The following is a 144,179-nucleotide window of genomic DNA, read 5'->3' on the forward strand; positions in this document are numbered from 1 at the left end:
CTGATCCTCTTATTACCCTATTGCATCTTATTACAGTAACCCGGCTCCTGATCCTCTTATTACCCTATTACATTTTATTACAGTAACCCGGCTCCTGATCCTCTTATTACCCTATTAAATCTTATTACAGTAACACGGCTCCTGATCCTCTTAATACTCTAAATAGGTTGTCCATTAAAAATATCTTATCCCCTGCTGAGATGCCCAAGTGCTGTATTCTGGTATCTCTGCTGTGGGCAGAACATGCTCCATTCATTAGAGATCACAGCGGTGGGACCCACTGCAAACAAATACTTAGGGGATAAGATATTTTTCACTGGACAACCCCTTTAATAATTCTGTGGGATGGTTGGGTAGATAGATAGATAGATAGATAGATAAGATAGATAGATACATAGATAGATAGATAGATTCATAGATAGATAGATAGAAGATAGATAGCTTGGAGATTGATAGCTAGGAGATAGATAGATAGATAGATGCAGCAGTACAAAAATAGTCGCAGCACTCCAAAGTACTGTATAGAAAAAATAAAAGGTGGCTTTATTCCATTTCACAAATACGGGTGCAACGTGCTTGAAAAAGGCTGCATGGGCAGCTGAAACGTTGCACCCGTATTTGTGAAATGGAATAAAGCCACCTTTTATTTTTTCTATACAGTACTTTGGAGTGCTGCGACTATTTTTGTACTGCTGTATCTGGATTGGGGTCTTAACCGGGCTCAACTAGTTGCTTGCACCCTCTTATTTTTTGTTATTTTTTGCCCCCTGGGTAGTGCTGCTTTCCCAGTATTTTTTTTTAGATTGATAGATAGATAGCAAAAAAGAATCTCACCGCAGCACACATGGTTTAAAAGTGAAAAAAAGTCTTGTGTTTATTCCATAACAAAAAAAAGTGTTTCCATAGCAAGCGACGTTTCGACTAGGCTCCCCTAGTCTTTATCAAGCAGTGCCTTAGATAGATAGATAGATATGAGATAGATAGATGAGATAGATATGAGATATATAGATATGATATAGATAGATAGATATGAGATAGATAGATATGAGTTGGATAGATATGAGATAGATGTGAGATAGATAAATACCGTATTTATCGGCGTATAACACGCACTTTTTAGGCTAAAATATTTAGCCTAAAGTCTATGTGCGTGTTATACGCCGATAAGCCGCTGCAGTTCAATGATTTAAAGCGGGCGCTTTAAATCAATGAACTGCAGCGGCTTTGCAGGTGCAGAGACAGCCAGCGCTGCCGGCTTCTCTGCCCCTGCCTGGCCTGGGGTCTAGAGCCCTGCTGCCGGCCCTTCTCTCCTCCTGGCTATCGGTGCCGCTGCCCGTTCTCTCCCCCTGACTATCGGTGGCGGCGTCCCATTGCCGGCGCCGATAGCCAGGGGGAGAGAAGCGGCGCCGACAATGGGGCAGCGGCGCCGACAGCCAGGGGGAGAGAAGGGGCAGCGGCACCCATTGCCGGCGCCACTGCCCCGTTGCCTCCCCCCATCCCCGTTTGCATAATTACCTGTTGCCGGGGTCGGGTCCACGCTGCTTCAGGCCTCCAGTGTGCGTCCCCTGCGTCGTTGCTATGCGCTGCACGGCGCGGCGCATGACGTCAGTGTGCACCGATAGTCAGGGGGAGAGAACGGGCAGTGGCGCCGATAGCCAGGGGGAGAGAAGCGGCGGAAGCAGGGCACTAGACCCCAGGAAAGGCAGGGGGAGTGAAGCAGGCAGCTACGGCCTCTCTCCCGCTGCCTTTCCTGGGGGTGTATCGGGGTATACACGCACACACACGCACCCTCATTTTACCATGGATATTTGGGTAAAAAACTTTTTTTACCCAAATATCCTTGGTAAAATGAGGGTGCGTGTTATAGGCCGGTGCGTGGTATACCCCGATAAATACGGTAAATATATATGAGATAGATAGATAGACGTGAGATAGATAAATAGATATGAGATTGATAGATATGAGATAGATAGAAAGAAGAGTGGAGCAGCACAACCACACAATGAAGATACACGGGTGCCAGCAGTAAAACGTCCCGGGTCAGGGGTCCCATAGACATCCACACCAAAAAGAGAAGAACCGCAGCACTCCAATAAAGTGACGTGAAAGGTTTATTGACCTGACATCAAAAAGCGACATTTCAGCTGCCCGCTTGCAGCCTTTCTCAAGCTCAGCAACCAGTGATACTGACAAAGTATTTATACAGGAAGTGTACAACAATTCAATTAATTAACAAGATGTGCACAAATACAATAAAATAATATTTTACATTCAGTGATACATATATAGGTCATAAAATATATCAAAAAGTGAAAAGTGCATATTAAAATGCTTCACACGGAGAATCAGTGATCGACATGTGATACGGTAAGGTACATGTAATATGATGTGCAATGATGTATGTAAAGGAAGAGGGGCGGAACATACAGACAGTAAAAATGTATTAATTACCGGTCAGAGATGTCTGTACCATGGCTGTTACAATGGTGTAGAACGCCTCCTGGGCTTCCGGCGCATCGCGCCGTTCGGTGGATCAATGTGCATGTGCAAGAATGAGTCACCAGCTACACAGGAAATTACTGGCAAGCGTCGCCGCAGCCATGGAAACCAGTCTGCACAGAGAATTGGTGAGTCCTATTGTACCATAGGAGAGCCTGGCAACTCTACAAATGATGGTAATGTAATTTATGTAGTTGGATGTATGCGGGCAAGCGCCATGGGTTCTCACCCTATGTATTGCACAGGGGAAGAGAAGTCCGAGGCTCATGTGAACTCAGGTTAACAGGCAACCACTATGAGCTTGAAGGCGCATACCCACTTACTTGACCCAACCCAACGTAATGATATACAGGCAATAGGATAAGTAAATGCATACAGTGGAGATGTATGTATGTATGTACATCTGTCGCAGCTTATTCTGTTTTCAGTATGTTGCCTCCTCTTGATTGTGATCTAAAAATTAAAAACATTAGCTTGAGTTACACAATGTTATGGTAAAAGTATAGAAATAAATACATAATAGAAAAATGGCACAATTTACATGAGTCACTATTGGTTGCTAACGGTAATGTACAATATAATAGCCCATTCTTTTAGGATACATTTAAAATTCCTGGAGTAACCACAAATTCTACATTGAGACCGTGAGGTCGCAGGGAATTGAGTGTGTGGATCCACCGCAATTCCTGCTTCTTTAAAAGACTAGTACGGTCTCCACCAAATTTCAAAAGGTAGATAGGTAGATAGATATGAGATAGATAGATAGATATGAGAGATAGATAGATATGAGATAGATAAATAGATAGATATGAGATAGATAGATAGATATGAGATAGATAGATAGATAGATAGATAGATAGATATGAGATGGATAGATACGAGATAGATAGATATGAGATAGATACAGTGGGGATCAAAATTTGGGCACCCCAGGTAAAAATTTGTATTAATGTGCATAAAGAAGCCAAGGAAAGATGGAAAAATCTCCAAAAGGAATCAAATTACAGATTAGACATTCTTATAATATGTCAACAGAAGTTGGATTTTATTTCCATCATTTACACTTTCAAAATAACAGAAAACAAAAAAATGTCATCTGCAAAAGTTTGGGCACCCTGCAGATTTAATATCTTGTACTGCCCCCTTTGGCAAGTATCACAGCTTGTAAACGCTTTTTGTAGCCAGCCAAGAGTCTTTCAATTCTTGTTTGAGGTATCTTTGCCCATTCTTCCTTATAAAAGTCTTCCAGTTCTTTGAGATTTCTGGGCTGTCTGTCACGCACTGCTCTTTTAAGGTCTATCCATAGATTTTCAATTATGTTGAGGTCAGGAGATTATGAAGACCATGGAAAAACCTTCAGTTTACGCCTCTTGATGTAATCACCAGTGGATTGCGAGGTGTGTTTAGGATCATTATCCATTTGTAGAAGCCATCCTCTCTTTAACTTCAGCTTTTTCACAGATGACATCAAGTTAGCATCCAAAATTTGCTGAAATTTTATTGAATCCATTTTTCCTTCTACTCGTGAGATGTTTCCTGTGCCACTGGCTGCAATACAACCCCAAAGCATGATTGATCCACCCCCATGCTTAACAGTTGGACAGAGGTTCTTTTCATTAAATTCTGTTCCCCTTCTTCTCCAAACGTACCTTTGCTCATTCCGGCCAAAAAGTTAAATTTTAATCTCATCGGTCCACAGAACTTGTTACCAAAATGCATCAGGCTTGTCTATATGTTAATTTGCAAAGTTCAAATGCTGATTTTTGTGGTGAGGAAGTAGAAAAGGTTTTCTTCTGATGACTCTTCCATGAAGACCATATTTGTAAAGTATCTCTTTATAGTGGAATAGTGTACCACAACTCCAGTGTCTGCCAGATCTTTCTGGAGGGATTGTGCAGTCAAACATGGGTTTTGAATTGTTTTTTTCACAATCCTGCGAGCTGTTCTGTCTGATATTTTCTTGGTCTTCCAGGTCTTGCTTTAACTTCCACTGTTCCTGATGACTGCCATTTCTTAACTACATTCCGAACAGAGGATATTGACATCTGAAAACGTTTTGCTCTCTTCTTATAGCCTTCTCCAGCTTTGTGAGTGTCAACTATTTTCAGTTTCAGATTTCTAGACAACTTATTAGAAGAACCCATGGTGCTGATTGTTGGGGCAAGGTCAGATGAGTCTGGGTATTTAAAACCTTTGAGATTGACATCACCTGGTCTTCCCAGATGATGATTGAGAGCAATCCATGACACTGGCAGGTCTCAGCTTTGCAAAGGGGGCAGTGCATGCTATCAATTCTGCAGGGTGCCCAAACTTTTGCAGACGCCATTTTTTTATTTTCTGTTATTTTGAAAGTGTAAATGATGGAAATAAAATCTAACTTTTGTTTACATATTATAAGAATGTCTAATCTGTAATTTGATGCCTTTTGGAGATTTTCCCATCTTCTTTATGCACATTAATACAAATTTTTACCTGGGGTGCCCAAACTTTTGATCCCCACTGTAGATAGATATGAGATAGATAGATAGATAGATAGATATGAGATAGATAGATATGAGATGGGTAAATAGATAGATATGAGATAGATAGGTAGATATAGTTACATAGTTAGTATGGTTGAAAAAAGACATACGTCCATCAAGTTCAACCAGGGAATTGAAGGGAAGGGTGTAAGGAGATAAGGGGAAGGGATGTTGTTTTATAATTCTGCATAAGCATTAATGTTATTTTGTTCCAGGAAAGTATCTAACCCTGTTTTAAAGCTATTAAATGTTCCTGCTGTGACCAGTTCCTGAGGTAGACTGTTCCATAAATTCACAGTTCTTATGGTAAAGAAGGCGTGTTGCCCCTTTAGACTAAACCTTTTCTTCTCCAGATGGAGAGAGTGCCGCCCTCGTCCTTTGCTGGGGTTTAACCTGGAACAGTTTTTCTCCATATTTTTTGTATGGGCCATTTATATACTTATATACGTTTATCATATCCCCCCTTAAATGTCTCTTCTCAAGACTAAACAATTGTAACTCCTTTAATTACTCCTCGTAGCTAAAATGTTCCATGCCCCATATTAGTTTAGTCGCACGTCTCTGCACCCTTTCCAACTCCGCAGTGTCCCTTTTATGGACAGGTGCCCAAAACTGAACAGCATATTCCAGGTGAGGCCGTACCAATGCTTTATGAAGCGGGAGTATTATGTCCCTGTCCCTTGAGTCCATACCTCTTTTGATACATGACAATATCCTGCTGGCCTTGGAAGCAGCAGCCTGACATTGCATGCTATTCTGTAGTCTGTGATCTACAAGTACACCCAGATCCTTCTCTACCAGTGACTCTCCCAGTTTTATCCCCCCTAAGACATACGATGCATGCAGGTTATTAGTACCCAGATGCATAACTTTACATTTATCCACATTGAACCTCATTTGCCAAGTGGATGCCCAGACACTTAGTCTATCCAAGTCATCTTGTAACTTATGCACATCCTCTGTAGACTGTACCGTGCAGCAAAGCTTGGTGTCATCTGCAAAGATAGAAACAGAGCTGTTAATACCATCCTCTATATCATTGATAAATATATTAAACAACAGCGGGCCCAGTACTGAACCTTGGGGTACACCACTAATAACCGGGGACCAATCAGAGTACGAATCATTGACCACCACTCTCTGGGTACGTTCCATGAGCCAGTGTTCAATCTAGTTACAAACTAAAGTTTCCAAACCCAAAGACCTTAACTTACCTGTCTGACGTCTATGAGGGACAGTATCAAATGCTTTAGCAAAATCCAGAAACACTATATCCACAGCCATTCCTCTGTCAAGGCTTCTACTCACCTCTTCATAAAAGCAAATTAGATTGGTTTGACAACTTCTATCCTTAGTAAACCCATGCTGGCTATCACTTATAATACTATTATCCCCTATGTATTCCTGTATGTAATCCCTTATAAGTCCTTCAAACAATTTACCCACAATGCACGTTAGACTTACCGGTCTATAATTGCCTGGCGAAGACCTAGAGCCCTTTTTGAAGATTGGCACCACATTCGCCTTGCGCCAGTCCCTTGGCACGATACCAGACACCAGAGAATCTCTAAATATCATGAACAGGGGTACAGATATTACTGAACTTACCTCTCTAAGAACTCTTGGGTGTAGTCCATCCGGCCCTGGAGATTTGCTTACATTTACTTTACTTAACTTACCTTGTACCATCTCTACATTAAGCCAGTTCAGTGCATCACATGATGTGTTACCAGCACTGACCTGTACATGATGTGTTACCAGCACTGACCCGGCCAATGTCAGCTCCTTTTTCCATAGTGTATACAGAACTAAAGAACCCATTCAGTAGCTCCGCCTTCTCTTGATCGCCCGTGACAACCTCCCCATTATCATTATTAAGGGGTCCTACATCCTCTGTCCTTGGTTTTTTTTGTATTTATATATCTAAAAAAATATTTAGGAATAGTTTTGCTTTCTTTGGCCACCTGTCTCTCATTTTGAATTTTTGCTGTTTTTATTACATTTTTACAGATTTTATTAAGCTCTTTGTACTGTTTAAATGTTATAGCTGACCCATCAGATTAGAATTTTTTGAAGGCTATTTTTTTGTTGTTTATTGCTCTTTTAACATCATTTGTCAGCCATGTAGGATTTAGTTTTAATCGTTTATATTTGTTCCCCTTTGGTATATATTTAGCTGTATAGTTATTTAGAGTTGATTTAAAGATGTCCCATTTACCTTCTGTATCAGTATTTGACAACAACTCCCCCCAGTCTATGTCCTGTAGTGCAGCCCTCAACCCAGGGAAGTTTGCCTTTTTAAAGTTATATGTTTTTGCCTTCCCCGTCTGTCTTTGTTTTCTACATTTTAAGTCAAAAGTAACTATATTGTGGTCGCTATTACCAAGGTTTTCCCGCACAGTTACATTACCAACCAGCTCTGCGTTGTTGGAAATGATCAGATCCAACAAGGCATCACTTCTTGTTGGGTCCTCCACAAACTGGCCCATAAAATTATCCTGCAATAAATTTAGGAATTGTCGCCCCTTTGTAGTTTTAGCCAACCCCGGACCCCAATCTATATCTGGATAGTTAAAATCTCCCATTATTACCACTGTACCTGCCCGGGCGGCCCTCTCTATTTGTTTATACAGCCGACCTTCTATCTCTTCAGTGATATTAGGGGGTCTGTAGATTACACCAAATATAATTTTTTCAATATTTCCCTCCTTTTGTAATTCTACCCACAGTGATTCCACCTCCTCAGAATCATCACACACTATGGCATCGTTCACATTGACTTTCATACCACTTCTTACATACAGACAGACTCCACCACCTTTTCTGTTCATTCTATCCTTGCGAAACAATGTAAACCCCTGCAGATTAACGGCCCAGTCATGCGAGGAGTCCAGCCATGTCTCAGTGACCCCAACTATATCAATATGTTCCTCCAGTATCAAGGCCTCAAGCTCCCCCATTTTATTTGCTAGGCTTCTGGCATTTGTGAACATACACTTTACATTTCCATTAAGTTTTACACATATAGTCTCACTAATGGGATTTTCTTAGTTATTGGGGTTAATGATATTATTTGAGTTATAAGGGCTAATTGTACTATTTAAGTTATTTGGGCTAATGGAATTTTTTGAGTTTTGGGTCTAATGTTATTATTTAAGTTATTGGGGCTAATGGGATTTTTTGCGTTATTGGGTCTAACGTTATTATTTAAGTTATTGGGGCTAATGGTATTTTTTAAGTTAATGGGGCTTATTGTAGTTATTGAGTTATTGGGGCTAATGGAATTTTTTGAATTATTGGTTACAATTTTTCGGGTTACATTTATTTTTACTGCTGGTGTGTAACCTATGGATCTCCTTATCCACTGCTCTTAACCTCCCCCCACAGGACTCCTCTCCACCCACCATTATGTCCTGACCCCTCTCTAACCTATCCATCCCACTGTCTGCTTTCTTTGCTTTATTATCCTCCCCCCACTCACCTAGTTTAAATACTCAGCCACCCCTTCCAGGATTCTCTCCCCCAGCACAGCAGACCCCCTTCCATTCAGGTGCAAATTATCCGTAGAATAGAGTTTGTACCCCAATGAAAAGTCAGCCCAGTGCTCTAAAAACCCAAACCCTTCCCCCTCACACCACGACTTAAGCCATGCATTTAACTCCCTAAGCTCCCGCTGTCTTTCCTGCGATTCGCATGGCACAGGAAGTATTCCAGAGAACACAACCTTAGAGGTCCTTCCCTTCAGCTTGGCACCTAGTTCCTTGTAATTATTCTTCAAGGACCTCCACCTGCCATGTATTCTGTCGTTGGTTCCCACATGGACCACGACAGCTGGGTCATCCCCAGCCCCCCCTAGTAATTTGTCCACCCTTTCCACCACATGCCGAACCCTGGCACATATGAGCTAGATAGATAGATAGATAGATAGATATGAGCTTGATAGATATGAGATAGATAGATAGATATGAGATAGATAGATAGATAGATATGAGATAGATATGAGATAGATAGATAGATAGATAGATATGAGATAGATAGATAGATAGATAGATATATATGAGATAGGTAGATAGATAGATAGATAGATAGATAGATAGATAGATAGACAGATATGAGATAGATAGACAGATAGATAGATATGAGATAGATAGCTATGAGATAGATAGATAGATAGATAGCTAGATATGAGATAGATAGCTAGATATGAGAGAGATAGATAGATAGATAGATAGATAGATAGATATGAGATGGATAGATAGATAGATATGAGATAGATAGATATGAGATAGATAGATAGATATGAGCTAGATAGATATGAGATAGATAGATAGATAGATATGAGATCGATATGAGATAGATAGATATGAGATAGATAGATATGAGATAGATAGACAGATAGATACAGAACAATTAGAAACGGCACAGCCAAAGTCCAAAAGGACTTGAAAAAGCCAGTGTGAGACTGGCGAAACGTTGTCTATGCACATGATGGAATAAAACCACCATTTTCTGCAACCTTGTGGCGTGCTGCATCATATTGTTCTGTGTAGACAGATAGATAGATATGAGATAGATAGATAGATATGAGATAGATAGATATATAGATATGAGATAGATAGATAAGTAGAAGCAAGGTAGAGCAGCACATCCAAAAGGCATCAAGGTAATGTGGGTGCAAGCGGGCCCAATCGCAGCCCTGGTCACTGGCCGCAGTAATTCACACAAGTAAAAAGCATCCCATAGCCCAAAGGCCGTTCAACTTCCCCCCTTGATGTCATATAGGAGGGCTCCCAATCTCAAGGACCATATTGTCAAAACTGATATCTCCTCTAAATCTAGAACTACACAGAGATTTTTGACGGTGAAGGCAAGGGGCTTCCTGTGCTGCTCTTGCATAACTTGTAAATATCTACAAAAAGAGACCGAATTTGTGCATCCTGTAACTAAAGTTGTGTATCCAATTAAGCACTATTTAACATGTAGCTCAGATTACATTGTCTATGTCCTGAGCTGCCCTTGTGAATTACTCTACATAGGTGAGACGACCTACGATTTGCTGACTCGGTTAAATCAACACAGGTACAGTATTCGCAAGGGCAGGCAGGACTTACCAGTTTCTAAACATTTTTTGGAATGTAATCATAAAGAGAAAGACCTCAAAGTGATGATTATTGACCAGGTACACCCATTACCAAGGGGTCGTGATAGAGGTTTATGCTTCAAAAAATTAGCATTAAAGTGGATATACACCCTGGAAATGCTCATGCCAAAAGGTTTGAACGTGGAATACAAAACTTATCCTAAAATGTTTAAATAAAAAGGTTCTTAGAAGGATTGATCAATGGGTTGTTTGTAGCTCTGGTGGACAGTTGGAGTCTTTGTGTGAATTGACAAAGTGAGTGAATAACATTACCAAAATATTCTAACATTTGTTCTCTTGTTTTTTATTGATAGGTATTGTTCATCATACGGGGGAACACCTTGACACTGACCCTTCCATGTTATTTCCAAAAGAGTGTAGTCAGGATGGAGCTGGAACGCACACCAACATGTTAGTTTTTATTATGACGTTACTATTCGCAACGGAGGTCAACATGGGAAACCTGAGCATCAGCAGAAGGAACCTCCCCCATACTGGGGACCAATAGGGTGGGAGCCCTGAAGTCCAAAGGATGACAGCTCTGTAATGGGGCGGTCTCCCAAAATGGACACAGGTGACATGCTGGTGACCCGTCCGGCATCTGGGCAAGCCACTATAAGGACACCTACCCAACTCTGGACAGTAGGAGGTGCTGCCAAAATAATTAAGACGCTGGTCTTACGTGAATGACCCCAGGAATTAAGCCGATGCCCAATAGCAAGATGGCGAATAGAATCATAATGACTCTGGGCGCATGCGCAAGTGAAAATGTGACGTCAGTTCCACGGTTACAGAGATGCGATACCTTGATTGGTTGTAGCGATCCTTCCTCCTCCTGAAGTAGGCGCGGGTCTTTTACCCGATGCCTGCACAGTATTATTCACCTACGCTAACGCGGTTTCCTAGAGTTTACAATACGGGTACAGTGGTGAGTGTCCGCCCCCGTCTTTTATAATTATAGCATCAATTAACATTGTTTTTAATTATGCACCATGCACAAGCACTTTAAGGCTAAGTTTCCACTTGGTTTTTTTCTGGCAGTTTTTGGAGTTCTGCCACTGCAGTTTTTGAGCCAAAGCCAGAAATGTATTCAAAAGGAATAGGACATATAAAGGAAGGACTTACACTTCTCCTCCCTTATGGATCCACTTCTGACTTTGGCTCAAAAACTGCAGTGGCAGAACTCCAAAAACTGCCAGAAGAAAAACCAAGTGGAAACTTAGCCTTATGGAGTATTCCTCCTATATAATTGCACTTTATATATGTTTTTGCACAATGAGTATCTGTGTGTATCAGTGATATATGTTGATGTGTTTATATTATGAAATTTGTATTTGATTGAAAAATTTGATTGTACACTGTATTGGGGCTATTTAAACCCCCTTAGTTTATTCACTCACTATGCTTGAGAAAGGAGACAAGAGGTTTCCGAAATGTCGCACCTTATGTTGTGAAGACACAATAAATATTATGGAAATTTACGTGTGCTGCGATCTCTTCTATTGGATTTAAGTTGGATTCCCTGACCAGGAACCCGATGATGGCGTGCACCATACACATTGTTCCATTGGGCGGATGTGCTGCTTATTAGGAGTGATAGATAGATAGATAGATAGATAGATTAGATAGATAGATAGATATAGATAGATAGATGGATAGATAGATATGAGATTGATAGATATGAGATAGATAGATATGAGATAGATAGATAGATAGATAGGAGATAGATATGAGATTGATAGATAGATAGATAGATAGATAGATAGATAGGAGATAGATATGAGATTGATAGATATATGAGATAGATATGAGATAGATAGATAGATATGAGATAGATAGAAATGAGATAGATATGAGATTGATAGATATGAGATAGATAAATAGATAGATAGATAGATAGATAGATAGATAGGAGATAGATAGATAGATATGAGATTGATAGAACTGAGATAGATAGATAGATAGATGAGATAGATATGAGATAGATAGATATGAGATACAGTGGGGATCAAAAGTTTGGTCACCCCAGGTAAAAATTTGTATTAATGTGCATAAAGAAGCCAAGGAAAGATGGAAAAATCTCCCAAAGGCATCAAATTACAGATTAGACATTCTTATAATATGTCAACAAAAGTTAGATTTTATTTCCAGCATTTACACTTTCAAAATAACAGAAAATAAAAAATTGGTGTCTGCAAAAGTTTGGGCACCCAGCAGAGTTTATAGCATGTACTGCTCCCTTTTGAAAAGCTGAGACCTGCCAGTGTCATGGATTGGTCGCAATCATCATCTGGGAAGACCAGGTGATGTCAATCTCAAAGGTTTTAAATGCCCAGACTCATCTGACCTTGCCCCAACAATCAGTACCATGGGTTCTTCTAAGCAGTTGTCTAGAAATCTGAAACTGAAAATAGTTGACGCTCACAAAGCTGCAGAAGGCTATAAGAAGATAGCAAAATGGTTTCAGATGTCAATATCCTCTGTTTGGAATGTAAATAACAAAAATGGCAGTCATCAGGAACAGTGGAAATTAAAGCAAGATCTGGAAGACCAAGAAAAACAATTCAAAACCCACATTTGACTGCACAATCCCTCCAGAAAGATCTGGCAGACACTGGAGTTGTGGTACACTATTCCACTATAAAGAGATACTTTACAGTATCATGAAGAGTCATCAGAAGAAAACCTTTTCTACGTCCTCACCACAAAAATCAGCATTTGAACTTTGCAAATTAACATATAGACAAGCCTGATGCATTTTGGTAACAAGTTCTGTGGACCGATGAGATTAAAATTTAACTTTTTGGCCGGAATGAGCAAAGGTACGTTTGGAGAAGAAGGGGAACAGAATTTAATGAAAAGAACCTCTGTCCAACTGTTAAGCATGGGGGTGGATCAATCATGCTTTGGGGTTGTATTGCAGCCAGTGGCACAGGAAACATCTCACGAGTAGAAGGAAAAATGGATTAAATACAATTTCAGCAAAATTTGGATGCTAACTTGATGCCATCTGTGAAAAAGCTGAAGTTAAAGAGAGGATGGCTTCTACATGGATAATGATCCTAAACACACCTCAAAATCCACGGTAGATTAATTCAAGAGGCGTAAACTGAAGGTTTTGCCATGGCCTTCACAATCTCCTGACCTCAACATAATTGAAAATCTATGGATAGACCTTAAAAGAGCAGTGCGTGACAGACAGCCCAGAAATCTCAAAGAACTGGAAGACTTTTGTAAGGAAGAATGGGCAAAGACACCTCAAACAAGAATTGAAAGACTCTTGGCTGGCTGCAAAAAGCGTTTACAAGCTGTGATACTTGCCAAAGGGGGCAGTACAAGATATTAACTCTGCAGGGTGCCCAAACTTTTGCAGACGCCATTTTTTTGTTTTCTGTTATTTTGAAAGTGTAACTGATGGAAATAAAATCCAACTTCTGTTGACATATTATAAGAAGGTCTAATCTGTAATTTGATGCCTTTTGGAGATTTTTCCATCTTTCCTTGGCTTCTTTATGCACATTAATACAAATTTTTACCTGGGGTGCCCAAACTTTTCATCCCCACTGTAGATATGAGATAGATAGATATGAGATAGATAGATATATGAAATAGATAGATAGATATGAGATAGATATGAGATAGATAGATATGATATGAGATAGATAGATAGATAGATATGAGATAGATAGATAGATAGATAGATAGATATGAGATAGATATGAGATAGATAGATAGATAGATATGAGATAGATATGAGATAGATAGATAGATATGAGATAGATATGAGATAGATATGAGATAGATAGATAGATATGAGATAGATATGAGATATGAGATAGATATGAGATAGATATGAGATAGATAGATAGATATGAGATAGATAGATATGAGATAGATAGATAGATAGATAGATAGATATGAGATAGATAGAGATAGATAGCCTGAAGATGGTGGTGTGAGACTACCGAAACGTTGCACTTTCTTGCTAAAGATGGAATAAACAGCACTTATTTTTGTACTGAAGACACTTTTTTGTGTTTTTTCTATTGTATTGAAGTTGGAGTACCTAACCAAGCCTCCTATGACTGCGTGCACCGATACACCTTTCATTGGCATTTGGCGGATGTGCTGCTTCTTTGGAATACTAGATAGATAGATATGAGATAGATAGATATGAGATACACACCAAATACAGAAATGCTGCGGCACTCCAAAAATACGGTGAAAAATAATTTATTGACCTGACATCAGAAGCGACGTTTCAGCTGCCCGATTTCAGCCTTTCTCAAGCTCAGCAACCAGTGATAACAACACAGTATTTATACAGGAAGTGTACAACACGTGATTTACATAATTAGCATATAAAAACACTGAAAAAAGAGATCATATTTAAGATCAGATACAGAGTGAGTTAATAAAAATATCATACATAAATACACAAATGCGTGACCCACATTCATATAGTCAGGAATGACTTATAACAGTGTTAACGATTAGTAAATACATATATATTTTAAGAGAGGGGCGGAGACATACATACAGCATAGTGTATTACCGGGCAAAGACGTGAAGGCGGTGAACGCCATCATGGCGTGGGGCGCTGCTTCAGCTCCCGGCGCTTCTGTGTGTCCATGCGCAAGCGCAGAGGGAAGACACTGAAACAGAGAGCCTATCACTGGCAAGCGTCTTTGCTACTATGGAAACTGGTCTCCACTTACTTGCGCGCATGCGCAGAAGGGTATAGTGAGTCTGTGTTCGCCATGGTGGAAGCTGGCAACGTCCTCCAATTGCTGAATGAATGGAATAATGTACTTTTTGATGGGTCGGCGGCACATAGGTGGGCATCGTAGGTCCCGGCTTCATGTCATTGACACAGGGCAGGAACCAGGGCGGACGTGGACCCCGTGGATGCGGAGAAACCACAATCTGCCAAACGGTACTTACCTCCAGATGCCGTACGGCCTCTTAGCTCATGGTGTAAGTGGTGAAACACAGTAGCTTGAGGTGTGGGGACCAGAGAAGTAGTGTTCGTCGCTTGACCCGGGTCCTCAGAGCTGTAGTATGTTTCCTCCTCAAATTGGTGATCAAAAATTACATAAAATCCAATTAAAACTTAAATAAAAAAGAATAGATATTAAGTATTGTCTTCTATCACAGTATCACATGTGGTTGCTACTGGCAACTAATAGTTACAAAAACCTCTTTCTTTGGTGATTTATGACACATTTAATATACCTGGGGTTACCACAAATTCAACTTTTAACCCTTGGGGCCACAGGGAGTAAAGAGTATGGATCTATCGTAATTCCCTTTTTTTCAATATACTAGTGCGATCTCCACCATACTTCAGGGGGGGAATGTGATCAAGTAGGGTGAACCTGAGATCTCTCTCATTGTGTCCAGCCTCCAAAAAGTGTTTGTGTGAGAAGCCCTTAGCACTGGCACTTTAAGTATGATATTTTTATTAACTCACTCTGTATCTGATCTTAAATATGATCTCTTTTTTCAGTGTTTTTATATGCTAATTATGTAAATCACGTGTTGTACACTTCCTGTATAAATACTGTGTTGTTATCACTGGTTGCTGAGCTTGAGAAAGGCTGAAATCGGGCAGCTGAAACGTCGCTTCTGATGTCAGGTCAATAAATTATTTTTCACCGTATTTTTGGAGTGCCGCAGCATTTCTGTATTTGGTGTGGATTTTTGCACATCCCCTAGCCTGGGGTGGTTTTTCTGCTGGCACCCATTGCTTTGCACATTTTGGTTATGCTGCTCCACTGTTTCTATTTTTAGATATGAGATAGATAGATAAATAAATAGATAGCTATGAGATAGATAGATAGATAGATAGATATCAGATAGATAGATAGATATGAGATAGATAGATAAATAAATAGATAGCTATGAGATAGATAAATAGATAGCTATGAGATAGATAGATAGATATGAGATAGATAGATATGAGATAGATATATAAATAGATAGCTATGAGATAGATAGATAGATAGATAGATATGAGAGAGATAGATAGATAGATAGATAAATAGATATGAAATAGATATGAGATAGATATGAGATAGATAGATAGATAGAAGTGAGATACATAGATAAATATGAGATAGATAGATATGAGATAGGAGATAGATATGAGAAAGATAGATAGATAGATAGATAGATAGATAGATATGAGATAGATGGATAGATAGATATGAGATAGATATGAGATACATATGAGATAGATATATAGATAGATATGAGATAGATAGATATGAGATAGATAGATAGATAGACATGAGATAGATAGATAGATAGATAGATAGGAGATAGATAGATAGATATGAGATAGATAGATAAATAGATATGAGATAGATAGATATGAGATATATAGATAGTTATGAGATAGATAGATAGATAGATATGAGATAGATAGATAGATATGAGATAGATAGATAGATATGAGATAGATAGATAGATAGATAGATATGAGATAGATAGATAGATAGATAGATATGAGATAGATAGATAGATAGAAAGATAGATAGTGACACACAGTGGTCACCACTACGAAGTGCAGGGACATTAGGAAACAATGTGATTGGTCTCATCCTGTGTCTGTTGACATGGCACATTTCAGACGGGTCTGGCATACTTTGCACAAAGCTGGCACGCTGCAGGCACACAAGACCCTGCATAAGGTAATATGGTTTGCAAATGATGTGGAGGTGACGTTCTGCCAAACGCATTACCTTGTGCAGTGTTTGCTGCCCATCCTGCCAATCTCATTAACTTCCACAAAGTGCTGGTAAAGGTGACACACCAGCCAGTGCCCCATGTTAGATTGTGGAGACAGTGGGAGCCTAATGTGCTAAGAGCTGCGCCTTCTGTAAGACCCCTCTATGGCACTCAGTAATACCATTGGCGGGCAGGGCATCTTGCTCTGCACAAGGTGATATGTTTGGCACTGGGCACACTGCTCTGCACACGGTAATACGTTTGGCACATGCTCTGTGCATTGCTCCTCCGAGTCTGCGCCAGTGTCTGCGTCAGGGTTCCCCTCTTGCCGCCATAATAGAGATGCCAGGCTCCTAATTGTAAGGCAGGGTGACGGGGGCACAGCAAGACCCAGATGCGCTATTTCTAACAGATGGTGCTGGCATTCCCTATTCACTGCCTTCATGCCAGCCTTCATGCCACCTGCACCCACCCTCACTCCCCCCCTCTCTTTTCTCTTTCCCTATTTCCACAAAGTGGTTATTACGGAGCCAGCACTTAACCCTCTCACCCCCAAAAGGACCTGGCACCTGTATTGTACCAGCTGCAAATGTCAAGCCACCAGCCAGCCTCTAGGGAGGGCATTCACAAGAAGGCAGGTGGCACATTGCAGATTACTTCCTACAAGCAGAACAACACTCATTCTTTTCCATCCTCACTAACTAAATGTATCGCACTGGAAAACCATTTTCCACACCTGCCTTCAGTCTCTTGCTCATCCCCAGTTCCATCATTTCTCCTGGTCTCCTCAACGCCCCGTCCTTCCCATACCCACATGTCTCAGTGTCTCCGTTATCTATCATAGATGATACAATAATAGACATCTGGGATTATGTGCAGCGCACAGAACAATTATATATAGAGACGGAGACGATTTATGCAAACATTCTGTGCCCTATGGGAAAGGCTAATTACGCCAGATACGACAGGGGGAGGAAAAAAAAAGATTTAAAAAAAATCTGGTTTAAAGAGAAATTTTTACAATTACTGTGTATTTCAATGAAGTTGTTCCAATTCAAAAATTTGGAAACATTTTTTGAAGAATTTTCAACTTTTAATGTGACATCTTATCTGCCATCGGAATTACATTTTTGTTTTCTCACATCGGGGATTTGGAGGATGGGATATTTTTCTTCTTTATTTTACCTGTACATGATAGAGAATAGATTAACCACGTAAGCATTGCTCGCGCCATAATTGTCCCTCTCTATGAAGTGGATGAGCCATTTCAGCACATCCCGCCTGTGAAAGGGTTAATCTTCTCTGGCTCACTAAGTCCCTGCTTAGCGATGCTCTGCGGGCTCTCCGCCTCGATGGAGTTAGAGGGAAGAGTGCTCTCTGCCATCCTGCCAAAACTTCCATTTGGTTCGGTAAATATTTAATGGCTGTCAGGACTCCCCGAAGCATCATCAGAAATGAAAACAGGGGGAGGCTGGCAGTGGCATTGCCCACAGTGTACCTGCACCGTGTATGCAGGTCAGGGTGCTGTAGAATGCCTTGAAAGGCAGCTTTGTATGGGTACGTGTATGAGCAGTAGACTGTCATGGCTACCACATTTAAGGGTGTGTAATGGGATGATTGGCATCACCGTACCTGGCCAATTGTCCATCTCTGCATGCCGTCGCATTTTCTCCTGTTTTAGCAGAATCATTGCCGTGAAGATGCACTTTTTGTTAACGTTGACGTGAATGAGATGATGCTGAAGTGCCTTACACTGCCATGGCTAAAGGTATAGCAATGCACATATGAGCACACTGAGGCGGCCGTAGCACTTACAGGAATGCTGCTGCCCCTTAATAAAACAGTTGATTGGTAGGGGTGTCCCCCCCCCCCCCCTGCTGATCTAACATGGGGTGTCCCACCCCCCCCCCCCCCGCTGATCTAACATTGGGTGTCCCACCCCCCCCTGCTGATCTAACTATTGGTAGTCTATCCTCAATATTGGCCATCCATTTTACAAAGCTATACAACTTTTGTAAATAACCTCAATATGCAAGTGGAGACCATCAGCAGGTAGTAGAATGAGGAGGATACAAGAGGGAAGCAATCATTCTAAACACAGGGCATTTAGCCTTTGGATAGGTTATTCCCTCTGTTACATTACTACGGAATTTCGGTAGTGTGAATGGGGCAGCAGAATACTATTGAAAACAGTGAAAGGATACTGTGCCGTATTTCCTAAGCGGAATTCCGCTCAGATAATTCATAATATAAATGGGCCCTTAGTACCACTTAGGCCATGTTGAGAGTCTACATTGTAAGCACAAGTTGTATATCTATGATGTATCCTACTATATAGGCATGCTTTGTAACACCGGGTAGTGTCCAAGGTGCCCATTCATTAAGGAAACAACTTTGCACCTTGTTTGGCAGTGCCTGATTACTCGGGCACTGTTGGATGCCGTGGACAGGGCCGGATCATCATTGGCGCTTATTGGCGCTCATTGTTCCGACCTCTGCTCCTCCGGGACCTACTGCTATGGCCCATAGGCCATAGCAGTAGATCGTGACCGCGTTCCCCGGGGTCCCCGGACCGGAGGTCGGAACACATACTGAGGCAAACAGGCATACAGCCCCCAGCTATACACTGTATACACTGTATATGGTTGAAGGCTGTATCTCTGTGGGGGAACTGTACTGCACCTAATGTGGGGGAACTATACTGCACCTAATGTGGGGGAACTATACTGCACCTAATGTGGGGGAACTATACTGCACCTAATGTGGGGGAACTATACTGCACCTAATGTGGGGGAACTATACTGCACCTAATGTGGGGGGAACTATACTGCACCTAGTGTGGGGGGAACTATACTGCACCTAATGTGGGGGAAATATACTGCACCTAATGTGGGGGAACTGTACTGCACCTAATGTGGGGGAACTATACTGCACCTAATGTGGGGGAACTATAATGCACCTAATGTGGGAGGAAACTATACTGCACCTAATGTGGGGGAAATATACTGCACCTAATGTGGGGAACTATACTGCACCTAATGTGGGGGAACTGTCCTGCACCTAATGTGGGGGAACTGTCCTGCACCTAATGTGGGGGAGCTATACTGCACCTAATGTGGGGGAACTATACTGCACCTAATGTGGAGGAACTGTACTGCACCTAATGTGGATGAACTATACTGCACCTAATGTGAGGGAACTGTCGGGGGGGGGGGGGGGGCAACATAATGAAGTGCTCAGTCTTCCAGGCAGCCTTAATCTTGCCCCGGCCCTGGAATATGAACTCAGAACAGATTTTCTGTTGCATCAGTGCAATAATATCTGGGGATCACACGGTTGGGGCTATCCATGAGGCTTGGTGTAACGATGCTCTTTGGTTTGAAGGAAACACCTAATAATACATTTTGAGAGGATGCCTGTCCAGGAATACCACAGGCTGGTCCGCAGCCGCCTCATCATTCGACAGTCCGAACATCAAGGAAGAATATATGTCTGTCCTTTAATAATGCTTTGGGCCTTCGGGCCTGTGATCCCCTCTCCCCCATCCCTTATCACTTGCTTATGGTTATTGACATGTGATGCTTTATTATACTGGATGTAGTGGAGAGGTGTAATGTATAGTGCAGTATATATGCCTCTACTGTATGTTGTACTAGGTGTGAAATTATATGTGTGCTTTAAAACTGGGACAAAAAGTTTGGGCATTTAGGGGAAGAGTGTTGCAGTTGCGAAAGCAACCAATCAGATTGCTTCTTTCATTTTTCACAGGTCTCTTTAGAATTTAAAGAATCAATCTGAGAGGGTGGTTTGTGTACTGCTGTTGCCTAATATGGGGACACTGCTGCTTACTGTGGGGGACACTGCTGCTTACTGTGGGGGACACTGCTGCCTACTATGGAGGAAACTGCTGCCTACTGTGGGGGACACTGCCACCTTCTATGGGGCTACTGCCGCCTACTATGGGGAAACTGCCACCCCATAGGTGGTGTACTGCTACCCACTATGGAGGTACTGGTGCCCCCTGGTTGGGAAACACTGCTTTAGGCATTTTTGGGTTTTATTAACATACCTCAGATTTGTTGCAGAAATTTCTGTTACTGTTCCTTTAATTTGATGGGGCCTACAGAAATCAATATATGCTCAGGTTGTCCAAGCATGCATGTGTTTTGATTGGTGAGGAGCACTAGGCAGCTGCCAGACACCCTAAACAGTGGCCTATCTCCCCAAGAAAAAAAAAATGTGGCATTTGAATTCCAGCTTGCTCAATCCATTTCTAACAGTCATCAGACCATCATATGTATGATCAGCTGGTCCCACTAAAGTTGTTGAGTTTAGCTGACAATCTAATGTGTACGGCCAGCTTTAGGTATTTAAGGGCATGTTCACACGACGGAATTTCCAAGCAGAATCCAGCAAAAGAATACTGCTGCACTGTGCACACACCGCATTTCCATGGTAGAAACATTTGAAATGTAAATGTTTTTTGCAGAACCTGCTCTGAAATGCATTGCCATCTATGGAGACACCAGATTTCTGTGTGGTCCTAGCGCCGACAGAAAATGCTTTTTGCGGAATGTCCGGCGGAAATTTTCTGGGTGGACATTCCTCAAAAACTCAGGCATGTGAACATGGCCTTAGGGTACTTTTAGAGTTTTTGTCTTGCAGAATCCGCAATGTAAAACTATGTAAAACTCTCATCCTATTGTTTTCATTGATAATCCTTGTTATGGAAACAAAAATTTCGACAGGTTGCCTGGATGTGGATTAGCCACATTGAATGTGTTTAAAGGGTACCTCTCATCAAATAAACTTTTGATATATTTTAGATTAATGAATGTTGAATAACTTTCCAATAGCATGTTAATGACAAATATGCTTCTTTCTATTGTATTTTTCCCGATCAGTCCTGTCAGCAAGCATTTCTGACATGCTGGAGTCCTAAACACTCAGAGCTGCCAGACTGCTTTGTTCACAGCCAAACAGGCTGTGAACAAAGCAGGCTGGCAGCTCTGAGTGTTCTCCTTTGTGAACAAAGCAGACTGGCAGCTCGTAGTGTTTAGGACTCCAGCATGAGTCTGAAATGCTTGCTGCCAGGACTGGTAGGGAGACCCCTAGTGGTCATTTCTTCAAAGTGGAAAATTAAATAGAAAGAAGCATATTTTTTTAAATAATATGCAATTGTAAAGTTATTCTGCATACATTAATCTATAATATATCAAAAGTTTTTTTGATGAGAGGTACCCTTTAATATGTGATGTCCCAGCACAAGTGGCTGTCTCGTGGTTGTGGACTGTCTTGGTTAGCTTGGCAGTGTTAGGTGTTGTGCCCACTGGCGTCCAATTGTCATATCAATTATGTGAATAGTGTAATATATAAATAATATATTTTTCTTTAATTTTGTTATGGTTCCATGTCTGTACGTTTCATATGTTACTCTGCCTTTAAAAATGTGAGCAATGAACTCCATGTGAGCCATTGAAACCCCAAAAGTCTCCCTCTGTATAGTGAGGTACAGGGGAGGAGTTAGTCCACTCTAGTGGCTAGTTCATGCTAGTTCACCCTAGTGTGCGCTCCTGAGCAACAGCTAAGCTCACGTGTGCTGGGTGTCATGTGTCCTAAGCCGAGGCCTACTTCAGCTTCAAGTTTACTACTGGTCATCCTACAAGTGTCACTCATGGGGAAGATTCATGCCCCTACAGTGCCTTGGAAGGATCCTAGCTACCAGAATCACAAATTATACAATCCCGTCCTGGGAAAAGCACCACAAGACTCAGAACGGCAACAAGGCTCGCAAGGGGTACGCTGCACTCTCACACTAAGGCCAGTTGTTTGTATTATACCAACTTCACAAGCTCAGTAAAGGCTTTTAACTGTAACCTGACGTCGGTGTCTTTATTTTCTCATCGTGTCTGGCCCAGGAAGACTGCTTCCCACCTTCGGACCATGGATCGGATAAACGGTGCCCTGGTGTCACGAAGTGATCAAGGTACGTTTACTAACACCCTGTGGCCGCCACAAAGATTTGGTGTCATTAACAGGATACGGGTGTGTGCCTACAAAACCCCCTAGTCTAAACTGTGTCTTAGAAACCGCATGGAGCATGCGACAATTTATGCAGCAGAATATTGTACAGGACTTTGCTTTATGTCGACCGGCGCTTACGAAATAGAGGGGGAGCACTGTGTGAAGATAGCCAAAGATTGTGTATTTCAAGTCTACAGAAGTGTAAGCAGGGCAACTTGTTCATGCTGTGGCACAGATTCCAGTCCAACCCTGGAGGGGTTAATACAGCAAGCGCATCGCATGCTAAGAATTGCCACCAGACTAAACACCCCACCTCTGGGCACGGGAACCAAGTTTCTGTGCCAAAGCCTAAGTGGAACTCAAACTTTCGGCTGGCGGACATTTTGGGGGAGCTTGGTATAAAGCCAGCAGCAGGACTCCACCCTTCAGTTGTGCCTCATGTGACTGGAGTGAAGAATTAGATGGCAGACAGCACCTCGAGTGAGTGTACTAAGATGGCAGCCACCACTGCATCAAAGCCTGACATGGACATCGCTGAGTTAGCGCAACTACTTGCTGAGCGACTGCCGCTGCTATCTTTAGAAGAAAGTTGGTTGCTGTCCCGCTGCCAGGAGATGATTCCTGGTCGGACACCCCAGCACCCGGAAGGCAGAAGAGCCTGCGGCTTCACAGCTACCCACATGGGGATCTCTCCAGGACCTGTCAACGCCTCCGGAATTTGAAACTACTTCTGACAAGTCAGTGGCAGAGCCCGGTAAGCGACCCAAGTCACCCCCGCTGCCACAGTGAGTGTTTAGCGACGACCCTGAAGTTATCCAGGTGATGCACAAGTACCTGACTCCTCTGCCTGGCAAGATACACCCCCCGATTCCCTCTGGCCTAACTCCAGAAGCGGAGCAGAAGGCCTGCATCGCGCCATTATTCAGGAGATCCGGGAGGCAAAGAGAGGTGGAGCTCGCCGGCGACGGCTCCCATCAGAGGTACGTCAGCAACATGATACCAAATACCTTGAGCGAGTATATATCCACATGCTTTACCACCCTATACCCAGTGAAGCCACTTTAATCCGGTGAAGAGCCGCTGTTGTTAAATTTGATAAACAGAGGGGGTTTGGGACCCTGATGGACTGTCACCATGGTGGCATTATTCTTGTAAATAGGAGGGCTGTGAAAAGAGACTACCTACCCTGGCCCTTACACAATCTTGAAAGTGGGAAAATTGTTGAGTATACCCGAGTTAAGAGCTCAAGAGGAGAGTGGGCGGCTATGGTAACCAGACCCAAGAATCCCATGCAGCTGCCATTTGTCTATTTCCCTTCAGAAGATTGTTCCTCTGACCCGCATGGACTGTTCACAGAGGTGCCTGAAGATGCAAAACCAGTCACCTCCACCAGAAGAAACTAAAGCTGAGGAAGCAACTGCTGCAGAACCTCCTGCCCCAGCAGCGCCAGCTGCCTCTGTACAGATGGTAGTTACTATTAGTCCAACTGTTTCAAATTCTAGCTTGTCTGAAGTGTCCTGGATCAACACAATTAACCTGCCAGAGGGTTCTCCAGGAAGAGCTGCAAGATTCCTGTCCCAGCCAAGGAGAGCTGGCGACCGTCACAGCTGGGATGGCAAGTATCCTACCTACTAAAAAGTCTTCTCTGGTGAAGGAAGGTGAGACACAATAACACTCACCCCTTCTTGTGCCTTTCTGGTTCTGTTCTTCATACCCTTTTTGGCATCAGAGCCTAAGTTCTTCAGTTCCTGTTGTTATTACCCTCTACCAGGGTAGGACATTCGGAATTAATGCCCCAGGACTGATATTTGTCCTATTATACCAGCCTGTGCAGGACATTCGGAATCAATGCCCCAGGACTGCAACATGTTCCAGTTTAAAATTTTTGCAACATTTAAGAACTGTGCCGTGTTTTAGAGGCGGAGTTTGTGGTGTCCCAGCACAAATGGCTGTACCGTGGTTGTGGACTGTCTTGGGCAGCTTGGCAGTGTTAGGCCCACTAGCGTCCTATTGTCATATCAATTATGTGAATAGTGTAATAATATATTTTTCTTAAATTAATTTTGTTATGGTTCCATGTATGTACATTTGACATGTTACTGTGCCTTTAAAAAATGTAAGCAGTGAACTCCATGTGAGCCAATGAGACCCCAAAAGTCTCCCTCTGTATAGTGAGGTGCAGGGGAGCAGTTAGTTAGCTAGTTCACTCTAGTGGCTAGTTCATGCTAGTTCACCCTAGTGTGCGCTCCTGAGCAACAGCTAAGCTCACATGTGCTGGGTGTCATGTGTCCTAAGCAGAGGCCTACTTCAGCTTCAAGTTTACTACTGGTCATCCTACAAGCGTCACTCATGGGGAAGATTCATGCCCCTGCAGAATAGTTTACAGTGCCTTGGAAGGACACAAGCAACCAGAATCAAAATTATATAATCCCATCCAGTGAAAAGCACAAGTCTCAGAACGGCAACATGGCTCGCAAGGCGTACGCTGCACTCTCACACTAAGGCCAGCTGTTTGTGTTATACCAACTTCACAAGCTCAGTAAAGGCAGGTAACCATAACCTGCCATCATTGCTCATCATGTCTGGCCCAGGAAGACTGCCTTCCACCTTCGGGCTGTGAATCGGATAAATGGTACCCTGCCGCCACAAAGTGATCAAGGTAAGTCTACGAACACCCAATGGCCACCACAAATCTGTGTAACTGTTCAGACTGAGGAACTTACTTGCTGAATTTTTTCTTCAGGTCTCCACGTCGCTTTAGAAGTGGTGTTTATTTGGCATGGAATTTACGTTTGAAATTAACCCCTGAAATGTAAAGTCTCATTCTTACAGCATAATCAAATTCCTTATTGGAAGTTCTGCTACGAAACGACCAATGTATGAAATGAGCAGCAGCCTCCCATTAAATCAATGGGAAGCTGCTACAAGCGGAATTTGTTGTGTGAACCTGGTCTTCCGTTGATTTCAATGAAGAGGCTAAGCATACTGTTTTACACCTGTTATTTGGCCATGAATGCACTTGGGATTTGCCCCTTAGTGTATAAAGCAGTTTTAGCATGTGTTGTCTCAGTTAGTGTGATGTTTGCCAGCACTTTAAGCCTGTTTTCTGTCTGCCCATACTATCCATTAGGCTTTGTGTTTTTATAAGGCATGAGCATACAGAGACAGCCTATCTGAACTTAGGGGGACATTTATGAACGTGTATACACAGATTTTCCCAGTGTTTATTAGGCGCCAAATTTTGCAGCTTTTTTTTATAGAGCATTTATCAAACCAATGTATTGTTTGGGGCAAAATGGAGCACTTTATGTAGTGGGCGTGAAGTTATCATGTGCGCCACTTTGTTTTTCTGCACAAAGCCTATTTTTTGGGGGGCGGAAACCTACACCACCTTATAGGTCACGTACAAATGTGTCAGTTGCCAGAGTACAAAGCTCAAACCTAGTTCTGCAGCTCAATGGTTTATAGAACTGCACAAACCAAGTCCTGTGTCATTTTGGTTATATAAAAAAAAAAACAACACCACGCAAACAGTGATAAAATCTCTACTACCTCGCACCAACATTGATAAATGTCCCCTATAGTGTGTATCCCCATTCCATTTTTTTTTTTTTAATTACACTGATTTACACAGTGTAAAATACACAGCATAATATCTGCAACATATAGGTTACATGTAGAGATGAGCGAACTTAGTGATTCGATTCGTCACGAACTTCTTGGCTTGGCCGTTGATGACTTTAGCTTTCAGGTGCTCCGGTGGCTGGAAAAAGGCGGATACAGTCCTAGGAGAATTTATTCAGGCTAAAGTCAGCAACCGCCGAACCGAGAAATCGAATTACTGTAAGTTCGCTCATCTCTAGTTACATGTGAACATACCATTGAGCCGATGCAGAGCTCCCCTGGATCTGGCGCATCATTGGCTTACTGCTCAGTAAGTATAGCAGGGACTACTAGTGCAGATGTTCCGTAACTTGGCGTTGAAGTAGTTATTTGCCTCCACGCCTAGCCCAGGATCCAGTGGCATACCTTCGAGTGATGTAGAGGTTAAACCACACCCTGGCATCTGGAACACAAGGGTTAATGACATCTGCCCTCATCACACATACATGCAGTCTTCCTTTGATATTTTGCACCCAGACAACCACCCCTACAGTTCTCCGCTGGGTCCTCCTCCCGTAACAGCTTAGATACTTTAGTTACGGACCATGGCATCTAGGGGGTTAAGTGGCTAGGATCAGAGTCATCCTCAATAGCCAGTGGGTGTCAGATGTAGTTAAAAAACACAGTGCATCTGAAATTTAAAAAAATTGAAATGTAGAAAATTTGTTTTTTTCCTAAACACTGCCTAGAGAGGGGTTCAAGGCTCAAGTGCATCCCCCCAAACCTGTGGATTTGTACAGGTAAGATTCTAAGTGATTACAGTGCGGGGCAAGTGGATGATGTCACAAGCCTCAACCAGTGTCCATGGGAAATATTTAGCAAATCAGATCACTTATTTTTAACAAGGCCTATGAAAATAACAGCACCGCTCCTTTCCACAGGGTTTTGATAACATCTATCACATGCATAAATACACATACGGGTGGAAATGTAAAGTTCAGTTTATCTTTATAATATTGCAGTAATACTTTGGATTTCACCGCATTCAGTGTCACAGGTGAAAAGTCATTAGAAAATGTAAAAAAAATAGTTTGCAGGATGATCCATAGTAGAAAACAAAAAACTACCACATCTGAATGACTATTGCTCGATCTTCTTGCAGAGCCAAACCTTTATGATTTTACTTGCCCTTTATTAGATCAGAACAGAATTATAAGCCATTCACAGCCTACATTACACACTATACAACACTGGGAGTCCGGGGGGGGGGGGGGGGGAGAGATTTGACAATGGCTAGAAGACCTGCATTACTGCACCTGGCCATGAAGATAGTTGTGCGCAGTGCTGCAGCACCACCGTGTGGCCGATGGAGGTCTCATCAGGCAGTTCCGGTTGTATTTGAACAGCGTGGTTTTGCAATGTGGTTATTGCCATACAACTTTAAAACTAGTTAGATCCATGTTGCAAGTAACTCATTGCAAAAAAAAATATTAAAAAAAATAAAAGTGGAAAGGTAATTTTTGATGTAATATGAAAAAACTTACGCGAGATACATTCTGTATTTTCACACACACTGTTCGCCAGGTTTGCAAGTAAAGTTTGGGGTTTGAACATTTACAGTTAGAATGAGCATGGACAGTGCATAGCCAATCGCTTCTCTCCCCGCAGAGGAGATAATCCTATAGACTTAGGATAGTGTCTTGGTCACGGGGCAGAGTTCACCCTTGGAACCAGTCGTGATACGAACACTCAGACCCTGACCGATCTAAAACTTTTCATATGTCTCTACAAGAGACTGTCCATTTTACAGAGTTCAAGTAGATTGTGATATAATCAAATTCACTCTATTGTCCCCAAAAAAAAAAAAAATAATAATTTTGATTCAATCTGAAACCAAAATTATAGGGCATTTGTTTCAGGCAAATTGCAATGTACAGGAGCAGAGACTAGTCAGAGGCAGGAGTCCTTGCTCCTGTACACCGAGATGTAAGGCTTCGTCTTTATGCTGCCTAGAGGCAAATGACCATTATTTATGCATCACCACTTAGGCCAGGTTCAAACTGAGAATCTCTGTCCAGAAAAAGAGCGAAGACTGAAATCCCATTAGACAGCAGTGTCTGTCACAGAACATAGCAAGATCAATGTTCTGGCTGAATTTTTTGACCTTCAGAGGACTCTACAACTGAAATTCATAAAGCAGAATTCCATAGTGTGAATCGGGCCTTATATTGTACTCCGCATGTGGTCCAGCAAATGTAAACTGAGTAGTGAAGTACACAGTCTGCTTCTGACAGGAGTCCCTGCTCCTGTATGAATCTGATCACTGTCTGTGTGTCCTAGGAGTTGTAGTCTTACCAAAGCTGTAGGGCCACATATCGAGGATCGCTGACCTAGCGTGTGGTGGGTACACTAAAGGGGAGGCATCTTGCAGTTCTGTCTTAGAATCCATTTTGGATTAAAGGGGTACTACGCTGGAATTTTTTTTAATCCACTGGAGCCAGAAAGTTAAACATACTTGTAAGTTACTTCTATTAAAAAAATCTTAATCCTTCTAGTACTTATAAGCTTCTGTATGCTACACAAGAAATTATTTTCTTTTTTAAATTTCCTTTCTTTCTGACCACAGTGCTCTCTGCTGACACCTCTGTCCATTTTAGGAACTGTAGAGTAGGAGCAAATCTCCATAGCAAACCTATCCTGCTCTGGACAGTTCCTGACATTAACAGAGGTGTCAGCAGAGAGCACTGTGGTCAGACAGAAAGGAAATTCAAAGAGAAAAGAACTTCCTGTGGATCATACAGCAGCTAATAAGTACTGGAAGATTTTTTTTTTTTTTTTTAATGGAAGTAATTTACAAAATCTGTTTAAATTTCTGGCGCCAGTTGAGTAAAAAAAAATTAAAGAAATAAAAAGTTTTCCAGTGGAGCGGCCCTTTAAAAAAAACAAAAAAACAAACAAAAAAAAAAACACAATTTCGTTCCCCCTCAAGTGTTACAAAGAAAAACTACCTACTAAACTACCTACTAAACTACCTACTAAACTACCTACTAAACTACCTACTAAACTACCTACTAAACTACCTACTAAACTACCTACTAAACTACCTACTAAACTACCTACTAAACAAATAATACACGAAGAAAACCAGAAACCTTGGTAAAATCTTTATTCCTGATCGGGTTGTAACACCCACATTTGGTCATTCAGTTACAGGTTATAGATGCCAGGGGAAAGGCTAGTGATCTCCCCCCCACTCAACATTACAAAGATGGAATACACAAGAAACATGTTAAAACACAATGATGTAAAGCAGTGGCCTTCAACTGTTGCAAAACTACAACTCTGAGCATGCCCAGTGGCTGTCCGAACATGCTGGGAATCGTAGCTTTGCAACAGCTAAAGGTCCACTGATGTATAGGATGGATTTCCTCTATACTGCTCACTTCCTTGACAACAGGCGGCCCAGGTGATGTTCAGGAAGTAGCGTGTGCAAAGGAAATTCCCTTCCTCAAAAAAAAAGGAAACAGCACCATTTTGCTGCATATAAACTATTTGAGGAAACAAAAAACTAAACCTGGTTTACTGCAGCAGAATGGGCACCATGGCACAGGTTGGTGACTACTATAGGTCAGGGGTAATATACTGCCCATAACTGTGCAATTTCCAAGGTAAACAAGTAGAAAAAAAATGCGGCTCTGTGCATTAAAAACTTGAAATGGAATGTAATATACTACTGCTATGACATAGCCACAGATGGCGGTCAAGGGCTATGCTGGTACTGTAACACTGGCGGATGTGTGTAGACTAGTACTATGCAGGCCAGATATGTTATGACTAGAGATGAGCGAATTTACAGTAAATTCGATTCGTCACGAACTTCTCGGCTCGGCAGTTGATGCCTTTTCCTGCATAAATTAGTTCAGCTTTCCGGTGCTCCCGTGGGCTGGAAAAGGTGGATACAGTCCTAGGAGACTCTTTCCTAGGAATGTATCCACCTTTTCCAGCCCACCGGAGCACCGGAAAGCTGAACTAATTTATGCAGGAAAAGTCAGCAACTGCCGAGCCGAGAAGTTCGTGACGAATCGAATTTACTGTAAATTCGCTCATCTCTAGTTATGACGGAGCAAGACCCTCAGTCTCGTCCTGATAGACTGCTTTATCCTGTAGGTGTGGTCCAAAGAGTGGACCTGCAGATGTTTCAAAACTACAACCCCCAGCATGCTCGGACAGCCGTTGGCTGTCCGAGCATTCTGGGAGTTGTAGTTTTGCAACATCTGGGAGGTCCATACTTTGGAAACCACTCCCATAGACTGAGAAGTTGTACAGAACCTAATATGGGCCACACCTTCACCTGTGATCTGCACTACCGATGTCCATACCAACAATTAGAGATGAGCGAACTTACAGTAAATTCGATTCGTCACGAACTTCTCGGCTCGGCAGTTGATGACTTTCCCTGCGTAAATTAGTTCAGCCTTCAGGTGCTCCGGTGGGCTGGAAAAGGTGGACACAGTCCTAGGAAAAAGAGTCTCCTAGGTCTGTATCCACCTTTTCCAGCCCACCGGAGCACCTGAAAGCTGAACTAATTTATACAGGATAAGTCATCAACTGCCGAGCCGAGAAGTTCGTGACGAATCGAATTTCCTGTAAGTTCACTCATCTCTACCAACAATGCATTTACCAACACTATATCAACTATGACCCGTTTACAGATAAAAATATAGGTATGGAATATTCTAAAATTCAAACAGTCATAGATAAGAAACAATTAATCTAATAAACTCTGGATGCCCTGTATAAAGTGCATTATCCGTACGTGGCACAACAGGGCGGGTGCCTTTTGTTTAAAAAAAAAAATTAAAAAAAATTTAATAATTCTTTAGGTCTTATGCAAAGCTATTAAAAAGTTCTTCAACCTTGAAGTGAAACATGCAGGATACAGTATTAAAAATTATTAGAAAGATCTTCGCCTGCCATTTGAGAATGCAAACATTCTGGATTTACATTTGGAGAAAAAAAAAAAAAAAAATTTTTAAATAAAATACCGTAGATAAATCTAAGAAATTGTACCGCTGGGGCTCTGCTACAATGTTCTAGATAGCCGTCACCATTGCCGATACACTGTTACAAGACAGGCTTCAAGCTTATGGATGTAAAAATCTTCTCATTCCCAACAGAAGGCAATGAATGCTCTTACATATTATGGATAATGGAATAATTCAAAAAGTTGCTGAATTTTTCCACACTCCAATAAGACCAAGAAAAGCCCTTATTTAGAAGTTAAGTCTAAAGATTAGCAAACTTACAGTAAATTCGATTCGTCACGAACTTCTCGGCTCGGCAGTTGATGACTTTTCCTGCATAAATTAGTTCAGCTTTCCGGTGCTCCGATGGGTTGGAAAAGGTGGATACAATAGGAGACTCTTTCCTAGGACTGTATCCACCTTTTCCAGCCCACCGGAGCACCGGAAAGCTGAACTAATTTATGCAGGAAAAGTCATCAACTGCCGAGAAGTTCGTGACGAATCGAATTTACTGTAAGTTCGCTCATCTCTCGTTAAGTCACAAGTGATTTAAGGAATGTACCCAAAAAAATTTATAAAAAAAAAAAAAGTTACAAAACCATCTAAAAAGACAGTAAAACCTGAATACAGAATGTAAAACATTCTTTTGTTAATATTTGTTTTGCATCCCCGTCTAAAGGAAGCAGCGTCAAAAAATCTATACACAAAATAAATCTATAAAAAGAAATAAATAAAAACCATTAACTGGCTGCGTCATACGCCTGACAGGGGGGCTTTGAGGGGATCCCACATTTCCTGTGGCAAGAGGACTATAGGAGGTCAGAGGCCATTACAGAGGCCCTGTGTCGGACAGAGTCTGTCATTACAGTCTGTTGCGTTTAGGGCACTGGCAGGAAACCCTCGCCGCTGCCAACCCGATCGAAGCGAGTCTCACAGTCACATTCTTCTACGAGAACCACCTCTTCCCATGACAGGTGGCCACCGCGACAGTGCAGGGGGACAGAGATGAGTCTGGAACGAATGGGAGAGCATGACGTGCAGGGCTGCGACAGCCCAGAGGGCCAACCTGGAACGTAGAAGGAATTGCACTGACCAAAGCAAAATTTATTGGGAATCCGCAATGGAGCGCAGTTCTTCCTGAAGACATTCTGAAAGAGACACAAAATTTGAAATAAAAAAAATGAAAATAGAAGAGTTAAAGGCATTTTCCCCTAAATAGGGCAACTTTTAGGGCACATTCACACATCGATGACGCTAACGCGCTGCAAATTCTGATACCATTCACTTCAATGGGTCAGCAGGAAAAGATTTGCAGGTTGCAGAATGGCCCATTGAAGTGAATGGTAGTAAAACTCGTGTCAACGTACACTAGTCCTGGGTTTATGTGTAGTATTTAGTCTGTACTTTAAAGGGGTACTCTGGTGGGGAAAAAAAAACAAATACATTTCATATCAACTTCAAAAATGGAGATATGAAGCATAAACATTTTTTTCTCTCCCTGTGCCCAGGCTGCAATAACAAGACAAGCTTTATCCCACCGTCCTGTGTTCTCCTGGTATCGGGTCCTGTTCCTCCGGTGCTGCAGGTCTATGGGCTCAGAAAGTCAGCAGTGATGTCATGGTTCGGTGCTAGGCTGAGCAAACTCCTATAAAGGAGCTCTGGCCGGGCTCCTGTACATGACAGTTCACTCAGCCTATCACCAGCTGAGGCAGGACATCGCTGTAACCAGTGATACGCCGATGGCTCCGTGACGTTCTGAGCTCATAGACCTGCAGCACCGGAGAAACGGGACTCTATACCGGAGCAACGCAGGAAGGAGAGTTAAAGTTTGTTTTATATTTGTTATTGCAGCCTGGGCACAGGGAGACAAAAATGTTTATGCTTCATGTCTCTTTAAAGGGTACCTCTCATCAAATATACTTTTGATATATTTTAGATTAATGAATGTTGAATAACTTTCCAATAGCATGTTAATGAAAAATAGGCTTCTTTCTATTGTATTTTTCCCGATCAGTCCTGTCAGCAAGCATTTCTGACTCATGCTGGAGTCCTAAACACTCAGGGCTGCCAGCCTGCTTTGTTCACAGCCAAACAGGCTGTGAACAAAGCAGGCTGGCAGCTCTGAGTGTTCTCCTTTGAGAACAAAGCCGACTGGCAGCTCGTAGTGTTTAGGACTCCAGCATGAGTCTGAAATGCTTGCTGCCAGGACTGGTAGGGAGACCCCTAGTGGTCATTTCTTCAAAGTGGAAAATTAAATAGAAAGAAGCATATTTTTTAATAACATGCAATTGTAAAGTTATTCTGCATACATTAATCTATAATATATCAAAAGTTTTTTTGATGAGAGGTACCCTTTAATCCTTCCAGTACTTAGCTGCTGTATACTACAGAGGACGTTTTCTAGTCTGATCACAGTGCTCTCTGTTGACACCTGTGTAAGGAACTGTCTAAAGTAGCAGCAAATCTCCATACCAAACCTCTCCTGACATTGACAGTTCCTGACATGGACAGTAAGGGGTGGCAGACAGTCGGCCACCTCCACAACATCCTCTGTCAGAAGGTCATTCGCGCCAAAAATCACAGGCGTTGTGTTTTCACATCAGTGTATGAGGAACTTTATGCAATTGCCTAGCCAGACCATTATAAGTAGGAAAATAGACCAAGACAATAGAGGGGGGGGGGGGGGGGGTGGAAATGAGAATTTCTGCCCTCAGTTTAGGACTAAATGGTGATCAGTGTCGCCTACTTCCCTTCTGTCTGATACGATCCTACGCCAAGACGGCCTGGACTATTCTCACAAATAGAGGCAGACAGCAGGGCCCAGTGACAACTCTTCCTGGTCTTATTTTAAAGTAATAGAATTTTATGGTGGTTGTGCAGAGGGTTTCCCCACAATCATCCCCAACAAGTTTTAAAGTAACATTAATCCTCCGAGATGGGTGTAATGGAGAATGTAAAATAAAAAAAAAATAAAAAAAAAAAATAAAACCCAAATTAGCAGTGAGGCGCTGGCATGAAGAGTTCTCTAGAGATGTTGAGTAGGAGTCGTCCAAGAAGGAACTTACCTGTATAAATGGCAGGGCATTGCATCGTGATCTTTTCAAGGCATCTTGTCCAATCGGCAGCACCTGGTCCGGACGGGACCTTGTTTTCTCCTTCTTTATGGCATTTTCCCAAACCAGTTTCTTTCGGAATGCATCTTCTCCCATGTGATCCTTTGAAGGAACACTCTGTATATTTTGAGAAATGGTCTTAAAGGAATCTGTTCTGTCCCTTCTGATAAAGGGGTTGTTGAGGAAGGCCAAAGGTGGAACGCTGTGAGCTCCAAAAACAGAAGCCATCTGAGGACTTTCCTGATTTGAGTCCATATGTGTAAAGCCAGATCCTTCCTCTTCCTCAAGAAAAGGAGCTGAACTCACCGAGGAGGCGGCCAGAATGATTAGGAACCAAAGCATTTTCTTCAGTAGTGAGGTAGGTCTAAGCAGTACAGTCTGGGGATCTGTCCCCTTTCGTCAATCTTGAAGGGCTTCAAGAGACCCCAGAGTCATACGATAATTTAACGTCTCAAATCCTGCAGGGACTGTAGGGTCTTATATACCCAAAAGGAAACAAATAATCCGCACCTGTCTGGACAAAAAGAAAAACAAAAATTGGTTTGTGTTTTGCCAAGAACAGTGATCTGCCTTCTGGTTTCAGTTGTTTAGACCTGTTTGAGTTTCATGGAAGACGACAGGTGATGGGGCGTCTAGTGGGAACAGCTCTGCTCTGTATACAGAAGTGTACGCCATAACACAAAATGTATCATCTAGAAAGTGTTCCTATGAGCCACATACATTCTGCCTAAACAGAAAGGGAAAGGCATGTGGGGGAGATTTATCAAAACTGTTGCAAATATAAAAGTGAAGAGTTGATCCCTAAAAATAAAATAAGAGACAAAAAGGTCAGTAATTAACAGCCATGCGGGTCGACAGATCCCACTGACTTCTAGGGTACGTTCATACTATGGAATTCCATGGGCAGAATTCCGCTGTGTGAACTTAACATTAGTATGAATGGGTCTCCGTGACCCGTTCACACTGCGGAATTTCACTGCACAACCATCAATGGAGACGGCTCAGTGCCCCACGACCCTGACGCCAAAGCATTTTCGGCAGTGGTCGCCAGACGGAATTTCGCAGTGTGAACGCACCCTTAAAGGGGTTATTCAGCATCAAAAATACATTTATTTGATTAAAAAAAAAATAAAAACCTACACCACATTTGTCTGCAGGGTGGATGTGGTTTTGAAGAGAATGGAACCAAGTTGTAATACCACACACAACCTGTGGACCGGAGTGGTGCTGTTTTTTTTTTTAGATTAAAATCAGCTCTGTTTTTACTAGTGCTGGATAATCCCTTTATTGGGGTCCATCAGGTTTCTGTCTTTTTTTTTTCTTTTCAGGATTTTATAGTGGAGAAAAATGCATGTCCCGCTAATTTTGACGGATTCTTCATAAGGAAGGTCTGTAATATTAGATATTCCAACACACAACACTGTTTATCCCAACACTAAGTTCTGGTGCTGTAGGACACCGTTGTAAACGTATGGCCCAAGTTCTGGAGCCGAGCCTGCACTGTCAGACATGGGGTTCAGAAGTGCTGCAGAGCGACATGTCCACCAACAAAACACGTGTCATTATGAAACATTGAAAGATATGATGAAATAAAAGTTTAAAGGGGTACTCCAGCGTTCTGAACGCTTGGAGCCGGAGGCCGTGACGTCACGCCCCGACCCTCTATGTTTATGGGAGGGGGTGTGGTGTGACATGAGGGGCCGTGGAGTCACGGCCTCTGCTGCAGGAACCCGGCATTCTAAACCGCTGTGGGAGATCGCAGGGCCCCCCAGTGATCAGACATCTTATCCCCTATAATTTAGATAGGGGAATAAGAAGTCTAGCTGCGGAGTACCCCATTACATACAGAAAGCTTGTTCTGACCAAGTCCAGCTCACACTGCTGATGTTCTTGATAAGAGCAATGGGGGAGGGGGGGGGGGGGGTTATCAAAACTGCGCAGAAGAAAAGTGGTGCAGTTTCCCATAACAGATTGTGCTATAAAAAAAAATTAAGAAGCGATCTGATTGGTTGCTATGGGCAACTTTTTCTCTGCACAAGTTTTGATAAATCTCCCCTAATGTGTCTAATTCACAGAAGCTTTCCTACATGTAAGGTAACAAGTCTTCAGCTGTATAACAGGACAGTCTTTCAGGCTGTGAATGGAGACATTTATTCTAATTAGGGGCTGAACCTGTCCTAATGTCTACTAGTTACTATGTTCAGTAACGCCACAAAAACGGACACTGTTTTCTCCTGCGTTTTGGTATTTTTTCCTCGAGTCTTTACCTTTGTGTGGAATTTGCCTTTTTTGGCCCCTTTGGCGTTTTTTTCTCTTCAAAAAATGATGCAGTAGGGATGGAAAACACAAAACTTATTTCACAAAATTCTTATTTTGTATATTAAAAAAAAGATCCCCCGGTGTCACTACTGACACCCGCTGCGATTGTCCATAATATAGCAGAGATGCGGAGCGGCTCTATACAGCTCTCACATCTCTGCTCTGTACTCCGGCCAGTGATGTGAATAGAACCTCACTCATTCATATTTACCGCCCAGAGTGGTGATTGGCCGGATGGTTGCAGCCAATCACAGCTCTCTGAGGGAAATATGAATGAGCGATGTTCTATTCACATCACTGACCGGCGTATAGTGCAAAAATGTGAGTGCAGGAGAAAGCCGCTCCGCATCTCTGCAATAGATAGGACGATTGCATCGGGTGTCAGTAGGGACACCTGCTGTGATCTGTCCTTAACTGCAGGTACTACTGCTCCCAACATGGGGCACACACTGCTCCATACTGGGAGCTGTAGTGCCTGCATTAATAGATCGCAGGGTGTGTATTTTCTGACACCTGTTGCGATCTGTCTATTAATGCAGGTACTACAGCTCCCAGCATGGAGCAGAGTGTGCCCCATGTTGGGAGCAGTAGTACCTGCAGTTAAGGACAGATCACAGCATGTTTCACTCCTGACACCCACTGCGATCGTTCTGTATAATGTATAGATGCGTCCACTCTTCTATGTTCCCCTGCACTGATAATATAATTATAATATTATAATATAATTTTAATTTAATATAATATATATGTCATATTTCCTACAGAGAGCTGCGATTGGCTGGAACCACCTGGAGTACCATTTGGATCTGTTATTGTTCAGTAAATAAACAAAAAAAGTAAATTCTTTTGTTCTGGAGCATGCTCAGAAGTAAAAAAATAAAAAAGGGGTGCAAACGGATGACATTAAGGGTTTATTCACACGTACAGTATTCTGCGCAGATTTCATGCGCAGGATTTCAAGATGTGTTCAGTTTACATTGAAATCTGCAGCAGAAAATCCTGCGCATCAAATCTGCACAGAATACTGTACGTGTGAATAGACCCTAATGGCTCATCCATTTTCCATAGACTTTAATGTCAAATTTACTGTATCCGTATTTTCTTCCGTTTTTGTTTTTGACGGAAGAAAAAAAAAAAATACTGCATGTGCTGTTTTTCTGCTGTCAAAAATAAATATAAAAGAAATGAGTGCAGACTGGTACAACCTGATTGTAAAAACACACCCATTGACATGAATGGAATTTTTTTTTTTTAAGACCGTTTTTAATCCGTTTACAGCCTGCAAAACTGGGATAAAAAAAAAATAAAAAAAATAAAAAATTTTAAAAAAAAAGCCATGTGAACGCACCCTTAGAAGACCAACCGCAACCATATGCAAGTCACTAGAGCAGTCATGCAAACTATACCTTGCAACATCTGGGAGGTCCACAGTTTAGAGACCATTGTTCTACAGTTTTATACCACCATTATTATCTGATCATCTAAGGTGGTAGGATTCAGACACCCCCCCCCCCCCCCCCATGATTAAATATTCAATCAGTATTAGGCTAGGTTCACACTGTAGAATTTCTGGGCAGAATTTCTGCCAGAGACTGAGCTGGCGGTACTAGGACCGTGCGGACTGCAGTGCCGTCCCCATAGATGTCAATGCACTTCAGAGCAGATCTCCCAAAAGACCTACCCAGAAATGCATTGCCGTCTATGGGGAGGGCAATACAATCTGTGCGGTCCTAGTGCCGCCGGCTAAATCTCCTGCCCGGAGATTCCATAGTGTGAACCCAGCCTTAGGGTCTGTTCACACTGAGGATTTGGAGAGGAATTTACTTGAGTAATTTGGACTTTCTTATGCCGCTTCTATTTATCCTCAAATTAAAGTTCCATCGACTTCAATGGACTTTCCACTGTCCAGTTCACACTAGCAGAATTGTGACGCCGAATTCTATTCAGCCTGAAGATTGAACACGTTCATTCTTTAGGCAGAATCTGCTGCGAAAAGTTCATTAAAGTCAGTTTCTATTTACTTATAAACAAAATGAGTTTCACACGAAATCCAACCAAAATTATTCCTTTTCAATCCCTCAGTGTGACAATACCCTAAACTCACTATAGCAGTGGTATCCAACCTGCGGACCTCCAGATGTTGCAAAACTACAACTCCCACCATGCCCGGACAGCCGTTGGCTGTCCGGGCATGGTGGGAGTTGTAGTTTTGCAACATCTGGAGGTCCGCAGGTTGGATACCACTGCACTATAGGGAATGTTCATGGTTCAAAGAAAACGTGGATGCCTTCTATGGGTACGTTCACACGTGTGGATTTTCGCAGCATATTTCGCTGCGGATCCACCGTTGAAGGACCTCCTATATGCGCAATACGCCGCTATGAGCAGACACACGATGCCGCGCGCATGCGCAGTATACTCGCACACATCGCAGCAGCTCTCGGCCTAGCTCATTGAGCAGGGGAAGCGGCCGCGATGTGTGCGCAAGTATACTGTGCATGCGCGGCGACTCGCACATCGCAGTGTGTCTGCTCGGAGCGGCGTATTGCCGCTCCAAGCAGGCACATTTAAGGGCATCCTACAGAGGTCCTTCAGCGGCGGATCTGCAGCGTAAAATACGGGTACGGAATCTGCAGCGTAAAATAAGGGTACGTTCACACGCGCAGATTTTTTTCGCGGGTTTTCCGCTGCGTATTTGAAAGTGGGTGGGCTCTTCTCAGCTGTCCGCAGCAGATTTTCAGCAGCGGAATGTACACTGCCGAAAATCCACCGCAAGCTCCATTGAAGTCAGTAGGGCGGACTGTGACGGATTTTCCACAGTGTAAATTCCGACGCAGAAAATCTGCTGTGGACAGCCGAGAAGAGCCCGCCCCACAGCGGAAAACCCGCTTAAAAAATCTGCGCGTGTGAACATACCCTAAGTGTGCATTCACGTAACTTTGTGAAGCTTGAAATTGGCTGCAGACGTATCATTCAATACAACGGCCCACACGGAATCCATTAGTAATTTCAGTCGGGTCACTTTTCAACTGTATCAGGCTTTGGCGCGGCCCGAAAAACTTGGTCTGCAGAGTTTCCGTCTAAGTCAAATTTGGCAATAGGAGAACCTGTTTGTGTCATAGGAATTAAGTCAGTGCATGGATAAATCTGTAGCTGATTAAAAGGGTACTCCGGTGGAAATTTTTTTTTTTTAAAGCAACTGGTGCCAGAAAGTTAAACAGATTTGTAAATTACTTCTATTAAATTTTTTTTAATCCTACCAGTACTTATTAGCTGCTAAATACTGCAGAGGAAATTCTCCTCTTTTTGGAACACAGAGCTCTCTGCTGACATCACAAGCACAGTGCTCTCTGCTGAAATTTCTCTGTCCAGAGCAGTATATGTTTTCTATGGGGGGGGGGGGGGGGGGGATTTGCTCCTACTCTGAACAATTCTTAAAATGGACAGAGATGTCAGCAGAGAGCACTGTGCTTGCGATGTCAGCAGAGAGCTCTGTGTTCCAAAATGAAAAGAATTTCCTCTGTAGTATTCATCAGCTAATAAGTACTGGAAGAATTAAGATTTTTTTTATTTTTTTTATTATAGAAGTAATTTAGAAATCTAACTTTCTGGCACCAGTTACTTTAAAAAATTAATTCCCCTTTAAAAGCTTCAGAATTTGCCTCCAAGGCACAACATGTGATGTGACTGCACCTTACAAGAACAGCACCACACCTTGTCTGCAGGATGTGTGTAGTATTGCAGCTTGGCTCTTTTTTACTCCGAATAAGCTAAATGCAATATCAGACATCACCTATGGTCAGGTGTGGCAGTGTTTATAGAAACAGCCATATTATTCTACATATGGCCAATCCACCTAAAGCCGGACACAGACCACTCAGATTCAGGTAAGTTTGGTAACATTTGCAGTTGTCACCTGTATAGAATGAACAGTAGAGCTCCTGCCCTGGGAGGGACTTCACGTCGGAGTACTGCTGACAGGCACAGCTTGTACATTACTGTGGGGACTATTCACATGAACAGGGACTGTCAACACAACCTCCACTTAATATAGAGAGTTTGTCTTCTTTTAAGCCATTTTACATATATAAAGAAGCAACATGCGACTGATTATCCAGCGAGTCCATGATGTAGCTCCGCAGAAAAAGGCTTGCAGGGCGTTCGATCTGGTGGTAGTGGAGGCCAGCACAACATTGGAAATCATCGCTTCCCGCGAATCAATACACCCATGGGGGGGGGGGGGGGGGGGGGGGGGATTTATCATTGCCTTCCTGACACTTTATTGGCAGAAATTTGGCGCAAAATGTTCGCCCAGTTTTTGCGCAATTTCAAAGTAGACCACTTTGGGCAAAAGTGACTGAAACGCAGCGCTTTATTCTCGACTATGAATAAAGCTTCTAATAAAAAATAATTTTTTTATTTCCTTTTTTTTTTTTTTATACCATCTCTGCTTTGTCTAAGAAATGGGACATCCTACAGAAAGTTCTGAGGTGATTTTTCATTTGTGCAAAGGGTATTAAAGTCTGTAGCTCAGTTATTAAATTGATAAATTTGGCGCACATTAGCCAAAAAGACACGAAGGAAAAAAATGGCTGCGAATCAGCTGCACACGGACACATATTGATAAATTCCCCCACCCCCCCCCCCCCCCCCCCCCCCCCCCCATGTCATTCAGGTATCGGCAACAAAACTATTCACCAATGTTTTTGCTGCCCTCCAAGATCACTAGATAGTTTGTCCCAATGTTCATAGATTTAGGTTTTCTGTTATGAATGCTAAGGATATAACTTTGCACCATCTTTCTGGTTTACCTCTATACAGTGGTCTTCAACTTTGCGGACCTCCAGCTGTTGCAAAACTACAACTCCCAGCATGCCCGGACAGCCAACGGCCCTTTAGATCAGTGATCTCCAACCTGCGGACCTCCCAGCTGTTGCAAAACTACAACTCCCAGCATGCCCGGACAGCCAACGGCCCTTTAGATCAGTGATCTCCAACCTGCGGACCTCCAGCTGTTGCAAAACTACAACTCCCAGCATGCCCCGGACAGCCAACGGCCTTCTAGATCAGTGGTCTCCAACCTGCGGGAACCTCCAGATGTTGCAAAACTACAACTCCCAGCATGCCCGGACAGCCGTTGGCTGGTCCGGGCATGCTGGGAGTTGTAGTTTTGCAACATCTGGAGGTCCGCAGGTTGGAGACCACTGCTCTATACTATCAGACTTAATGGAGGAGCTGTACAGGAGGCCCGATACCGAGATAAAGGATGAAACTGTCACCTACTTGTGTGGGGCTGAGTATACAGGGAGAGGGGGCCGTACACCTGTGTGTTATCCCAGCTTTCACTATGGAGGCTCAGCTGTCACCAGCGCTGTACACACAGACCCCCCTGATCATTGATGGTCCAAAAACCTGTCACTACCATAGAGACTGGAATGGGTTAAAGACAGGTCACCTCTGTGCACATATGTTCTCCTCCACACAACATACATCATAAAGGTGTCCCCTGTCGCTCAGTGTTTGCCCTAGGATTTCTATTAGAGATAAGCGAACTTACAGTAAATTCGATTCGTCACGAACTTCTCGGCTCGGCAGTTGATGACTTTTCCTGCATAAATTAGTTCAGCTTTCCGGTGCTCCCGTGGGCTGGAAAAGGCGGATACAGTCCTAGGAGACTCTTTCCTAGGACTGTATCCACCTTTTCCAGCCCACTGGAGCACCGGAAAGCTGAACTAATTTATGCAGGATAAGTCATCAACTGCCGAGCCGAGAAGTTCGTGACGAATTGAATTTACTGTAAGTTCGCTCAGCTCTAATTTCTATGTACAGGAGTGATGGGTTTCAGCAACTATTAATTGACTCTGATCCTGAGGATAATCTATCAAATCTTCTTACAGGGGTTATCGAGGATCAGAAAAAACATTTCAGAAACTGCACCCCTCGTGATAGTATGTGGGATTTCGGCTTGGTTTCATTAAAGTAAATGGAGCCGTATTGTAACCAGTTTGTAAGGTTTGGGGGGGGGGGGGGGGGGGACACGCACACACACACACCACAAGAGGCCATTGAGTTCAACAGAAAACCCCTCTGTGTTAATCCAGAAGAAGACAACCCCCTATGAAGGCCGCTAATTGCCGCATGACAGGGGGAAAAATTCCTTCCTGACCCCCAATATGGCGATTCAGAATAAATTCTGGATCAACGTTCTATTCACATAAATCTAGTATCCATGATCTGTAGTATTCTATCCCCCCCCCCCCCCGAACTTGTTTATTGAGTCAGACATCACAACATCATGGGGCAGAGTTCCATAGTCTCACTGCTCTTACAGTAAAGAATCTCTGTGATGGTGAAACCTTTCCTCTAGATGAAACCTTGTCATTGGTTACCGGTCTAGGTATAGAAGATCACGAAAGATCTCTGTACCGCTCCATTCATATATCTGTACATTGTGATCAGATCGCCCCTGAGACGTCTTTTCTCCAAAATAAATAACCCCAAGTGATAACCTGTCTTGGTCCTGTAATCCTCCCATATTAATTCTCCTTACCGCCCTCCTCTGCACACCTCTCCAGTTCGGCCATGTCCCTCCTATACACAGGCGCCCAAAACTGGACACAATAATCCATATGTAGTCTGACTAATGATTTATACAGAGGTAAAAACCCTGTCCTGGTCCCGAGTCTCTTGATACATCCTATGACTGTTTTCCTTGGCAGCTGCTGCCTGGCACTGATCACTAGAGTAGATTTTACTGTCCACCAGTATAAAAAAAAAAACCTTTTTGAAGAAGTTTTACCTAATGTCTTACTATTTAGCACATAGTTGTACATTTTTTTTTCTAAATCCCAAGTGCATAACTTCACATATATCCTCATTAAATCTCATTTACTATGTCTGTGCCCAAGCCCCCAGCTTACCCAGATCCCTCTGTAATATTATGTTATCCTCCTCTGTGATCACCTTACCAAGTTTGGCATCAACTGCAAATATTGAAATTCTACTCTGTATTCCCTCTACAAGGTCATTAAAGGGGTATTCCAGGCCAAAACTTTTTTTTTTTTTATATATCAACTGGCTCCGGAAAGTTATTTGCTTCTGAAGTTGAGTTGCTGTTTTCTGTCTAACTGCTTTCTGATGACTCACGTCCCGGGAGCTGTGCAGCTCCTAGCTGTGCAGCTCCTATGGGGATATTCTCCCATCATGCACAGCTCCCGGGACGTGACATCATTGAGCAGTTAGACAGAAAACTTCAGAAGCTAATAACTATTGGAAGGATTAAGATTTTTTAATAGAAGTAATTTACAAATCTGTTTAACTTTCCGGAGCCAGTTGATCTATAAAATTTTTTTTTTTGCCTGGAATACCCCTTTAAAGATTGAAAATAAGCAACCCCCCAGTACTGACCCCCTGTGGTCCCCACTAGTAAACACCCCACCCATTAAGGCAATAACACAATTTTTCTGGCCAGGCAAGCAAGAGGCAATCATATGGAGGGCAAGTAAAAATTTAAGAGTTGAACCATCCTTTAAAGTCAAATCTAAAAAAGTAAAAAAATCTGACTGAGTTCCTGCACTGATCCTCTTTCTGCCCATGGTCATCGCTTACGACGCCCTCGTCGGTGAGGAGAAACCACAGTATCGACCCAAGACATCAGAACCTGAACACCGGAGGCAGAGCGGGGGGGGGGGGGGGGCGGGGGGGATTGGGGGGTTAGTGTTAGGACTGAGGTGAAGTTTAAGGGGGATTTTTTTTTTGTTTGTTTTTTATATATTTTATAAAAATGTACTTAACTTTAATAAAGATAAGGAAACCGTAACTAAACGTATGATGTCACATAACATCCTTTTGCGTAGTGACGTGCGCATCCTGGCACCTAGATTCTTAAATAATCTGCTCCTCCCCACAGTATTAAATTGATTCCCTGTCTGTCTAAAGGATCTTCATGGTGTAGAAGAGTTTTGTGGACTCAAGATTTACCCTGCACGATATACAGCAGGGGTCAGCAGTCTATAAATCAGATCTCAGCTGGTTAACCGCATATACTCCATGGTGAATGGGGGGCTGCTGTTTGCCATGGCAGTAGGGGCCTAACGAAGGGTCATTCTTGGTGTCTCCCTTCAGACCCTGACAGAATAAAAGGACACAAACGCCATTTCCCATGTGTTAAGGTATATATAGTAGGATTATCATCACCATAATGGTACTGATCAGCAGAAAATCATCATCTCCATAGCATACAGCAGTGGCATGTGAGGAGTTGTAGTTTTGCAACAGCTGGAGGCACACAGTTTGGAGTCCACTGCTGTACAGTGTTGTGAAAACAACCCAGAGAAGGCATGGAACTGTTTTTGCTTTACAAATAAGTTTTCAGTGCATTGGGGGGGGGAGATTTATCAAAACCTGTGGACAGGCAGAGTTGCCCATAGCAACCAATCAGATCACTTCTTTCATTTTGCAGTGGCCTTGTTAAGAATGAAACAAGCGATCTGATTGGTTGCTATGGACAACTGGGCAACTTTGCCTGTCCACAGGTTTTGATAAATCTCCCTCATTATGTGGTAGATATAAAAAATAAATAAATAACCCACCACTACAACTATGGGGGTTACGATGTTAACTGAGCACAAGGGGGAGATTTATCAAAACCTGTGCAAAGGAAAATTGGTGCAGTTGCCCATAGCAACCAGATCACTTTCATTTTTAAAGAGGTCTGGTAAAAAAAAAAAAAAAAAAAAAAAAGCACTCTAACTGGTTGCTATGGGCAACTGCACCAGTCTTCCTCTAGACAAGATCTGATAAATCTCCCCCAATCTCTCTAATAAAAATGTAACCTAAACCTCTTTCTAATGTATAGCATTGTACTTCACCTCTCTAGAGTTCCTGGCGCAGGCTGTGAACCGCAGACACACTCAACCTACCACACCTGAGCTCAGCTCTGCTTTATTACAGCCAGGTAATTAGAGCTAATTAGGGACAATCAGTCAGGCACGGCCGCGGGCGCCCCCTCGCTGTCATCAGCTTTCTTTGCAGGCATTTGTAAGGGACAGCCCTAGAAAGCCCCACATAGACGCGGCGCGCTTACTGTCACTTCCGCCATTCTCTGAGGCCCCTCCGTCCTGCCCACAAAGATGGGCGCTGCCCGTGCAGAGATGCTGGTTGAGGCTGCGGGCGCTGACCTTCTCCTGGCCGGCGGCGGGTTACCATGCCAAGCCGAGGATCCTGGGGCTGGACACCATCTATAAACCCGATCCTCACCACCCGGACACCAAGCCCTGGCACAAGGGACCGGCCTACGAGGCCAAGCTGTACGGCCGCCATGGCAGCGCCTCGGGGGTGAAGCCTGAGAGTCTGTGGCCGAGCCCTGAGCAGCTCCGGGCCCTGGAGGAGGAAGAGAAGGAATGGTGCCCGAGCCTGGGGGAGATGCTGGAGCGGGTGGAGGCCAAGGAGAAGGAGCTACAGCGGATACAGAGGGAAAGGTCAGTACTACAAGTCCCAGCATGCCTCCTGAGTGTCATGGGAAATATGACAGTACAGGGGGGCACCCCTTATACCTATACAAGTGTTTCCCAAACATGGTGCCCTCCAGCTGTTGCAAAACTACAACTCCCAGCATGCCTGGACAGCCTTCGGCTGTCCAGGCATGCTGGGAGTTGTAGTTTGCAACAGCTGGAGGCAATATGGCTGCAAAACACTCTTGTATAGGTATAAAAGCAGCACAGGGATTAACAACTATGTACAATGACGGGGGATTATCATTGGCCCAGAGCAAAACCTCCAGTGCTGCGCAAAATTTTTGTTGCATGTGTCACTTAAAGGGGTTCTCCGGTGGTTAGACATGTTTTCCCCCTATCCAATAGGGGATAAGATGCCTGATCGTAGGAGTCCCGCCGCTGGGGACCCCCGGGATCTTGCACGCGGCACCCCGTTTGTAATCAGTCCCCGGAGCGTGTTCGCTCCGGGTCTGATTACCGGCGACTACAGGGCGGGTGGCGTGTGACATCATGCCTCCGCCCCCGTGTGATGTCACGCTCCGCCCCTCAATGCAAGTCTACGGGAGGGGGCGTGATAGCTGTCAGGTGGCAGAGATCGAGTATTACATGGTGCCATATAAGGACGCTATTTAAAAATAATAAAAATAAAAAATTTCCATCTGTCAAACGTATTGGTGAAATTGATGGCCCAAGATTGTTGTGTCAAAAATAAAATCCCAAAAAAATAAAAGTAGGTCAGATGTATCACGATTTTACACACAGGAGGAAGATGAGATCAGGGGGGAAAGTAATGACTGACGCACGGGGGCTGATGAGGGGACAGTGATAACTAACGGGTGGGGGGGTGTGTGGCAACGAAAGGACAGTAATGATAGAGGTGGAGATGAGGGGACAGTAATGACTGTGACACGAGAAGGAGGGGGGGGGGGCAATAATGACAGTGCCAAAAGGGAGATGAGGGGACAGTAATACACTGTGACACGGGAAGGAGGGGGGGGACAATAATGACAGTGCCAAAAGGGAGATGAGGGGGACAGTAATAACTGACACGGGAAGGAGGGGGGGACAATAATGACAGTGCCAAAAGGGGAGATGAGGGGACAGTAATAACTGTGACACGGGAAGGAGGGGGGGACAATAATGACAGTGCCAAAAGGGAGATGAGGGGACAGTAATAACTGACATGGGAAGGAGGGGGGGACAATAATGACAGTGCCAAAAGGGGAGATGAGGGGACAGTAATAACTGTGACACGGGAAGGAGGGGGGACAATAATGACAGTGCCAAAAGGGGAGATGAGGGGACAGTAATAACTGTGACACGGGAAGGGGAGGGACAATAATGACAGTGCCAAAAGGGGAGATGAGGGGACAGTAATGACAGTGACACAATAGGAGTTGGGGGGTGACGATAACAAGTGGCACAGGGGGAGTTGAGGGGACAGTAATGACTGACACACTGCTGTCCAGGCATGCTGGTAGTTGTAGTTTTGCAACAGCTGAAGGCACCCTGGTTGGGAAACATTAGTCTATGGGGTTGGTTGCCCATAACAACCAATCAGATCGCTTTTCTCTTTTTTCTTTTTTTTTCTTTTTTTTTTAAGGCCTCTGAAAAATGAAAGAAGTAATCTGGTTGCTATGGGCAACATTGCCTGTCCACAGGTTTTGATAAATCTCCCCCCTATATGTACAATTCTCTGCCGTATACAAGGATCGACTTCTATGAACTTGACAGGTGCAAAAATTGTAATGTAAATGGATTTGACTCTCCATGTTTAGGGGCTCAATCACACTACATATTTTCTGAGTGAAATTCTGCTTGGAAAATACGGTGCAGCAGCCTCCTATTGTTCTTAAAAGAATTCTGCTGCACCATTCACACTACAGAAGTTCTGCAGCAGACGGGAACACCTCCCTAAAAATAAGGGGGTTTTACTGACAAGTCCTGTTTGCAGGTATAACCTGTATATGGCATCGGACAGTCACTATATACAGCAGTACCGCCCATCATGTCCTGACACTACATTTTGGTTTTGAGCTTGTGTTATCTCTCTGGTTCAGAATCCTCTTTCTCCTGTTTTTAGCTGCAGGGCATGCTGGGAGTTGCAGTGTCACAAAACATTTGGAAATCCAAAGGATGCAGCTGTCCGGGTATAGAGGGCTGCAGCAGGCAAGGGATAACTGGATCCTTCTAGTTTAGTGTTTCCCAACCAGGGTGCCTCCAGCTGTTGCAAAACTACAACTGCCAGCATTCCTGGACAGTCTGAAGGCTCATTGGAAGGGGGGGGTTGGGGTCCCAGTCCTACACTGCGCATTTAACATTTCCTTTCTTCTTTTAAGGGAGCGGCTGATTGCAGCTAACATGGCAAAAATGCCCAAGATGGTGGAGGAGTGGCGCAGATCGAAGAAGGAAGCAAAACAGAAAGCACGAGACGAGAAAGCCCGCAAGGAACGTCTCTTGGTAATCGCCCGTGAAAGGTTCGGCGTCCATGTAGACTTCCGTAGCGCTAAGTTTCAGGAGATGATGAAAGAGCTGGAGAAGGAGGAGAGAAAGAAAATGAAAGCCGTGAAGAGGAAGCAAAAGGAAGAAGAGAGGGCGGCAATGCTGAATGCAATCCCTACGGCTGCTCCGCCGCCCCCAGCCCCTGATACTTCTGTGTGAGGCCCAGTCACTGGAACATATTGTTCTACTAGAACAGGGCTTTGGCACCTTAATACAACTTTTATTGTACTAGGTGTTCCTGCTTAAAGGAGTACTCCGGGCCCTAAGACATCATATCTACTATGCAAAGGATAAGGGATAAGATGTCTGTTCGCTGGGGACCCCTACAATCTCTCATGCAGCACACACCTGTCTCTGCTGCATGAAGCGATGATCGCTCCGTGTCTGAAGCCTCACGACCATGGTGCCGGATTATCGTGATGTCACAACTCCGCCCCCTTGTGACGTCACACCCCACCCCCTCAATGCAAGTCTATGGGAGGGGGTATGATGTCACGATAATCCGGCCCCGTGGTCGTGAGGCTTCAGACACAGAGATCATCGCTTCATGCAGCAGAAACGGGTGGGTGCATGAGAGATTGCGGACGTCCCCAGTGGCGGGACCCCTGTGAACAGACATCTTATGCCCTATCCTTTGTATAGGGGATACGATGTCTTAGGGCCAGAGTACCCCTTTAATCCAAGGAGGAAGTGACCTGTGATGTCATTCTATTGTCATGGAGGAACCTTTGTGTATAAACTGACTGTACAGAGACTGGAGGAAATGCCCTTTTACATCATTCAAAACACTGGATGTGTGTGAACAGGATTTATAATAAAATAAGCACTTAAAAATGTAATACCTGAACATGTCATCCTTCACCAATCTCCACTGCTGTGTGATAGGCTGGCTGTACACTGACCACTATTCCTCGCAATCCATCATACACATGGAGGCTGCTGGGATGATCATTTGTGTTCTGAATAGGGAGAAACCTGCTGGAAGTGTAGGGAGGCTGCCATACAGACTGATCAGCTGTCCAGGTGACAAATGGCTCCTTTGTTCTGTATGGTAACCAAACCACAACTGTGTCCGGGATTACAAAACCACAGTGTCCATTTTAGGACAACGTCAGTCGTCAGCCGTACCTCTGTCCCCTCTCAGGCAAAACAACGTCCCGCCTCCTCCCTCGGACCAATCTCCGTCAGGCGTCAGCCGCAACTCCCTCCTTTGTTATCCTCAAGTCTCTCATCCAAAACTCCGTCATCCCTCAGACAAAAAACCTTCCTGCCGCGTAGCAGAGCGGAGTTGGTGTCGGCTCTCTGCTATACAGGTTCTGCTGTACACACTATTCAATGTCGGCTCTGCTATACAATGCTGTGCAGCGTCGGCTCTGCTATACAATGCTATGCAGCAGGAAGTTGAGTCTGAGGGATGACGGCGTTTTGGATGAGGGAGTTGTAGCTGAAGGATACAAATGGACTTCAAAGGTGCGGTGGGTCTTTAGCGGCGCTGACTCGGAACAGGCACATCAGGTGAGTATAAAAGGTTTATTAAAATAAGACTTGTTTCACCGCACATGCGCGGTTTCATCAGGCATGGTAATCACAGGAAAAAGAAAAACTTAACTATTTTTGTATCAGAAATAAAAGATTATCAAATGACAAAAAATATAGGTTACCGATCCTAACTTTTAGCATAGCATGCAAACTCACTGTGGGAGGCAAATCTGTGCACAATATTTATTTTATTTTGTGTTGTTCTTTGGTGTGTGAACGCTCTGATTTCCAGGGGTGTATCTATTCTGTCTCTTACTGTGTGAACACTCTCTGATTTCCGGGGTGTAACTATTTCTGTACCAGACTCATTAAAGAGCTCGTCTATATATTCTCACAATAGATGTCAAGATCAAATGTTTTTTGGTGTGTGAACACGCTCCGATTTCCAGGGGTGTGTCCATTTCTATACCGGACTCATTAAAGAGAACGGTTGTATATTGTCACAATAGGTGTCAGGATCAAACGTGAACGATCCTCAATATGTCTCAAATAAAAATAATTTCTTATCTTTAGTTTTATAATTGTATTTAGTTATTTTTGCTGTTAATTTTACATTCTAACCTCCAGTGTACATTTATGCTAGTTATGGAGCTCAATTTGTATTCAAATCTCATTGGTGAGATTAACTGCATAAAACCGTGAGGCGAATTAAGATATAGTGTTAATTAGAGATGAGCGAACTTACAGTAAATTCGATTCGTCATGAACTTCTCGGCTCGGCAGTTGATGCCTTATCTTGCATAAATTAATTCAGCTTTCCGGTGCTCTGGTGGCTGGAAAAGGTGGATACAGTCCTAGGAAAGAGTCTCCTAGGACTGTATCCACCTTTTCCAGCCCACCGGAGCACCTGAAAGCTGAACTAATTTATGCAGGATAAAGTCATCAACTGCCGAGCCGAGAAGTTCGTGACGAATCGAATTTACTGTAAGTTCGCTCATCTCTAGTTGTCATCTGTGTGACAAGCCCAGGTGTCTTTGTTGTAACATGATGCAGAGTGCAAGGATAGAAACATTTTCGTCATCCAGAACAAAGGGAATTTCCCTCTGACGCACAGGGACGTTCATGCGCAGGTACATCTGCTGCGCACGGACGTCCCTGTGCGTCGTCGTCAAGGCAACGTCACTAGTCCGGGGCCGGCCCGGAGAAGAGGGCCTCCCGGTGAAAATGGACAGCCCGGAACGACTAACCCTCCCCACCGGACGGTCCTTGCAGCATAGATGGCCCGGACCAGCTCACCCTTCCTTCCCAACGAGGGGAGGTGGGTAGAAAACTGTCCGGGCAGGCTGGGAGTTGTAGTTTTGCAACATATGGAGGTCCGCAGGTTGAAGACCACTGAAAGGGATTGACAGGCGGAGATGATGATGAAGGGGGAGGGGGGGGGGTGAGTGATGACGGGGGTGTTAATGACAGAGGGGGGGATGATTTGTTTCCCACCTTAGGCTTATAGTCAAGTCTAACTTTTCTTGGGTTTTTGGGGTGAAATTAGGGGCCTAGGCTTATATTCGGGTTTGCCTCGCGATTTTATGCAGTTAATCTCACCAATGAAATTTGAATAAAAATTGAGCTCCATAACTAGCATAAATGTACACTGGAGGTTAGAATGTAAAATTAACAGCAAAGATAACTAAATACAATTATAAACTAAAGATAAGAAATGTTTTATTTGAGACATATTGAGGATCGTTCACATTTGATCCTGACACCTATTGTGACAATATACAACCGTTCTCTTTAATGAGTCCGGTATAGAAATGGACACACCCCTGGAAATCGGAGCGTGTTCACACACCAAAAAACATTTGATCCTGACATCTATTGTGAGAATATATAGACGCGCTCTTTAATGAGTCTGGTACAGAAATAGTTACACCCTGGAAATCAGAGAGTGTTCACACAGTAAGAGACAGAATAGATACACCCCTGGAAATCAGAGCGTTCACACACCAAAAAACACAACACAAAATAAAACAAATATTGCGCAGAGATTTGCCTCCCACAGTGAGTTTGATCGGTAACCTGTAATTTTATAATCTTTATTTCTGATACAAAAGTAGTTAGTGTTAAGTTTTTCTTGTATATAAGCCCCCCCCCCCCCTTCCTGTGATTACCATGCCTGATGAAGCTGCCCATGTGCGGTGAAACGCGTTGCATTTTAATAAACCTTTTATACTCACCTGATGTGCCTGTTCCGAGTCAGCGCAGCCAAAGACCCGCCTCACCTTTGAAGTCCATTTGTCTCTATCTACTTGGCTGGGAGGCTGCAGACCGGGCTCTAACAATCCTTATATACTGTCCATTGTTGTGTGTGAGCTCACGCAACCACCTGGGGTAAGAGGCTTTAAAACTAATCTTTCTATCAATATCTACCCAGTTGGTTTTACGCTATGGAGCGCTCTCTTTTATATTTTTAATGGCTGAAGGATGACAGCGATTGGTGTGAGGGAGGAGGCGGGACGCTGTTTTGCCTGACGGAGGTACGGCTGACGATGTCCTAAAATGGACACCGTACGAAACATAGAGTTGACATTGGAACACACAGGTTACAGTCAGTTTATTTTTTCTTACAGATATCATTGTAGAATGCGCCTTAGAAAAATCACCGAATAAGTCTGTGCCTTACACCCCCATGTGTAAGAGGGACCTCCCTCCATTAAGCAGTTACGGGAGGAGTAGACTCCATGTCACAACTCCTCCCTCCTGATTGTGTCACCCTGTGGTGGGAGGAGCAGACTCCATGTCACATAGCTCCTCCCTCCTGTCTATATCACCCTGTGGTGGGAGGAGCAGACTCCATGTCACATAGCTCCTCCCTCCTGTCTGTGTCACCCTGTGGTGGGAGGAGCAGACTCCATGTCACATAGCTCCTCCCTCCTGTCTGTGTCACCCTGTGGTGGGAGGAGCAGACTCCATGTCACATAGCTCCTCCCTCCTGTCTATTTCACTCTGTGGTGGGAGGAGCAGACTCACTGTCACATAGCTCCTCCCTCCTGTTTATATCACCCTGTGGTGGGAGGAGCAGACTTCATGTCACATAGCTCCTCCCTCCTGTCTATATCACCGTGTGGTGGGAGGAGCAGACTCCATGTCACATAGCTCCTCCCTCCTGTCTATATCACCCTGTGGGGGGGAGGAGCAGACTCCATGTCATATAGCTCCTCCCTCCTGTCTATATCACCCTGTGGGGGGGAGGAGCAGACTCCATGTCACATAGCTCCTCCCTCCTGTCTATATCACCCTGTGGTGGGAGGAGCAGACTCCATGTCACGTCTTGTAATAAAATAAACATGATACAAAGTGATACAACAACTATACAATTTATTACAAGCAGTGATCAGGCTCAGACCCTGCAGTCACTTGGCCTCATAAAATAGAAAACATCCTTGTGACCCTTCACATCCAGAATCCAGGCTTCATTTTTCCAGGTCAGGCCTTGTTCACATCCATAACTGTGCACACACCATCAAGGTTTCCAGTCATAGACTGCAGTGTAGACATAGGGACAAGGCCGTAGAGCAGTGTTACCCAACCAGGGTGCCTCCAGCTGTTGCAAAACTACAACTCCCAGAATGCCCGGGCAGCCAAAGGCAGTCCAGACATGCTGAGAGTTGTAATTTTGCAACAGCTGGAGGCACCCTGGTTGGGAAACACTGTCTTTGTGGGTTTTGTTCAGGTTACTGTGACTCATTTATCACTATATTATTTAATATTAATGAACTGGTGAGAAAACACTAATAATAAACATAGTACAGACCAAATTTTTAAGCGCATTAGTCATGTGGGAGTAGAGCAACCAATCCAAGGGGTAAACGTGTAACTATGGCAGTGAAGTACAATGGCGATCAGGACGGGCTGGCACCATCTGTGCTGTTCTCCTCAGAGTCTGCGGCTTTGAGCTTTGAGAGTGCAGCATGAATCCTGAACAGGGTGCGTGACTCCATGGAGTAATTCTTATAATTGTTTCTATAGGGGGAAAAAATTATAATTATATAGATTTATTAATACATTTATAAATATATAGAAACAGCAATGCTTCAGCTCACCCCAGGTGCGCACGGACAGAGCGCGGACCTCGCCCAATTGAACAGCAGAAGAAAGAGGAGTCCAGCGTCCAGAAACTCGGAGGAAAATATTTATTCACCAGATGGTCATACAGGAACACAGGGTACAGTGACGCGTTTCGGCTTTACAACAAAGCCTTAGTCATACACCTATGACTAAGGCTTTGTTGTAAAGCCGAAACGCGTCACTGTACCCTGTGTTCCTGTATGACCATCTGGTGAATAAATATTTTCCTCCGAGTTTCTGGACGCTGGACTCCTCTTTCTTCATTTATAAATATATATATGATAAAAAATGTATAAATAAAATTATATTTATGTATATAAAGATGTATAAATATGGATATATAATGATAAAAATATAAATGTTATTTATATTATATACATAAGTAAATATATATTTTTATTTATTATAAAAAATATATGATATAAAATTCATAATATATAAATAGTATAATTCTCCCCCATGCTCTGTGTGCACTATGAGACCATGAATGCCTAAAATTATTTTATTTTAATCTAAGCAGGTCTAAAATTCTGTGCCGATTCATGTCTTATTATAGCGGTTTATATACATTCTATATATATATATATATATATATATATATATATTATAACATTATTGCGGTCAAAGTGGAATTTTTGGGGAAACAGCTCAAATTCCCTTGCGCAGACATACATTAGATGACACAATTGTAGTTGTCTGCAGCTACCACTAGGGGGAGCATTTAGCATACTGATGACATGATTAATACGCAAACAGTACACTAGTGTTTCCCAACCAGGGTGCCTCCAGCTGTTGCAAAACTACCATTCCCAGCATGCCCGGACATTTTTTATTATTATTATCATCATTATTATTATTATTATTATTGTTTTAGTGGGGGTGTGGTTGGGGGGGGGGGGGGGGAGAGAGACTTCTTGCCTACTGGGCGGATAACCTGCTTAATGGGGAGACTTGCCTACCTACTGGAGACTACCTGCAAAGCGGGGGGCTTCCTAACTGGTGTGGGACACATACTTTAGGCACCTACTTATCTATCCACCTTTACTGTGTGGGGCACTGAGGTAGGCAGTATTACCATTTGGGGTACTATGGATGGGAAGTCAGTATAGAGGTGTGATGCTTGTTTAAAAAGGAAAGAGCTTAAAGGGGTCCTCCGCTCCTAGACATCCTATCCTTTGGATAGGGGATAAGATTGCGGGGGTGCCGCAGCACCTGGCGCAGGCTCATGACATCAAGGCCACGCCCCCTTGTGCCTTCACACCACACTCCCTCAATGCAAGTCTATGGGAGGGGGCGTGACCGCCGCCATGCCGTGGCCATGACGTCACAAGACTCCGGTGCCGCACCGGTGTTCTAAACAAATGGCAGGTGCTGCAGGGAGATCAGGGAGAAGCGGGACCCCGCAATCAGACATTTTCCTCCTATCCTTTGGATAGGGGATAAGATGTCTAGGGGCGGAGTACCCCTTTAAGATGTATTTCTCTATCGGCTCCGTTGGGGGGGACACAGACCCTGGGTGTATCTTGCTGTCTTTAGGAGGTGTGACACTATGGTAATAAAAAAGTCGGCTCCTCCCAGCAGGATATACCCACCTTCAGGCTCTGAGCTAGTCAGTTTAAGCTTAGTGTCTGAAGGAGGTGGACGTGGTCTGGGTTGCTCCAGATCAGGTCTTCTGTTTTTTGTTTTCCTAGTATAGGGACGTGTTAGTTTTTATTTATTCCCTTTTCTTTCTGTTTTCAGGTGGGGACTCAGGGACTGCGGTTCCCTGTTTCCCCATTGCGATTGAGGGGCACAGACATAGCGTATATGCGCTGTTAACCCCCTCTCGCCAATGGTCAGCGCCTGGGTGGTACCTCATGGGTCCGGGTCCCCCTATGTCTCTGCTCGCCTCGCTTCCGCATAGCAGCCAGGCGTGATGCAGGGACCATAAGCTGGCTGAAGACTTCACTGAAGACTCCATTAGGCAAGTTCTTCTGACTGACATAAGTACTTTTTCCACAGGTACAGCCTCGCAACCTCTGGAGACCCCCTGTTTTGGCCCACCCTCATTTTTTGGGGCTTGTTTTACAGGGGCTGCACTATACTGGGGGAGCAATTACACTAAGGGGGCATGTTTTTATAAGGCATGTGTTATAAAATCCTTTATTGTGTGTGTTTTGGCCAATACTCCGTGCCTTATATGCGGCTGTCAGCCGCGGTGCTTCTTCGGCTCGAGCGCTCTCAGCGCCGGCTTATGTCACATTCTACAGCGCCTTATACACGGCTGCAGCCACGGCACTGTTATGAGCCGGGCACTTCAGCGCCGGCTTTCTTTTTACTTTCACTTCGCCAGCAGCCCCCTCCGTTCCCCCGAGCGCATATACAGCTAGGCAGTGCGCTGGGGACAAGGAGCGGGCCCCATGACAGTTCTTCCTCGGCGGCTGTAGCTCCGCCCACTGTGGGCGCGATTTTGTGTGTGTAGGGGTCAGTTACTACGTGCCTTGTTTCAGGCACGCCCCTCCCTCCCTATTGGCTGGCCTTTTCAGTCTAGCTGGTTGCACGGAGCAAGTTCTCCTCACTGCAGCTGACAGGGGACAGATCTGGGTGAGAAAGTGCCCGTCTTCTCTTTTTTGTACCCCATTATGTCCGTACCCAGGGCTGTTCATCCCTCTAAACAGAAACCTGGGAATTCAGTGACTTACTATACCTGTAAGCACTGTAATACCAAGATGCCTGGCTCCGCTGAGCCCACTTGCCCTGCCTGCTCCACTGCTCCCCCAGATCCCCTGATGCCCCTTCGGTCCCGGTGGGTTCAGCCGCTCCTCCAGCCTGGGTTTCTTCCCTGACCCAGTATATGGCTGACTTGACCCAAGTCTCCCGTTCGGTGGCTGAGGCCTCCCGCAAAATGGTGTCCGCTTTGAAGGGGTCATCCCTGCGCAGGACCTCTGAGAGGGCCCGCTCTTCGTCTCCTCATACTTCACGCTCTCAAGCGTGCTAGGGGTGCCTTGTCTGACTCTTCCATTGAGTCTTCGGATAGACGTGGGCGTTCCCCTCACGGGTCCCGTCCCCCCTATCATCTGGGCACAAACGTCACTACTCCAGAGGAAGTTCTCAGAGTCGCCGCTCTGCCACGCCAGAGCCGCGTACCCGGTCTGGATCGCCCCCCCAGGACTGCCTCTACTCATTCTCATTCCCCTGGTGAACTAGTGGACAAGGCTTCCGAACCGGCATCTGACCCAGAGGACCGCTCAGACTCAATTGCTATGGTGAACTCATTGGTGACAGCCATAAGAGACACCTTTCACTTGGAGGACCCAGGATCTTCGGATATCAATCCAGGAGTATGCTTTCATCGTGCTATGCCAGCACCTCAAAGGTTCAGCTCTCTCGCTGACTTTGACGACATTCTGGAATCCGCATGGAAGCATCCGGACAAGAGATTCCTGGGAGTCAAGACAATTCAAAAACGTTATCCATTTGACAAGGACTTTGTCGCTAAGGTGGCTTCCCCTCCCTCTGTGGACCCACCAATCTCCCGGATCTCTAAGGCGACTACACTGCCTCTGGCAGATGCCGCTGCCTTCAAGGATCCCGCGGACAAAAAGGTAGAATCTTTAGCGAAGTTCGCTACTGAAGCAGCTGGCTCTTCTCTTCTTCCCATCTTCCCCTCGACATGGGTGTCCAAGGCCCTGTCGGAGTGGTGTCGACAGCTCCATCAGGATATTTTAGCGGGATCCCCCCCAGAGGATCTATCTGCTCTGGCTCTCTGTTGCGCTAAGGCTGGGGACTTTCTGTGCGCAGCTTCCATGCAGGCAGCCCGTTGTTCTGCTTTTGCTGTGGGTCACCTAGCGGCCCTCCGCCACTCTATGTGGCTTAAAGCTTGGAATGCGGATGCCGCTTCCAAAAAGGTCTCTCACTAAGCTTCCCTTTACGGGTGGCCGTATTTTTGGAAAACGCCTTGATGAGATTATCTCCGAGGCAACGGGAGGTAAGAGTTCCTTGTTACCTCAAAATAAGGCTTACCCTACTTCCCAAAGGAAGTCTTTTTCCTTTCTGTCCTTTCGGGCCTCTGGCTCCAACAAAGGGTCCGGGCAGGCGCCCTCGCGGGACGAGAAGGCTCCCTCGTTCCGGGCTCGTCCGTCTTGGAAGTCGGACTCCAACCGCTCTGGCCGTTTTGCGCCCAAATCGGGCAACCGCAAACCCACTTCTGCATGAAGTAAGGCCTCCACCCGCGGTTTCTTTGCGGGTGGGAGGTCGTCTTTTGTGTTTCCGAGACATCTGGACCTCACACATTCAGGACTCTTGGGTCAGAGACGTGGTGTCCAATGGTTACCGAATCGAATTTGCCTCCCTCCCGAGGGATCGCTTTTTTCGATCCCGGGCCTCCCGGTCTCCTCCCCTGGCGAAGCAATTTCGTACGGCTCTCCAGTCCCTGCTTTTCCAGGGGGCGATTGTTCCCGTCCCCCTAGAGGAACGTTTTCGGGGTTTCTATTCAAATTTCTTTGTGGTCCACAAGAAGGACGGTTCTGTACGACCAATCCTAGACCTCAAGCGTCTCAACCGTTATCTTCTCATCCGCCACTTCCGGATGGAATCTCCCCGCTCGGTGGTGGCGTTCCTGGAACAGGGGGAGTTCCTCTCCTCAGTGGACATCAAGGATGCCTACCTCCATGTGCCAATATTTCCGGGCCATCATCGGTACCTCCGCTTTGCGGTTCCGGAGGGGCACTTTCAATTTGTAGCTCTCCCCTTCGGTCTAGCCACGGCTCCTCGGGTCTTTACGAAGGTCCTTGCGCCAGTGATGGGCCTGTTACGGTCGAGAGGCATCTCTGTGATACCCTATCTGGACGACCTTCTCATCAAGGCTTCAACCAGAGCCCAGACTCATGAGAATCTGGACATCACTCTCCACACTCTGACTCGATTCGGCTGACTGGTCAATCGGGAAAAGTCAGTCCTCCGGCCTACCCAGTCTCTAACCTTTCTGGGGTTTCGATTCGACACGGCCTCTGCCCGAATTTATCTTCCGTTTGGCGCTCCGGGAGGGGGTCCACTCCTTGCGGACTCCAGTATCAGTCTCCATTCGCACTTGAATGGAAGTCCTGGGTTGGATGGTGGCAGCTATGGAGGCCGTGCCCTTTGCTTAGTTCCATTACCGCCCTCTCCAACTGGTGATTCTCTCTCGATGGAACAGGTCGCCCCTGTCCCTCGATCGTCAGATTATTCTACCTCCCAGGGTCCATCAGTCTCTGCTCTGGTGGCTCCGCCTGCCCCTTCTTATCCAGGGGCGGTCCTTCCTTCCCCTTCATTGGCAAGTGGTTACTACGGATGCCAGGCTGGGGCGGCGTGTTCAGGGATTGGACGGTTCAGGGTCTCTGGTCTCCCCAGGAGACCCTTCTTCCGATAAACATATTGGAATTACGGGCGATTCTTCTTTGTCTTCTTAATTGGGAGCCCCGTCTTCAGTCCCGTCCTGTCCGCGTTCAGTCAGACAACGCCATGGCCGTGGCGTACATAAATCGACAGGGCGGCACCCGCAGCTCGGCAGCCATGGCCGAGGTGACCAATATTCTCTCCTGGGCAGAGAGCAAGGTTCCGGCCATCTCGGCGATCCACATTCCGGGAGTGCTCAACTGGGAAGCGGAATTCCTCAGTCGGTCCTTTCCCAACCCCGGCGAGTGGTCTCTTCATCCGGAGGTCTTCACGCAGCTCTGCGACCTCTTGGGCGTTCCGGCACAATCGGAAAATTTTTCCTTTTGTGTCCAAGTCCCGGGACCCTCAGGCCTTGGCCATGGACACCCTAGTGATTCCTTGGATGGGGTTCGCCCTGCCTTATCTGTTCCCTCCTCTTCCGCTCCTTCCCAGGGTGCTGAGGAAGCTCAAGGCAGAGGTCGTTCACGCCATTCTGGTAGCTCCAGATTGGCCCTGAAGGTCGTGGTATGCCAACGTAGTCAGGCTCCTGGACGACGTTTCTCTGCGCCTTCCGCTCCGCCCGGATCTACTCTCTCCGGGTCCTCTTTGCTATCCCAATTTACAGACGCTGCATTTGACGGCGTGGCGGTTGAGACCTCACAAGTCATTCACACCATGCTCAAGGCTCGTAAGCCCTCCACCGCAAGAATTTACCACCGTACTTGGCGGTCTTATTTTAGTTGGTGTGAAGCTCAGGACTTCTCTCCGGTGACCTTTTTACAGTCGGGGCTGGAACTGGGATTGTCTCTCAGTTCCCTTAAAGGTCAGGTTTCGGCCCTTACTGTTCTTTTCCCGCGACCCCTGGCTTCTAATTCTCATGTCCGGACTTTCCTGCAAGGAGTGGCGCACGCTGTTCCTCTTTATCAGTCTCCTTCTCCCCCCTTGGGTCTTAAATTTGGTTCTGAGTGCCCTCCAGGGTGCACCCTTTGAACCCCTTAGAGAGGTGTCTCTCCGCCTCCTTTCTCGGAAAGTGGCATTTCTTGTGGCTATCACCTCCATCTGGAGGGTGTCTGAATTGGCAGCTCTTTCCTGCCGTTCTCAGTTTCTGGTGATCCATCGGGACAAGGTCGTTTTCCGGCCAGATCCTTCCTTTTTGCCCAAGATGGTCTCGGCCTTTCATCTCAATGAGGACATTGTCCTCCCATCCTTTTGTCCTACTCCTTCTCATCCTAGGGAGCGCTTACTACACAAGCTGGATGTAGTCCGGGCTGTTCGGGCTTATCTCTCCATCACTTCTTCGTTTCGTCAGTGTGATTCCTTTTTTGTCCTTACGGAAGGTCATCGCAAGGGACAACCTGCTTCCAAGGCCACCATTTCTCGGTGGATTCGGTCTGCCATTTCGGAGGCCTATCGCTGTAAGGGGAAGATTCCTCCTTTCAGGGTTGTGGCTCATTCCACTCGTTCTGTTGGGGCATCCTGGGCTCTCCAGAATAGAGCCTCGGCCTCGCAGATTTGCAAGGCGGCTACCTGGTCGTCTTTGCACACTTTCTCAAGGTTTTATCGGGTTCATACTTTCGCATCGGCTGATGCTAGTCTGGGGCGTAAAGTGTTGCAGGCGGCAGTGGATCGGCCGTCTGCCTGATTACTTATCTGCCCACCCAAGGGACGGCTTTGGTACGTCCCACGGTCTGTGTCCCCCAATGGAGCCGATAGAGAAAAGGAGATTTTTTAACACTTACCGTAAAATCTCTTTCTCGAAGGATCCATTGGGTGACACAGCTCCCGCCCTTTGTTTGGGTTTGTTTCCCGTTGGTTCTCTGTCCGAGGGTGTGTTTAGTTATGTTTTTCCTTCTGGTTCTCGGACAGTTTTTGGGTTTTCCTTGACCTATTGGTCTCCTCCTATTGCTCTAGAACTTGCTCAGAGCCTGACTAGCTCAGAGCCTGAAGGCGGGTATATCCTGCTGGGAGGAGCTGACTTTTTTTTTTATTACCATAGTGTCACACCTCCTAGAGACAGCAAGATACACCCACGGTCTGTGTCCCCCAATGGATCCTTCGAGAAAGAGATTTTATGGTAAGTGTTAAAAAATCTCCTTTTCTGGCACATTTTGCAGAACAGAGTCATCATGGCTGTAAAAAGAAGTCGTCATGGCGGTTTGGAGAAGAAAAAGGAAAAAGATCAACTCCAAGAAGATGCGAGTCACTTCTGGAATCTATATATATGTGGGAATATTAGTCTATCCATACATATATGTGGAGAAAGGAGCCCAATTGTGATTTTTCCTATGGGGCCCATGAATTCTATGTACACCCGTGCCCAGTAGACTCCACTAGTGGCAGGAGCAGACACCCAAATTCAGAGTTACATACTTGGCACATCGAAGGAGGGGGATGGCGTCTTCGCCTCTACGTTGTTGCATGTAAAGGAGACTGAGCTCCAGCAAGGCATTGGGTACTAAATGGTGGTCGTGCTTTATTTTCTTCTCACTGCAGCAAAAAAAAAAAAAGAGAATTTTTTTTTTAGAATACTTCTCTGTTAAATAAAGCTCCACAACTAAAGAGACATACAATGTTGAGCAATTTTATTAACTATTTTGTTCTCTGGATTTTGACTTTTCATTTCCTCTTCCACAAGGTCTAAACATAACTATAGAATTCTGATGTTGCCCTGCTAACAGTGAGCAGTGCATTGTGGGAACTCAGGTGGGGTTGTCTAGGGACTTATTTAAGTTTAGGGTGCGTTCACACATGCAGATTTTGTTGCAGATTTTCTTCAATGGATTTTGATACCCACTGAAGTCAATCAGTAGCAAAGTCAGCAGGAAAATACCCAAGTGTGAACGTACTCCTAAAGAGAATCTGTCAGCTCTTTTTACTGCCAAGAGCTGCACACACCATTGGATAGATGTTAGAGTATAAAAGCAAAATGTACCTTCCTTGGAGCCGATTGTTTGCGCCAAACTCATAGAATTGCCTATTTTATTTCTCAACCAAGTACCAAGGGGCAGAGCTGAGATGCACAAGTGCTACAGCCTGGCATTCCACCCGGTTCGCTATCACCTACCAGCCCCTCCTTTATTGCCTTCAGAGCCCTGATCATCAGTATAGGAAGGAATAAGAAGTGAGGGCAAGAGAGTTGATGTGCCAGGCTGTGGCACTTAAAGGGGTATTCCGGGCAAAAACATTTTATCCCCTATCGAAAGGATAGGGGATAAGATGTCTGATCGCGGGGGGGGGGGGGGGGGGGGGGGCGCTGCTGAGACTCCGGGACTCCGGGACTGGGGACATGACGTCATACCATGGGACTGGGGACATGACGTCATACCATGGGACTGGGGACGTGACGTCATACCACAGGACTGGGGACGTGACGTCATGACTTCATACCATGCCCCCTCCATTCATGTCTATGGGAGGGGGCCTGACATGAATGGAGGGGGCATGGCATGACGTCACGTCCCCAGTCCCGGAAACCTGGAGGTTTCCGAAACTGGAGATTCAGCACCCACATAGAACAGCGCTTGCTGCAGGGATATCAAGGGGGGGGGGGGCTCAGTAGTGGGCCCCCCGCGATCAGACATCTTATCCCCTATCCTTTGGATAGGGGATAAATTATTTTTGCCCGGAATACCCCTTTAAGCAGCTTGGCTCCGCCTCCTTGACACTTGGTTGAGAAAGAAAAGGGCAATTTTATAGGTTTGGCCATCAGCTCCAGGAAAGGTACATGTTTCTTTTATACCCTAACAGTTATTCAACAGTGTCTGCATCTCTTATTAATAATAGAACTGAAAGATTCCCTATAAGAGTGCTCAAACTGGGCTTAAAATAAATAAAAAGAGGTGTACTCATCCAACACAATCTCCCGCTCCAGCTGTTCCAACTGTGTCTGGTCCCTGCTGCTCAATACTCCATTGTCTCTGCTTTGACCAGAACTAATGACCTCCCAGCCAATCACTGCCTAAGGTAGGTCACTAATGCAGCCAGTAATTGGCTGAGTGGGCACTATTTTTCTTTTTGCCCTATCTGGACCCTTTCTCATATAAAAAAAGAAGACACCCAACAACCCATTTAAAATGAATGGATCACACACAATATTTACACACACACACACACACACACACACACACACACACACACACATATATATATATAATGGGGGCAGCCATCTTGTCTGAGCATTTAGCTTTTAACAGCATTTAGAGATATGCTTTACAGCAAGCCACATGGACAAAGATTTGTGCAGAGGTAATTTTACAGGGAGGGGGAGGGTGAACTATGACCATCACCTGTCAAACCTGTTAGCACAGTAAACTGTGTAGTGCATCATTTCACCTGTGGTGGCGCTGTGGGGGAATCAAACATTCGCTATATTCTGCTATAGATTACAGCTGATGGCTGGCAGTACTGTCTGCATCATGTCATCTTGTGCTCAGTTTAACTAAATCTTCTAAAAAAAAAAGTTGACCACCCCTTTACAGATGACTTTATAAGCTTGTGTCCCCTGAAGCCCTCACCTCTTGTGGATGTGGGTGAAGCACTGTTCAGCTTGTGTCAGACTCCCCCGATGCTTCAGACATAGACCTTTTAGTAGTAAAATGGAGCAGTGGTCATCATCCAAGTATTCATTATCTGTAGAGAAAGTGTAAAGTGATTTTATATATATATATATATATATATATATATATATATATATATACACATACATATACACACACATTTACATACAGGCAAACCAATCCCCATACAGCTCATAGTCTTATTGTCACCCTTATTTGTGCTGTGTATGGCACAATACACACCTGGCTCTCGCAGCAGACGGTTCTCAGCCTCACAAAGTGTATTCAAGGCGCCTCCAGTCAACTGGGCATCCTTACCGAGCACTGAGAATCCATTCCATAAGTACATCATCTCCTGCAGGACAGAAAAAATGTATTCAAGAAAAGAATAAATCCACTTCAAAATGGCGCACACCAAATAATAAAAAAATACACAATACACGGAAACCCTCTAAAATCCATAAAATTATGCCCATGAAAAGGTCAAAATAACTCCACATGGGGAGGGGGCTATGGATCCCACCCCCAGGGCACTGAAACCCCAATACTGTGTGTGCAACGGTCCCCAATAAACTGGATGTTTAGTATGCAGTCCTATGTAAACCCAACTCCAGCATAGTAGAACCCAATCACAGTCTCATTCCAATGATATACAGTGGGGGGGGGGGGGGGGGGGGGGTATTTAGTCAGCCGCCAATTGTGCAAGTTCTCCCACTTAAAAAGATGAGAGAGGCCTGTAATTTTCATCATAGGTATACCTCAACTATGAGAGACAGAATGAGAAAAAAATCCATAAAATCACATTGTCTGATTTCTAAAGAATTTGTTTGCAAATTATGGTGGAAAATAAGCATTTGTTCACCTACAAACAAGCAAGATTTCTGTCTCTCACAGACCTGTAACTTCTTCTTTAAGAGTCTCCTCTGTCCTCCACTCGTTACCTGTATTAATGGCTCCTGTTTGAACTTTTTATCAGTATAAAAGACACCTGTCCACAACCTCAAACAGTCACACTCCAAACTCCACTATGGCCAAGACCAAAGAGCTGTTGAAGGACACCAGAAACAAAATGTCAGACCCGCACCAGGTGGGGAAGACTGAATCTGCAATAGGCAAGCAGCTTGGTGTGAAGAAATCAACTGTGGAGCAATTATTAGAAAATAGAAACACATAACAGACCACTGATAATCTCCCTCGATCTGGGGCTCCACGCAAGATCTCACCCCGTGGTGTCAAAATGATCACAAGAACGGTGAGCAAAAATCCCAGAACCACATGGGGGGACCTAGTGAATGACCTGCAGAGAGCTGGGACCAAAGTAACAAAGGCTACCATCAGTAACACACTACGCTGCCAGGGACTCAAATCATGCAGTGCCAGACGTGTCCCACTGCTTAAGCCAGTACATGTCTGGGCCCGTCTGAAGTTTTCTAAAGATCATTTGGATGATCCAGAAGAGGACTGGGTGAATGTCATATGGTCAGATGAAACCAAAGTAGAACTTTTTGGTAAAAACTCAACTGGTCGTGTTTGGAGGAGAAAGAATGCTTAGTTGCATCCAAAGAACACTATACCTACCATGGAGCATGGGGGTGAAAATATCATGCTTTGGGGCTGTTTTTCAGCAAAGGGACCAGGACGACTGATCCGTGTAAAGGAAACAATGAATGGGGCCATGTATTGTGAGATTTTGAGTGAAAAACTTCTTCCGTCAGCAAGGGCATTGAAGAAGAAATGTGGCTGGGTCTGTGAGCATGACAATGATCCCAAACACACCGCCACAACACAGGAGTGGCTTCGTAAGAAGCATTTCAAGGTCCTGGAGTGGCCTAGCCAGTCTCCAGATTTCAACACCATAGAAAACCTTTGGAGGGTGTTGAAAGTCTGTGTTGCCCAGTGACAGCCCCAAAACATCACTGCTCTAGAGGAGATCTGCATGGAGGAATGGACCAAAATACCAGCAACAGTGTGTGAAAACCTTGTGAAGACTTACAGAAAACATTTGACCTCTGTCATTGCCAACAAAGGGTATATAACAAAGTATTGAGATGAACTTTTGTTATTGACCAAATAATTATTTTCCACCATAATTTGCAAATAAATTCTTTGAAAATCAGACAATGTGATTTTACATTATTTTTCTCATTCTGTCTTTCATAGTTGAGGTATACCTATGGTGAAAATTACAGGCGCCTCATCTTTATAAGTGGGAGAACTTGCACAATTGGTAGCTGACTAAATACTTTTTTTCCCCTACTGCACAACCTAACAATTGCAGGGGGGTCACAAAATAGTAGACATCAGACCAGTAGGGGGAGTTCAAAAAGTGCGCAAGTAGGTGAGTGCCCAGCTGAAACCTTCCCACACTCCGTCGCCCTAAGACAACTTTCTCAGGAGTAGTGACACTTTGAGTGCCCTGGGGGTGGGATCCATGGCCCCCACCCCATGTGGAGTTATTTGCTTTTTCATGGGCTTGTTTTAATTGATTTAGGAGGGTTTCTGTGTATTGTGTGTCATGTGTAATTAAAAAAGTATTGTATTTTTCATTATTTGGTGTGCGCCATTTTGGAGTGTTTTTTTCTTTCCTTTTTTTTTTAAATTGTGGAACTTTTTAAACACTAGGGCAGCACCCCTTTGTTATTTATTTGGTTGAGCCCCCCAATTAATTCTAGTTTAGACTGTAGAAAAAAAAAAAAAATATATATATAATATAATATATATAATAATATAATATATATATAATATAATATATATATATAATATAATATATAATAATATAATATAATAATATAATATAATATATAATAATATAATATAATAATATAATATAATAATATAATATAATAATATAATATAATAATATAATATAATAATATAATATATTATATAATATATTATATAATATATTATATAATATAATATATAATATAATATAGAATATATAATATAATATATAAAATATTATAATATAATATATAAAATATAATATATAATATATCATATCATATATATATATATATATATATATATATATATATATCTTCACTACTTCAAGGGACACACAAATACAAGACCAAACAAATGCAGGCATCAAGTATTATTAGGTGGAGCCATAGGGATGTCATAAAGAAGGAGATGCCACACAGAACCTCCCCCTCCCAAAACTTAGCATCCCCAGCCATCAATTCAGCTTTGGGTTTGGTGACAAACAAAATAAGAAAAAAATGTGTAGCTCACTTAGGATTAGGTATGTACCCAAGGTTACTGGTGTTGTCTATACCCAAACTAGGCCAAAAGATGAATATATAGAAAAATATAAATGATAATAGAATAATATGAAATATATGTATACCAGTCCTCAAAGGTACATAGGAAAAAGAGATATATCCAGTAATTGAGAGGAAACAAAATGATAAAATTAATAACTATTTATTCCATCTAGCAATTAATTAGCCTACTATCACCTTAGCAGGGCCCTTGCATCAGATGAAGAGGCTAATACATATTTCATAATAAAAAACATGCGAATATACCAACTGAGTAGCGTAATGATATACCAACTAAATAATGTAATGATAAAAATTCCCTGTAGTTAAAGGGGTACTCCGGCCCTGAGACATCTCATCTTATAAGATGTCTCACCACAGGGGTCCCGCCGCTGGGGACCCCCGCAATCTTGAAATCGCCACCCACCTGTTTGAGCTGCACGCCGCGGTGCCAGCTCGCAAACAGCCGGGTGGCGACCACGGGGCCGGAATATCTTGACGTCACGACTCCGCCCCTGTGTGACGTCACCCCCCCCCCCCGCTATGCAAGTCTATGGGAGGGGGCGTGACGGATGTCACGCCCCCTCCCATAGACTTGCATAGCGGGGGGGCTGACGTCACACGGGGCCGGAGTCGTGATGTCACGATACTCCGGCCCCATGGTCGCCACCCGGCTGTTTGCGAGCTGGCACCGCCTTATAAGATGTCTCAGGGCCAGAGTACCCCTTTAATGATGTCAGGATATATATATATATATATATATATATATATATATATATATATATATATATTAATAGCAGCAACTGGTTATAGGATTGTCCATAATATATAGAAAAGTTCTTTGGTGGTACAGTAAAATAAATGTAAAGTTCCGTTTGTGGGGTAGAATCGTCGGTGGTATGGTAGGAGCAGTATTTCACCTTAAAGCAATGTCTTCGAGAGAGGTTTGGTGCACGGCACCACTCGCCGACCAGAAGGGGTAATCCTAGGGAGCGTAGAACAGGCTGGCACGGCTGCGTCCGGTACAGGAGATGACTTGGGTGATGCCCGTCTGAATATGGGGAGGATCGCAGGGTCTCCTTGTGTCTTAGCAGTCATCGGCTGGCACAGATAGGGGATAATGTACGTGACTGAAAAGCGATAGGTATGTGGTGGTGCGGAGGTGGAAGCCGGCGTCCTCATGTGACTGAAGCGCTAATAGCGCGTGTACTGCAGTGGTCCCCAGGTAGGGGGCTTCCAGCTATTACAAATGCTTTGTTGTGAAGCAGAAGTCGCCACCACTTCAGACTTCTGCTTCACAACAAAGCATTTGCAACAGCTGTCTCCACCACAAGCTTTCCAGTCACGTACATTATCCCCTATCTGTGCCAGCCGATGACTGCTAAGACACAGGGAGACCCTGCGATCCTCACCATATTCAGACGGGCATCACCCAAGTCATCTCCTGTACCGGACGCAGCCGTGCCAGCCCCTTCTACGCTCCCTAGGATTACCCCTTCTGGTCGGTGAGTGGTGCCGTGCACCAAACCTCTCTCAAAGACATTGCTTTAAGGTGAAATACTGCTCCTATTATACTACCGACGATTCTACCCCACAAACGGAACTTTACATTTATTTCACTGTACCACCAAAGAACTTTTTTTTTTTATATATTAAGGACAATCCTATAACCAGTTGCTGCTATTCAAGGTGTTATCCAGGAAAAAACGTTTTTTTTTATATGAACTGGCTCCCAAAAGTTAAACAGATTTGTAAATTACTTCTATAAAAAAAATCTTAATCCTTTCAGTACTTATGAGCTTCTGAAGTTAAGGTTGTTCTTTTCTGTCTAAGTGCTCTCTGATGACACGTGTCTCGGGAACCGCCCAGTTTAGAAGCAAATCCCCATAGCAAACCTCTTCTAAACTGGGCGGTTCCCGAGACACGTGTCATCAGAGAGCACTTAGACAGGAAAGAACAACTCAACTTCAGAAGCTCATAAGTACTGAAAGGATTAAGATTTTTTTAATAGAAGTAATTTACAAATCTGTTTAACTTTCTGGAGCCAGTTGATATTTTAAAAAAAAGTTTTTTCCTGGATAACCCCCTTTAACCCCCATTTGCTCCTGCTGTCAAAAAGTAACCTTTCTACTCACAGATAGATTATAAAAACAACAACAACTACTATCTGGACTGATCACAGTGATATACCCACCAGTGCAGGGACTGGTAAACTGGTAGGATTCTTGGCCTGGTATCTCCTCGCCTTCCGGATGACATACTTTTCCGTGGGAGGAGATTTCCCAGCTATTTTCTGTTTTAATGAAGGCACTTGTCTGTGGGTAACAAAAAATGAGCTGGTTAATGGTTCCTTAAAGGGGTACTCCACTGGCCAGAGTTTAGAACATTTAGTTCGCGCTGCGGGGGGGGGGGTCGACCACGCCCCTTGTGACGTCACGATACGCCCCCTCAATGTAAGTCTATGTACTTACATTGAGGGGGAGTGGCGTAACATCACAAGGGGGTGTTGCCGACCCCCGCAGCGCACACACAGCATTCGGGACTAAATGTTCCGAATGATGGCCAGTGGAGTACCCCTTTTATTGTCTGTATCTATGGTGGAACCCAGCACTATAGTATCCATACCTGAACAACTCCTCCTCACTCTCTCCGAACGGCCGAGACTCATCAGCAGGTAGCATGCTGAGAAAGGCGGCCTTCATGTAGACGTACATGGCCTGGGGGAAAGAGAACATACATGTAACAGACAAGGAATATCGGATTAGCAGAAACTGATGCATAGAATGTCATCTCAATACTGTTACTAGTCTACTAGAGCTGGATCCACTTGGTATTCTCTCCAATGTGTCCAATAAAGAAGGAATATCTATTGATATGATAAACCTCAAAAATCCCCCACCACCAGCACCACTACCACCACCACAATGTGCTGAATGTTAAGGTATAGTACTATCTTTGGGGGTAGATAACCCCCTCTAACAGCTCAAGTCCTATAATGTAGGTGGGGGAAGTTGTTAAATGGGGACTGTCATTAAAACTAATATTTGCTATTGCACTTATGGTAAATAAAAAATCTTTCTAAATGTACTTTGTAAAATTGTAAAAAAAAAAAAAAAGTTTTCTATGTTTTATTTATGATAAAAAAAAGCTGTCACTAGGTGTCTCCCTACTTGTCCAGAGGACATTTCCCCCCCTCATCTCTTGCACATACTTTGGACTACTGCTGGCCTGGCAGAAGTCCAAAAATCAGGAAATGCAGTCTGGAGTGCTGAGGGGGTCAAGCCTTAGTCAATCATAGCTCATCTCACACTGATCTGCTCTGGGCTGTGTGTAGCAGAGTGAGGGAGGAAGTTCTCCCCTGTATGGCTTCAGATGATGTCACGCCTGCTGGGGAACGCCCCTTCCCTGTCTGTGAACCTGAATGAGACTGAGCGGAAAATACAGAGCAATATCAAGGTAGAAAACTAAAAAAATAATAAAAATAAAGGCAGAGGGTGGTCTATCATGATGGGGGCAGTGAACTGGGGGATTATAAAATTTAACAAGATTATGAGAGGTACTCCTTAAACCTAAAATGTTAAGTTCCAGGAGATTTCAGCTCTGAAGTTTCCATAAGCTCTGGACTATACAACTGGCAGTAACTCAAAGGTAAGTGCAATACAAGCGAGTGAAGGCTACTGTATCCTTCATTTTTATTTACTACATGACACCACTGGGGTGTATATATATATATATATATATATATATATATATATATATACTTAAAGGGGTATTCCGGGCAAAAACACTATATCCCCTATCCAAAGGATAGGGGATAAGATGTCTGATCGCAGGGGCCCCGCTGCTGAGGCCCCCCGGGATCTCCCTGCAGCACCTCCTGCTGAAACTCCGGTTTTGGAAACCTCCGGGTTTCCGGGACTGGGGACGTGACGTCACACCACGCCCCCTCCATTCATGTCTATGGGAGGGGGCCTGACATCACGTTCCCAGTATCGGAAACACGGAGGTTTCCGAAACCGGAGATTCAGCACCCGCATAGAATGCGAGTGCTGCAGGGAGATCGTGGGAGGTCTCAGCAGCGGGCCCCCCGCATTCAGACATCTTATCACCTATCCTTTGGAAAGGGGATAAAATGTTTTTGGCCAGAATACCCCTTTAAAATCGTTTTTAACTATTCAAGTGAGTGGTAGGCAGGTAAATCGGAGAGCAGTGGTAAGGGAAGATATTTAGGGTGTAAAAGGAAATCCAGCTCACCCTCTTCATGTCGTGCACGGGTCCTCACCCAGGCTCCGTGTGTCCAACAATGAAGAAAAGAACAAAATGATCCAGCACTTGACGAAATCCACAGCTTTATTCAATCCTCTCTAAAAACAGCATGGGAACACACAATCACAAGGTATGTGCAATCTTGACGCGTTTCGAGCGCATGCGCTCGAAAAGCGTCAGGATTGCACATACCTTGTGATTGTGTGTTGCCATGCTGTTTTTAGAGAGGATTGAATAAAGTTGTGGATTTCGTCAAGTGCTGGATCATTTTGTTCTTTTCTTCAAGATATTTAGGGTACCTTTGACCAGCGGTTTTCTTTGCTCAGTAGATCCGCATAGAAGTACGCCACCTTCCACATCCCCTTGTAGGCAAAACACCACATCAACTCCCAGTAACACATATGGTGAAACTGCTTCCAGGACTGCTGGGCCGAACAACCTTCCTCAAACCAGTGGATGGCCTGGGATGGGGCGAGAAGAAGAAAATCCAAATGAACAATGTGAACACTGTATTGTTGGTTGGAATCCTGTACAGTTCTCCATCAGTACATCCACTGGTTTCCCAGGCCACAATACACATGACATATACTGATGAGGTGTTCCCTCCGGGCACTTACTTCATCAATGTTGCCCTTAATTTCCTCAGTCCTTCCAGCAAAAAACAAAAAGATGGCGCTCTGCGATGAAAAAGATCATTTAGTTAAAATGCAGCAGTGTCTATAGTCCATGATGGATCAGAACCTATTGTGATATAATAATAGAAAAAATAGCTTGCACTCACCGTCCTCGTAGGTTTTTTCATGGTATGGACATTCCGTGTAGGCCGGAAGAAGCAAACGACTGTGTGCGAAAACGCGGGCGCTCAGGCCTGTATGCAAAAACGCGGGCGCTCAGAGGCTAACAGCTGTTTTCGCACACAGCCGTGTGCTTCTTCCGGCCTCCAAGGAGGCCGGAAGAAGCACACAGCTGTGTTAGCGAAAACGCGGGCGCTCAGGCCTGTGTGCGAAAACGTGGGCGCTCAGAGGCTAACAGCTGTTTTTGCACACAGCCGTGTGCGAAAACGCGGGCGCTCAGGCCTGTATGCGAAAACCCGGGCGCTCAGAGGCTAACAGCTGTTTTCGCACACAGCCGTGTGCTTCTTCCTGCCTCCAAGGAGTCCGGAAGAAGCACACGGCTGTGTGCGAAAACGTGGGCGCTCAGGCCAGTGTGCGAAAACGTGGACGCTCAGAGGCTAACAGCTGTTTTCGCACATAGCCGTGTGCTTCTTCCGGCCTCCAAGGAGGCCGGAAGAAGCACACAGCTGTGTTAGCGAAAATACGGGCGCTCAGGCCTGTATGCGAAAACACGGGCGCTCAGAGGCTAACAGCTGTTTTCGCACACAGCCTTGTGCTTCTTCCGGCCTCCAAGGAGGCCAGAAGAAGCACACAGCTGTGTGCGGAAACGCAGGCGCTCAGGCCTGTGTGCGAAAATGTGGACGCTCTGAGGCTAACAGCTGTTTTCACACACAGCCATGTGCTTCTTCCGGCCTCCAAGGAGGCCGGAAGAAGCACACGGCTGTATGCGAAAACGGCTGCTAGCCTCTGAGCGCCCACATCAGAATATCTCCCTGCTGCACAGAATGTCCGTATGGTGAAAAAACCTACGAGGACGGTGAGTGCAAGCTGTTTTTTCTATTACTACAATTGGATTACCAGATCTTATTCTGTACTAGCTTGGCACCCCATCAGTAGCACATTGTATCACAGCTATGGTCACTGAATAAGACTGAGAACTGTGCTTTTGGATTAGAGTACATGGACTCATGTTTGTGATTGTGCTCTCTGTATTCTACTCTTCTTTTTATCTATTGTGATATAAGTCACAAATACTCTGGTGAGCTAAAGAGAACCTGTAAAAGGATTCACTGGAAATCCATTCTCACCTTGGGATATCGGCTGAGGTAGGGCTCAAGTAGGGAATCTGCTTCTCTGATATCTTCATCGCCGATTCCTGTAATAAAAAGATGGTGATCAATGACTTTTAGACTTGTAGACCAATGATCTTGAGCAAAGTGATCATGGTCATAGAAGGTGCTACCATTAAGGTGTAGGGCAGAAGTCCTCCAAGACTCCCATACGTGGTTCAGTAAGTGATGTCATTATTCTGATGCTGGCAGAGGCCACATGAGCATAATGGCGCCACTGAGCTGCCAGTGTTCCCTCCTGGTTGCATCTTGCAAGACCCACTGCTTATCTACCAAAGAAAAGGTGGGTGTTGGACCTTTGTGGTGTGATATTAGGAGTCTGCATACACTTGGGAGTCTAATTTATAGTCTTAAAGGGGTACTCCGGTGGTGCCAAAAAGTTAAACAGATTTGTAAATTACTTCTATAAAAAAATCTTAATCCTTCAAGTACTCAGCTGTACAATCAGCTGCTGTATACTAGAGAGGAAGTTGTATAACTCTTTCCAGTCTTACCAAAGTGCTCTCTGCTGACACCCCTGTCTGTGTCAGGAACTGTCCAGAGCAGGAGCAAATCCCCATGGCAAACCTCTCCTGCTCTGAACAGAGGTGTCAGCAGAGAGCACTGTGGTTTTTGTTTTGATTGGACTTTTTGATCGCTTTTAGTCTTTTTTTTTTTATGGTATAAAAAGTGACTAAAATACGCTATTTTGGACTTTGGAATATTTTTTACGTGTACGCCTTTGACCGTGCAGCATACTTAAGGATACATTTTTATAGTTCGGACATTTACGCACGCGGCGATACCACATAGGTTTATATTTATTTTTATTTACATAGTTTTTTTTTCTTTTAAATGGTAAAAGGGGGGGGGGTGATTCAAACTTTTATTATGGAAAGGGTTAAATGACATTAACTTTTTTTTTTACACTTTTTTTTTGCAAAGTTGTAGCCCCTATAGGAGACTATAACATGCAGTACATTGATTGCAGGCACTGATCAATGCTGTCACAGCATTGCATTGATCAGTGTTATCGGTGGTCGATTGCTCAAGCCTGGATCACAGGCTTGGAGCAATCAACTGCCGATCGTGCACGGAGGAGGCAGGTAAGGGACCCTCCTCGTGCGTTCTAGCTGATCGTGATACCGCGGTGGTCCCGATCAACCCAACTGAGCAGCCGGGAATACTTTTTGATCACCGCGTCTAAAGGGTTAATATCGGACATCATCGCGATTGGTGATGTCCGGTATTAGCCCCGGGTCCCGGCTACAGTTAGCCGCCAGGACCCCGTGTTATATCGCTGTGTCCTTAAAGGGGTACTCCACTGGAAAACATTTCTTTTATAATCAACTGGTTCCATAAAGTTAAACAGATTTGTAAATGACTTCTATTAAAAAAATCTTAATCCTTATCAGCCATTGTATACTGCAAAGAAAGTTATTTTCTTTTTGAATTTCCTTTCTGTCTGACCACAGTGCTCTCTGCTGACACCTCTGTCCATTTTAGGAACTATCCAGAGTAGAAGAAAATCCCCATAGCAAACCTCTCTTTCTCTGGACAGTTCCTGAAATGGACAGAGGTGTCAGCAGAGAGCACTGTGGTCAGACAGAAAGGAAATTCAAAAAGAAAATAAACTTTCTTTGTAGTATACAATGGCTTATAAATACTGGAAGGATTAAAACATTTTAATAGAAGTAATTCACAAATGTGTTTAACTTTCTGGCACCAGTTGATTAAAAAAGAAATGTTTCCAGTGGAGTACCCCTTTAAGGAGCTAAGGAAGACTTAGAGCCAACAGTGGAGACTTACCCAGGATGAAGCTCAGGAAGGTGTAGTAGCACAGTAGTAGCATGGTGCAAAGCAAGGAACGCAGGTTATAAGATGTGGCACCTTCATGGAGCTGGGTCAGACCATATTCCTGAGGAGGAGATGGACACGGTAAGAAGACCAGAGACATGGTAACATAGTTCATAGTAACATACTTCATAAGGTTGAAAAAAGACCAGAGTCCATCACGTTCAACCTATAACAATAATGAGTCCCTACTGAGTTGATCCAGAGGAAAGCAAAAAACCCTCATACTAGAGGTAAAAATTCCTTCCCGACTCCAAATATGGCATCAGAATAAATCCCTGAATCAATGTTCTGTTCCTATAATTCTAGTATCCATAACCAGCAATGTTATTATTCTCCAAAAATGCATCCAGACCCCTTTTAAATTCTTTTACAGAGTTCCCCATGACCACCTCCTCCGGGAGAGAATTCCATAGTCTCACTGCTCTTACAGTAAAGAACCCCCATCTGTGCTGGTGTAGAAACCTTCTTTCCTCTAGACGTAGAGGATGCCCCCTTGTTATAGATACAGTCCTGGGTATAAATAGGTCATGGGAGAGATCTCTGTACTGTCCCCTGATATATTTATACATAGTTATTAGGTCGCCCCTAAGCCTTCTTTTTCTAAACTAAATAACCCTAATTCTGATAATCTTTCTGGGCACTATAGTCCTCCCATTCCCCGTATTACTCTGGTTGCTCGTCTTTGAACCCTCTCCAGCTCCACTATCTCTTTCTTGTACACTGGTGCCCAGTACTGTACACAGTATTCTATGTGTGATCTGACTAGTACTGTACACAGTATTCTATGTGTGATCTGACTAGTACTGTACACAGTATTCTATGTGTGGTCTGACCAGTACTGTACACAGTATTCTATGTGTGGTCTGACTAGTGATTTGTACAGCGGTAGAATTATTTCCTTGTTGAGGGCATCTATGCCCCTATTGATGCACCCCATGATTTTATTTGCCTTGACAGCAGCTGCCCAACACTGATCACTACAGCTAAATTTACTATTAACTAAGACTCCTAAGTCCTTTTCCAGGTCAGACGTCCCAAGTGTTCTCCCATTTAATACATAATCCCAGCCCGGATTTTTCCTCCCCATGTGCATTACCTTACATTTATCAGTGTTGAACCTCCTCTGCCCCTTCCCAGCCCAAGCCTCCAACCTATCCAGATCCATTTATAACAGTGCCCTGTCCTCTATTGTGTTTACCGCTTAACAGAGTTTAGTATCATCTGCAAAGATTGCTACTTTACTATTCAACCCCTCTACAAGGTCATTAATGAATATATTAAACAGGACAGGACCCAATATTGAACCCTGTCGTACCCCACTAGTACCAGTCACCCAATCAGAATAAGTAACATTAATAACCACCCTCTGTTTCCTATCACTGAGCCAGTTACTTACCCACTTACACACATTGTCCCCCAGCCCCATCCTTCTCATTTTATGCACCAACCATTTATGTGGAACGGTATGTTGGTGTTCCATTTTGCCCACGTACAGCCCAGTTATTTTTATAACGTGCTTTACAATAGATATAGGGGGAGATTTATCAAAACCTGCCCAGAGGAAAAGTTACCCAGTTGCCCAATCAGATCGCTTCTTTCATTTTTAACAAGGCCTCTGCAAAATGAAAGAAGCGATCTGATTGGTTGCTATTGGGCAACTTCTCCTTTACACAGGTCTTTATAAATCTCCCCCCATAATATTTTATGAATACAGAAATTAAGAATTATAAAAAGAGACCTTATCTCCAGAGAAGCCAGCAAATTCCAGTATCTTCAAAATCCTCGGAGGGAAGAGAGACAACGTCTGGGAGGAACAAAGAGACGCTAGTGAGGAGGACTGAGGCAAGATGGTGCCTGAAGTCTTGTCCCGAGTTACAGCCTTGTATATACTCCAGGCTTCAGAGCTGAACTCCTCCTCCTGCTTTTTCAGATTCTCCGCAGAGCTTGTTTTTTTCCAATTTTTACCATCCATGTAGGCGTAAAGTGGGCCCTCTAAGATATAGGAGCTCAGCTAATCGGAGGGTGTGCCTAATACAAGCTTAAAAGGGGTGCTCCACTGGAAAAATTTCTTTTTTAATCAACTGGTGCCAGAAAGTTTTGTAAATTACTTCTATTAAAAAATCTTAATCCTTCCAGTACTTATCAGCTGCTGTTATTATCCACAGGAAGGTATTTTCTTTTTGAATTTCCTTTCTGTTTGACCACAGTGCTCTCTGCTGACACCTCTGTCCATTTTAGGAACTGTCCAGGGCAGGAGCAAATCCCCATAGCAAACCTCCCCATTACTTCAATTAAAAAATCTTAATCCTTTCAGTACTTATGAGATTCTGAAGTTGAGTTGTTCTTTTCTGTCTAAGTGCTCTCTGATGACACGTGTCTCGGGAACCGCCCAGTTTAGAAGCAAATCCCCATAGCAAACCTCTTCTACTCTGTGCAGTTCCCGAGACAAGCAGAGATGTCAGCAGAGAGCACTGTTGCCAAACAGAAAAGAACAACTCAACTTCAGCAGCTGATAATTATTGAAAGGATTAAGATTTTTTAATAGAAGTAATTTACAAATCTGTTTAACTTTCTGGCGCCAGTTGATTAAAATATATATATATATGTTTTCCAGTGGAGTACCCCTTTAATGACTGTTTACTACAGTGTTTCCCAACCAGGTTGCCTCTAGCTGTTGCAAAACTATAACTCCCAGCATGCCCGGACAGCCAAAGGCTGTCCGGGTATGCTGGGAGTTGTAGTTTTGCAACAGCTAGAGGGAACCTGGTTGGGAAACACTGGTTTACTATGATAACCAGCAGATTTGTGAATGCAGCTCTGGAGTATAGCACAGTCTATCCCACAGGAGGGTCGAGCTAAAAGTCAAGTAATAAAAGGAGGAAACACAAACTTAAAGAGGTACTTCAGTGGAAAACTTTTTTATTTTTTATTATATTTTTTTTAATGAACTGGTGCCAGAAAGTTATACAGATTTGTAAATTAATTCTATTTAAAAATCTTAATCCTTCTAGTATTTATTAGCAGCTGTATGCTACAGAGGAAATTCTTTTCTTTTTGAATTTCTTTTTGTCTTGCCCACAGTGCTCTCTGCTTACACCTCTGTCCGTGTCAGGAACTGTCCAGAGCAGCATAGGTTTGCTATGGGGATTTTCTCCTGCTCTGGACAGTTCCTGATACGGGCATCAGGTGTCAGCAGAGAGCACTGTGGTCAGACAGAAAAGAAATTCAAAAAGAAAATAATTTCCTCTGTAGCATACAGCAGCTAATTAGTACTGGAAGGACAAATATTTTTTAATTGAAGTAATTTACAAATCTGTTTAACTTTCTGGCACCAGTTGATTTTAAGAAAGATGTCGGACTTGGCACGGAGCTACATTACAGCAAGGTAATAAGAGACTACCAACCCTAAGGTGGCATGAACATAAACGGCAAGTTTTGCGTCCCCTTTCATATAGTGAATGTATACAATTACCTTAGGATAAAACTCCACTGGTAGCAAAAGTAAAAAAAAAAAAAAAAAAATTATCATGAAGAAATAAAGACAAAATTTAATACACCAAACAACATCAAAGACCCAGCAAGACTGGTTAAAGGGGTACTCCGGCCCTAAGACATCTTATTCCCTATCCAAAGGATAGGAGATAAGATGTCTGACCGTGGGGGTCCCGCCACTGTGGACCCCCGCATTCTTGCATTCGGCACCCACCTCTTTGAGCTGCACGCCGCGCTGCCAGCTCACAAACTCCCGGGTGCCGACCATGGGGCTGGAGCATCGTGACGTCACGACTCCGCCCCCGTGTGACGTCAATCCCCGCCCCCGCTATGCAAGTCTATGGGAGGGGGCGTGACGGCAGCCACGCCCCCTCCCATAGACTTGCATGGCGGGGGCGGGGCTTGACATCACACAGGGGCGGAGTTTGTGAGCTGGCAGCGCGGCGTGCAGCTCAAAGAGGTGGGTGCCGAATGCAAGATCACGGGGGTCCCCAGCGGCGGGACCCCCGCGGTCAGACATCTTATCCCCTATCCTTTGGATAGGGGATAAGATGTCTTCGGGCCAGAGTACCCCTTTAACACCACCCAGAAGCAAAAACTTTCCTCATTACTGGACCCTCTCTCACCAGAGGATCTTCACAATCCATGACAAGGACATACAGAATAGACAATGCTCACCAGATTAAAAGCTCCAATACCCAACGAGACGCCGCCCTGGAGGTGAACATGTGAATCGCCCTTCTGGAAGCCATTAGACTGCATAAAGTTATTGAGCTCTCTGAAAATAGAGAAATTGTCATTTACTGTATATTTCAGAAAGTCTTCAGACCCTGTCAGTTTGTTGACATTTTGTTATCTTGCTCCTTGTGCTAAATTAAAGAAAATTCCAGTCCCCCCATCATTCTGCCCTCAATACCCTGTAATGAGAATGTGATAACAGATCTGCAGATCCTCTCGGGTTCTGTCGGGTTGGATGGGGACCGTCGGTAGAATTCATTTTCAGGTCTCTCCAGAGATGTTCTATTGGGTTCGGGCTCTGGCTGGGTCACACAAGGACATTCACAGAGTTGTCCCTAAACCTCTCCTGTGTTGTCTTGGCCGTGTGCTTAGGGGCATTGTCGTTGTTGGACGGTGAAACTTCCCCCCCAAACTGAGGGCCAGAGCTCTGGATCAAGTTTTCATTTAGAATATCTCTGTACTTTGCTCCATTCAGCTTCCCCTCAATCCTGATCAGTCTCCCTGTTCCCCATAGTATGATACTGCTCCCACCATGATCACTGTATGGATGGTATTGGGCAGGTGATGGGCAGTGCCTGGTTTCCCCCACACATGATGCTGCCCCCACCATGATCACTGTAGGGATGGTATTGGGCAGGTGATGGGCAGTACCTGGTTTCCTCCAGACATGATGCTGCCCCCACCATGATCACTGTAGGGATGGTATTGGGTAGGTGATGGGCAGTGCCTGGTTTCCTCCCAGACATGATGATGCCCCCACCATGATCACTGTAGGGATGCTATTGGGCAGGTGATGGGCAGTGCCTGGTTTCCTCACAGACATGATGCTGCCCCCCCACCATACTTCACTGTAGGGATGGTATTGGGCAGGTGATGGGCAGTGCCTGGTTTCCTCCAGACATGATGCTGCCCCCACCATGATCACTGTAGGGATGGTATTGGGCAGGTGATGGGCAGTGCCTGGTTTCCTCCAGACATGATGCTGCCCCCACCATGATCACTGTAGGGATGGTATTGGGCAGGTGATGGGCAGTACCTGGTTTCCTCCAGACGTGATGCTGCCCCCACCATGATCACTGTAGGGATGGTATTGGGCAGGTGATGGGCAGTGCCTGGTTTCCCCCAGACATGATGCTGCCCCCACCATGATCACTGTAGGGATGGTATAGGGCAGGTGATGGGCAGTGCCTGGTTTCCCCCAGACATGATGCTGCCCCCACCATGATCACTGTAGGGATGGTATTGGGCAGGTGATGGGCAGTGCCTGGTTTCCCCCAGACATGATGCTGCCCCCACCATGATCACTGTAGGGATGGTATTGGGCAGGTAATGGGCAGTGCCTGGTTTCCTCCAGACATGATGCTGCCCCCACCATGATCATTGTAGGGATGGTATTGGGCTGGTGATGGGCAGTGCCTGGTTTCCTCCAGACATGATGCTGCCCCCACCATGATCACTGTAGGGATGGTATTGGGCAGGTGATGGGCAGTGCCTGGTTTCCTCCAGACATGATGCTGCCCCCACCATGATCACTGTAGGGATGGTATTGGGCAGGTGATGGGCAGTGCCTGGTTTCCTCCAGACATGATGCTGCCTCCACCATGATCACTGTAGGGATGGTATTGGGCAGGTGATGGGTAGTGCCTGGTTTCCTCCAGATATGATGCTGCCCCCACCATGATCACTGTAGGGATGGTATTGGGCAGGTGATGGGCAATGCCTGGTTTCCTCCAGACATGATGCTGCCCCCACCATAATCACTGTAGGGATGGTATTGGGCAGGTGATGGGCAGTGCCTGGTTTCCCCCAGACATGATGCTGCCCCCACCATGATCACTGTAGGGATGGTATTGGGCAGGTGATGGGCAGTACCTGGTTTCCTCCAGACATGATGCTGCCCCCACCATGATCACTGTAGGGATGGTATTGGGCTGGTATTGGGCTGGTGATGGGCAGTGCCTGGTTTCCTCCAGACATGATGCTGCCCCCACCATGATCACTGTAGGGATGGTATTGGGCAGGTGATGGGCAGTGCCTGGTTTCCTTCAGACATGATGCTGCCCCCACCATGATCACTGTAGGGATGGTATTGGGCAGGTGATGGGCATTGCCTGGTTTCCCCCAGACATGATGCTGCCCCCACCATGATCACTGTAGGGATGGTATTGGGCAGTGCCTGGTTTCCTCCAGACATGATGCTGCCCCCACCATGATAACTGTAGGGATGGTATTGGGCAGGTGATGGGCAGTGCCTGGTTTCATCCAGACATGATGCTGCCCCCACCATGATCACTGTAGGGATGGTATTGGGCAGGTGATGGGCAGTGCCTGGTTTCCTCCAGACATGATGCTGCCCCCACCATGATCACTGTAGGGATGGTATTGGGCAGGTGATGGGCAGTGCCTGGTTTCCTCCAGACATGATGCTGCCCCCACCATGATCACTGTAGGGATGGTATTGGGCAGGTGATGGGCAGTACCTGGTTTCCTCCAGACGTGATGCTGCCCCCACCATGATCACTGTAGGGATGGTATTGGGCAGGTGATGGGCACTGCCTGGTTTCCCCCAGACATGATGCTGCCCCCACCATGATCACTGTAGGGATGGTATAGGGCAGGTGATGGGCAGTGCCTGGTTTCCCCCAGACATGATGCTGCCCCCACCATGATCACTGTAGGGATGGTATAGGGCAGGTGATGGGCAGTGCCTGGTTTCCCCCAGACATGATGCTGCCCCCACCATGATCACTGTAGGGATGGTATAGGGCAGGTGATGGGCAGTGCCTGGTTTCCCCCAGACATGATGCTGCCCCCACCATGATCACTGTAGGGATGGTATTGGGCAGGTAATGGGCAGTGCCTGGTTTCCTCCAGACATGATGCTGCCCCCACCATGATCATTGTAGGGATGGTATTGGGCTGGTGATGGGCAGTGCCTGGTTTCCTCCAGACATGATGCTGCCCCCACCATGATCACTGTAGGGATGGTATTGGGCAGGTGATGGGCAGTGCCTGGTTTCCTCCAGACATGATGCTGCCCCCACCATGATCACTGTAGGGATGGTATTGGGCAGGTGATGGGCAGTGCCTGGTTTCCTCCAGACATGATGCTGCCTCCACCATGATCACTGTAGGGATGGTATTGGGCAGGTGATGGGTAGTGCCTGGTTTCCTCCAGATATGATGCTGCCCCCACCATGATCATTGTAGGGATGGTATTGGGCAGGTGATGGGCAGTGCCTGGTTTCCTCCAGACATGATGCTGCCCCCACCATAATCACTGTAGGGATGGTATTGGGCAGGTGATGGGCAGTGCCTGGTTTCCCCCAGACATGATGCTGCCCCCACCATGATCACTGTAGGGATGGTATTGGGCAGGTGATGGGCAGTACCTGGTTTCCTCCAGACATGATGCTGCCCCCACCATGATCACTGTAGGGATGGTATTGGGCTGGTATTGGGCTGGTGATGGGCAGTGCCTGGTTTCCTCCAGACATGATGCTGCCCCCACCATGATCACTGTAGGGATGGTATTGGGCAGGTGATGGGCAGTGCCTGGTTTCCTCCAGACATGATGCTGCCCCCACCATGATCACTGTAGGGATGGTATTGGGCAGGTGATGGGCATTGCCTGGTTTCCCCCAGACATGATGCTGCCCCCACCATGATCACTGTAGGGATGGTATTGGGCAGTGCCTGGTTTCCTCCAGACATGATGCTGCCCCCACCATGATCACTGTAGGGATGGTATTGGGCAGGTGATGGGCAGTGCCTGGTTTCATCCAGACATGATGCTGCCCCCACCATGATCACTGTAGGGATGGTATTGGGCAGGTGATGGGCAGTGCCTGGTTTCCTCCAGACATGATGCTGCCCCCACCATGATCACTGTAGGGATGGTATTGGGCAGGTAATGGGCAGTGCCTGGTTTCCTCCAGACATGATGCTGCCCCCACCATGATCACTGTAGGGATGGTATTGGGCAGGTAATGGGCAGTGCCTGGTTTCCTCCAGACATGATGCTGCCCCCACCATGATCACTGTAGGGATGGTATTGGGCTGGTGATGGGCAGTGCCTGGTTTCCTCCAGACATGATGCTGCCCCCACCATGATCACTGTAGGGATGGTATTGGGCAGGTGATGGGCAGTGCCTGGTTTCCTCCAGACATGATGCTGCCCCCACCATGATCACTGTAGGGATGGTATTGGGCAGGTGATGGGCAGTGCCTGGTTTCCTCCAGACATGATGCTGCCTCCACCATGATCACTGTAGGGATGGTATTGGGCAGGTGATGGGCAGTGCCTGGTTTCCTCCAGATATGATGCTGCCCCCACCATGATCACTGTAGGGATGGTATTGGGCAGGTGATGGGCAGTGCCTGGTTTCCTCCAGACATGATGCTGCCCCCACCATAATCACTGTAGGGATGGTATTGGGCAGGTGATGGGCAGTGCCTGGTTTCCCCCAGACATGATGCTGCCCCCACCATGATCACTGTAGGGATGGTATTGGGCAGGTGATGGGCAGTACCTGGTTTCCTCCAGACATGATGCTGCCCCCACCATGATCACTGTAGGGATGGTATTGGGCTGGTGATGGGCAGTGCCTGGTTTCCTCCAGACATGATGCTGCCCCCACCATGATCACTGTAGAGATGTATTGGGCAGGTGATGGGCAGTGCCTGGTTTCCTCCAGACATGATGCTGCCCCCACCATGATCACTGTAGGGATGGTATTGGGCAGGTGATGGGCAGTGCCTGGTTTCCCCCACACATGATGCTGCCCCCACCATGATCACTGTAGGGATGGTATTGAGGAGGTGATGGGCAGTGCCTGGTTTCCTCCCGACATGATGCTGCCCCCACCATGATCACTGTAGGGATGGTATTGGGTAGGTGATGGTCAGTGCCTGGTTTCCTCCCAGACATGATGATGCCCCCACCATGATCACTGTAGGGATGCTATTGGGCAGGTGATGGGCAGTGCCTGGTTTCCTCACAGACATGATGCTGCCCCCCCACCATACTTCACTGTAGGGATGGTATTGGGCAGGTGATGGGCAGTGCCTGGTTTCCTCCAGACATGATGCTGCCCCCACCATGATCACTGTAGGGATGGTATTGGGCAGGTGATGGGCAGTGCCTGGTTTCCTCCAGACATGATGCTGCCCCCACCATGATCACTGTAGGGATGGTATTGGGCAGGTGATGGGCAGTACCTGGTTTCCTCCAGACGTGATGCTGCCCCCACCATGATCACTGTAGGGATGGTATTGGGCAGGTGATGGGCAGTGCCTGGTTTCCCCCAGACATGATGCTGCCCCCACCATGATCACTGTAGGGATGGTATAGGGCAGGTGATGGGCAGTGCCTGGTTTCCTCCAGACATGATGCTGCCCCCACCATGATCACTGTAGGGATGGTATTGGGCAGGTGATGGGCATTGCCTGGTTTCCCCCAGACATGATGCTGCCCCCACCATGATCACTGTAGGGATGGTATTGGGCAGTGCCTGGTTTCCTCCAGACATGATGCTGCCCCCACCATGATCACTGTAGGGATGGTATTGGGCAGGTGATGGGCAGTGCCTGGTTTCATCCAGACATGATGCTGCCCCCACCATGATCACTGTAGGGATGGTATTGGGCAGGTGATGGGCAGTGCCTGGTTTCCTCTAGACATGATGCTGCCCCCACCATGATCACTGTAGGGATGGTATTGGGCAGGTAATGGGCAGTGCCTGGTTTCCTCCAGACATGATGCTGCCCCCACCATGATCACTGTAGGGATGGTATTGGGCTGGTGATGGGCAGTGCCTGGTTTCCTCCAGACATGATGCTGCCCCCACCATGATCACTGTAGGGATGGTATTGGGCAGGTGATGGGCAGTACCTGGTTTCCTCCAGACATGATGCTGCCCCCACCATGATCACTGTAGGGATGGTATTGGGCAGGTGATGGGCAGTGCCCGGTTTCCTCCAGACATGATGCTACCCCCACCATGATCACTGTAGGGATGGTATTGGGCAGGTGATGGGCAGTGCCTGGTTTCCTCCAGATATGATGCTGCCCCCACCATGATCACTGTAGGGATGGTATTGGGCAGGTGATGGGCAGTGCCTGGTTTCCTCCAGACATGATGCTGCCCCCACCATAATCACTGTAGGGATGGTATTGGGCAGGTGATGGGCAGTGCCTGGTTTCCCCCAGACATGATGCTGCCCCCACCATGATCACTGTAGGGATGGTATTGGGCAGGTGATGGGCAGTACCTGGTTTCCTCCAGACATGATGCTGCCCCCACCATGATCACTGTAGGGATGGTATTGGGCTGGTGATGGGCAGTGCCTGGTTTCCTCCAGACATGATGCTGCCCCCACCATGATCACTGTAGGGATGGTATTGGGCAGGTGATGGGCTGTGCCTGGTTTCCTCCAGACATGATGCTGCCCCCACCATGATCACTGTAGGGATGGTATTGGGCAGGTGATGGGCAGTGCCTGGTTTCCTCCAGACATGATGCTGCCCCCACCATGATTACTGTAGGGATGGTATTGGGCAGGTGATGGGCAGTATCTGGTTTCCCCCAGACATGACATTTAGAATTGAGGCCAAAGACCAGATAATCTTGTTTATCAGAATCCTTTAGGTGTTTAGGGTATTTTTTAATCCAGCAAACTCCAGGCGGCTTTCATGAGTTATTATTGTGGAGGCTGCAGTGATGGTTCTGGTTCTTTTGGAAGTTTCTCCCATCTGCACACAGGATGTTTGTAGCTCAGCCCGAGTGACCATTTTGGTCTCCTCTTACCAAGGTCCTTCTCCCCTGATCATATAGTTTGGTGGGGCGGCAGCTCTAGGAAGAGTCCTCGTTGTTCCAAACTTCTTCCATGGAAGAACTTTCAGTGTATAGGGTATTAAGTGCAGAATGATGAAGGAAAAAACTTTAAAGGGGTTATCCAGGAAAAACCTTTTTTTTATATATATCAACTAACTGGCTGCAGAAAGTTAAACAGATTAGTAAATTACTTCTATTAAAAAATCTTAATCTTTTCAGTACTTATGAGCTTCTGAAGTTAAGGTTGTTCTTTTCTGTCTAAGTGCTCTCTGATGACACCTGTCTCAGGAACCGCCCAGTTAAGAAGCAAATCCCCATAGCAAACCTCTTCTAAACTGGGCGGTTCCCGAGACACGTGTCATCAGAGAGCACTTACACAGAAAAGAACAACCTTAACTTCAGTAGCTCATAAGTACTGAAAGGATTAAGATTTTTTAATAGAAGTAATTTATAAATCTGTTTAACTTTCTGGAGCCAGTTGATATATAAAAAAAAAGCTTTTTCCTGTAATACCCCTTTAATTATGTTAAATGTAGCACAAGGCCACAGCATAATGTGAAAAAAGGGTCTAAAGATTTTACAAAAATGGTAATCTCTGTATCTCTGCTCCAGCTGAGGACTGCAAATCTACAGAATAATCAATACAGATTTGTTCCCTTTGCTCTTCATGTTACACAATGGTCTCACCTGTAGATGAGGTAACTGTTCCGAACTTTCATCCCACCTTTAATAAAATTAATCATATTCTCATCCTGTATAAAGAAAGATGTATAGGGTTAAACTTATAGTAGTTATATTCCTGTACATAGGAGGCAGTATTATAGTAGATATATTCTTATATATAGGAGACAGTATTATAGTAGTTATATTGTTGTATATAGGAGCAGTATTATAGTAGTTATATTCTTGTACATAGGAGCAGTATTATAGTAGTTCTATTCTTGTATATAGGAGCAGTATTATAGTAGTTATATTCTTGTATATAGGAGCAGTATTATAGTAGTTATATTCCTGTACATAGGAGGCAGTATTATAGTAGTTATAGTCTTGTATATAGGAGCAGTATTATAGTAGTTATATTCTTGTATATAGGAGCAGTATTATAGTAGTTATATTCCTGTACATAGGAGGCAGTATTATAGTAGTTATATTCTTGTATATAGGAGCAGTATTATAGTAGTTATATTCTTGTATATAGGAGGCAGTATTATAGTAGTTATTTTCTTGTATATAGGAGACAGTATTATAGTAGTTATTCTTGTATATGGGAGGCAGTATTATAGTAGTTATATTCTTGTATATAGGAGCAGTATTATAGTAGTTATATTCTTGTACATAGGGGACAGTATTATAGTAGTTATATTCTTGTATATAGGAGCAGTATTATAGTAGTAATCTTGTATATAGGAGCAGTATTATAGTAGTTATATTCTTGTATATAGGAGCAGTATTATAGTAGTTATATTCTTGTATATAGGAGGAGTATTATAGTAGTTATATTCTTGTATATAGGAGGCAGTATTATAGTAGTTATATTCTTGTATATAGGGGCAGTATTATAGTAGTTACATTCTTGTATATAGGAGGCAGTATTATAGTACTTATATTCTTGTATATAGGAGGCAGTATTATAGTAGTTATATTCTTGTATATAGGGGGCTCTTCCAACGTAAAGAAGTTGCAGAAACTTCACATGATATAACAGACATTGATCATTTCTTTTTGACAGCTTTATCATGGTCTCTTAAGAGTTATTTGATGTTACCTGTAGGAAGATCAGAGCCGCCCGCTGTAGTAAACATTCGGCGAAGCAAACCTCTGCATGTGCCTCAACTGCAACATGAAAGACACCAGTTTAACCAGTGTGTCAGCTCCTAACACCCCCACAAGCACCAACAGCGTCAGGGTATGTACATAGAGATATCCATCCACCATGAAACTACAGAGTATGACGAGTTTTACAGTGTGACCCCAGCCAAAGACTAAAATTATAATTCAAGTCATACAAGTTTTTCTAGCTTGAGCCCCTTTTCCTATAATATACACCATAGATGCTGCGAAACATGTTTTGAAGGGAGTGAGGGAGAGAGCATGTCTTTCTAATAGAGAGTCTGCCATTCTCTCCAACAAGAAACACTGCGCACAGCTATAAAGGCCTACCCATAATGGTGCCATCCACTATAGCCTCCCCATACCGGCGCCATTCACTGTGCCCCCCCATATTGATGTCATTCACTCTGGCCTACCTATTATGCCGCCAAGCACAATAGCCTCCCCATATTGGCGCCATCAACTGTGGCCCCCCCCCCCATAATTGCGCCATCCACTGTGGCCCCCCCCCCATATTGGCATCATCCACTGTGCCCCCCCACATATTGATGTCATTCACTCTGGCCTACCCATAATGTCATAATGCCGCTATCCACAATAGCCTCCCCATATTGGCGCCATCCACTGTGCCCCCCCCCATATTGGCGCCATCCACCGTGGCCCCTCCATATTGGCATCATACACTGTGGCCTTCCCATATTGACATCATACACTGTGGCTCCCCATATTGGCGCCATCCACTGTGCCCCCCCCCATATTGATGTAATTCACTCTGGCCTACCCATTATGCCACCATGCACAATAGCCTCCCCATATTGGCGCCATCAACTGTGCCCCCCAACCACCACCATAATTGCGCCATCCACTGTGGCCCCCATATTGGCATCATCCACTGTGCCCCCCCACATATTGATGTCATTCACTCTGGCCTACCCATAATGCCGCTATCCACAATAGCCTCCCCATATAGGTGCCATCCACTCTGGCCCCTCCATATTGGCATCATACACTGTGGCCTTCCCATATTGACCACATACACTGTGGGCTCCCCATAATGGCGCCATCCACTATGGTCTCCCCATATTAGTGTCATCACGGTGGGCTCCCCATATTGATGCCATCCACTGTAGCCCTCCCCACATTAATGTCATCCCTATGGCCTCCCCATATTGGCGTCATCCTCAGAACTCACCTTCTGTATAGGTTTCTGCTCCAGATTTACTAATGAGGGAAGTTTTCTTCCGAAACCTGAAGGAATAATAACAACGTATGAGTTCATCCCATAACAGGTCACAAGGACAATGCCGCCTGCAGAGTATTAACAGGATGTCGTCTTCACATTGTTTGTCTACTAGCTCTGTATTCACACTGGCAGGTTTTTCATGTGGTCACATGACCTCTTCTTAACCCTATCCCCAAGTATAAGTAAAATGTCATTTAAGGTCCACTTCTGCAAAGCGGAGTTGCCCTTTAAATTTTTTTTTTTTTTTTTTTTACCTTTGGCATATTTCTTGCGCCTGCTTCATCACCTGCCCGGCGTTGATGATGTCATCACGTTCGAACGTCATCATAGCCTGCATTTCCAGGATGGTGCTGTATACCAGACTGTGGTACATACTGTCTTTGGCCCTGCGATCAAGAAGGGAAGGGATGATATTTCATTCCAAACGGTGAAGATGTTCCGGAAAGATTTTGCACAAGATGTTGCAAAACTACAACTCCCAGCATGCCCGGACAGCCGAAGGCTGTCCGGGCATGCTGGGAGTTGTAGTTTTGCAACAGCTGGGGGCACCCTGGTTGGGAAATACTTGTATAAGGGAATTTCCTGTAGTACCAGAGCCTAAGTTTATTGATGACTGTTCTCTGGGTAGGAGTCCCTTTAGAAAGACACATGACTCTCTAAGAATTCTCGCTATTCCGGCTATTTATTTGTAATCCAGCTATGCATGACCGTCACAGCACTATGCTACAGCCACTCTAGGCTGCCTTATCTTGTGCCTTTCATTTACCAATATAGGCTGCTCTATCATGTGCCTATTTTACACCTATACGGATGCCAGCAGGGCTGGTGCAAGGATTTTTGCCACCCTAGGCGAAAGCTAATTTTGCCGCCCCTTTGACAGACCCCACCATACTACTGGGGTGACACACTGTAACAAACCCCCTCCTCATGTAATCTCCTTACTACTGGGGTGACACACTGTAACAAACCTCCTCCTCATGTAATCTCCTTACTACTGGGGTGACACACTGTAACAAACCACCTCCTCATGTGATCTCCTTACTACTGGGGTGACACACTGTAACAAACCTCCCCCTCATGTAATCACCTTACTACTGGGGCGACACACTGTAACAAGCCTCCTCCTCATGTGATCTCCTTACTACTGGGGTGACACACTAACAAACCTCCTCCTCATGTAATGACCTTACTACTGGGGTGAAACACTGTAACAAACCTCCTCCTCATGTGATCTCCTTACTACTGGGGTGGCACACTGTAACAACCTCCTCCTCATAAAAGGCGCGTGCGCGATGTCGGGATACTGGACGGACCCAACCTGCCTCGGAGGTGGCGCTGCGTTCCTCCAGCAGGCTGATATGGTCCGGGGGGATGTGGGTACTTTGGATGCTGGCTACTAACTTTCTTGCTGAGGGCCAAGTGGCGCCCCCATCAAGTGGGCACTCTAGGCAGCTGCATATTTTGCCTATAGGCAGAACTGGCCCTGGATGCCAGAGTAAACTATTGGCTAAAAGTGATAGAAACGTCTACTTACATTGCAAATAAAACACACGAATAGCAAGAATTCTATTTCCAAGTCCCCAGTGTCTTTATCTGTATGAATATGGAGCGGGATCTTATTTTGCCACCAACAATTTTAAGGGGTGCCATCTTCTTTTTAATCTGGGTTTTATTTTATTTGATCTACTGATTTATACTGTCAGTTTTTTAATTCTATTTTCTATACTTTACTGTTTTCTGTACCTATTTGCTCTTAACACCAAAGCTCTGAAGGTTGTTAACAGAGTAACAGTTCAGCCAAGATGGCTACAATATATACTGCGCTGTAGGCGCAAAGACATTGGGGGAGTTTAAAGGGGTACTCCGACCCCAAACATCTTATCCCCTATCCAAAGTATAGCGGGATAAGATGTCTGATCTCTGGGCCAGTACGGTGGCATTCTGAACACGGAAGCCTGGGGTTTCTGCGTCAAGCCCCCTTCCATAGACATGAATGGAGGGGGTGCGGCAGCTGTGGTCGCCAGTCATCTGGCATGGGGTGGAGATCACTCCGTGCACCGGATGTCTGGGGTGCCGCGCCACAGACCGCAGGGGCAGGAACCCCGTGATCGTACATCTTATCCCCTATCCTTTGGATAGGGGATAAGATGTTTAGGGGCGGAGTCCCCCTTTTACTACTGAAACTTCACCGGAATTCTGATGTAAATGGCACCAAATAACTGTTTTACATGAATGGCACCACATTAATTATGGGTTTTAGGTACTACCCCCCCCCCCCCCCCAATTACACACACACACTTATGTCAAACAAAAGTGGTGCAGCCTCAGTAAAAGGGAATTGTGTTGGTTTTTTTTGTGCAGCACCACTCCTGTCTACAGGTCATGTGTAGTACTGCAGCTCAGCCCTGTTCCCTTCAATAGAGCTAGGCTGCCACACCAGACACAACCTGTGAACGGAAGTGGAGCTGTTCTTGCAAAAATAAAGCAGTGTTTTTCTAATTTTGGACAACCCCTTTAATAGCCCTTTAATTTTGGACAACCCCTTTAATAGCTATTGGCATTAGAAGTCAGATTGTCCTGGGTTGTTGGTCCTGGTTTGAAAACAATGGTCTAGATAGTTCCTTCTAGACACTGCCTTCTTAGGGAGAGTGTTGTGGGCATGCTCTGTGACCAGTGCAAAGATCAGAGTGCAGGGAGCGGGGAGCTGTGACCACCACCTATGGGACGTGATGTGATGCTCTCTTAATATAGATTTATTTATTCATTTAATTTAGGCAAAGATAACTGCAATCCTGCCTGTGATGATAATGCCACGACTGCTGAGAAGTGATCTCTGCAGAGAACAGGAAATATTATTCTATTGTGGAGCTTGTTGGCCAGTGCAAGATTTCAGGATTATTAATATTGATAGAGACATGAAAAAAAAAACTGTAAAAAAAAATAAAATTATAATAAACTAAGTCACCAAGAATGTATAATAATACACTGCTCAAAAAAATAAAGGGAACACTTAAACACCACAATGTAACTCCAAGTCACTGACACTTCTGTGAAATCCCACTGTCCACTCAGGAAGCAACACTGATTGACAACCAATTTCACATGCTGCTGTGCAAATGAAACAGACAACAGGTGGAAATTATAGGCAATTAGCAAGACACCCCCAATAAAGGAGTGGTTCTGCACTCCACTTCTCAGATTCTATGCTTCCTGGCTAATGTATTGGTCACTTTTTTAATGCTGGCAGTGCTTTCACTCTAGTGGTAGCATGAGACAGAGTCTACAACCCACACAAGTGGCTCAGGTAGTGCAGCTCATCCAGGATGGCACATCAATGCGAGCTGTGGCAAGGTGGTTTGCTGTGTTGGTCAGCGTAGTGTCCAGAGCATGGAGGCGCTACCAGGAGACAGGCCGGTACATCAGGAGATGTGGAGGAGGCCGTAGGAGGGCAACAACCCAGCAGCAGGACTGCTACCTCTGCCTTTGTGCAAGGAGGAGCAGGAGGAGCACAGCCAGAGCCGTGCAAAATGACCTCCAGCAGGCCACAAATGTGCATGTGTCCACTCAAACAGTCAGAAACAGACTCCATGAGGGTGGTATGAGGGCCCAATGTCCACAGGTGGGGGTTGTGCTTACAGCACAACTCTGTGCAGGACGTTTGGCATTTGCCAGAGAACACCAAGATTGGTAAATTCGCACCTGGGGCCCTGTGCTCTTCACAGATGAAAGCAGGTTCACACTGAGCACATGTGACAGACGTGACAGAGTCTGAAGACGCCGTGGAGAACGTTCTGCTGCCTGCAACATCCTCCAGCATGACCGGTTTGGCGGTGGGTCAGTAATGCTGTGGGGTGGCATTTCTTTGGGGGCCTCATAGCCCTCCATGTGCTTGCCAGAGGTAGCCTGACGGCCATTAGGTACCGAGATCCTCAGACCCCTTGTGAGACCATATGCTGGTGCGGTTGGCCCTGGGTTCCTCCTAATGCAAGACAATGCTAGACCTCATGTGATGGAGTGTGTCAGCAGTTCCTGCAAGAGGAAGGCATTGATGCTATGGACTGGCCGCCCGTCCCCCAGACCTGAATCCGATTGAGCACATCTGGGACATCATGTCTCGTTCCATTCACCAACTCCACGCTGCACCACAGACTGTCCAGGAGTTGGCAGATGCTTTAGTCCAGGTCTGGGAGGACATCCCTCAGGAGACCATCCTCCACCTCATCAGGATCATGCCAAGGCGTTGTAGGGAGGTCATACAGGCACGTGGAGGCCACACCCACTACTGAGCCTCATTGTGACTTGTTTTAAGGACATTACATAAAGTTGGATCAGCCTGTAGTGTGGTTTTCCATTATGATTTTGAGTGTGACTCCATATCCCGACCTCCATGGGTTGATAAATTTGATTTCCATTGATAATTTTTGTGTGATTTTGTTGTCAGCGCATTCAACTATGTAAAGACGAAAGTATTTCATCCGATTAGTTCATTCATTCAGATCTAGGATGTGTTATCTGAGAGTTCCCTTTATGTTTTTGAGCAGTGTACATTTAAAGAGGTAATTTAGTGGAAAACTATTTTTTTCCAACAATCTGGCCCCAGAAAGTTATACAGATTTGTAAATTACTTCTATTAAAAAATCGTAATCCTTCCAGTACTTATCAGCTGCTGTATATGCTCCAGAGGAAGTTATGTAGTTCTTTCCTGTCTGACCACAGTGCTCTCTGCTAAAACCTCTGTCCATGTCAGGAACTGTCCAGAGCAGGAGAGGTTTGCTATGGGGATTTTCTCCTACTTTGGACAGTTCCTGACATGAACAGAGGTGTCAGCAGAGAGCACTGTGGACAGACAGAAGACAACTCAACTACCTCTGGAGCATACATCAGGTGATAAGTTCTGGAAGGATTAAGATTTTTTAATAGAAGTCATTTACAAATAAGTATAACTTTCTAGAGCCAGATGATATGATTATTTTTTTGCCACTGGAGTACCCCTTTAACACTGAAATTGTATTATTTTCTGATCATGAAGGTCGATCACCTTGGTTGTAGGAGTTCGAGGCTTTCATCGAAGCGATTGTTAAGAAACAGATTCAGAGCGTCCATACAATCGCTGAGATCCCGAGACAGGTCCAGGTTAGACCTGCAAAACACAAATCACATGTCTTACATCTTCCTAAAAGGGGAATTTTTGAAGGCTGGGTTCACACTTGTGTCAGATCTCTGTTTGTGAAGCTCCAACACAGGTTCTGTTTTCTTTGCAGAATCTGAGTAAACAAAAAAACGGCAAGCAGTAAATTTTTTTTTTTTGTCCATTCAAAACCTGCTAAAGTTTTCTATTCTCATAAAAAAAAAAAAAAAAAATCATTAGATGTAAAAGGATAAAACCATCCTCTATAAACTTAAAGGGATACTCCACTGCTTAGCGTTTGGAACAAACTGTTCCGAACGTTGGAGCTGGCGCCGGGAGCTTGTGATGTCATAGCCACGCCCCCTCATAATGTCACACCCCGTCCCCTCAATGCAAGTCTATGGGAGGGGGCGTGACAGCTGTCACGCCCCCTCCCATAGACTTGCATTGAGGGGGTGGGGCTTGAAGTCATAAGGGGGCAGGGCTATGACGTCATGAGCTCCCGGCGCCAACTCCAGCGTTCGGAACAGTTAGTTCCAAACGCTGAGCAGTGGAGTATCCCTTTAAACTCTTGAGGGTGCCACCCTGCTGTATGTTTACTGTTGGTGGAGTATAAAAAGAGTGTATATATAGTGCAACTATAATCATTAATGAATGGTCAATAAATCACTAATAAAATAAGAGTGAAAAACTAACAAAACCAACACACCACAGCAACACACCCCACACGGGTGTTAAGGAGCATCTTCGCCCTGTCCGCACTGGAGTAGGAGCCTCTCGCTTTATTGCGCATATTCGTACTACTCACAATGCAGACGTTACTTGTATAATGTTCGCTGGAATAGAGAGAATTGATGTTCCACCCAGAGGTGGATATAGGCACCATGGGCGAGATTTATCAAAACCTGTCCAGAGGAAAAGTTGCTGAGTTGCCCATAGCAACCAATCAGATTCCTTCTTTCATTTTACAGAGGCCTTGTTAAAAATGAAAGTAGCGATCTGATTGGTTGCTATGGGCAACTCAGCAACTTTTCCTCTGGACAGGTTTTGATAAATCTCCCCCCCATATACTCCTAAAAAAAAAGAAGCCCGGTGGATCATCCGATTGAACGCATTGGGTCCACTGGGGCCTAATGAGAAAAATGAGATGGGAGCCTTCCTCCACTAATGCCTATATATTGGCTGTTTTTATGATGGTATTTTTTTGTGGATATTTGTATTGTAAGTTATTTTAACTTCACTGCTGTTTTGTTGTTATAATAACACTGGCCGATCCGGTCCATAAGAGCTATTGCGTCAGTGCGAGCCAGAAGAAGCGCCTGTGTGCGTGAAACATGTTGCCGCCCCCGTAAAGCCACCTGTCTCACCTGTCCCCCACGAGCTCCCTGTGTTCCGGTGTAGTGTATCGTTTTGCTTGCTGAATAAAGCCTGAATACTGCCGCAGAAGCCTCTGCTGAGTGCGTTATCCATTTCTTCATATCTGATATATTTGATTGTTCTACGGACTCTATCTACTTTCGTTAGATAAGTGCACCTCCACAGCTTCCCTGCCGGGTTATTGTAATAAGATGTTATAGGGTAATAAGAGGATCAGGAGCCGGGTTACTGTAATAAGATGTTATAGGGTAATAATAGGATCAGGAGCCGGGTTACTGTAATAAGATATTATAGGGTAATAAGAGGATCAGGAGCCGGGTTACTGTAATAAGATGTTATAGGGGTAATAAGAGGCTCAGGAGCCGGGTTACTGTAATAAGATGTTATAGGGGTAATAAGAGGATCAGGAGCCGGGTTACTGTAATAAGATGTTATAGGGTAATAAGAGGATCAGGAGCCGGGTTACTGTAATAAGATGTTATAGGGGTAATAAGAGGCTCAGGAGCCGGGTTACTGTAATAAGATGTTATAGGGGTAATAAGAGGCTCAGGAGCCGGGTTACTGTAATAAGGTGTTATAGGGTAATAAGAGGATCAGGAGCCGGGTTACTGTAATAAGATGTTGTAGGGTAATAAGAGGATCAGGAGCCGGGTTACTGTAATAAGATGTTATAGGGGTAATAAGAGGCTCAGGAGCCGGGTTACTGTAATAAGATGTTATAGGGGTAATAAGAGGATCAGGAGCCGGGTTATTGTAATAAGATGTTATAGGGTAATAAGAGGATCAGGAGCCGGGTTACTGTAATAAGATGTTATAGGGTAATAAGAGGATCAGGAGCCGGGTTACTGTAATAAGATGTTATAGGGGTAATAAGAGGCTCAGGAGCCGGGTTACTGTAATAAGATGTTATAGGGGTAATAAGAGGATCAGGAGCCGGGTTACTGTAATAAGATGTTATAGGGGTAATAAGAGGATCAGGAGCCGGGTTACTGTAATAAGATGTTATAGGGTAATAAGAGGATCTGGAGCCGGGTTACTGTAATAAGATGTTATAGGGTAATAAGAGGATCAGGAGCCGGGTTACTGTAATAAGATGTTATAGGGTAATAATAGGATCAGGAGCCAGGTTACTGTAATAAGATGTTATAGGGGTAATAAGAGGATCAGGATCCGGGTTACTGTAATAAGATGTTATAGGGTAATAAGAGGATCAGGAGCCGGGTTACTGTAATAAGATGTTATAGGGTAATAAGAGGATCAGGAGCCGGGTTACTGTAATAAGATGTTATAGGGTAATAAGAGGATCTGGAGCCGGGTTACTGTAATAAGATGTTATAGGGTAATAAGAGGATCAGGAGCCGGGTTACTGTAATAAGATGTTATAGGGTTTATAAGAGGATCAGGAGCCGGGTTACTGTAATAAGATGTTATAGGGTAATAAGAGGATCAGGAGCCGGGTTACTGTAATAAGATGTTATAGGGTAATAAGAGGATCAGGAGCCGGGTTACTGTAATAAGATGTTATAGGGTAATAAGAGGATCAGGAGCCGGGTTACTGTAATAAGATGTTATAGGGTAATAAGAGGATCTGGAGCCGGGTTACTGTAATAAGATGTTATAGGGTAATAAGAGGATCAGGAGCCGGGTTACTGTAATAAGATGTTATAGGGTAATATGAGGATCAGGAGCCGGGTTACTGTAATAAGATGTTATAGGGTAATAAGGGGATCAGGAGCCGGGTTACTGTAATAAGATGTTATAGGGTAATAAGAGGATCAGGAGCCGGGTTACTGTAATGAGATGTTATAGGGTAATAAGAGGATCAGGAGCCGGGTTACTGTAATAAGATGTTATAGGGTAATAAGAGGATCAGGAGCCTGGTTACTGTAATAAGATGTTATAGGATAATAAGGGGATCAGGAGCCGGGTTACTGTAATAAGATGTTATAGGGTAATAAGAGGATCAGGAGTCGGGTTACTGCAATAAGATGTTATAGGGTAATAAGGGGATCAGGAGCCGGGTTACTGTAATAAGATGTTATAGGGGTAATAAGAGGATCAGGAGCCGGGTTACTGTAATAAGATGTTATAGGGTAATAAGGGGATCAGGAGCCGGGTTACTGTAATAAGATGTTATAGGGTAATAAGAGGATCAGGAGTCGGGTTACTGTAATAAGATGTTATGGGGTAATACGAGGATCAGGAGCCGGGTTACTGTAATAAGATGTTATAGGGTAATAAGAGGATCAGGAGTCGGGTTACTGTAATAAGATGTTATAGGGTAATAAGGGGATCAGGAGCCGGGTTACTGTAATAAGATGTTATAGGGGTAATAAGAGGATCAGGAGCCGGGTTACTGTAATAAGATGTTATAGGGTAATAAGAGTATCAGGAGTTGGATTACTGTAATAAGATGTTATAGGGTAATAAGAGGATCAGGAGCCGGGTTACTGTAATAAGATGTTATAGGGTAATAAGAGGATCAGGAGCCGGGTTACTGTAATAAGATGTTATAGGGTAATAAGGGGATCAGGAGCCGGGTTACTGTAATAAGATGTAATAGGGTAATAAGAGGATCAGGAGCCGGGTTACTGTAATAAGATGTTATAGGGTAATAAGAGGATCAGGAGCCGGGTTACTGTAATAAGATGTAATAGGGTAATAAGAGGATCAGGAGCCGGGTTACTGTAATAAGATGTTATAGGGTAATAAGAGGATCAGGAGCCCAGTTACTGTAATAAGATGTTATAGGGTAATAAGAGGATCAGGAGCCGGGTTACTGTAATAAGATGTTATAGGGTAATAAGGGGATCAGGAGCCGGGTTACTGTAATAAGATGTAATAGGGTAATAAGAGGATCAGGAGCCGGGTTACTGTAATAAGATGTTATAGGGTTTATAAGAGGATCAGGAGCCCAGTTACTGTAATAAGATGTTATAGGGTAATAAGGGGATCAGGAGCCGGGTTACTGTAATAAGATGTTATAGGGTAATAATAGGATCAGGAGCCAGGTTACTGTAATAATATGTTATAGGGTAATAAGAGGATCAGGAGCCGGGTTACTGTAATAAGATGTTATAGGGTAATAATAGGATCAGGAGCCGGGTTACTGTAATAAGATGTTATAGGGTAATAAGAGGATCAGGAGCCGGGTTACTGTAATAAGTTATTATAGGGGTAATAAGAGGATCAGGAGCCGGGTTACTGTAATAAGATGTTATAGGGTTTATAAGAGGATCAGGAGCCGGGTTACTGTAATAAGATGTTATAGGGTAATAAGAGGATCAGGAGCCGGGTTACTGTAATAAGATGTTATAGGGTAATAAGAGGATCAGGAGCCGGGTAACTGTAATAAGATGTTATAGGGTAATAAGAGGATCAGGAGCCGGGTTACTGTAATAAGATGTTATAGGGTAATAAGAGGATCAGGAGTCGGGTTACTGTAATAAGATGTTATAGGGGTAATAAGAGGATCAGGAGCCGGGTTACTGTAATAAGATGTTATAGGGGTAATAAGAGGATCAGGAGCCGGGTTACTGTAATAAGATGTTATAGGGGTAATAAGAGGATCAGGAGCCAGGTTACTGTAATAAGATGTTATAGGGTAATAAGAGGATCAGGAGCCGGGTTACTGTAATAAGATGTTATAGGGTAATAAGAGGATCAGGAGCCGGGTTACTGTAATAAGAATGTTATAGGGTAATAAGAGGATCAGGAGCCGGGTTACTGTAATAAGATGTTATAGGGGTAATAAGAGGATCAGGAGCCGGGTACTGTAATAAGATGTTATAGGGTAATAAGAGGATCAGGAGCCGGGTTACTGTAATAAGATGTTATAGGGTAATAAGAGGATCAGGAGCCAGGTTACTGTAATAAGATGTTATAGGGGTAATAAGAGGATCAGGAGCCAGGTTACTGTAATAAGATGTTATAGGGTAATAAGAGGATCAGGAGCCGGGTTACTGTAATAAGATGTTATAGGGTAATAAGAGGATCAGGAGCCGGGTTACTGGAATATGAAGTCCCATTATGTCTTCTATAAGAATACTAGACATTCCATCAGTGAGTGCCCCTTGTGTAGTGCAGGGTGTGTATGGTTGTGTGCACAGAACAGGTTGTGTAGCGGGGAAGGTGTGCAGAAGATAAACAATGAGAGATGAGATGTCAGGAAGCACAGGAGTGGCAGGATGTAATGGAGATAACAGCTGCTGGCCATAGAAAATCTACAGTCTTCTGGTCTCTATAGTAAATGCTGTCACTCTGCAGGATCCCTGGTGTCTGTCTACTGCAGTGCTTCCCAACCAGGGTGCCTCCAGCTGTTGCAAAACAACAACTCCCAGCATGCCCGGACAGCCTTTGGCTGTCCGGGCATTCTGGAAGTTGTAGTTTTGCAACAGCTGGAGGCACCCTGGTTGGGAAGCACTGATTTATTAGGTACAGACCTCACCTATTCCCCCCCCGTGTGTCTGTGCAGAGTGTGCGGCTACCTAGAGCTCCAAGTGGGGGGACCACCGGATGGCACAGCTGGGTACCACAACACCAATGCCCAGAAATCCCAGTGCCCGCAGCGCTATACATTGTGTATCATACCTGCCCGGAGGACCCTGCTCCCTGCTCATGCTGCGGCTCGTGCTCCGACTGCTAAGCCCCGCCCACTGACACCTGTCCCGCAAGAGGAACTGCGCCAGGCCACGCCCTTTCTCCGGGAGACATTCCGAAAGCCACGCCCATTCTCCGGGAGACATCCCGAAAGCCACGCCCACTGACACGTAAGCGCGCAGGTGATAGCTGGCCACGCCCATCACACTCCTGCAAAGTTTCACTTCTTTTTTTTGTTGCTAGGAAACAGGAATGTATGTAATGTGTCTGTACTAGTCATGTCTGCTATGTGTGTGTATGTATTCTACAATAGACCCCATTATACCGTTCACTGGTGACCCCAATATACCAGTCACTGATTACCCCATTATACCGGTCACTGATTACCCCAATATACTGGTCACTGATGCCCCATTATACCGGTCACTGATGACCCCAATATACTGGTCACTGATGACCCCATTATACCGGTCACTGATGACCCCATTATACCGGTCACTGATGACCCCATTATACCGGTCACTGATGACCCCATTATACCGGTCACTGATGACCCCATTATACCGGTCACTGATGACCCCATTATACCGGTCAATCTGAGAGACCCCATTATACCGGTCACTGATTCCCAATTATACCGGTCACTGGTGACCCCATTATACCGGTCACTGGTGACCCCATTATACCGGTCACTGATGACCCCATTATACCAGTCACTGATGACCCCATTATACCAGTCAGTCACTGATGACCCCATTATACCAGTAACTGATGACCCCATTATACCAGTCACTTTTGACCCCAATATACCAGTCACTGATGATCCCAATATACCAGTCACTGATGACCCCATTATACCGGTCACTGATGACCCCATTATACCAGTAACTGATGACCCCATTATACCAGTCACTTATGACCCCAATATACCGGTCACTGATTCCCCAATATACCGGTCACTGATGCTTCTATTATACCGGTCACTGATGACCCCATTATACCGGTTACTGATGACCCCATTATACCGGTCACTGATGCCCCCATTATACCAGTCACTGATGCCCCCATTATACCGGTCACTGATGCTTCTATTATACCGGTCACTGATGACCCCATTATACCAGTCACTGATGACCCCATTATACCAGTCACTGATGACCCCAATATACCGGTCACTGATGACCCCATTATACCAGTCACTGATGACCCCATTATACCAGTCACTGATGACCCCATTATACCAGCCACTGATGACCCCATTATACCGGTCACTGATGACCCCAATATACCCGTCACTGATGCTTCTATTATACCCGTCACTGATGCCCCCATTATACCCGTCACTGATGCTTCTAATATACCAGTCACTGATGCCCCATTATACTGGTCACTGATGCTTCTATTATACCAGTCACTGATGACCCCAATATACCGGTCACTGATGACCCCATTATACCAGTCACTGATGCCCCCATTATACCAGTCACTGATGCTTCTATTATACCAGTCACTGATGCCCCCATTATACCAGTCACTGATGACCCCAATATACCGGTCACTGATGACCCCAATATACCAGTCACTGATGACCCCATTATACCGGTCACTGATGCTTCTATTATACCGGTCACTGATGACCCCATTATACCAGTCACTGATGACCCCATTATACCAGTCACTGATGACCCCATTATACCAGTCACTGATGACCCCATTATACCAGTCACTGATGACCCCATTATACCAGTCACTGATGACCCCATTATACCAGTCACTGATGACCCCATTATACCGGTCACTGATGACCCCATTATACCAGTCACTGATGACCCCATTATACCGGTCACTGATGACCCCATTATACCGGTCACTGATGACCCCATTATACCAGTCACTGATGACCCCATTATACCGGTCACTGATGACCCCATTATACCAGTCACTGATGACCCCATTATACCAGTCACTGATGACCCCATTATACCGGTCACTGATGACCCCATTATACCAGTCACTGATGACCCCATTATACCGGTCACTGATGACCCCATTATACCGGTCACTGATGACCCCATTATACCGGTCACTGATGCTTCTATTATACCAGTCACTGATGACCCCATTATACCGGTCACTGATGACCCCATTATACCGGTCACTGATGCTTCTATTATACCGGTCACTGATGACCCCATTATACCGGTCACTGATGACCCCATTATACCGGTCACTGATGACCCCATTATACCAGTCACTGATGCCCCCATTATATGGTGTGCACCCTTTAGCGGTATAGTATGTATAGTGAAGCGGTGAGCACGCGGTTACATCAGGTTCATATGTCACATGTCACAGGCGTCTGTAACTTTGATCGACTTTCCAAACCGGATTCTCCAGGATACAGGGGCTGTAAAAGGATGTGATCTGCATTAACTCCTTCACTACTCACTACTGAAATCAGCAGCAGCACTATAGGGGGTACAGAGGTAGCCATCACACCTAGGCCCTGCTGTGGTGGGGGTCCAAAGACCCCTCTGCTGTGTAGAATGGCATCAGTATTGTATATGGCACATGGTAGGTGGGGGCTCTGTTACAGATTTTGCATTGGGGCCCAGTAGATTTGAGTTGCCCTGCTATTTAAAGGGGTACTCCGGTGGAAATCTTTTTTTTTTTTTTTTTTTTTTTTTTTATCAACTGGTGCCAGAAGGTTAAGCAGATTTGTAAATTACTTCTAGTAAAAAATCTTAATCCTTCCAGTACTTATTAGCTGCTGAATACTACAGAGGAAATGGTTTTCTTTTTTGAACACAGTGCTCTCTGCTGACATCATGACCACAGTGCTCTCTGCTGACATCTCTGTTCATTTTAGGAACTGTCCAGAGCAGCATATGTTTGCTATGGGGATTTTCTCCTACTCTGGACAGCTCTTAAAATGGACAAAGATGTCAGCAGAGAGCACTGTGGTCATGATGTCAGCAGAGAGCTCTGCGTTCCAAAAAGAAAAGAATTTCCTCTGTAGTATTCAGCAGCTAATAAGTACTGGAAGGATTAAGATTTTTTTTATAGAAGTAATTTACAAATCTGTTTAACTTTCTGGCACCAGTTAATAAAAAAAATAAAAAAATAAAGTTTTCCACAGGAGTACCCCTTTTAATTGATAATGGATCTTTTTTTTGTACACTCTGTATTTGCCACAGCAGCGTGCACCCGTGTATTAGGTAGATGTGCTGGATATTTTTTTTTTTCTTAAAATTTTTTTTTTAGATTTGTAAATTACTTCCATTAAAAAAATGTTAGTCCTTCCAGTACTTATTAGCTGCTGAATACTACAGAGGAAATTATTTTCTTTTTGGAACACAGGGCTCTCTGCTGACATCACGAGCACAGTGCTCTCTGCTGACATCTCTGTCCATTTTAGGAACTGTCCAGAGCAGCATATGTTTGCTATGGGGATTTTCACCTACTCTGGACAGTTCCTAAAAATGGACAGAGATGTCAGCAGAGAGCACTGTGCTCGTGATGTCAGCAGAGAGCTCTGTAGTCTTCAGCAGCTCATAAGTACTGGAAGGATTAAGATTTTTTAATAGAAGTCATTTACAAATCTGTTTAACTTTCTGGCACCAGTTGATTAAAAAAAAAAAAAAAGTTTTCCACTGGAGTACCCCTTTAAGCATTAGCAAGTATAACTCCCAGCCACAATACAGACATACGCGCGACAACCACAGGATAATAGAGCAGCATATAAGAGCGACCTTAGGTACATTATTTACCTTAGGGCATAGAGCAGTGTTTCCCAACCAGGGTGCCTGCAGCTGTTGCAAAACTACAACTCCCAGCATGCCCGGACAGCCGAAGGCTGTCCGGGCATGCTGGGAGTTGTAGTTTTGCAACAGCTGGAGGCACCCTGGTCGGGAAACACTGCTCTAAGCCCTAAGGTTCACATTGATGTCTTCCATTCCGTTGAGCTCCTTCTTTTTTCTTGAGCAGAATGGATCCTGAAGGGGGTCGGAACACAACGGACACTGCCGGGTCCCATCAGCTCTTATTCACTTGAATGGGGCCCATCGGGGATTCGGTAGTTTGGCGATAAAAAAAAAAAAAAAAAGTGCATCCACTATTTTATTTTTCTCAGGTAAACTCTCATCTGCTGATGGAATTGTCAACAAAAATTGAATTAAAAATGTAAATTAAAAATTTATTATTTAGGGCGCGTTCACACTGAGGAATTCTAGAGGAACAATTTCGGTCAGGAAATTTTTGCCTTCTGTCATTTTATCCATCAAGCGGAATTCGAGCAGAATTTCCACGCAGAAATGAAGAGGAATGAAGAAGGAGGCTATTTAAAATACTACAGCTGAAATTCTTTTCTTTTTGAAACACAGAGCTCTCTGCTGACATCATGAGCACAGTGCTCTCTGCTGACATTTCTGTCCATTTAAGGAACTGTCCAGAACAACGTATGTTTGCTATAGGGGGATTTCCTTTTACTCTGGACAGTTCCTAAAATAGACAGAGATGTCAGCAGAGAGCACTGTGCTCGTGATGTTAGCAGACAGCTCTGTGTTTCAAAAAGAAAAGAATTTCCGCTGTAGTATTCAGCAGCTAATAAGTACTGGAAGGATTAAGATTTTTTTAAATAGAAGTCATTCACAAATCTGTTTAACTTTCTGGCACCAGTTGATTTAAAAAAAAGTTTTTCCCCGGAGTACCCCTTTAATTCTACTTTTCTGAATTCCACGTGAAAACGATGTCGGGCAGATTTTTTTTTTTTTTTTTTACCATTGACTTCTAATGATTTCTGCTCGCGGATTCCGCTTGAAGAATGAACATGTTCTTTCTTCAAGCGGAACTGAATTCAGCGATCAGAATTTACTCAGTGTGAACTGAGAAGCAGAAAATGCATTGAAGTGAATGGAAAATCAATTGCTGAATACCGTAATTTCAAGCTGAAAAAGCTGTCGGACTTCCTCAGTGTGAACATACCCTTACTGTATAGTAGCAGTGTCTTTATACTCTAATAAAAACAATGTTAAAAGAACTCCAAATAGCCAACGGCAATGTGAACAAAGCCTAAAACGAAACCCGAGTAGAACGAGGTTAAAGGAGTATTAAAGGAGAAAATATTTCATATAACCACCAGGTGGCAGTACCACACTTCTTCATACCTTATATGAGAACTTCTTAGTATAAGGGTACGTTTACACAAGCGGATTGTTTTGCGGGTTTTCCGCTGCGTATTTGAAAGTGGGCGGGCTCTTCTCAGCAGATTTTCCACGACAGAATTTACGCTGCGGAAAATTTGCTGCAAGCTCCATTGAAGTCAGTAGGGACTGCAGCGGATTTTCCGCATCGTAAATTCCACCTCGGAAAATCTGCTGCGGACAGCCGAGAAGAGCCCGCCCACGCAGCGGAAAACCCGCAAAAAAGATTAACTCGTGTGAACGTACCCTAAGGGTGAATTCACACCACGTTTTTGCAATACAGTTCCCATATCAGGTTTTTGATGAAAAACTGATTCCTCAAAACCAGACTAAACTGTATCAAAACGTGTGTACAAATTTTAACCCATATACGGTTTGAAAAATGATGTTCGGCTGCATCCGTTTTTTAAGAAAAAAACCTATACGTTTTAAACTTTTCACTCCATTTTGAATAAAGTTTCACTTGTTTGATTGAAATTCGAAAAAACTGTGCAAAATCAAAAACCGTATGGTGAAAACCTGATGGAACCGTACGCACATACAGTTCTGTACGATTCCCATTGACTCCCATGTTAAAAAAAAAAAAACGTATACGGTTTCATACGGTTTTTCACCCGGACCAAAAAACGTGGTAGACTACGGTTTTGGGTACGGGAAAAAAAAACCTGACAAAACAGTATAAGACGCAAAACGGACACAACCGGATGATGCGGTTGACATAAGGTTTATAATGTTAAGTCAATGCATACGGTTTTCTATACAGTTCCGTACGGTTTTTAACTTGAAACCATATGCGGGAACTGTATTGCAAAAACGAGAGCAGACTGGTTGCTTTAAAAACAGTGGACTCAACCTGTGGCCCTCCAGATGTTGCATAACTTCAACCCCCAGCATGCCCGGACAGCCGTTGGCTGTCCGGGCATGCTGGGAGTTGAAGTTTTGCAACATCTGGAGGGCCATAGTTTGTGACCAATGCTTTAAAAGTTAGATGGTGCTTGAAATTATTTTCTTCTGTTAACCATGGTTATCTTCAAGGACACACATGCAGTCATCATTGCTTTGCATAAAAAAGGCTTTACAGGCAAGGTCATTGCTGCTTGTAAGATTTTCCCCAAAACAACTATTGGATCATCAAAGACGTTCAAAAGTGATGTGAAGACGACTTTAGGGCGCCCAAGAAAGTCTAGCAAGTGTCATGCAAACTTGTTTACCTGAGGAAGAAGCACTGTCTCCTCGAAACACGTTGTGATTTGGCTTCTAATAAAGAAACCTTATATATCAAGTTGATGTACTTTTTGTTTGCGCTACAACCCTGTTTTTTCATACGTACCTGCTCGTCATATGCATTTCGGCTGATGACCCCCTCAAAGCACCACGCTCTCTAATTGATGCGCTTATAGTGGTTGGGTCTGATACACAACCAAATCCGGTGAGCAAACTCGTCCAGTGAATGTACTGTCTCTATGCACCTGATTGTACAAACGATATTACCCCATTGGGAAGACGCTGCACGGTGGTCCCATAACACCCCTGGGGACGGACTATCACCAATGTTCACAAATGTGAAAAGCCCTCCCTTAAAGGGGTACTCCGGTGGAAAACATATATATATATATATATATATATATATATATATATTTTTTTTTTTTTTTTTTAAATGAACTGGTGCCAGAAAGTTGAACAGATTTGTAAATGACTTCTATTATAAAGTCTTCACCCTTCCAGTACTTTTTGGCAGCTGTATGCTACAGAGGAAATTCTTTTCTTTTTGAATTTCTTTTTTGTCTTGTCCACAGTGCTCTCTGCTGACACCTCTGTCCGTGTCAGGAACTGTCCAGAGCAGCATATTTTTCTCCTGCTCTGGACAGTTCCTGATACAGGCATCAGGTGTCAGCAGAGAGCACTGTGGACAAGACAAAAAAGAAATTCTGAAAGAAAAGAATTTCCTCTGTAGCATACAGCTGCTAAAAAGTACTGGAAGGGTAAAGATTTTTTTAATAGAAGTCATTTACAAATCTGTAACTTTCTGGCACCAGTTGATTTAAAAAAAACATTTTTCCACCAGAGTACCCCTTTAAAGGTGTACAGTAGAATTTTCCAGTGCTTTCCCACAGACTTATGGATTTATTTGATCTGGGCTTGTCTGCCTCAACTAACATTCACTGCATATCTGCAAAAGTCATGGAAGATGCTGCACCTTGAGACCCTGAATATAAGTTAATTGTAATATTGTAATTCAAAGCATTAAAGGGGTACTCCCGTGGAAAACTTTTTTTTTTATCAACTGGTGCCAAAAAGTTAAACAGATTTGTAAATGACTTCTATTAAAAAAAGTCAACTGGTGCTAAAGTTACAGATAAGTAAATTACTTAAAAAAAAAAAATTCTTAATCCTTCCAGTACTTATAAGCTGCTGTACACTACAGAGGAACATGTCTGACTAAGTGTTGTTTTTACCGTGTGATGTTTCTACAATAAAGCTGCTTGCAACGAAGTGCTGGACCTTCTGTACGTTTTTCTACATTGCTGGATGCCTTGCCGGGCACCGGTCCACGCACAGTGTACCTTGGGAGGTGAGCTGGAATCTTGTTTCTGTTACTTAAAGGGGTACTCCGCCCCTAGATTGCGGGGGTCCTGCTGCTGGGGACCCCCGGGATCTCAGCTGCAGCACTCATCTCAACGGCATCCGGCAACGCTGGAGGCTTCGGATCCCGACCCCGCGAGCGAAACAGCATGATGTCACACGGGGCGGAGTCGTGACGTCATGCTGTTTCGCTCGCGGGGCCCCTCAATGCAAGTCTATGGGAGGGGGCGTGGGGGCCATGATTGACAGTAATCAGACCCGGAGCGAACACGCTCCGGGGACTGAGTTTAACGGGGTGCGGTGTGCAAGATCACGGGGGGGTCCCCAGCGGCGGGATCCCCACGATCAGGCATCTTATCCCCTATCCTTTGGATAGGGGATGTCTAAGCACCGGAGTACCCCTTTAAGTTGGGTGTGGTATTACAATGTTTCTCCATTCATTTAAATGGAACCACTCTGTAATACCACACACCACCTGAGGACTTTGGTGGCACTGTTTTTTTGAAGAAATCAGCTGTTTTTCTGATCCTGAATAACCCCTTTAACTCTGAGTCCTTAGGTACAGGATAGTTATTCTAGACTGCAAATCACCTTAGGGCGCGTTCACACTGAGGAATTCATGAGGAATAATTTTGGTCAGGAAATTTTTGCCTTCTGTCATTTTATCCATCAAGTGGAATTCAAGCAGAATTTCCATGCGGGAATGAAGGAGGAGACTTCTACTCTTCAGAATTCTGCCCGAATTTCACGTGAAAACGATGTCGGGCAGAATTTTTTTTTACCATTGACTTGTTTTGGATTCTGCTCGCGGATTCCGCTTGAAGAACGAACATGTTCTTTCTTTAATAACCCCTTAAGGACCGGGGGGGTTTCCGTTTTTGCATTTTTGTTTTTTGCTCCTTACCTTTAAAAAATCATAACTCTTTCAATTTTGCACCTAAAAATCCATATTATGGCTTATTTTTTGCACCACCAATTCTACTTTGTAATGACGTCAGTCATTTTGCCCAAAAATCTACGGTGAAATGGAAAAAAATAATCATTGTGGACAAAATTGGAAAAAAAAAAAAATGCAGTTTTGTAACTTTTGGGGGCTTCCGTTTCTACGTAGTAAATTTTTCGGTAAAAATGACACCTTATCTTTATTCTGTAGGTCCATACGATTAAAATGATACCCTACTTATATAGGTTTGATTTTGTCGCACTTCTGGAAAAAATCATAACTACATGCAGGAAAATTAATACGTTTAAAATTGTCATCTTCTGACCCCTATAACTTTATTTTTCCGTGTATGGGGCGGTATGAGGGCTCATTTTTTGCGCCGTGATCTGACGTTTTTATCGGTATCATTTTTGCATTGATAGGACGTATTTTTTGGCGCGTACGCCATTGACCATGTGGTTTACTTAACTATATATTTTTGTAATTTGGACATTTCCGCACATGGCAATACCATATATGTTTATTTTTATTTACACTATTTTTTTTTATGGGAAAAGGGGGGTGATTCAAACTTTTAATAGGGAAGGGGTTAAATGATCTTTATTCACTTTTTTTTGCAGGGTTATAGCTCCCATAGGGACCTATAACACTGCACACACTGATCATTGTTATCCCATAGGGACCTATAACACTGCACACACTGATCATAGTTAACCCATAGGGACCTATAACACTGCACACACTGATCATTGTTATCCCATAGGGACCTATAACACTGCACACACTGATCATAGTTATCCCATAGGGACCTATAACACTGCACACACTGATCATTGTTATCCCATAGGGACCTATAACACTGCACACACTGATCTATTACATTGATCACTGGTTTCTCATAGGAAACCAGTGATCGATGATTCTGCCGGTTGACTGCTCATGTCTGGATCTCAGGCACTGAGCAGTCATTCGGCGATCGGACAGCGAGGAGGCAGGTAGGGACCCTCTGGCTGTCCTGTAAGCTGTTCGGGATGCCGTGATTTTGCCGTGGCTATCCCAAAGAGCCCACTGAGCTAACCGGCAGTTTTTACTTTCACTTTTAGCCGCATGGCTCAGCTTTGAGCGCGCGGCACCGCGATCAGTGCCACGCGCTATTAGCGGCCAGGTCCCAGCTTCACTATGACGCCGGGCCCGCCATGATATCATGCGGGGTCACCGCGGGACCCCGCGTTATATCACGGGAGCGGGACCAAAGACGTACTCATACGTCCTTGGTCCTTAAGGGGTTAAGCAGAAAGGAATTCAGCGTTGAAATTTCCGCAGTGTGAACAAGACAGCAAAAAAAAACATTAAAGTCAATGGGCAGAGGAGATGAGCATTAATATGGAGCAGAGAATTCAAGAGGAATTACTCAAGTAAATTCCTCTCAAATTACTAGTGTGAAGGATTAGATAAAACTACTGCTCTCAGGAACAGCACCACCCTTGTCCTCAGTTTGTGTATGGTATTACAGCTCCATTCCATTGAACTGGATAGAGCCAATTTGCAATACCTAACAATGCAAGGGCAGGGGGGGGGGAGCAATTTATTGGAAGAAGTTAGATCCTTTTTATACTGGATAACAGCTGATTTCTTAAACAGCACCACACGTGTCTGCAGGTTTGGAGTGGTATTGCAGCTCAGTAACAAGAGAAAGGAGCCATGTTGTTATACCGGAGAACCTGCGGACAGGTGTTGCGCTGTTTGCTGAAGAAATTCATTTTCTTTGTATTGCTGGACAACCTTTAAGTGCAGTCCATATTGGTCATGAAATTAACCAGAAACTTATGGTAGACTCATTTAGGCTGGGTTCACACTACGTTTTCTCCCATACAGGAGCGCATACGGCAGGGGGAGCTAAAACCTCGCGCTCCCGTATGGGAGCGCGAGGTTTTAGCTCCCCCCTGCCGTATGCGCTCCCGTATGGGAGAAAACGTAGTTTGAACCCAGCCTTAGACAAAGAAAATAATGTTTAACCCCTTAAGGACCTAGTGTTTTTCCCTTTTTTGCACCTAAAAATCCATATGATGGCTTATTTTTTTTGTGCCACCAATTAGAGATGAGCGAACTTACAGTAAATTCGATTTGTCACGAACTTCTCAGCTCGGCAGTTGATGACTTTTCCTGCATAAATTAGTTCAGCTTTCCGGTGCTCCCGTGGGCTGGAAAAGGTGGATACAGTCCTAGGAAAGAGTCCTTTTCCAGCCCACCGGAAAGCTGAACTAATTTATGCAGGATAAGTCATCAACTGCTGAGCTGAGAAGTTCGTGACGAATCGAATTTACTGTAAGTTCGCTCATCTCTAGCGCTTGCCATTGACCGTGCGGTGTAATTATATAGTTTTATAGTTCGGCCATTTATGCACATGGCGATGCCACAGGTTTATTTTTATTTAGTTTTTTTATTTAAATGGAAAAAGGAGGTGGTGATTCATACTTTCAGGGAAGGGGTTAAATAATCTTAATTTTTTTTCACTTTTTTGCAATGTTATAGCCCCCATAGGGAGCTATAACATGCAGTACATTGATTCAATACACTGATCAATGCCATTGCATTGATCAGTGTTATCGGCGGTTGATTGCTCAAGCCTGGATTTCAGGCAATCAATCGCTGATCGGACACGCAGGAGGCAGGTAAGGGACCCTCCTGATGCGTCCTAGCTGATCGAGACATGATTTTTACGGTGATGGTCCCGATCAGCCTGACTGAGCTGCTGGGAAGCTTTCACTTTTAACGTGGCAATCAACATTGATCGCCACATCTAAAGAGTTAAAGGGGTACTCCGCCCCTGGCATCTTATCCCCTATCCAAAGGATAGGGGATGAGATGTTAGATCGCCGCGGTCCCGCTGCTGGGGACCCCGGGGATTGCCGCTGCTGCACCCCGCCATCATTACTGCACAGAGCGAGTTCGCTCTGTGCGTAATGACGGGCGATACAGGGGCCGGAGCAGCGTGATGCCATGGCTCCGCCCCTCATGACATCACGGCCCATCCCCTTAATGCAAGTCTATGGCAGGGGGCGTGACGACCGCCACGCCCCCTCCCATAGACTTGTATTGACGGGGGCGGGCCGTAACATCACAAGGGGCGGAGCCATGACGTAACAATGCTCCGGCCCCTGTACTGCCCGTCATTTCGTGCAGAGCGATCTCGCTCTGCGCAGTAATAATGGCACGGTGCCGCAGCAGCAATCCCCGGGGTCCCCAGCAGCGGGACCGCGGCAATCTGACATCTTATCCCGTATCCTTTGGATAAGATATGTCTAGGGGCGGAGTACCCCTTTAATGCTGGACACATGCCAGAACGGCAATGTCTGGCATTAGACACGGGTCCTGGCTGCTGATAGCAGCCAGGACCGTGCGGGTATAATGCGAGCTCCGCTCCTGCCCTCACTTCATAACCCTGCCATTTATCAACTGCATTTTGCGGCAAGGGGTTAAAACTTTAGCCACCAGATGGCGCAACAGCAGTTTTATATAACAGTCCTCTGGCTGCACAGTGTTACGCTTTTATTTTTTATTAAGTGTCCGACATTTATGCAGTACGTCATAGCATTCAGTACGCAAGAGAGGGATGCTGACCTACTGGGGCATACTGCAGCAGGCCCCCATTTATAGTCCGCAACAGTGTTGGGGCTGCTTATTGCCAGTATGCGCCAATTTACCAGGACACAATAGTGCACCAGACCACACTATTGATCCTGGTAAGTTCATATATACCAGAATGGAATCATCCATTCCTGAATATAGTCACTAGCTGTTCATACTAGAGATTAGCGAATTTACAGTAAATGCGATTCGTCACGAACTTCTCGGCTCGGCAGTTGATGACTTTTCCTGCATAAATTAGTTCAGCCTTCAGGTGCTCCGGTGGGCTGGAAAAGGTGGATACAGTCCTAGAAGACTCTTTCCTAGGACTGTATCCACCTTTTCCAGCCCACTGGAGCACCGGAAAGCTGAATTTATGCAGGAAATGCATCAACTGCCGAGCCGAGAAGTTCATGACGAATCGAATTTACTTTACATTTGCTCATCTCTAGTTCATACTATTGAAATGGAGCCCACTTCAGTTCAAAGTATAGGTTGCCTGACTGACTTAATGGTTAAAATTTAGAGCACAGTTTATCCCAACCAGGGTGCCTCCAGCTGTTTTAAAACTACAACTCCCAGCATGCCTGGACAGCCTTCGGCTGTCCAGGCATGCTGGAAGTTGTAGTTTTGAAACAGCTGGAGGCACCCTGGTTGGGATAAATAGGAGTGTAAAGGGAACCAAAGTTCTATTTGAATTTTCAAAACTTTAATTAAAAAAAATCAGAACAGTTTGGACACAATGTTTTTAATTAGAAATTATTTTTTTTACCGACATCTGTACATTCCAAAACATAACCCATTCATACATTCTGGCGAGGAGGAGCCCTGAATCAATATAAATAAGCATACAGCTTGAAGCAGGGCAGATTTCACCACATCACAGGACACTGAGGGGCATGTGTTGGCAAGTCAATCTAAATACTTGTGGTCAGATGTCCAGATCGAAACGTCAGCACGAAACACTGCCGACTATGGAGAGTGCAAGCTCTACTGCTACGGCCAGACAGGCACTCAAGAGTGGACCCAATGCCAGACCGTGTTGACATACATACAAGGGTAGGTGAGGCATTTACCTAAGTGGTCGGTGAGGAAGAGCTATTCTGTGACCAAAACCCGTCTGTTCCATAGGTACTACTAGTGCATGAGGCATTGATTCAGACCGGCATCATGGCACAGAATAGCTTCCTCACTTGAGATGGCAGGTGCTGGGTCAGTCTGACAAATGCTATAATGCCCCTGTAGGGCAGAACACTGAATAGTCTTGATACTGCAATGAGACCCAGATCTTAAGGGGATTCAGGGAATAATGGAATATGGCAGCGCACACCAGCCGCCATGACTGGTCTATGCACCTCACAAGCCCCTCAGACGGTTATAAAAGGGGTGAGTGGTTCCAAAATGGCAGAGCCACCCAGTACTGCCGCAGGGACCCATTTACTGCAATGGAAGGAATGGGGAAGAGGCGGTGACCGTACTGGACACAGAAGGGTCTGAGGAGAGAGGAGATGGGGAAAGGGGCGGGGGAGGGAGGTTAACAAACTGTCTTCCAAATAAAGGGTTAAAACAAAAACTGTAAAAAATATATATAAATTTAGAGTCTCATAGAGACAGAACGATCCCATTTCCCCTCTCCTATCTAAGACATGACGCCCAGGGAAGGGGAGCGCTGGTAGGGAGGTCAGAAAGAAGCCTTGGTCTTTAAAGCTCATCTTTCTGAGGCGTTTCATCCTCCTCGTCATCGTCGTCATCATCATCATCTTCCTTCTTCTCTTCCTCCTCTTCATCATCGTCGTCATCGTCTGCTTCCTCTTCCTGTGGCTCTTCCTCTTTCCTCTTCTTTTCCTCTTCCTCCTGCTTCTTACGATCTTCCTCGTCTTGCTGTTCCTTCATGGTTTTCTCCGCGTCCTGGGAAATGAAGGTGGTCATGTTAGCAAAGGAGGATCACCCGTATTTTATAGGGGCGCAGCATTACAGTAGGACACCCATAATCCCTTAACAGCGCCATTCCTGGTGTCTACACTACATGGATTAGCAGGCATGAAGGGGTTAATCACACTTGACTACCATGGTTCATTTGTTTCTAAGAAGCTGATTGTGTAAAGCAGTGTTTCCCAACCAGTGTGCCTCCTGCTGTTGCAAAACTAATCTCCCAGCATGCCCGGACAGCCTTTGGCTGTCCGGGCATGCTGGGAGATGTAGTTTTGCAACAGCTGGAGGCACACTGGTTGGCAAACACCGGTGTAAAGTATTGCTGATGGTGGGGCAGTTCTAGATCTGTGTTTCCCAACCAGGGTGCCTGAAGCTGTTCCAAGACTACAACTCCCAACATGCCGATTGGACATGCAGTTTTGCAACAGCTGGAGGCAACCTTGTTGGGAAACCTACCCTAAAATAAGCATTGGCTTTTTGCATGCTGGGAGCATTGCAACAGCACCCTGTTGATAAACACCTATATTAAGTAGACCCCTGATTCCTAAAAAAAACCTATTCTACCATACAATGCCTTAAACCAGTGTTTCCCAACCAAGGTGCCTCCAGCTGTTGCAAAATTACAACTCTCAGCATGGCCGGACAGACAACGGCTGTCCGGGCATGCTGGGAGTTTTAGTTTTGCAACAGCTGGAGGCACCCTGGTTTGGAAACCCTAACCTAATATCAGCATGGGCTTTGGAACAGACTGGAATGTAACAGTAACTTCTATTAATCTATCCAAGAGTCATACATTCATTTTGGAGCCTACAAATATGGCGTTAAAGGGGTACTCAACTGGAAAAAAAGTGTTTTTTTATCAAGTGGTGCCAGAAAGTTACAGATTTGTACATTACTTCTATTTCAAAATCTTAATCCTTCCAGTACATAGAAAGGAAATTCAAAGAGAAGAGAACTTCCAGCTGTCTGACCAAAGATCTCTCTGCTGACACCTCTGTCCATGTCGTGAACTGTCCAGAGTAGAAGCAAATCCTCAGAAAACCTATCCTGCACTGGACAGTTCCTGACATGGACAGTGGTGTCAGTAGAGAGCACTGTGGTCAGACAAAGGAAATTCAAAAAGATTAGAACTTCCTGTGATTCATACAGCAGCTGATAAGTACTGGAAGGATTGGGATTGTTTAAATAGAAGTCATTTACAAATCTGTTTTCTTTTAAAGGAGTACTCCAGTGGTGAACCCAGTGGTGAACAACTTATCCCCTATCCCAAGGATAGGGGATAAGTTTGAGATCGCGGAGCCCCGACAGCCCGCGGGAAGGGGGCGTGTCTACCTCCGCACGAAGCGGCGGCCGACACTCCCCCCTCAATACAACTCTATGGCAGAGCCGAAGCGCTGCCTTCAGCAATCTCCGGCTCTGCCATTGAGATGTATTGAGGGGGCGTGTCTGCCGCCGCTTCGTGCGGAGGTCGACACCCGCTATCTGGCCGGAGAGCCTGGCCCCCGTACAGAGAGTTCGCAGGGGGCCCCAGCGGTCGGACCCCCTGCAATCTCAAACTTTTCCCCTGTCCTTAGGATAGGGGATAAGTTTTTCACCACTGAACTACCCCTTTAAATCAACTGGTGACAGAAAGTTAATGACATACCTTAGTGACACCCCATGTCTTGGCGGCATAGTCTTCTGCGTATTTCTCATCGTCCGTGATCAAGATGTTGTCAAAGATGGTTCCGGATTTCACCTGTAAATTCAGAAAGTTTATTAATCCAAAATCTAGGACATTAATAAGACAAAGTGGTCCGGTTCTAGTCAAGGCCAGGCCGCCATTAATCAGATGTATCCTTACCTGCCACAGATCAAAGCCGATCACACCAAAGTCCTCATAGGCATACAGGTTAGGATCTGGGGTGTATTCTGGGTTATCGATCTCGGGGTGGACCCATTTTCCTTTGTAGTCTGGGTTATCGATCTGACGAGGTTTCCACTCTCCCTTTTGGGATGTAAGGATTGTACAGTATTAGCAGTGACAAAGTATTGTGGTGCTCAAATACAGGCTGGGGCTTGTACCAACTAGGACAGTCTAAATGTCATTAGAGGTTGTACAGCATTAGAACTGCTTTTTTGCAAAACAGCTCCCCTTATCTTTATGGTAGTGTCTGGTATTGCAGCTTAGCCTCATTTAAATGAGCACTGCCATTAAAACAAATTTTTGCTATTGCACTCCTTATGGTCAATAAATACTCTCAAATGTACTTTGTTCAGGTTTTCTAGGTTTTATTTGTGTTCAAAAAAAGCTGCCACTAGGTGTCTCCCTACTTGTCCAGAGCACATTTCCCCCTCATCTCTTGGACAGACTTTGGACTCCTGCTGGCCTGGCAGAAGTCCCAAATCAGGAAATGCAGTCTGAAGTGCTGAGGGGGTGTGTGCAGCCTTATCCAAACATAGCTCATCTCACACTGATCTGCTCTGGGCTGTGTGTAGAAGAGTGAGGGAGGAAATTCTCCCCTGTATGGCTTCAGATAATGTCACGCCTGCTGGGGAACACCCCTTCCCAGTCGGTGAATCTGACAGAAGAAAATACAGAGCAATATCAAGGTAGAAAACTAATAAAATTAAGTCAGGGGTAGCGAACTGGGAGGATTATAAAATTTAACAAGATCATGAGCTACTAAGCTGCAATCCTGCACATGTCCTGTGAACAGGAGAGGTGCTGTTTTTTTAAATACTATAGATAAAGGAAAAAAACAAATTCTAATACTGAACACTCCATTTAATGTTACCACATAATCTGTTCAAGGGAAACCTGATACTGCCCGGGAGTCCGTAAAATCTCTGCAGGGTGCAGATGGTGGACCAATATTGCTACATTAGGGGCAAAGTATTTCTCTAGGAACATCTGAACTACTCTGCAAAAATACATTGTACATAAAGCCATGACATTAAGGTACCATATATTTATGACCACTAGAGGTCACTACACTACCTATAAAAGTCTATAGGGAATGAGTTGCTCTGGTGGTCTAAACCCTTGTGTAAACCAATGGTGTCCAAAGGTGAACTATGAAATTGGAGACTTTAGAGCAATGTTTCTCAACCAATGTGCCTCCAGATGTTGCAAAACTACAACACCCAGCATGCCTGGACAGCCTTCGGCTGTCCAGGCATGCTGGGTGTTGTAGTTTTGCATCATCTGGAGGTCCGGTTTAGAGACCACTTCAGTACAATCCATCTGCTCACCTTGTACTCTGGGTTCTGGATGACCGGTGGCTCCCACTCTCCGTCCATCTCCTCATCCCAGTCTTCTGGTTTCACAGCATCTGGGTCAGGGATGTGCTCTGGCTTTTCCCAGTCCTACAAGGATAAGAAGGACCTCAGTCTCCAGTCCACCGCAGGACCTGTCTATACCCTTCCTACAGGTGGAGCCCACCACTCACTTCTGGTTTCTTGTCCTCAGGGTCATCAATCTTGGGGCGCTCATCCCAGTCATCAGGCTTCTTGGCTTCAGGGTCCTTGATCTTCTTGGGGGGAAGGAAGTCCCAATCGTCTTCCAAGTTGCCAGATTCCACCTTGGCATTATCTATCTTGACCTCGTAGGTGTTATCGGGACGCACGATTAGGGTGTACAGATGAGTGTATACATCATCCTGCAGGGAGAAAGGGAGACTCACTATAACTAGAGCATCATTAGATAGGGCAGTGTTTCCCAACCAGGGTGCCTCCAGCTGTTGCAAAACTAAGATTCCCAGCATGCTGGGAGTTGGAAGTGTTGGGAACTTGCTAGGACAGGCACGCCATCTGCACGGACGCACCCAAACAAGTCTAGTCAGACAAGGCGGCACCTCCTCACCTTACAACGGATGTCCTTGTTGATCTGCAGGTTCTTTCCTTTGTAGTTGAAGATTACGTGCACCTTCTTAGTAGGAGGACCACAGATATCAGGACCTGAAGATTAATACAGAAGCCAATAAAGAGTACCTGTCACCAAACTAAACTTTTAATATATTGTTCCTTATGTTATTATAAGACACTTTGCTATTTAATTGCTCTTAAAATTCTCAACCTTTATATGTTATTAATGTGATTGAAAAAAACAGCCACTAGGTGGCTCTGTTCCCAAATAGTGCATTTGGTCTCCACCCGGACTTAGCAGAAGTCCAAACTCAGGAAGTGCGTGCGGGACATGGGGAGTCACAGCTCTCGCAGGCTTCAGTAATGTCTTCCCGGCTGGGAAACGCCCACTTTCTCCTGCCGGGAGCTCACACAATGTGAGCAAGGGGAAAGGTATGATACACAGCTTTTAAGATCTCAGAATTATTATATTTTTTTTTTGTGCAGGAGGGGTGTTAGGAATAGTTTGTGAATATAATCAGAGTTAGTTTAGAAAATATGTAGTATTTTAGTATATAGTTTGATGACAGGTACTCCCTAAATGATCTGACATCAGATTTAGCATTAATGCTTCACTATGCATGAAGGGGTAAAGGACGGCAGATTTAAAGAACGAGAATAGTGAAGGACCTTGGAGGGTGAAGTGACGGGTGCATGACAGGCAACCTCCATCATAACTAGTTATAACTAACCAGGGCATGGTCTTCAAAGTGATGACTGCTTCCCTAAAAATCACATCCCCAATTGTCAACAGATTCCCATGTCCACACCCGAGTGTCTCAGCCAGTGCACCTTCAAATGTTTCAAATCTTAAACTGTTGTAGTTTAGCAACAGCTGGGGGCGCACTGGTTGGGATACAGTGTTGAGATTTAGCGCAGTGTTCTCCCAACTGGTGGCAAAACTACAACCAGCAAGCTCTGACCGCCACAGTCTATCAGGGCATGCTGGGAGTTGTAGTTTTTCAACCATTTGGGAGAAACTGTCCGAGTGATTAGAATGGTTTTGCCATTTCACTGCTGTCCACAGATGAAAGAATGCAAAGTAGCCAGTGACATTACCCAAGACATCAGCAGGTGTTCAAAATGCAACCAGGTGTTCAAAATGCAAATGCAAACCTTACTTTGCAGTTTATGTAGGCGGCCTATAGTACCCATAATGCAATTCTGCAACATTGCGCCTCTCAATCAGTTACAGCACTTCTTACTAGTGACCGATTTCTATAAAGAAACCCGTACATTCCCTTACACGTCCAATCCATTGATCTATGTGCAGCATTCTGGACAGGACTGTCATGCAAGCCCCCGGCAACCAATCAAAACGTTCATTTTTCAGAAGCCATTTCAAAAATGAAAGCAGTGATCTGATTGGTTGCTATAGGCAACTCTGCAACTTTACCGTTGGACAGTCTTGATAAATCTCCCCCCATAGCACCTATTCTGGCAGGTCCTGTATACTCTACACCAATTGTCTCCAAACTATGGACTTCCAGATATTGCAAAACTACAACCTCCAGCATGCTGGGAATTGTAGTTTTGCAACAGCTGGAGGTCCATAGTTTAGATTCCTTAGCCCTACACCCCTTGTTACCTACCGAACATGATGTTGTACTCGGACTCTCCGTGCATGTCAGCCTGGTCCAATGTGCCGGGAAACAGCTTCACGTATCCACCGCCGCAGTCTATGTTCTGCTCGTGCTTGACGCTAAACTGGACGACCAATGCCTTTCCCTTCGTGGAGAAGGAGTCAAAGCGGGCAGAGTGGGCATAGAAGTGGGCATCCTGGCTGGTCTGAAGACCTGAATAAAACAAGCAAAAGTTACGAGGAGTCCAGTAAAGGCAATTAAAGAACAGAGGGGGAGATTTACCAAAACCTGTCAAGAGGAAAGTTACTGCGTTTTCCCATAGCAACCAATCAGATCGCTTTTCATTTTGTCATTTGTTAAAAATGAAAGCGATCTGATTGGTTGCTATTAGAGATGAGCGAACTTACAGTGATTCAATTGTTCACAAACTTCTCGGCTCGGCGGTTGATGACTTTATCCTGCATAAATTAGTTCAGCTTTCCGGTGCTCGGGTGGCTGGAGACTCTCCTAGGACTGTATCCACCTTTCCCAGCCACCCGAGCACCTGAATATATATGCAGGATAAAATCATCAACCGCCGAGCAGAGAAGTTAGTGAAGAATCAAATTAGTGTACCCTCACTCATCTCTAATAGCAACCAATCAGATCGCCTCTTTCATTTTTAACAAGGCCTCAGCAAAATGAAAGAAGCGATCTGATTGGTTGCTATGGGCAACACAGCAACTTCTCTGGACCGGTTTTGATAAATCTCCCCCCAGTGAGTCCAAGTAACAGATCAGTTGTAGTTTCACAATAACTAAGAGCGCAGTTTGCGTTTTCTATATCAGTCTCCATCTGTTTAAAACTACAACTCCCAGCATGCCTAGACAGCCAATGTCCGGGCATGATGGGAATTGTAGTTTTGCAACAGCTAAAGAGACCGTTGAAATCAAGGTGCTGCTGTAGGGTCACCTACCTTTGTCTTTTTCAGCACATCCGTAGAACTTGCCGGCGGAAAGCACGAACTGCCCATAGTCTGACTTGTGCTTCGACGGCAGCCAGCGTTGTTTCCAGCTATCTGTAAGACGCCATAGAAGAGATCGTAAAATAAAGACTCCACCTTATAATCACAGGTTTATGGGGACAAAAAAAAAAAAAAAAGGTACGCAAACTATTCTAGCCACAAGTGCGACTTATTTCATAATAAACAATACTAGAGTAGTAGTCTTCAAACTGTGAACCTCCAGATGTTGCAAAACTATAATGAGCAGCTGAGTAGTAGTTTTGAAACAGCTGGAGGCACACAGTTTATACTAGATGAGGGTTGTAGTATGATCGAAGTTGCAACTACTTCCACATTACAGTGGCTATGCTTAAGATCAGTGGTTTTCCATACGAGAGGCTTCCAGCTGTTGCAAAACTACAACTCCCAGCATGCCCGGACAGCCTTCGGCTGTCCGGGCATGCTGGGAGTCGTAGTTTTACAACAGCTGGATGGATTGTTTAGTAACTACAGCAGCATGTGTATACACTTTACACATCGTGCCAGCCGGCAGTGCTTTCTCTTTCCATATGAGAAAAGGGGAGAGGGGGGGGGGGGGGGGGGGGGGTTAAGGTGCAGAGAAGCAGCAGCTCCCTCCTCCCCCCTCCTCCTGCTTCCAGAAGATTCAATACTACTCCATATATCCGCATGACGGTCAGCGAGGATGAGTCAGGACGGGGACAAGGGAGAACCACCCATCCCATTTAAGGCCCACCTTTTGATCGCTGGTACTACATTATGGTATAGGGCGTGCGACACAGGATTTAGAATAGTGGGATACACCTATACATTCTGTAAAGCAAGACCACCCGGTTCCTACATTGTTATACCACCAATGACTGGCGACGCTGTGCTGCACAGATTGTACGCACTGTACGCTCGTATTCATGAATGGGCGCATATATATATATATATATATATATATATATATATATATATACACACACATATATATATATATATATATATATATATATATATACATACATATACCTATACCCCATTCATTAGTGCAAGCAATCCATGGAACACAGAATCACTAGGCAAGGGTGTCATGCATTTCAGGAACCAGATTCACACACATATATATATATATATATATACATATACACACATATATATACACACACACACACATATATACACACACACGTAAAACAGCTCATTTCCCTCCCAGCTGTTGCAAAACTACAAATCCCAGCATGCCCAGAGAGAAGTTTGCTGCCCAGGCATGCTGGGAGTTGTAGTTTAGCAACAGCTGGAGGCACCCTGATTACAGAGGATGAGGATAACCCCCAGAGGACACTTTAGCTATAATAACACACACTACATCTAACACATTGCTAATGACCCACAATGCCCTCCTGGGACACACAACACAGTGCCACCCTGTCATTAAAGTAACACAGCCCTTTAAACTGCACATGGAATACAAAAGACTGCATGACATGCATGCTGGGAGTTGTAGTCCGCAGAACAGTTTCAAGCAATGCATATTGGTATCTATTTTTTTTTTTTTTTTACCTCCATCTGAGAATTCTTCATTGAAGTAGATACTGGGGTCAGCGAGACACAGAGTCGCCAAGAGCGGGAGGACAAGCAGGGGGACGCGGGCCATGGTGATGCCCTGAGAGGAGACCTGTCACCGGGTAGCTGTCTGAGAACCACTGAGCACCCGCAGCTGCCCGAGCGCCGCTCTTATATGCCTTCAGTGCTCCCGCCTACACGAGGCGTTCCTATTGGCCGGCCCGGCACCGGTGTCGGCTTTCCATTGGTCCGCGGGTCCTGCCATTCAGGGCACCCAGATGGCTAGTTTTGATTGGTCCGGAGGCCGGCCAATGAGAAATCACCACGCAGGGGCCTCCTACTAGTCGCGCGATGGTTGGCTGAGGGTGTGTATGGCTGGAGGAAGGCTGCGGGACGTGTCACGTGGTGCGGGAAGACCATGTGACCTCTTCCGGCCCTGGGTGTGGCTTGGTGTCCCTGAAAATTAACATATTGGGATGATGGTGATGATGATATTGGGAGGTGCACGAGTGTTGCCTGACTAGGGTGCCTCCAGCTGTTGTAAAACTACAACTCCCAGCATGCACCAGTGTTGCCTAACTAGGGTGCCTCCAGCTGTTGTAAAACTACAACTCCCAGCATGCACCAGTGTTGCTTAACTAGGGTGCCTCCAGCTGTTGTAAAACTACAACTCCCAGCATGCACCAGTGTTGCCTGACTAGGGTCCATCCAGCTGTTGTAAAACTACAACTCCCAGCATGCACCAGTGTTGCTTAACTAGGGTGCCTCCAGCTGTTGTAAAACTACAACTCCCAGCATGCACCAGTGTTGCCTGACTAGGGTCCATCCAGCTGTTGTAAAACTACAACTCCCAGCATGCACCAGTGTTGCTTAACTAGGGTGCCTCCAGCTGTTGTAAAACTACAACTCCCAGCATGCACGAGTGTTGCCTGACTAGGGTCCATCCAGCTGTTGTAAAACTACAACTCCCAGCATGCACCAGTGTTGCTTAACTAGGGTGCCTCCAGCTGTTGTAAAACTACAACTCCCAGCATGCACGAGTGTTGCCTGACTAGGGTCCATCCAGCTGTTGTAAAACTACAACTCCCAGCATGCACCAGTGTTGCCTAACTAGGAGCCTCCAGCTGTTGTAAAACTACAACTCCCAGCATGCACCAGTGTTTCCTAACTAGGGTGCCTCCAGCTGTTGTAAAACTACAACTCCCAGCATTGATAAATCTCCCTCTACATTGGCCATTTACTCCAGTGTTTTACAACCAGAGTGCAAAACTACAACTCCCAGCATGCACAAGTGTTGCCTAACTAGGATGCCTCCAGCTGTTGTAAAACTACAACTCCCAGCATGCACAAGTGTTGCCTAACTAGGATGCCTCCAGCTGTTGTAAAACTACAACTCCCAGCATGCACCAGTGTTTCCTAACTAGGGTGCCTCCAGCTGTTGTAAAACTACAACTCCCAGCATATTTAAATCTCCCTCTACGTTGAAATTGAAAGAAAAAAAAGCTACTTTCTTTCTTACAAAAAGTAGTATGCTTAAAGGGGTACTCCGTCGCTTAGACATCTTATCCTTTGGATAGGGGATAAGATGCCTGATCGCGGGGATCCCGCCGCTGGGGACCCCGTGATCTTGCACGCCGCACCCCGTTAAAATCAGTCCCCGGTGTGTGTTCACTCCGGATCTGATTACTATCGATCACAGAGACGGAGTGTTGTGACGTCACGGCTCCGCCCCCGTGTGACATCACGCTCTGCCCCTTCAATGCAAGCCTATGGGAGGGGGCGTGACAGCTGTCACGCCCCCCTCCCATAGGCTTGCATTGAGGGGGTGGAGCGTGACGTCACACGGGGGCGGAGCCGTGATGTCACAACTCTCCGTGATCTGTAGTTTTCATCGGTACTACACTTTATTGTAGTATTGGGACTTTTTGATCGCTTTTTATTCATTTTTAATGGTTTATAAAGTGACCAAGAATTTTTTATTTACAAAATGGGAAAAGGGGGGGTGATTCAAACTTTCATTAGGGAAGGGTGTAATTCACATTTATTAACATTTTTTTCAAAATTTTTTAGTTCCCATAGGGGACTATTACATGCAATCATTAGATTGCATACACTGTTCAATGCTATGCCATAGCACAACATTAATCAGTGTTATCAGTGCTCTATTGGCAGTAGATTTTTACCATTTTAAAGGGGTACTCTGCTACCATGTTTCGGAAGCTCCGCTCCCCAGCGTCCGGAAGTTTAGTGTTCCGGACGCTGTGTGCGGGCTTCCGTGTTCAGGGCCGCCCCTCGTGACATCACGCCCGCCCCCTTCATGACGTCACACCTGCCCCCTCAGCGAAAGTCTATGGGAAGGGGGCGTGACGGCCCATAGACTTCCGGACGTTGGGGAGCGGAGCTTCCGACACAGGGCAGCGGAGTACCCCTTTAAATGCCGCAATCAACTTTGATTGCGACATCTAAAACCCTATTGCTGATGTCCACCATTAGCCACAGGTCCTGGCTGCTGATAGCAGTCGAGACTGGACACATATGAAGTGTGCTCAGCTCTTCAGCTGTGCCTAATATACAGTGACCCCCCCCCCCCCCCCGACCTACGATGGCCTCGACATACGATCATTTCAACATACGATGGCCTCTCAGAGGCAGCATCAACATACGATGCTTTTGCATGTCGGGGCCATCGCATAAACGGCTATCCGGCAGCGCAGACTGCTTCAGCTGCCACCGGATAGCCGATTACGGTGCCCCGTGTGGTCCAATGACGATCACTTACCTGTCCTCGGGGCTCCGTCGCGTCCTCTTCGGGATCCCCTGCATCGTCGGCGCTCTCCATGGTCGTCATCACGTCTCTGTGCACGCTGTCCCGTCATCCAATAGGAGCGGCGTGCGTAGCGACGTGATGGCGGCGACGGAGAGCGAGGATGCCGGGGAAGCAGAGGCCTTGCCGGAGCATCAGGGACAACCCGGGGATGCAGCGACAGCGATGGAAGGCGACATCCAGGGCAGCGGTGACGGTCCAGAGCGGCGGGGACAGGTAAGTATAACTTCCAATACCAATGGTCTTCAACCTGCGGATCTCCAGATGTTGCAAAACTACAACTCCCAGCATGCCCGGACAGCCGTTTTGTTTTCCTAAATAGTTTTTTGACCCTGGGGGTCTGGTCACACGCCTGATGGTGTTTGATTCTGCTGCGGGTGTGGAGCGGTTCCAGATTTGCATGCAGATTATCCCCATTGTCATTCGGGTAATCCTTGTAATTTCTGTGATTTATTTTCATGGCAGCTGCAAAAATGGGTTTTTTTTTCATTGCATGTGTTCGGTTCTGTTTCGTGTTCTTTGGTGGGAAGCTGTGTCAGAATCGGATGCAGCTGTCCTGACCCATTTTCTACTGTATAACTGCGTCAATATTCCCCCCCCCCCCCAAAAAAATTTTTTTTTTTTTGCAATTGTTGTTAAACTTAACCCCTTAAGGACTGAGCCCTTTTTCACCTTAAGGACTCAGCCATTTTTTGCAATTCTGACCACTGTCACTTTAAACATTAATAACTCTGGAATGCTTTTAGTTATCAATCTGATTCCGAGATTGTTTTTTCGTGACATATTCTACTTTAACTTAGTGGTAAAATTTTGTGGTAACTTGCATCCTTTCTTGGTGAAAAATCCCAAAATTTTAAGAAAAATTTGAAAATTTTGCATTTTTCTAACTTTGAAGCTCTCTGCTTGTAAGGAAAATGGATATTCCAAATAATTTTTTTTTTATTCACATATACAATATGTCTACTTTATGTTTGCATCATAAAATTGATGAGTTTTTACTTTTGGAAGACACCAGAGGGCTTCAAAGTTCCGCAGCAATTTTCCAATTTTTCACAAAATTTTGAAACTCGCTTTTTTTCAGGGACCACTTCAGGTTTGAAGTGGATTTGAAGGGTCTTCATATTAGAAATACCCCATAAAAGACCCCATTATAAAAACTGCACCCCCCAAAGTATTCAAAATGACATTCAGTCAGCGTTTTAACCCTTTAGGTGTTTCACAGGAATAGCAGCAAAGTGAAGGAGAAAATTCACAATCTTCATTTTTTACACTCGCATGTTCTTGTAGACCCAATTTTTGAATTTTTGCAAGGGGTAAAAAGGAGAAAATTTTTACTTGTATTTGAAACCCAATTTCTCTCGAGTAAGCACATACCTCATATGTCTATGTAAATTGTTCGGTGGGCGCAGTAGAGGGCTCAGAAGGGAAGGAGCGTCAAATGGTTTTTGGGGGGCATGTCACATTTAGGAAGCCCCTATGGTGCCAGGACAGCAAAAAAAAAAAAACACATGGCATACCATTTTGGAAACTAGACCCATCGGGGAACATAACAAGGGGTAAAGTGAACCTTAATACCCCACAGGTGATTCACAACTTTTGCATAAGTAAAAAAAAAAAAAAAAAAAGTCCCTAAAATGCTTGGTTTCCCAAAAGTTTTACATTTTTAAAAAGGGTAATAGCAGAAAATACCCCCCAAAATTTGAAGCCCAATTTCTCCCGATTCAGAAAACACCCCATATGGGGGTGAAAAGTGCTCTGCTGGCGCACTACAGGTCTCAGAAGTGAAGGAGTCACATTTGGCTTTTTTGAAGGAAATTTTGCTCTGGGGGCATGCCGCATTTAGGAAGCCCCTATGGTGCCAGGACAGCAAAAAACCCCACATGGCATACCATTTTGGAAACTAGACCCCTTGGGGAACGTAACAAGGGGTAAAGTGAACCTTAATACCCCACAGGGGTTTCACAACTTTTGCATATGTAAAAAAAAATAAAAAAATTTACCTAAAATGCTTGGTTTCCCCCAAAATTTACATTTTTACAAAGGGTTAAAGCAGAAAATACCCCCCAAAATTTGAAGCCCAATTTCTCCCGATTCAGAAAACGCCCCATATGGGGGTGAAAAGTGCTCTGCTGGCGCACTACAGGTCTCAGAAGAGAAGGAGTCACATTTGGCTTTTTGAAAGCAAATTTTGCTCTGGGGGCATGCCGCATTTAGGAAGCCCCTATGGTGCCAGGACAGCAAAAAAAAAACACATGGCATACCATTTTGGAAACTAGAGCCCTCGGGAACGTAACAAGGGGTTAAGTGAACCTTAATACCCCACAGGTGTTTCACGACTTTTGCATATGTAAAAAAAATAATTTTTTTTTACCTAAAATGCCTCTTTTCCCCAAAATTTTACATTTTTAAAAAGGGTAAAAGCAGAAAATATCCCCCAAAATTTGTAACACAATTTCTCCCGAGTACGGCGATACCCCATATGTGACCCTAAACTGTTGCCTTGAAATACGACAGGGCTCCAAAGTGTGAGCGCCATGCACATTTGAGGCCTAAATTAGGGACTTGCATAGGGGTGGATATAGGGGTATTCTACGCCAGTGATTCCCAAACAGGGTGCCTCCAGCTGTTGTAAAACTCCCAGCATGCCTGGACAGTCAGTGGCTATCTGGCAATACTGGGAGTAGTTGTTTTGCAACAGCTGGAGGCTCCGTTTTGGAAACAGTTGCGTACCAGACGTTTTTCATTTTTATTGAGGAGGGGAGGGGGACTGTGTAGGGGTATGTGTATATGTAGTGATTTTTACTTTTTATTTTATTGTGTGTTAGTGTAGTGTAGTGTTTTTAGGGTACAGTCACACGGGCGGGGTTCACAGTAGTTTCACGCTGGCAGTTTGAGCCGCAGCTCAAACTTGCAGCCGGATACTTACTGTAATCCTCCGCCCATGTGAGTGTACCCTGTACGTTCACATTGGGGGGGGGGACATCCAGCTGTTGCAAAACTACAACTCCCAGCATGTACGGTCTATCAGTGCATGCTGGGAGTTGTAGTTTTGCAACCGCTGGAGGCTCCGTTTTGGAAACAGTGGCGTACCAGACGTTTTTCATTTTTATTGGGGAGGGGAGGGGGGTTGTATAGGGGTATGTGTATATGTAGTGTTTTTTACTTTTTATTGTGTGTTAGTGTAGTGTAGTGTTTTTAGGGTACAGTCGCACGGGCGGGGGGTTCACAGTAGTTTCTCGCTGGCAGTTTGAGCTGCGACAGAAAATTTGCCGCAGCTCAAACTTGCAGCCGGATACTTGCTGTAATGTACGGTCTATCAGTGCATGCTGGGAGTTGTAGTTTTGCAACAGCTGGAGGCACACTGGTTGTGAAACACAGAGTTTGGTAACAAACTCAGTGTTTTGCAACCAGTGTGCCTTCAGCTGTTGCAAAAGCTACAACCCCCAGCATGTACGGACAGCGGAAGGGCATGCTGGGTCTTGTAGTTATGCAACAGCTGGAGGCATACTACTTTGGCTGGGGATGCTGGGGACTGTAGTTATGCAACAGCTGGAGACACACTGGTTTGCTACATAACTCAGTGTGCCTTCAGCTGTTGCAAAACTACAACTCCCAGCAGTCAACCCAACTCCCGACAGCCAACGGGCATGCTGGGAGTTGTAGTTATGCAACCAGCAGATGCACTACTACAACTCCCAGCATGCACTTTAGCTGTTGGTGCAAGCTGGGAGTTGTAGTTACACAACAGCTGAAGGTACACTTTTCCATAGAAAAAATGTGCCTCCAGCTGTTGCAAAACTACAAGTCCCAGCATGCCCATAAGGGCATGCTGGGAGTTGTGGTGGTCTGCCTCCTGCTGTTGCATAACTACAGCTCCCAGCATGCCCTTTTTGCATGCTGGGAGCTGTTGCTAAGCAACAGCAGGAGGCTGTCACTCACCTCCATCGATCCTCGCCGCACAGGTCAGTCCCTCGTCGTCTCCGCCGCGGCCGTCGCTCCTGGGGCCCCGATCCCAACATTGACGCCGGGGATCGGGGTCCCCAGCACCTGGGGTGCACGTCCCGCACCCGCTCACGTCCTCCGGAAGAGGGGCGGAGCGGGTTGCGGGAGTGATACCCGCAGCAGGCGCCCTGATTGGTCGGCCGGTAATCCGGCCGACGAATCAGGGCGATCGTGAGGTGGCACCAGTGCCACCTCACCCCTGCAGGCTCTGGCTGTTCGGGGCCGTCTCCGACGGCCCCGAACAGCCTGTAATTCCGGGTCACCGGGTCACTGGAGACCCGATTGACCCGGAATCTACCGCAGATCGCTGGACAATTCAGTCCATCGCCGACATGGGGGGGCATAATGACCCCCCTGGGCGATATGCCCCGATGCCTGCTGAACGATTTCAGCAGGCATCGGGCACCGGCTCCCCTCCGGCTAGCGGCGGGGGGCCGGGAATGGACAGGACGTACTCAAACGTCCTGAGTCCTTAAGGACTCGGAAAAGGGGCCGTTTGAGTACGTCCTGGGTCCTTAAGGGGTTAAAGGGGTACTCTGGTGGAAAACACATATATATTTTTTTTTAAATCAACTGGTGCCAGAAAGTAAACAGATTTGTATATTACTTCTATATAAAAATCTTAATCCTTCCAGTACTTATCAGCTGCTGTATGCTGCAGAGGAAGCAATTTTTAGTTTTAATTTCTTTCCTGTCTGACCACAGTGCTCTCTGCTGACACCTCTGTCCGTGTCAGGAACTGTCCAGAGCAGGAGAGGTTTTGCTATGGGGATTTGCTCCTGCTCTAGACAGTTCCTAAAATGGACAGAGGTGTCAGCAGAGAGCACTGGGGTCAGACTGAAAAGAAATTAAAAGAGAAAAGAACTTCCTGTGGAGCATACAGCAGCTGATAAGTACTGGAAGGATTAATATTTTTAAATAGAAGTAATTTACAAATCTGTTTCACTTTCTGGCACCTGTTGATTTAAAAAAAAATGTTTTTCACCGAAGTACCCCTTTAATAGGCCTGTACAATGTGATTTATATGGCTTTCCGCACCTTCTTGTCCTTTGTGATTGATACTCATGGGCCACACAGGGTCTCACTTCTGAGTTATAACCTGCTGTAGTGTGCAGTAGCGCGCTTCACTCACAAACCAGCCGCCTGATCAGACCGATGCTCTCCATAGGCTATACAGGAGCACATAAGTCAGATCAGGCAGCTGACTGGGTGTTACGGTTAGCACTCTGGTCCGGCGCTCCGGCCGTGAGCGCTCACCTCCCTGCTTCTCGCCTGCCTACACTATGGCCCCATCTCCTGCTGCAGCCGGCGGGGCTGGGATTCACATCGCGGGACGAGCCCGCATGCGAATCCCAGCCCGTCACTTACCATGGTCCTCTGCCACCTCTTCCAATTTGTCTCAGCTCCGGCGCGCGTGTCCCCATCTCCTAAGCGTTCCTATTGTCTGTTGCCTTGCCCGTGTATTTGACCCTTCCGATACGTTATTTGACTACGCACCTTAGCCGCATGCCCTGACCTTCTGCTAAGTCTGACTACGTCTATGCCTCATCCTTCTGTACCTCGTCTTGCCCAGTTACCTGTGTGGTTGAGTCGTATCAGGGGTAGCGACCTGGGTGTCGCCTGCCACAGCAAGCCCATCCTGCCTTGCGGCGGGCTTTGGTGGTTACCAGCGGCACCTTAGACTCCGCTCCCCGATATGGCCCGTGTCATCTGCCACACAGGTTGGAGGATGCGCATCCAGCAGTGTAACTACTACTAATACTACCGTGAGTGTTACAGCAAGATCCGCCCATGGATCCCACTGGGGTTCCGCTGCCCGATAATCCGGATCTCGCCTCAATCGTGGCTCTCCAGTCACAGCAGTTGGCCCAGCAGGCACAACAGTTAAACCAATTGTCCGCCATGATGCAGCAGTTGCTTTCTGCCCAACAACAACCGCAGCAGCCACAGCCTCCTCCTGCTCCAGTGTTGCCTCTCACTCCTGCAGTCACCTCAGGATCCAAGCTTCGCTTGTCTCTCCCTGAGAAGTATGAAGGGGATCCCAAGTCTTGCCGTAGCTTTGTGACACAGTGCTCCATGCACATAGAACTTATGGTGAAACAGTTCCCTAAGGAACAAGCAAAGGTGGCCTTTGTCCTTAGTCTCTTAACTGGAAGGGCCCTGGCCTGGGCAACCCTGCTATGGGATTGCAGTGATCCACTCACTACTAATGTACAGGCTTTTCTGTCAGAATTCCGTGGAGTCTTTGAAGAACCTGCTTGAGCTTCCTCCGCTGAGACGACTTTACTGAGTCTTGCTCAGGGTAACTTCCCTGTGGGCGAGTATGCCATTCGATTCCGTACCCTGGCATCAAAGTTATCCTGGAACACAATGAAGCTCTTTGCACCACTTTCAAGAGAGAGGACTTTCCAGCCATACCAAGGATGTCCTTGCTGCCCGGGAATTGCCCATTACAATGAATGAACTCATACAGTTGGCATCCCGGAATGATATCCGTTTCTCAGAACGATGTGAGGAACTACATCAAGAAAGGGAGTCTACACGACCTTCACACTTCCCTCGCCTGGCACCCATCTTTCAGCAACTACTGCAACATTCTACGTTGCCTCCCGCTATGGAGGCTATGCAGGTGAATCGGTCTCGACTGACCCTGCAGGAAAGAACCCGCCGACGAGCTGAGAATCTTGGCCTTTACTGTGCCAGTGCAGATCATTTCCTCAGAGATTGTCCTCTGTGTCCACAGTCACAGGGAAATGCTCACACCTAGGGTTTGTAGGAGAGGCCTCCCTAGGTGTGAATACCTCCTCTCCATGCTTGAATTTGACGGTCCAGATATTTCTACCCTCCAAAGAGACTATTTCCGTTCTTGCTTTCTTGGACTCTGGTTCCGCGGGAAACTTTATCGATGCCTCCTTAGTACGTAGGTATTGTCTGCCTGTATCCCACTTTCTGAAGCCTTTGTACATCTCTTTGGTCAACGGAGAAAATCTGGACTGTACTGTCTTATTTGACACATAACCCTTATCTATGCAGGTTGGAGTTCTGCATAAGGAAAAAATGTAATCTATGTTCTTCCACAGTGCACCTTCACTCTTCTACTTGGCCTTCCTTGGTTACAACTACATGCCCCGGATTGAAGACTGGAGAAGTACTTTGTTGGGTAACCTACTGCTATAACAATTGTTTTCATACCCTACTGTCCAAGTTGGTGTCTTCTTCTTCTCCTCTGCCTGGTCTGTCATTTTCTCATCTGGACTTTGCTGATGTCTTCAGTGAGAAACAAGCTAAAGTTTTTCCACCACATCGTCCCTACGATTGTCCTATCGACTTATTTCCCGGGACCACACCTCCTCGGGGCAGAATTTACCCTTTGTCGGTTCCTGAAACCCAGGCCATGTCTAAATACATCCAAGAAAATCATTAGAAAGGATTTATTAGAAAGTCTTCCTCCCCTGCCGGAGCTGGATTCTTCTTCGTGGAAAAAAAAGACGGATCTTTGCGACCTTGCATCGACTACCATGGCTTGAATAAAATGACTTTCAAGAACCGCTTCCCACTTCCTTTGATCTCAGAATTATTTGATCGTCTGCGTGGAGTGAGGATCTTTTCCAAACTTGACCTTCATGGGGCCTATAATTTGATCCGCATCCTTGAAGAACATGAATGGAAGACAGCGTTCAATACTCGTGATGGACATTTCGAGTATCTTGTCATGCCTTTCAGATGCTGTAATGCTCCAGCAGTCTTCCAGGAGTTCGTCAATGACATATTTCGTGACCTCCTATACTCCTGTGTCGTGGTCTATTTGGATGACACTCTCATCTACTCGCCCAACATCCAGACTCATCGCTCTCACCTCCGCCAAGTTTTACATCATCTCTGAGACAATCATCTTGTTATGATTCGGCTAGCTGGATGTGGATCCTCTGTGTCAGCGAGGGATTGGCGTGGACCGTGTCGGTGGACCGGTTCTAGGGTTGCTACTGGTTTTCACCAGAGCCCGCCGCAAAGCGGGATGGTCTTGCTGCGGCGGTAGCAACCAGGTCGTATCCACCGCCAACGGATCAACCTCGCTGACTGCTGAGAAGGCGTGGGACAGAAGGACTAGGCAGAAGCAAGGTCAGACATAGCAGAAGGTCGGGGCAGGCGGCAAGGTTCGTAGTCAATAGTAATAGCAGGAGGTCAGGAACACAGTAATGGTAAACACAGTAGTAGCTTTCTCTAGGCACTAAGGCAACAAGATCCGGCAGGGAAGTGCAGGGTAAGTGAGGTTATATGGACAGGGAGCAGGTGGAAGCTAATCAGACTGATTGGGCCAGGCACCAATCATTGGTGCACTGGCCTTTAAATCTTAGAGAGCTGGCGCGCGCACCCTAAGGAGCGGAGCCGCGCGCACCAGGACGTGACAGCCGGGGACCGGGACAGGTGAGTGACTTGGGATGCGATTCGCGAGCGGGCGCGTCCCGCTATGCGAATCGCATCCCCGCCGGCAGAGTCAGTGCAGCGCTCCCGGTCAGCGGGTCTGACCGGGGCGCTGCAGAGAGAGGAACGCCGCGAGCGCTCCGGGGAGGAGCAGGGACCCGGAGCGCTCGGCGTAACACATCTCTATGCTGAACTGGAGAAGTGTACTTTCTAAAAAGCCAGCCTTCCATTTCTGGGGTATATCGTTAGTTACCAGTCAAGGTCTTCAAATGGATCCTAAAAGTTGTCCGCAGTACTGGACTGGCCACAACCTTTTGGCTTGAAATCTATTCAGCGCTTTCTCGGCGTTGCCAATTATTATCGGCAATTTATTTCTCACTACTCCACCTTGGTAGCCCCCCATCGTTTCTCTCACCAAGAAGAATGCTAATCCGAAGGTCTGGACTCCAGAGGCTGAAGAAGCTTTCAAACAGTTAAAGTCCGCCTTTGCCTCTGCTCCTGTTTTATCTAGACCCGATCCAAGCAAGCCATTTATTTTGTAGAGTGGATGCTTCTTCAGTCGGAGCAGGTGCAGTTTTAACGCAAAAGTCATCTAAAGGAAGAATTGTAACCTGCGTTTTTTTCTCTAAGACCTTCTCTCCAGTGGAGAAAAACTATACCATTGGAGATCGCGGACTCTTAGCAATAAAGCTGGCTTTGGAAGAATGGTGTCATCTCTTGGAGGGCTCTTTATATCCGATTACTATTTACTCTGACCACAAGAACTTGCTCTGTCTTCAGACTGCCCATCGTCTCAACCCCCAGCAGGCTCGTTGGTCTCTGTTCTTCTCCAGATTTGACTTTTTTATTCACCTCCGTCCAGCCGAGAAGAATCTTTGAGCTGACGCTCTTTCTAGAGCCTCAGATGTTCAAGACCAGGAATCTCACCCTCAACATATTATTCCTCCTGATCGACTCATCTCTTGCTGCGAGTCTACATCAGCTGCCTCCTGGAAAGACTTATGTATCTCCTCGTTTAAGACTTTGAGTCTTGAAATGGGGTCATTCCTCTCTTCTGGCCGGTCATGCTGGAATACTTAAGTCCTTGCAGCTCATCTCCCGACATTATTGGTGGCCTACTTTAAAACAGGATGTTGTTGATTTGGTCTGTTCCTGTTTGGTCTGTGCCTGGGACAAGAATACCCCCCCCCCCCCCCCATTCGTAACCAGCAGGTCTTCTACATCCTTTGCCAGTTCCAGAGCTGCCCTGGACCAATATTGCTATGGACTTTGTTACTGACCTTCCCCCTTCTGGCGACAATACGGTAATTTGGGTTGTAGTGGACCGATTCTCTAAAATGGCTCATTTTGTACCTCTGCCAGGATTACCTTCTGGCACCACAGCTTGCTAAGCTTTTCCTTTGCCATATCTTTCGCTTTCATGGATTGCCCTCTCATATTGTATCTGACCGTGGAGTCAAGTTCTGGTCACGTCTCAAAGTTAAACTGGACTTTTCCTCAGCTGATCACCCCCAATCCAATAGACAAGTCGAAAGGGTGAACCAGGTCTTGGGAGAATATCTTCGCCATTTTGTTTCTGCTCGGCAAGATGACTGGGCCGATTTACGTCCCTGGGACCAATTTTTTTACAATCATAGGGATTCTGAATCCACTGGGACTTCACCTTTCTTTGTAGTCTATGGACTCCATTCTCGTCCTCCTCTTCCCTTGTCTTCTTCCTCCGGATTTCCTATAGCTGATGAACAAGTGTGGAATTTCGCCTCCATCTGACAGAAGACTCGTTGCTCTCTTTTGTATGCCACTTCCCGTATGAAGGCTCAAGCGGACAAGAAAAGGCATTTTCCTCCCAAATTCTCTCCAGGAGACAGAGTATGTTTGTCATCCAAATATATTTGCTTTAACCCCTTAACGACAATGGACGTAAATGTACACCATGGTGCCGTGGTACTTAACACACCATGACATACATTTACGTTCCGCAATGATCGCGAGCACCGGAGCAGTGCTCGCGTCATGTGCGGCGGGTCCCGGCTTCTATCAGCAGCCAGGGACCCGCCGGTAATGGCAGACATCCGCGATCGCACGGATGTCCGCCATTAACCCCTCAGATGCCGTGATCAATACAGATCACGGCATCTGCGGCAGTGCGGTACTTTGAATGGATGATCGGATCACCCGCAGCACTGCCGCGGGGATCCGATCATCCAGCATGGCAGCCGGAGGTCCCCTCACCTGGCTTCGGCTGTCTCCTGGGGTCTTGTGCTCTGGTCTGAGATCGAGCAGACCAGAGCATAAGATCACCGATAATACTGATCAGTGCTATGTCCTATACATAGCACTGAACAGTATTAGCAATCAAATGATTGCTATAAATAGTGCCCTATTAGTGGGGACTATTAAAGTGTAAAAAAAAGTTTAAAAAATGTGAAAAATCTCATCCCCCAATAAAAAAGTAAAACGTCAGTTTTTCCCATTTTACCCCCAAAAAGCATAAAAAATTTATTAATTCACATATTTGGTATTGCCGCCTGCATAAAAATCTGAACTATTAAAATATATTGTTAAATATCCCGTACGGTGAACGGCGTAAACGTAAAAAAATTAAAAAGTCCAACATTCCTGCTTTTTTGTCACATTTTATTCCAAATTTTTTTAATAAAAAATGTATAAAAAGTAAAACCTAAGCAAAAGTGGTACTGATAAAAACTACAGATCATGGCGCAAAAAAATGAGCTCTCATACCGCCCCATATATGGAAAAATTAGAGCGTTATAGGTGGTCAAAATAGGGCAATTTCAAACATGCTAAGTTTGTTAAAATGGTTTGAGATTTTTTGAGACCAAAGGGGGGTATTGTTATGGAGAGCGCTCCGGTCCGGCACTCCGACCGTGAGCGCTCACCTCCTTGCTTTTCGTCTGCCTCCGTTATGGCCCTGTCTCCTGCCTCATGCAAATCCCAGCCCATCACTTACCACGGTCTTCTGCTACCTCCTCCACTGTGTCTCAGCTCCAGCGCGCGTGTCCCGTCTCCTAGGACGCACGCGCGCTGGAGCTCTGAAATTTAAAGGACCAGTACGCCCATAATTATGTGTAACATCTGACACTACTCTATAAGTCCCTGCACCTCCCACACTTCCCTGCCGGATATTCAGTGCAGTGATGCTGCAGGCAGCAGAACGTTCTCCACGCATCTCCAGACTCGTCACATCTGTCACATGTGCTCAGTGTGAACCTGCTTTCATCTGTGAAGAGCACAGGGCACCAGTGGCGAATTTTGCCAATCTTGATGTTCTCTGGCAAATGCCAAACGTCCTGCATTGGACACATGCACATTTGTGGCCTGCTGGAGGTCAATATTTGCAGGGCTCTGGCAGTGCTCCTCCTGCTCCTCCTTGCACAAAGGCCAAGGTAGCGGTCCTGCTGCTGGGTTGTTTCCCTCCTACGGCCTCCCCCACGTCTCCTGATGTATCGGCCTGTCTCCTGGTAGCGCCTCCATGCTCTGGACACTACGCTGACAGACACAGCAAACCTTCTTGCCACAGCTCGCATTGATGTGCCATCCTGGATGAACTGCACTACCTGAGCCACTTGTGTGGGTTGTAGACTCCATCTCATGCTACCACTAGAGTGAAAGCACTGCCAGCATTCAAAAGTGACCAAAACATCAGCCAGGAAGCATAGGAACTGAGAAGTGGTCTGTGGTCACCACCTGCAGAACCACTCCTTTATTGGGGGGTGTCTTGCTAATTGCCTATAATTTCCACCTGTTGTCTGTTCCATTTGCACAACAGCATGTGACATTGATTGTCAATCAGTGTTGCTTCCTGAGTGGACAGTGTGATTTCACAGAAGTGTCATTGACTTGGAGTTACATTGTGTTGTTAAAGTGTTCCCAGTGTTCCCAGTAATATAGTAGTTATATTCTTGTATATAGGAGGCAGTATTATAGTAGTTATATTCTTGTATATAGGAGCAGTATTATAATAGTTATATTCTTGTACATAGGAGCAGTATTATAGTAGTTATATTCCTGTATATAGGAGCAGTATTATAGTAGTTATATTCTTGTATATAGGAGCAGTATTATAGTAGTTATATTCTTGTATATAGGAGCAGTATTATAGTAGTTATATTCTTGTATATAGGAGGCAGTATTAGCGTAGGTATATTCTTGTATATAGGAGCAGTATTATAGTAGTTATATTCTTGTATATAGAAGGCAGTATTATAGTAGTTATATTCTTGTATATAGGAGCAGCATTATAGTAGTTATATTCTTGTACATAGGAGCAGTATTACAGTAGTTATATTCTTGTATATAGGGGCAGCATTATAGTAGTTATATTCTTTTACATAGGAGCAGTATTATAGTAGTTGTATTCTTGTACATAGAGAGCAGTATTATAGTATTTATATTCTTGTAGATAGGAGCAGTAATGTAGTAGTTATATTCTTGTATATAGGGGCAGTATTATAGTAGTTATATTCTTGTATATAGGAGCAGCATTATAGTAGTTATATTCTTGTATATAGGAGCAGTATTATAGTAGTTATATTCTTGTATATAGGAGCAGTATTATAGTAGTTATATTCTTGTATATAGGAGCAGTGTTACGCCTAGCGCTCCGGGTCCCCGCTCCTCCCCGGAGCACTCACGGCGCCTCTCTCTCCGCAGCGCCCCGGTCAGTCCCGCTGACCGGGAGCGCTGCACTGTCATGGCCGTCGGGGATGCGATTCGCACAGCGGGACGCGCCCGCTCGCGAATCGCATCCCAGGTCACTTACCCGTCCCGGTCCCCTGCTGTCATGTGCTGGCGCGCGCGGCTCCGCTCTCTAGGGCGCGCGCGCGCCAGCTCTCTGAGATTTAAAGGGCCAGTGCACCAATGATTGGTGCCTGGCCCAATTAGCTTAATTGGCTTCCACCTGCTCCCAGACTATATCTGATCACTGCCCCTGCACTCCCCTGCCGGATCTTGTTGCCTTTGTGCCTAGAGAAAGCGTTTACCGTGTTTGTCCATACTGTGTACTTGACCTCCTGCTATTGCCATATTGACTACGATTCTTGCTGCCTGCCCCGACCTTCTGCTACGTCCGACCTTGCTCTTGTCTACTCCCTTGTACCGCGCCTTCTTCAGCAGTCAGAGAGGTTGAGCCGTTGCTAGTGGATACGACCTGGTTGCTACCGCCGCTGCAAGACCATCCCGCTTTGCGGCGGGCTCTGGTGAAAACCAGTAGCAGCTTAGAACCGGTCCACTAGCACGGTCCACGCCAATCCCTCTCTGGCACAGAGGATCCACCTCCAGCCTGCCGAATCGTGACAAGCAGTATTATAGTAGTTGTATTCTTGTACATAGTAGCAGTATTATAGTAGTTATATTCTTGTATATAGGAGCAGTATTATAGTAGTTATATTCTTGTACATAGTAGCAGTATTATAGTAGTTATATTCTTGTATATAGGTGGCAGTATTATAGTAGTTATATTCTTGTATATAGGAGAAGTATTATAGTAGTTATATTCTTGTACATAGGAGGCAGTATTATAGTAGTTGTATTCTTGTACATAGTAGCAGTATTATAGTAGCTATATTTTTGCACATAGAAGGCTGTATTACAATATTAGTAACAATGACTTGTGGTAAAGAAGGTGACATCTCATAGTGTTATCTCTCTAGTGACAGCAGTGTGTAATCACAGCCGGTAATAAGCCGTCACTATATCACTGTTGTTCCCAATACACAAAACCCTAGGCACTGTCTGTTTACATAAGGAAATCTCCTGATGATTCTCAACAATCTGTGAATATAATTTTGTTATCAACGTGTATAAAAGTGGTTTTATACCGTAGATAGCTGTCACCATAGATGCACACTCAGCTGACAGCTATTCCTCCTGACACCCCTAAATATACACACACAGTCGATCAAGTGTTCTCAATGGAAGAAGGGAAATAAACTGCTTCCAGACACCTCTGGCAGGTGCATATCTCCCAAATTTTCTTCCCCGACACCTGCCATTGGGGAGAGTTGGACACCCCCAGAATTAATACACTGTGTTACACCTAGTGAAGGGCCTGAGGGCATGACACTGGGAGTAAAAAATGTACAGGTACTCTGTGAAAAATTTTAGAAGTGAAAAAAACAAAACACAAAGATCTCCCATCCTGGACAGAGGAATTTGGGCCTTGTATGGGTTTTTGTGACGTGTTTGGAAGAGACTATTATTAAAGTAGGTTATGGCCACTCTTACAATCTCTGTATAATGAGCACCAATAGGACACGTGTCCTGGGTCCTCCACCACCTTGGGAACTGGTATGGAACTCTGACTCCCATTTTCCCAAACACCAGTTGACACAGGATGTAGACCATTGCATTACCTTCAAATTATTTTTCTAAATTAAAGGGGTATTCTGGCTTTATACATCTTATCCCCTATCCAAAGGATAGGGGATAAAATTTATGATAGCAGGGGTCCCACCGCTGGGGACTCCCACGATCTCGGTGCAGCCCCCGGCATTCTGTGCCGGGTGTTGCCTCTGAGACGGGGATGTGATGTCACACCCACACCCCCTAGTGACACCACGCCCCCTCCATTTATGTCTATGGGATGGGGCGTGACGGCAGTCACGCCCCCTCCCATAGACATAAATGGAGGGGGCGTGGTGTGACATCACTAGAATGCCAGGGGCTTCCCCCGAGATCGCGGGGGTCCCCTTTGGATAGAGGATAAGATGTATAAAGCTGGAATACCCCTTTAAGCCAAATAAACTTATTTTGAGCATAATAAAATGTATCGATCTGTATCATCTGCATCAATTTGTTGGTACAGGCTGGTAGTGCAGGTGACACTGGTAAAAATGGTGTTTACCTTTCTGCACTACGTTATGCCAGTCAGAATATGCTAAGGAGCTAGCTTGGTGCACGTGGGCATTCCCAAGCCCCAAGGGCACCCTGATGTCCTGTCCGCTTCCTCTACTCTCCGGCCCACCTTATAAATCTGCATTACGCTTACCCTGTGAAATCTCTATGGCGAGAGGAGAGATTTTACTTACTCCCTGCTGTTGGCACGTACTAGTCATGTGCCACTTCCTGGTATACGGGGAAGCGTTATGCTTATTCATAAGGCTGCAGACACCGCTGAATAGCTATGAAAGTAAACTATTCCTTTCCTGGAGTTGCTGGTAGTTTCCAAACTAATAAGGTCTCCTTTTTACTTTTCAGTCAAGTGTCCAGGAGGCGGGACTCATCTGCTCAAGTGCCACAACCTAGCCTACTTCCTTGCTTCTCTTTACCTCCCAGACCCTTCTTTACTGACATATAGCAATCTTTACACCAATCATGGAGGGGCTGGGAGAAGAGGGTAAGCAAGTTGACATACCAGTCTCCTTTTTATTTCTCAGCCTGGTGTCAAGAAGGCAGGGCCAAGCTGCTTAAGTGCCACAGCACTTACTTAACATTTTCTTTACATTTTTTATCTCCTTGCTCACCCTCTCCCCCCTGCCCCTCCATGGCTGACAAACAGGAATCTTTAGATCAATCATGGAGGGGATGAGGGGGAGTGGTTAGCATGGAAATGTGCTAGTCTACTTTTTATTTCTCAGTCAAGTGTCAAGGAGGCGAGGCCAAGCTGCTTAAGTGCCACAGCCTAGCACGTCCCCTATAAGTCCATCCATGAAAAATTCCAGTATGTCAGTCAAGGAGGGTCTGGGAGGTGAAGAGAAGCAAGGAGGTGTGCCAGGCAGTGGCACTTAAAGGGGTACTCCGGTTGAAAAAAAATTTTTTTAAATCAACAAGTGCCAGAAAGTTAAACAGATTCATAAATTACTTCTATAAAAAAATATTTGTCCTTCCAGTACTTATTAGCAGCTGTATGCTACAGAGGAAATTCTTTTCTTTTTGAATTTCTTTTTTGTCTTGTCCACAGTGCTCTCTGCTGACACCTGATGCCCGTATCAGGAACTGTCCAGAGCAGGAGAAAATCCCCATAGCAATCCTATGCTGCTCTGGACAGTTCCTGACACGGACAGAGGTGTCAGCAGAGAGCACTGTGGACAAAACAAAAAAGAAATTCAAAAAGAAAAGAACTTCCTCTATAGGATACAGCTGCTAATAAGTAATGGAAGGATTAAGATTTTTAAACAGAAGTAATTTACAAATCTGTTTAACTTTCTGGCACCAATTGGTTTAAAAAAAAGTTTTTCACCGGAGTACCCCTTTAAGCAGATCAATCCCGCCTCCTTGACACTCGGCTGAGAAGTCAAATTATACAAGTTTGGCAACCACCACCATCTCCAGGAAAGTGTCTGCACTTCATAGAAGCAAATAGAGTTGACAGTGCCCATAGTAAGTAGGTATCTCGGGCATTCTGCCCATTGTATAGAGTCGAGGGGAAGGGGGGGGGGGTGTCATTAAATCCTATGAAGGAATTTGACCTGTATTAATTCTTCACGGGCACAGACATGGGTTGGACTATGGAGAGCAGCACAGTCTTCAGCCTAAATCCAGTGTATTTCTGAAGGGCACCTTCATTCAAAGGGGCATGGGTTTGTGCCAAGAAGGACTTTCTTAAAACCAATGTTTTTTGCCGAATCTTTAATAAGACTCACATTCTGGCGGCATGTTGTACATGAAATACGGTATGTAGCGATCACTTGGCCACTTCTTCAGGGTGGCACTACACACTTTTACATTGACTATCATTGAGGGTAGGCCAGTGTTTCGCAACCAGGGTGCCTCCAGCTGTTGCAAAACTACAACTCTCAGCATGCCCGGACAGCCAAAGGCTGTCCGGGCATGCTGAAAGTTGTAGTTTTGCAACAGCTGGAGGCACCCTGGTTGCGAAACACCGAAGCAGACCAACTGGGCTTTTCTAGGGTGGGATCCCTAAAGCAGGGCAGCAGTGGGGACCACCATAGGAGCGCTCACAAAGGGCGGCTTTCCACATGCATATTGGACTTTATGATTATGGCGTAGCATGTACTAAAGTATGGACTGAGCATAGGTAAGCCTACCCCGTGTATCTACCAGCGGTACAATGAATCGCTCTGTGTGGGTGTAATACAATATGACCTTCTCACAGTTACACCAGAGCAGAGAGAAGACACTGCCGAGCTTATGTAACCTGCAGACATCACTGGTGTCTATGAATGTGCATCATTTTACTATCTACACGAACATGCAGAGCACTGTATAAGTATTCTATATATTGTCATAGAAACATAGAATGTGTCGCCAGATAAGAACCATTCGGCCCATCTAGTCTGCCCAATAATCTGAATACTGTGCATAGTCCCTGGCCCTATCTTATATGAAGGATAGCCTTATACCTATCCCTATCTTATATGAAGGATAGCCTTATGCCTATCCCTATCTTATATGAAGGATAGCCTTATGCCTATCCCTATCTTATATGAAGGATAGCCTTATACCTATCTCTATCTTATATGAAGGATAGCCTTATACCTATCCCTATCTTATATGAAGGATAGCCTTATGCCTATCCCTATCTTATATGAAGGACAGTCTTATACCTATC

The 144,179-nt window shown here is 45.1% G+C and overlaps 4 protein-coding genes across 15 annotated transcripts; 1 reads left to right on the forward strand and 3 right to left on the reverse strand.

Annotated features, from left to right (window-relative positions):
• Positions 1–32,069: 32,069 nt before the first annotated feature.
• On the reverse strand, positions 32,070–46,078 carry DAND5 (DAN domain BMP antagonist family member 5). 9 transcript variants are annotated; one of them, XM_056569118.1, is made up of 4 exons: positions 45,898–46,078; positions 35,251–35,384; positions 34,610–35,171; positions 32,070–32,692 (listed from the first exon to the last, which is right to left on the reverse strand). In XM_056569118.1, exons 3-4 carry the CDS (start codon positions 34,997–34,999, stop codon positions 32,423–32,425), a joined length of 660 nt encoding a protein of 219 aa, XP_056425093.1. In that variant the 5' UTR covers positions 35,000–35,171; positions 35,251–35,384; positions 45,898–46,078; the 3' UTR covers positions 32,070–32,422. The 9 variants fall into 9 exon arrangements, with proteins under 9 accessions (XP_056425093.1, XP_056425097.1, XP_056425091.1 ...); XM_056569122.1 differs by lacking the exon at positions 35,251–35,384 and having other exon boundaries at positions 34,610–35,167; positions 45,903–46,078; XM_056569116.1 differs by lacking the exon at positions 35,251–35,384 and having other exon boundaries at positions 45,903–46,078.
• GADD45GIP1 (GADD45G interacting protein 1) lies at positions 40,820–49,811 on the forward strand. The gene is made up of 4 exons (XM_056569751.1): positions 40,820–40,863; positions 42,806–42,924; positions 45,951–46,455; positions 48,810–49,811. Exons 1-4 carry the CDS (start codon positions 40,820–40,822, stop codon positions 49,129–49,131), a joined length of 990 nt encoding a protein of 329 aa, XP_056425726.1. The 3' UTR covers positions 49,132–49,811.
• Positions 49,812–53,737: 3,926 nt separating this feature from the next.
• Positions 53,738–101,328, reverse strand: LOC130367745 (tetratricopeptide repeat protein 39A-like). 4 transcript variants are annotated; one of them, XM_056570445.1, is made up of 18 exons: positions 101,089–101,328; positions 95,032–95,133; positions 90,248–90,379; positions 89,943–89,998; positions 88,686–88,753; positions 87,608–87,672; positions 80,025–80,124; positions 77,593–77,658; positions 75,807–75,915; positions 73,977–74,044; positions 72,673–72,732; positions 72,355–72,516; positions 70,415–70,506; positions 69,984–70,104; positions 64,767–64,878; positions 64,482–64,596; positions 62,338–62,454; positions 53,738–54,471 (listed from the first exon to the last, which is right to left on the reverse strand). In XM_056570445.1, exons 1-18 carry the CDS (start codon positions 101,298–101,300, stop codon positions 54,351–54,353), a joined length of 1,878 nt encoding a protein of 625 aa, XP_056426420.1. In that variant the 5' UTR covers positions 101,301–101,328; the 3' UTR covers positions 53,738–54,350. The 4 variants fall into 4 exon arrangements, with proteins under 4 accessions (XP_056426420.1, XP_056426423.1, XP_056426422.1 ...); XM_056570447.1 differs by lacking the exon at positions 101,089–101,328 and adding an exon at positions 95,930–96,036 and having other exon boundaries at positions 53,740–54,471; XM_056570446.1 differs by lacking the exon at positions 101,089–101,328 and adding an exon at positions 95,831–96,036 and having other exon boundaries at positions 53,740–54,471.
• Positions 101,329–114,183: 12,855 nt separating this feature from the next.
• On the reverse strand, positions 114,184–123,555 carry CALR (calreticulin). Its single transcript, XM_056570450.1, has 9 exons — positions 123,397–123,555; positions 121,807–121,908; positions 120,861–121,064; positions 119,228–119,322; positions 118,815–119,024; positions 118,618–118,731; positions 117,227–117,370; positions 117,029–117,121; positions 114,184–115,359 (listed from the first exon to the last, which is right to left on the reverse strand). The coding sequence occupies exons 1-9, from the start codon at positions 123,488–123,490 to the stop codon at positions 115,153–115,155; spliced, it is 1,263 nt and encodes a 420-aa protein (XP_056426425.1). The 5' UTR covers positions 123,491–123,555; the 3' UTR covers positions 114,184–115,152.
• Between the last annotated feature and the right edge of the window lie 20,624 nt (positions 123,556–144,179).

Source organism: Hyla sarda, chromosome 4 (genome assembly GCF_029499605.1).
Source record: "Hyla sarda isolate aHylSar1 chromosome 4, aHylSar1.hap1, whole genome shotgun sequence".
NCBI lineage: Eukaryota > Metazoa > Chordata > Amphibia > Anura > Hylidae > Hyla > Hyla sarda.

Bases quoted from the DNA above. Each gene is read 5' to 3' on its own strand.
- CALR (XM_056570450.1), bottom strand. From the start codon at position 123,490: ATGGCCCGCGTCCCCCTGCTTGTCCTCCCGCTCTTGGCGACTCTGTGT. The intron at 119,323-120,860 runs GTAGGTAACAAG...ATTAATCTTCAG, and splicing joins CGAGTACAACATCATGTTCG to GTCCTGATATCTGTGGTCCT. The intron at 117,122-117,226 runs GTAAGGATACAT...CTGAATTTACAG, and splicing joins TCGGCTTTGATCTGTGGCAG to GTGAAATCCGGAACCATCTT.
- GADD45GIP1 (XM_056569751.1), top strand. From the start codon at position 40,820: ATGGCCAATCCACCTAAAGCCGGACACAGACCACTCAGATTCAG. The intron at 42,925-45,950 runs GTATGTGGGATT...AGAGCTAATTAG, and splicing joins AAACTGCACCCCTCGTGATA to GGACAATCAGTCAGGCACGG. The intron at 46,456-48,809 runs GTCAGTACTACA...TCTTCTTTTAAG, and splicing joins CAGCGGATACAGAGGGAAAG to GGAGCGGCTGATTGCAGCTA.
- LOC130367745 (XM_056570445.1), bottom strand. From the start codon at position 101,300: ATGGGCGTGGCCAGCTATCACCTGCGCGCTTACGTGTCAGTGGGCGTG. The intron at 72,733-73,976 runs GTGAGAATGGAT...TTTTCATCGCAG, and splicing joins ACCTCAGCCGATATCCCAAG to AGCGCCATCTTTTTGTTTTT. The intron at 62,455-64,481 runs GTGAGGGCTTCA...TTTTTGCTGCAG, and splicing joins TTCACCCACATCCACAAGAG to TGAGAAGAAAATAAAGCACG.
- DAND5 (XM_056569122.1), bottom strand. From the start codon at position 34,999: ATGCTTTGGTTCCTAATCATTCTGGCCGCCTCCTCGGTGAGTTCAGCT. The intron at 32,693-34,609 runs GTAAGTTCCTTC...TGTCTCTTTCAG, and splicing joins ATGCCCTGCCATTTATACAG to AATGTCTTCAGGAAGAACTG.